Source organism: Engraulis encrasicolus, chromosome 14, assembly GCF_034702125.1.
Source record: "Engraulis encrasicolus isolate BLACKSEA-1 chromosome 14, IST_EnEncr_1.0, whole genome shotgun sequence".
NCBI classification, from domain to species: Eukaryota; Metazoa; Chordata; class Actinopteri; order Clupeiformes; family Engraulidae; genus Engraulis; species Engraulis encrasicolus.
Genome location: NC_085870.1, coordinates 42,464,954 through 42,599,953, shown reverse-complemented (window position 1 = coordinate 42,599,953; position 135,000 = coordinate 42,464,954). Strand labels below are relative to the sequence as shown.

The window sequence follows — 135,000 nt, the reverse complement described above, 5'->3', positions numbered from 1 at the left end:
TTGCAACTGTGCTGCCTATTACCAAATTTCATCTTTTCATTAATGTTTCTAATAAAAAAAAAACTATTTACTAGTATGACCACTAGGGTGCATCAGATGCCCCCTATGAAAAGATATTGCCTTGGCCCTATAGTAAAAATGTTCTACACTCAGTAGAAACACACTGTGTAAAATATTTTGAAATTTGGATGAAATCTACCGGGGCCACCAGCCCCATGGAAATACAAAATAATGGTGATAGTCAGAATCTTGGAATAGAAATGGACATTTTGCTGCATAAAGCTACCCAATAAAAAACATATTGTCTCAGCTCTGTGATAAAAATGTTCTATGCACAGTAAAATCACTCTGTGTAAAATATGTTGAAATTTAGATGAATTCTACCGGGTCCACCAGGCCCATGAAAATACAAAATAATGGTGATGGTGATGGGCAACCTGGATTCCAAAGCTGAAGTCCAGTGCCACATATTCCAAATGACATACCTAGTTTTACCTTTCCAGGTAGGGCAACTGGACAGGTAAAACCAGGTAATTTGAAATCTGTGGCACTGGATTGTAGCTTTTGAATCTAGGTTTGCCATTGTCTTAAAACAGAGGTGGACAAACCGCGTGACACATTTGCCCCAGCCAATATAATGAACCAGCTGAGCCTAATTACCACTTAAGCCAGGTTGATGAGGTAATTAGTGAGATCACCTGTATTGGGAGTACAAACAGAAGGAATATCTAAGCAGGTTGTGTATTCAGTCGATCCACTTACACAGACTTCAGTCTCAGGACAGACTGATGGTCAAACTGCTATATTTAGGCAAATTTGCTCTTTTGCAACACAATATCAATTCCTTGCTGCCTTGGACCACTGCTAGTATCAAGCAAGAGATTGCAAAGCTGCATGACTGTTATATTTGTGTGTTTCACCTGTGGGCCTACAATTCATGGAGGAACATCTGTACTAAAGCTGTGAATGTTCCTTGGAATGCCTAGGCTACAAAGCAGTCAATACAACTGTATTGAAGAGTGCCATTACTTCTTTTTCCCATCGCCTGTGGTAGTATTTCACTTTATTCCATCAGATGAGTACCATAACTTACCTGAGAGGCCCTTGGCAATGGACTCTGGACCTGGTGATACCCATGGCATACCTAGAAGCCACTTAAGTACAGGTTTTGGGAAGCCACTCTTTCCAACATCACATACAGTTGTATTGTATGTACTCTATTGAACTACTGCAGGGATTTCTTTAAAAAAAACACAGGTCATTCCAAGGAGCATTCACAGCTTTAGTACAGATGCTCCACCAGGTATTAACAGCTACCTGTACAATCCTGTAGGCCCACAGGTGAAGCACACAAAAGTCATACAACTTCGCAATCTCTTGCTTGATACTGGCAGTGGGTCAGCTGGTTCATTATATTGGCTATATTTGGAATATGTGGCACTGGACTTTGGAATCCAGGTTGCCCATCACTATCACCATTGTTTTGTATTTTCATGGGCCTGGTGGACCCAGTAGAATTAATCTAAATTTCAACACATTTTCCACAGAGTGATTTTACTGTGCATAGAACATTTTTTTTTATCACACAGCTGAGACAATATGCAGCAAAATGTCCATTTCTATTCAGGGCTGGACTAGGCGATAAATAGGGCCCGGGCACTTTTGGATTTAAGGGGGCCCCCTCATTATTATTAGTGCCGGAGAACTGACTCACCGGTGGGCCCCGCACCCTCATGGGCCCCTATTTTCAGTAATGTAAAAAATAAAAAAAATGGGGGCCCACGAGGGTGCGGGGCTCACCGGGAAATGCCCGCCATGCCAGATGGCCAGTCCAGCCCTGTTTCTATCCAAGATTTTGACTATCACCATTATTTTCTATTTTCATGGGGCTGGTGGCCCCGGTAGACTTCATCCAAATTTCAAAATATTTTACACAGAGTGGTTTTACTGTGCATAGAACATTTTTATCACAGAGCTGAGACAATATGTTTTTTATTGGGTAGCTTTATGCAGCAAAATGTCCATTTCTATTCCAAGATTCTGACTATCACCATTATTTTGTATTTTCATGGGGCTGGTGGCCCCGGTAGACTTCATCCAAATTTCAAAATATTTTACACAGTGTGTTTCTACTGGGTGTAGAACATTTTTACTATAGGGCCAAGGCAATATCTTTTCATAGGGGGCAACTGATGCACCCTAATGACCACAGTACAGTACGTTTTGAATCTAAAAATGGGAAATTCAAAATAGAGAAGATCCACTTTTTCATGTATGAAATCGAAATGAAATGAAGTGCAATTTCCCTCCTAGTCATAATGAATAGCCTACTTAGAATTTGATGGTTGTGGTAAGTAGGCCTACTCATGAACAAAAAAAAACATTTGTGATTGGGTATTTTGAATTCTGGAAATAAACAACTGAAAATATTGCATAAATTACATAAAACATAAATACGGGAATCATAAAATTAGTAATAGATATGAAAATGTTTTTGTCAATGTTTTTTGTTTTGAATCAAGAGAAAAGAGATGAGTCTTTAAATTCGATTTGAAACAATCAATGGAGGGAAAGGTAGCCATGACCAGAACCTGTCATCAAAACAAACAGGAAATGAGAGTTTAGAGGGCAGGCCGTGTTCGAGCTGATGTTGGACAAACAGCGGAAAGATTTTGTGTCCTAAGCCAAGACCTAATATCAGTTGAATTTGACGCTTGATGAGTTTCTCTCTCCGTCAGTGTTTACGGAAAACTTGATGTTACTGCCAGATCAATACTACAAACAGATTAATGAGGGGCCAGTGTATGTCATAGCGTGTGCGCTTGTTTGTGTGTGTGTGTGTGTGTGTGTGTGTGTGTGTGTGTGTGTGTGTGTGTGTGTGTGTGTGTGTGTGTGTGTGTGTGTGTGTGTGTGTGTGTGTGTGTGTTTCTCTGTCTCTGTGTGTTTCTGCGTCCGTGTGTGTGTGTATGTGTGTGTGTGTGTGAGAGAGAGAGAGAGAGAGAGAGAGAGAGAGAGAGAGAGACAGAGAGAGAGAGAGAAAGCGAGAGAGAGAGAGTGTGCGTGCGTGCGTGCGTGCGTGCGTGCGTGCGTGTGCTTGCATGAGTATGCCCACGCAAATGCGTTTCTGTGTGAAGTGGAGTGGAGTGGTGGAATAATTTGCATTTAACTGAAATGGGAAAAAACTTGAGAAACCAAGACAGGTAGAACAGCCAAACCCCAAAAGTCAGCATTAGTTTACATGACAAAAATGTTGAGCCACTGGAGGAGAAAATGAGAGTGAGCAAGGCCTCTGCTATTTGAAATTGTCATTATTCAAACAGACCCCGTATAGAGCTCTCGAGGCAACGCAGGGTAATCGGTGCCAACAGCCCCAGCTATAAATCATTCCTGGTCCAATAGCGCCCCCAAATGGCAACAGATGTAATTACATCTACAGTAGGAGCTACTTTCTGTATTTCCCCTCTTCTATGCACATACTGTACTATGCAACTCCCATGAGGCTTCCAAAGTGTTAATGTGTAGAGAATTAATGGAGATTGCGCTGACCATGCAACGAGCCATCATGGAGGAGTCAAGAAAACATGGTACAAAAAAATCTGTGGCTCCGTCTGTGTAGAATTGTTGTTTCTCAACAGGGGTGGTACAGCCCACACGGGGGCATTATGGAGGGGGGGTGTTGATAAGGATACAGTTGAGAGGGGGGGGTGTTTAGTTGTCATTGGGGGCATTAGTCCATTAAGCTTCTTAATACAAAGGGGGGCGTTGGCGGCTTATGATGAAGTCAAGGAGGCGTTGAGAGGCTTAGGATGAGGTGCAGGGGCGTTTGTTCAAGTTTGTGGACCACTGGTATAGAATAATGGGTCGATGTCACAACAAAGCGGGTTATTGGTGATTTACACCACACACAAGGATGCCATATGCCATCCATTCTCTCAAGGTTTGATAAAGCATTGCCGTGAGACAAGTCATTCAGTCAGTCTGTTCTAACTGCTCAAATTAAATATTTACTGCCCCAGTTGTTTTGTGAGGATAGAGATAAAAAAGATAACAAAAAAAGGTGCTGCTGAGATTCACCTGGACTGCGATGAGGGAGGAGGGCAGGAGACTCTGACTCTGTCAGCCAGAAGAGAGAGACTTCCTGTATGCCTGTCCCCTGATGGTTTGTGGGCACTGCCGCTCGGCTCGGCTCCTCTTATCTGTATGGCAGCATCCGTCTTTATCTTATCTGGAACAGGCTGTGCAGCTGCGGCTTATTTGTGTTCCAGCGCTTTTTGTGCCATGGCCACTCGATGACATAATGCCTGGTGACAGTCTATGGCATGATTGCATGATAGTCTATGGCAGGTAGCAAACGATATACAGTACCACTTACTGTACACACTCTGTTAAAACCTGGTTGATAGCGGCCCTTAAATAATGCTGTCACATCATGACTACAAATATTTTGATGGATATTCATCCAATTTATTCCTGTGATTCTGTTACTAACTACAAGTGTGTGAATGTGGGAAAGTGTGTGTACGTGTGTGCTTGTGTATGCATAATGCACCTTCTCATATGAACCCCGGACAGTTGGCACTGTGCGGCAGCCTCCAGAGCTGGTGTGTGAATGTGGGAAAGTGTATACAGTATGTGTGTATTTTGAAAGCGCTTTGAGACAACTTTAGTTGTGCTATTGCGCTATAAATACAGGTTGTATTGTAGCAGGATATGATCAGCAGGATATGATTTCTGATTAAAAAGCTACTTTTAACCCCCCACAGAGTAGTTTCTACTTGATCAGTATCAATATTTTATTTCTTATCAGTCTATTTTCTCAGACAATATGCAGTTTATTGTATCAGCTATTCAGCATTTCTCTGCATCTGGCGAGTCAGGTTGTATCGATTTGCCTTTAAGATGTGGACAACACGGTGAACAACTCCCAGGAAAAGCTTTCATCACTTTACCAGCCATCACACTTTGAGTCGAGACGCATGCTGCACACACACACACACACACACACACACACACACACACACACACACACACACACACACACACACACACACACACACACACACACACACTCTCTTACAGTACACTTAAACGACAGATGAGGCCGATGCTGTTGCCAGGGGAACAAGCCCGTGTCAATGCGCTTAGAGTGCAGTGAGGACCTCAGCTAATTCTGTCTCGCTGTGAGCCAGCTTCAGGTGACAGGGAAACAGACACTCAATATAATTACCCTTACAGTACAGTGCATATCTGCTCTGCCTTCGAGGACCACTGCCAACTGCAGAACTATACTAAAGCTCTGGAGTGAGTGGACACCTGGACACACACACACACACACAGACACAGACACAGACAGACAGACAGACAGACAGACAGACAGACAGACAGACAGACAGGCACGCACGCACGCACGCACGCACGCACGCACACACACACACACACACACACACACACACACACACACACGCCTGGGTCTTCACAGTCTCACTGAAATTTAATGTGGACACTTTGTATGGATTTGACTAACAGGACCTGAGCGTCCTCAGGATGACACTGAAAGTCGGCTGAGAGGGGCCCAGACAACTGACTCTGTAAGAATAGGGAGATACGGCTTACTAGGAAAAAAGATTCTGATAAAGATCTTTACACATAATTGCATTAATTACATGGTTATATATATACACAGTATATTCAATTACTTCTAATTATTCTATCTGATGAAGCTTCATCACTCTCCACTGCTCTTGTGAAAAGCCTCTTTCTCATGACAGGAAACTCCAGGATAACACACAGAGAAGGGATATCAAACAAATACTTAAAAATCAATGAGACAGTATAAGGTCGGTGTTATAAAATATAAAAATAAACACGCAAGACGCTTCCAAATACAATAACCTTACTTTATTGTTTCCCATGTCATTCAAGCCTTGTGTGCATCTGTACCAAGCTCAATATTTCACTGTTGCCCAGATGATGGGTCAGGAGGGGGGGGGGGCATTTCTGGGTATTTGCTTCGGGTCGACAGGCTAAATATGGATGTTGACTCGGAACGGAGACAAATGAATGGCTTCAAGGGTAACAGATAAGGCGTCCCAGGCCTCACCGTGATGTACAGCGTCCGGACATGCAACCGAAATAATGCACCATTCATTATTTAGCTAGATTACAATCAATGGTTGTCTATCCCCATTACAGCAATGCCGGTTTACAGATAAATAGTTACAAAGTACAAAATGTCAGTGCAAATCTGTACATTTCCTAGTGTAAAAGAGCATGACAGAAAATGATTAGGCCCAGTCCAGCTTGGAGCCAGAGCACAATAACATACTGTATGTCTTACAGTAGCGTCTATATATTGTGTAATTCATCCTGTATTGGGTTAACCCAGTCCAAACACCAAACAAATTACTAGTTGTTAACCCCACAAAATACATGGTAAGAGGAGGAAAAAACGTGTTTCTGCAAGCCAGCTGTTATGACAGTGCTAGAACAGAAAGCTGGAAAATGCAATGCAATAGAGAAAGCACATCCTGACAAACACAGTATAGCTGAATTTTATACAGTGTGCAGTATATGTGCTGTGAGGAGCTTTGGCTGAAAGTCTCTGTAAAAAAAAACAGAACAACATCAAAAGGACATCACTGAATGTTCATATAAATGAAGACATATGGCGGAACACATGTCTATATAGATCTCCGCCGTGTGTACGGGGGGAGGAGGGCACAGTGTTGCCTCAGGCACAGGGAGTCACAGGGGGACGAGTAGGCGGAGAGGCCCCAGGAGGGGGCCCGCGAGCTGCGGGAGCAGGCGGCCCCGTGACCGTCCACCCTGAAGGAGATGGAGTTGTAGAAGACCGGGTTGGCGTGGCCTTGACCTCCACCACCTCCATCTCCATCTCCATCTCCACCTCCACCTCCACCTCCTCTGGGAAGAGCCGGCTGGGAGGACAGGGCGCTCTTCTCCCCATGCTGCTGTGGCCGAGGACAGCAGACAGCCGAGCAGAGGGACAGAAACCCAGAGGGACGGCGTGCCGGCTTCACCTTTTCCGAGGTTTTCCGTCTCTTCTTCCCACCAGAGAGGGACCTTCGTCGGGTGTTGTTGTTGTCCGGCAAGGGGATGAGGTTGGTGCGGCTGCTGCTGCTGCCTCCTCCTCCTCCAGCTGGCAGGGAGAGCAAGCTGTTCCCGCTACACAACACCCCGTTCTCCAGCATGCCTGGCATCGCTAAAGCCCTCTCGTCCGTCTTCCCACACCTTGGTCCTGTCCTATGGGCAACCGCCACCGCTACCACACACTGACCCACCTCCAGGTCTCCTCCATCCACCCTCCTCCCCATCCCTCTTCCGCTGTCCTCCCCTCGTCCAACTCTGGACTGCCCACCCTCCTCCTCCTCCGCCACCACCACCTCCTCACCCCCTCCTCCAGCTGCCACCTCCACCTCGCCCCCGTCGGAGCTGCTGCTGCTGCTGCTGTTGACCGTCAGGAACCTCAGCACCACCAGGTTGAGGAAGGCCCCGATGACCGTCAGCCCCACCAGGATGTAGAGGAAGCCGAAGGCCACGTAGAGCGTGTCGGTCTGCAGGTCTTCGCGCTTCAGCAGCGCCACAAAGTCGCCGAAGCCGATGGTGGTGAGCGTGATGAAGCAGTAGTAGAAGGAGTGGAAGAAGCTCCAGCCCTCGAAGTAGGAGAAGGCGGCGGCACCCACGCACAGCACGCTTAGGCAGGACAGGAAGCCCACCAGCACCATGTTGCCCATGGAGACGGCCGTGCGCCGCAGGCCCAGGCAGTGCTTCAGCCGGCTCAGCAGGTAGCGCGTGAGGGTGTTCATGCGCTCGCCCAGGCTCTGGAACATGACCAGGGTGAGGGGGATGCCGAGCAGGGCGTAGAACATGCAGAAGGCTTTGCCCGCGTCTGTGGCAGGGGCGGCATGGCCGTACCCTGAAGACAGACAGACACACACACGCGCACACACACACACAGGCACACACACATGTACGCATGGGCGCATGCACACACACACACACACACACACACACACACACACACACACACACACACACACACACACACACACACATTTAATGTTGAGTAATACAAGTTTCTTTTCAATAACTTGGCAGATCTCTATTTTTCCTTTTAATCGTCTCAAAGGCATTTTGGGCTGACATCCCTCCTCAGTGTGAGATGGTGATTTTTGAGTAATATTAGCCTTTAAAACGGGTTTTGAACTCCAGTACTACAGAACTGAACTCCAGAACTACAGTATTGCTGAAGTCACTGGAAAATGTCACTATACAAAATGTGACTTTAAAAAGGCAGCCAATTAACTTTGCTGGATGATGAATGACCTGTGTAGTACTTCAGGATGACACTTAATAAAAAGGCAGTGGTCACAGACAATCATTCTTACCTATCGTTGTGATAACTGTGATTGCAAAGTAAAACGATCCAGCGAATTTCCACTGCCTCGCTCCTCGATGGGGTTCCAACTGTAAAACCACTTTTTCAATTTCACGGTACTCGTCATCAGAGAAGCCATACTTCTTCTTTAACTCGTTCAGTTTCAGCTCCAACATTTTCTTTCTTTCACTCTCGTTCTCCGACTCCAGGGCATCGAACACGGCGGCTCCAACAAGTAGGTAAGAGAGCATGCAAACTATTAAACAAATAGTTCGAATATTCTGCATGTTCATTAGGGAGAGACAAAAACGCGGACGTAAGTGGACGAAAGTAGTGTTTCCCTTAAAACAAGTGGGCTACTGTTTTCCACGCGAACGGTCATAATTTGAAAGAGGTGAGGATTTAGGATGCTCCCCTGTTCGAAAAGGGAGGAGATGTTGAAGTTGGTGCTGCTCCAAAAAAAATACACGTGGTGGTGGACAGGCGGGTAAGGAGGAGCTAAACCCAAGTCAACAACACCAGACCAATCAAAGCGTAAATCTTGGTCAAGTTTGGTTAAGTTTAATGCTTTGTTGAAATATCCTTATTAATCTAATTTAAAACTAAATTAAACACTCAACGACTGTAGCTTTTTTTTTCGTTTAGCCTACAGGTAGGCTGGTCCGTACGCACCTCGGCGGGCGCTGACCAAGGTGCTGAAGCGTGCGATGAGTACTGAGTAGGCTATGATGAAGACTTTATGGAAAGTGGTCGCGCTCGATCAACATTTAAAATGACAACGTTAGGCTAACACGATTTTTTAATGCGTCTTTTTAACATCATCGGAGGGAATGTATGGAAGTGCTGCTGCGAGACTGCAAAGCGCTAAATGTGGAGTCGCTTCGGAGAAGACAGCTGCCCTTTACATAGGCTACTCCGCTATCTTGATGGGTATGTGCTTTATCATGCTTGCATAGGTGAGGGCGAGGCATTCCCAGAACTTACAAGTAATGCATTAGTGTGAGCAATGGCGAGGTGGGTTTGGCAGGGTTGACCTTTACGAAAGCACAGTTTGTCCTGTGGTGATAAATAGGCTATGCCCTTCGTCATTATGAATCAAGTGAGACGGTATATTAAAATATTAATATTTAATCTTTGAAGTGCATAGAATAAACTGTGAATTGTGAACATCTGACAGTCATCACCACCATCATCATATTAGCTCATACTACAATAGTAGACTGTGAACTGCTGAACAAGAGAGCGGACCTATGGGGAAAGTTTTTATAAATGGCAGTTTATTTGGCAAATCAATGCCCTTCCTTGATTTGAAAAAAAAAGGACTGCCCAACTCCAACTCAGAGGCAAATGTTGTGAAAGTGAAAGAGCGTGCTTAACAACTTGGTCAGTATCTCAGTATACAGTACGCTTACTACTAGCCTACTGCAAAGGGAGGTCAGTGTGTTAGTTTGGCACAGGTGAGGAGGGGCAGCTCTACAGGCAGGGACGGATCATGATTCTAGGGCCCCTGGGCCAGACAACATGAAAGCCCCCCCTCTCCCTATATGGGTGTTTCTTGGGTGTTACACATTATATTATATTGGGTGCTCGGGGGGTTGTCCTTCCAGAACATGTGAAAATACAGTTGTTAAAAGTGTTATTTTTAACGTAATGTGAGAATGGAAATATAGAGGCTTGGGCTTTAGGGCCTCCTTAGTTCTTGGGCCCCTGGGCCTGGGCCCGGTAGGCCCGTGCAGTAATCTGTCCTTGTCTACAGGGCTCGTGCCCAATTTAATCTGACCCCTGTTATAAACATGCTGTTACCAGAATGGTAAATTGTAATGTAGGCTATGTGTCATTGTAGTATCATGGTGGTGACATTTTTTCAGCAACTATTACAATGTTCCACTCGTGGAACACATTGCATTATAAGGCTACATATAGTACTATAGGCAGTGCTGGATTAACATGGGCTGGGGCCCCTAGGCTACATATTGATGGAGGCCCCCACAGAAGGCAAATTTCGTGGCAAGATGACAACCAGCGTCATACGTCCGAGCTAGGAATTAAGAATAACATATTTGCAGACACATTTTTCAATACTGCATCTTGTCACAAGCCCCACCTCCTCCTCTGGCAAACCAGGGCCCCTTGGCAGGTGGCGGCCCCTAGGCTGCAGCCAAAGCCTGTGCATTAATCCGGCCCTGACTATAGGCTATGCTCACTATGCATTTGTGGGAGCCTTGGCAACCAGAGAGAGCCAACTGAGCAGCTTCTCCACGAGCCATACCGTTTTTTATGGCCCTTCCATCACGGCCGTTATTATCTCTATTAAAATCTGCATTTATGGCCCCACTCCTGTGAAACATATGTCTTTTCATGCCCTCATTATGCGCTGTCATTAGTGTCATGGCTGCCTCCTTCTATTTCAGGCAAGGGTAAACTCCCCCCTGGCCTGCCAGTCTGCTGATAGCATGTAACATGGGAAGAACATGTCTTTGCGATCTGTTTGCAAACTGTCTGCACAGCATACACCAAAGGGCCTATAATTAATCAATGGAGTCCTGGGCTCTGTGATTGCTGTCAGAGCTCTGGAGAGAGAGAGAGAGAGCGAGAGAGAGAGAGAGAGAGAGAGAGAGAGAGAGAGAGAGAGAGAGAGAGAGAGAGAGAGAGAGAGAGAGAGAGAGAGATTGCTGTTTTTCCAAACGTCCTGTCGCTTCCGATTAGATAGTATGTGCAAGTGGGTCTCTGTGGGAAATGAAGCGTGCCTTGAGTCACACAAACCCATTATGTCATGTAATGAGGACTCAATACTTGCCTTGAGTTGTGTTATCGGTTACTTCACATCTTATCATGCCACAGGGAGCAGGGACACTGCACTTGAGCTGAGCTGGACATAAAGACTGACTTTCTTTTCTCTTTCTAAAATGTATCGTCTTTTCCCTTCAATACCAGACAGTGATAGGAAGAGAGTGGCGGAGAGAAAGATGGGCTGGTATAGTGATATGACCCTGGCTGGATTAGAACCTGAGACCCCATGGGTCATTTATCCGTTCGTGACAAGGTGCATTAGTGCACTGCACCACAGATCCCTCCCCTCCCTGGAAAGACAGACTTTTTCTCCTGCAGGCCACCAAGTCTGATTCCATCAGCTATCCATGGTTGAAATCAGTATCCCACTCGGAGAGGAGCCTGTTTTTATAAATGGCAGTGATTGACAGTTGTCTTACCATCTCCCGCCCTCTCGAACAATTAATCCCTCCTGCGTTCATTCATCTATCATCATGCGTGAAGGCCTTCCAGTTTTTCCCAGCTCCTCTTCCTCCTCCATTTCACTATGGTGGTCATGCTTGCCTAGCCTGGCAATGCCAGCCTATGTATTTGATTTTGGCTCTGCACATAGTCTGGTGAAACCTTCCTCGCTCGGTTGGCTCACTGTTCTGCCAATCAGCAGACAGTTGAGATTGGTGACGCAGAATTTACCCACGGAGTCCGTTACTCATTGGTTAAGGTGACACTATTCACACTTTTGTCTTATTTGTATGCTTTTGCGACACTCATATCATAACAGTCATGCCAATAAAGCACAATTTGAATTTGAATTTGAATTTTGAACATGGCAGAGTAAGCTCAGACCATCTCCCACTCTCCATGGAGATGGATTCCTCTTAGCTTTCTCCAGACTGTTGGACGGAGTCAACAGTCAGCTTTCACCCAGGCTAATGCTTTCCAAGCTCCTGTACACAATGGGGTGCATCATCCCGCATGATCTCCACATACTATGTGGTATGTGGCATTCACATGCTATGTGAATTATGATAAATACCAACCACCAGAGGTGTCAAAAGTAAAAGTAAAAGTAAAAAAAAAGAAACACAATTTCCTTCCAACACAAGAAACTTATTCGAGTAACCAGTAGACCCGAGTACTTCAGCTACGATCAGCTAACTCTGCCCTGGTAGGATCAAGTTTGTGGTGGGTCCTTGTTAGGTTTTCAGTGATTTTCAGTAACAAGTCTATCTACCTCATTAGGTACAGGAGTAAATGGTGTAACAGCTAAATAATGCCATGTGCTAGTGTTGTAATTACACCACAAAAGTGTCTTTTACTTTTACTTTGGACACCTTTGCCAAACACCGACATAAAAAGCACACATGAACAGCGCCACCACGTGGTATTTTCCACAGGCCAACTTGTAGAATATTTTAACACACGATTTTCCCAGATGAGATAACCTTTTACCTTTTCAACATCGAGGAAAGAAATTGTAGTTTATTTCTCTCAAAAATTGGCTCTATTTTTGTAGGCATCGTAAATATTGTGAATGGTGGGATAAAATGGCATGGTAATGCCAAAACGCACAAGCCCACCGAATATGAATTAAGAAATGGTTAGACGTATGTTTGGCAGTGGCAAACATACAAACTCATCAGAATAAACCACTGACTTGTATAACTGCATGTTATACAAGTCAGTGGAATAAACTTCAGCTCCGTTGTGTGTGTCTTACGTCACTACGACAACAGGAGGACAAAAGGACGTGAACAAAGAAAAAAAATAAGTGCAAAGCATTATCTTTCCCATGGCACATGACTGCTGTACTCTGCACTGACCCACACACTAAGTTTGCCTCAATGTCCTCCTTGTCAGTCGCTTTGGTCAAAAGCGTCTGCTAAATGTAATGTATTAAATGTAATGTAATTTAATGAATGATACATTAAGCATTGCAGAACCAATGCCACCAATTCAAATACAGTATGCTTACTGAAGAGTACACCATACACTCCAAAAGTCAAATTAATCCATTAATTTTCTGAAATTACCAAATAACAATATGACCACCACTTATACTATCCAGAATATCAGCAATGGCCCAAACATAGTAAGCACTACTGCTTTCCAGAACAGCAGAACCTACTATAGTTTACAGAAAAATTACAAAAGCTAGCGAAAGCATCTTACGGAGCGCTCCGGAATTCCTACATTAAAATCTCCCTGACCAAACAACAGAATTATTCAGTTCGGGTGAAATCAAAGTATGTAACTGCCTGTATGGGATACTTGTGTATGGGTGTGGTCATGTGTAAGCAATTACATTCTTTGTTGAGTAATCAAAGAGGTGCCTAGACTGTGTCGAGTGTAATCTGCTGTCCTCATCTGCAGGTGGTCCTTGGGGCTGGTTTGATCACTCTAGGTCCTCATGACCTCATCTGTGGACATCCTCAGTTATGTATCCTTGATGAAACCAATACACATATAGCCAGCATTCCTTTGACATCTTTGTGTGTCCTTTGTACTGAAAAGATTGAAATCCAATGTTAGTCATTCTCCATTGTCACCTACTCCAGGCCTCCTAAAGGGATTACGTCAAATAGTTTGGCCTCTGGGTGACATCACAGCATCCTGTGCCCAGGGCCGGATTAATGCACAGGCTAGATATGGCTGCAGCCTAGGGGCCCCCACCTGCCAGGGGGGCCCCAATTGGTCAAAAGTGAAAAATTGCAGAATTGTGACAGGATGCAACATTGAAAAATTCATCTGTCATGTTGACTACAAGTTGGTAGACATGTTATCCCTAATTCCTAGCACGTAATTATGACACTGTCTAAGTAAATTTGTCTCGAAATTTGCTTTCCGGGGGTCCCACATCAACTTGAAGCCTAGGGGCCCCAGGCCATCTTAATCCGGCCCTGCCTGTGCCCTAGGAAGAATGATACTTGAGAGAGTTAATTTGAACTTCAGACTTCTGTCAGCTAGGAAAATATGCAATCAGTTAATCAAACATCAAAAGACTGGTTTTCAGTTTGCCTCACACCAAGCGCTTGATGACATCAGCATTCATTTTCATCTTCATCTCATGACTGTCACATGGGGCCATTACTCAATGGTTTGAGCACTCAATCTAGCACACAGAAAATCAAGACACAAAGCTATAGTAATGTTTTTAAGCATTCTAAAATATTGTAGGATTTCTTTGCAAACACAAATTAATTCCTGGCTTGGACTACTTGCTGTAAACCAATGCATCCAATCTCAGCACCTCAGAATCTAGCCTATTTTCTAACAATAGGCAAACTAGTGGAATTCCCAAGGTAGACATCATTGGTACAGAAAGCAAAAGTCCTGGATTGGTCATATTTGTTGCAGCCAATTCAATACGCTTACTGTATGCCCCAGTCTGTGAAATCACCTGCATTGAAGGCACAAGCAGACAGAATCAGTGGCTGGACTTTAACTTTCAAACCATATGTTTGTGTCTCTCTTCACATGCATAGGAAATGCATGATACCCGACTTCAAATTCAATCCTGACCTAAATCTCAACAGATTTTTTGTTGAGTGTGCATTATCAGTGACAGTGAACCCGTCCAATTTGTGTTTGGTCATCATTATATATAAAGAGTGGCGTAGAAACAACACAAACAGGAAAAGTAATTGACAGGGGCATGTAATGTTGATTTAACTTAATTATAGGCTTAATTATAGGCTATTGTCAATGACACAGGGTCCAAAAAGGTTAGGCAACATACAGCACAATGACAGTTTGTTTTCTGAGATTTGAGATAAAGATTTGAGATTTGATTGTAGAGATTTGTGCAGACAAATACAAAATGTTCAAGCACACAGGGCCTGAAATCAAAACATTATCTTAAAAGGCAATCCAATAGTTTTTTGTTTTGGTCCAAAAAATAATTTATTTCTGATTGGGCACTGCCACTTTGCATGCATAAATTAAGAGGACAGGTACATTATTTACACAATATCAACAACAATGCAATAAATACACTTGAACTATATAAAATAATTATAATTAAAATATACAGCCGCGGCAAAAAAAAATCTCAAAATGGTCAAAATAACACATACGATGCAATGTTTCTAAATCTCAAAAAAGGCAAAGAAAACAAGGTGATATTAACTTCAAAATAACATAATATCTTAAAAAAAATAAAAAAAAAATCTATCCTTGGCCAAATTTTAAATCTAATCCAACACCTGGTCATCTAATGGTGGAGAGGTATATGAACCACAGTAACTTGCAGCTGCTGTGAAATTTGGCAGAGAATAGGTGATTATCTGAGGGTGCCTCAGCAAGGCTGAAATCGGTCAAAGTCATTGTTGCAAATTATGCGTCTCTGAAGTCACATAGGCCTACAAATTTACCTTGGGTCAAAACATGATTCCTTCTGTTCTGACAACGCCCCTGAACGCTGAGGACAGTTTTCTTTAGAGAAGGACAATGCTCCTACCACTCAGCTTGCCAATCAAGCTGTGGATGGAGGACCACCAGATCAATACCCTGACATGATCAGTCCAAACTCCAGGCCCAACCCCCCTTGAACCTCTGGAATGTGATCATGAGGAAGCTGGATGTTCACAAGCCATCAACCCAAGCTCAGCAACTTGAATTCTTGCCCCATGCCAGGAATAAAGTCATCCAAAAACAACGTGAAGGAGTAATGCAACGCATACCAAAACATATGAAAGCTGTGACTACAAATTGGTATTTGTTTTGAAGTTAATATCATCTTGTTTTCTTTGCCTTTTTTGAGATTTGGAAACATTGCATCTTATGTGTTATTTTGACCGTTTTGAGATTTTCTGCAAATAAAGTATCTAAATGACAATATTTTCTTTCGGAAGTAGGAGGAAATGTTGTCAGTAGTTTATAGAATGAAATGACAAAGTTTGTTTTACTCAAACCCATACCTATCCATAACAAAATAGCCTGTAGAGGCTACCAATGTGCCCACCAATACTGTACCAGTAGGGGCCTAATTATTTTCTGTAATGATCAGCTATGTCCCACAGGTAGCCTACACACAGCCCATGTCCAAAAAAAAAAAAAAAACAGAGCATGAACTTTACCACAGAGATGAGCAGCACCGCCAAGCTTGTTAGCCAAAGGGCAAAGCACTGATCTTTAATTCCCCTGGACCCTCACCTTTCACAAGGAAGATTCGCACGATGTGACACATGGCTCCTTAGCTTCCAAAAACAACCGATTGAAAATACTGGTGCAATCTTTGAATCATTAGGCTATATGACATCGTCTGCGGTCTGTAAAACCCTACCCGATGCGTAAAAGACGCGTACTGCACATCCTTAATGGACAGCTATATAGGCCTAATATAGCCTATATTTTGAAATAGCCTAGGCTACTGGATATCACCTGAGTGCCACACAGACATAGGCCTACGTCAAGAGTAGCCTAACATTCTGCTTTTAATTACTTTTGCTTTCAACATGAAACAGACTCGCCGTGCTTTTGGTGCTGAATTTAGCCTGCTTTCACTTTCGTTTTCTGAGGACATTTCTTCTAGTGAATACGCCTTAAGTAAAAACGCTGTCTTGCAACCCGTTTGGGTAGCCTACGTGCAAAGTCACCCCAGAAATGACCTAGGCGACTTTAGATCTGCAGTCGACTAGGCCATTTAGGGTGACTTTACAGGTATGTAGGCTACCTCGAGATGACTGGTGCGTGACGCAGCATGACTGGCCTGCGTGCGCAAAAGCTGCGCTCAGGAGGTGTTGGCCATGGGGCGAGACAACTAGTTGGCTTATCAGTAGTCAGTTTCGTTTTTCTTTTGAACCCTATTAAAAGGCAACAGGTTCCTCGGAAATCATTCCTATGCCAGCATTCAGTCGTTTCAAACGACTGCTGAGGTCCATTGGTCACTTAATCTTCTTCTACGCAAAAAAGTTCCATTTAATACCATACCGATTTATTTCCGTGGTCTCGGGTGTCTTCAGAATGTTTGTGGGCAATGAAGATTCAAACCAAGGAGGTAGTTCGAATTGGACTGAGCATAGGCCAAGTAATGACAACGGCCTGGAGCACGACGAAGACTCCGAGGATTTAATTTGTGAATATGACTCTACGTGGGATGAGTATGACGATAATCAATCAAACAGGAAAAAGGTGAGTGTTCATGAGTATTCATTCAGGTTTTTAAAAGTAGGCCTAGCCTATATGTTTATGGTTCCTGGTTTGCATCAGCGCCATCTGGCCTATGCAGTTGTCCTCTATCCTCTTATTTTCTACTAGAACTTCGAAGACGAAAGTGAAAGAGTACAGGACAGGGCTATTTCTAGGCTCATCCACTTTCAAAGTTGCATAATTAAACATTTTCCTACGTAGGCTTATTCCCACGCGCAATATAAAAAGTGCAACCCGTGTGTGGAGCTGTGCTGATCCCTTGCGCCTTGCCAGAAGGTCGCGTGTAATAGTTTGTTGTTTGCAGCCTTCATGGGGTCTCTGCTTCACGTGTCCCAGTGGTAGAGGGAGGACAGGAGGATGGACGCGCGGGAGGATTCAAACTATTAGACCTAGCTAATTATATCAAGATAAATGAACAAATTGTGACATGAACTGGCTTTGGCAATGCGCTCAAAGACCCACATGAAGTTACAGGTCGCACAATATTGGGGTTGGGCTGTGCTGATGTCAACCAGTCTTCCATAGAAGCGTGTTCCACGAAAATTGGCATAGGCCTATTATATGGGAAGCTTATTTTGCCCAGGGCAAAAGCCGTGATTTTGAGTATGCCCTGTTCTTGTTTGAGTCAGAGATTTTTTTTTTTCTTTTTACCCCATCTCGTCCTGTTTGGAGGTGCATTTAAAGACCTTAAAAAACACACACACATTAAAAAATATATATATATGTATATATATAGCCTATGTGTTTTGTGTTTTAAAATGTAATAATATAGCACTATTACACATTTGCCTTTATTATATTATTATTATTAATAATAATAATAATAATAATACAGTATGTAGGCTACAAAATACATGTAGGCCTACAGTGAAATATTTTTTGTAGCCTCTTGCATCAACATGGACTGGTCTGCATGAACAAGAATCTAAAGACACTTTCCCACAACTGTGGACTGTCTAGTTTCGTTAGGCGCTACATCGTATCACAGCTCATGCTCAGTTTACTGCCTGTAATATGAATCTACTGATTAAGTGGTTAATATGAATCTACATAGGCCCTACTAATACTAAACTAACACAGCACCACATTTCCTACATTTAAATTTGCAATTTTTTCATGGATTATGCTCAGGTCAAGAAGACAAAGCACCAAAGGTCACCGAGGAGATGGCTTATGAGCAGCTGGTCAATGGGCAGAAACTCCAATGCTGCCAGGGACATGCAAACTTATAGACACGACTACCCAGTGAGTCACAACTTGAGTTTCAATATTTTAAGGATCTCTGTACAGCATAAAATAATCTTCTGTATTATGACTCATATTTTTCCTCCATGTTCACAGACTCTGGTGGACCCTGCACCTTGTCAAGATTTCCGTAACGTGCGTTAAAGTGTTTCCATTTTGGGTTAATTGTGTCTGTAATTCATGCAATATTAAGAGTGTTTTAAAATCATTGTCACATTTTTTTTCTCACAATTAACTACACAATGTAACTATCCATTTGCAGCATCCAAATTTGCGATTCTACAGAAATGAAATCCCATCTCGACCTGACAGTAAGTCAAATATGTCATCTAAATTCTGTGTTCTCAAAAAAAGTGCACCAAAAGAAAAATCATCAGTGGTCTTTTTTGTCCCCAGATATGACCATAGAGGAGTTTCATAATAACTGGTGGGGTGATTACAAAAAGCTGGAGAGAGTCCATTCATACATCCAGTGGTACGTTAACTTACTGTATGTCAAGGAAATAGTATAGGCTATCATTGGGTAAGGACATTATATAAATATTGGCCATAAAATGTATTATTTCATTATTATTTTTGCAATTGTGTCTAGGCCTATGCTCTATGTATCGGATCTACTGGTGTATGTAAGATATGTGTTTTAATAAATTAGCAGATCTGTCTAAATGAAGAGTGGTGGAAATAACAAGATCATTTTTGTGAACGAACAGGATATATATAACACGTATGGTGTAGCCCTGTTCTGTCTGAAGCAGGAATATTGACTGTGACATGGTGTTTTTAATTTCAGGCTGTTCCCACTGCGGGAGGAGGGTATGAACTACCAAGCGCATACCCTCACACAAGCCGAAATAAAGGTTTGTTGAAAAAATATATACAGGGCACACTCACACAACAGATAAATGTACAAAATACTTTCAGTGACAGAAATGATGTAAATTCAAAAAAGGTGCACCACTGTTTTGTCTCTAATTCCATGTCCTATTGCCATTCAAGGCCTTTGTTGCAGATGAGGCTGCAAAAGAGAGACTGAGGACTTCATATGAGCTGATGTTGGACTTTTATGGAATAAAACTGGTCAACGATAAAACGGGGGAAGTGGAAAGAGCACAACACTGGGAATCACGCTTTGACAATCTCAATTGGTGCGTCACATAGCTTTTAAAATAATTGTGAATAACTTTGTCCTAGTGATGGGCAGATTTTCTCCACTTATTAACTCAGCAACCAAAACTTGCAGTTGTCAGCGGTTATAATCAGAATTGATGGAAATGTATTACTTCTTTCCTCACTGCGTTTAGTAACACATTATGATAGTAGGCCTATTGCACATGTTTAAGTAGGCTACTTTTGTACACATACTTTTGTAGTACAATTACAACACTAGCACATGGCATTATATAGCTGTTACATCATTTACTCCACTGTACCTAATGAGATAGACTGTTCTGATCGTAAGACAAGACAAGGTCTACTGGTTAACTCAGATAAGTTACTTGTGTTGTGTCTTTACTTTTACCACCTCTGGTTAAATGTTGAACTTTCTTTGCAGGAATACACACAACAACCTCCGCATCACTCGTATCCTGAAGTGTTTAGGCACGCTGGGATTCAAACACTACCAGGTGCCCCTGGTACGCTTCTTTCTGAGGGAAACTCTGGTGAACAGACAGCTCGAAAATGTGAAGAGCAGTGTTCTGGACTACTTCATGTTCTCTGTCCTCGACAAAGCACAGCGCAGAAAACTGATTCAAGAAGCCTTCACAATGTTCGAGAAGACCAAAAGAGGCACAGAAAAGTTTCTGTGGTGCCCCAAGTGGGTGCAGGAACAGTTCAAGAAAACCGATACAAGCAGCAGGGACAGTGGGACTCTGTTGCGCAGAGCAGGGGTAGCTCCGTCCACTTCTGAAGGAGTAAAGCAATGTGTGAAAAAGCCAGCCAACAGTCATGCAAAAACGAAAGTTGACACATCAGAACCTGAGCAAGGTGGTGAAGTCTCTGCAGATAACACTAAAGATGTTGACGAAGGATCTGCTGGGAACGCAGACAACTCCATTCATGAAATGGAGTCAGAAAATGCCCCTAATGGCAGCTCAGTTAGTGCACTTGCAAATGATGAGCAAGGCTCTCAGGATGAGACAGGAAATAAAACCATACAAGATGACAAAAGTGTTAAAGAACAGACAAACCAGGAAGTCATGGCAGCAGGATGTCCCATTGCTCTTGAAATAAATAAAGTAGAAACAGGAAGTACTGAAAATTCGCCCACTAAAGATGACACCGCCACTGAGGGCAAGCCCAAATCCACTGCAATTGTCTCTGATAAAGAAGTTCAAACTAACATGCAGACAGAGAAGACACCCGTCACAGTTGATGATGGTGAAAAGGGGGAAATAGAAACGCAAGCTGAGAAGTCAGGTGAGGGGTCAGACAGTGTGGTTGTTGGGGACACCATTTCTACAACTCTGTAGTAAAGAGTAGTGGTCGCCCATTACTAAGCACCCAGAAACTACCAATGCAAGACATAATTGAAGGTTCTAATGAAGATCTGGGGTTAAAGACGAGTTTGTGAAGACAGCTTGAAATAGGCTATAGCCTACCTTTCAAGGCTGAGTAATGAGAGCTGTAATTGTGCAATTACATTTTACAATACTGCAATAGATTTAGTCTAGTCACACCACTGACGCCTTCTTGTTGTAAAATAAATAACAAAAGTATTGCTCAGGAAGTGTTAATCTGTTACACTTTAAAGATTTTCATTTTTACTTATAAGTACTGATTTTTTAAATGCTTCACATTTAACAGTAATTGATCACCCATTGTTCATCTATGCATTTTTTCAATGTCAAGAGAATGCACACCAAAAAAAAAAAAAAAACATTTGACAGTGCTGTTGTATTGTACCTTCTTTTTTGATGACTAAATATTGAGACCGAGTGTCTTGAAATTCTAGTGTTATGAAAAAAATAAATGATTGAATATATTTGTGTCAGTGTTCGTTAACATTATTACTCTTTAGGACAAGTTTCCCCTTGCATCATTGCTGTCTGCCACATCTTGAGGTGTCAATTATAGATTACAAGTGAGCAATATTAACTGAAATTCCTATGATTTTCACTGTCAACATAGTCAACTGAACTTTCATAGTCCCTGGTGCGACAGATTCACAAACATTATTTCTTCAAAGTAGGTGGGGACAACTAGCAATGGTTCTAAATATAAGGACACATTAAAAACCTCACAGACAAAATGTAAGCCTTGAAGATGATTTAATTGACAGTTTAAATGACAGTTAAATGCAGAAAAGACAGGCTTTCAAAAAACTTTGGGGGAAAAACAATTATATCTGTGATGTGTATCAACAAGAATGCTATATGGCTTATTACTCTATGTAGAAAAAAATGAAAATTAAAAACGCAGCTGTTTATACACATACATACATATTTACACCAGCTTCATGTGGGATTTCATGTCATTTTTTTAAAAAGGGTTATTCATCAGCAGTAACATACGACACTTTATGAACTTTATCTTTACAGAGCACCTGGACATCGATGGCAAGATCACTTGAAGAGATAAAACGCATAAAATGCAAGTCAGGAGATGCAAGTGAATACAAAACACCAGGGGTACCTTCTCTTTTGTCAAAACAGAAAATATACAGTCTTCTTACATCTTTTGAAATTAGAGGCTTATACTAGGCATATATCAAAGATGCAGTACAAAAAAGACAAAACAAGAAAATCAAGAAGACCCTTTATCAGAAACAGTCTCGGGATCAACATATTTGTCCATGTCCTTTGAGGACTCTGAGCGTATGTCTTTTTTGTCATCTCTACGCTCTCTGCTTCTGCTTCTCTCTCGCCTATCTCGGTCTTTCTCCCGGTCTCTGTCCCGATCCCGTTCTCTTCCTCTGTCACGGTCTTTCCCCCGATCTCTTTCTCTACTCCGTGACCGCTCTCGCCGTCTGTCCCGTTCCCGGTCGCGTTCCCGGTCCCGATCTCTGTCTCGCTCACGCTCCCGCTCTCTGATTTTGGCGCGCTCCCTGTCGTGATCCCTGCGCTCGGGCTCCCTGCGCTCGGGCTCCCTTTCTCTGCCTCTCTCTCGATCGCCCCTTTCGCGCTCCCGTTCTCTTTCCTTCTCCTTGTCCCGCTCCCTCCTTTTGTCTGCATCTCTGTCTGGCTCCCTGTGCCTCTCCCCTCCTTCTCGTACCCTCTCTCTGCTCCGGTCCCTCTCTCTGCTGCGGTCCCTCTCCCTGCTCCGGTCTCTCTCCCGCTCTCTCTCCCTTCCGCGATCCCACTCACGCTCTCGGCTCCAGTGCTTACCTGGCTCCCTGCCCGGCTCCCTACCCGGGTCCCTGCTAAGCTCCCTACCCAGCTCCCTACCCGGCTCCCTGCTAAGCTCCCTACCCGGCTCCCTACCCGGCTCCCTGCTAAGCTCCCTACCCGGCTCCCTGCTAAGCTCCCTACCCGGCTCCCTGCTTAGCTCCCTACCTGGATCCCTGCCCGGCTCCCTGCCCCTGTCCCCCCATGGCCTGCCTGGATGTGGAACCTCTCTCTCCCGCTCCCTTCTGCGGTCCTCAGAGAGCTCCCGCTGCCTTTCTTCTGATAGCCTTTCTCTGTGGACACCCTCAAACCTGGGCGGAGGCCTCTCACGAGGCTCTGAGTCCTCCCGCGTGGAGCTACTCCTCCTCCTGAATTCTGGGGAGTGCCTTCGCCAGTGTTCGTGTTCATCACGGTGGAGTTCTGGACTGTGCTCCCTCCCCATGCGACCAGATAAAGGAATAGGGCCCTCGGAAGGAGTGGGCAGGAGTGGTCCAGTGTGCCTGGCTGGTCTTGGGTCACCAGGGCAGTTATCATAGTGAAACCTTGGCGGACCCCCTGAACCCCTCTCTGAGAAATGCCCACCAGGTGCTGGACCCCTTGGCCCACCATATGGTGGTGTAGGACCCCTGTGTGATGGGAAGTCCTGTGGTGGAGGGCCTCTTTGGTCTTCAAAAGAGCCCCTGCGTGGTGGTGAGGAGGCCCTGGAGCTCTGGAACTGACTTGGAGGAGGGAACCTTTGTCCAGGTGCCTCCCCAGCAGGAAGTGGACCTCTGCGCCCATCATACATGTTGGGCGGTGGTCCACTGTATGGAGGGCCTTGAGCGTGTGATGGAGCTTGGTTGTCTCTGTAAGGAGGGGGTCCTTGGTGTTTGTCCATGTCCATGGGGTGGGGCCGCCTGACGTCATTGTCATACTGATCGGCAGGGCCTCTTGTCCTGTCCATCATGGAGGTGGGAGGGTTGTGGTCAGGGCCCATGTGGTGAGAAGGTGGCGGTGGGCCTCGAGGCCCACTGAAGTGAGCTGGGGGTGGCCCTCTGTTATCAAAGCGTACTGGTGGAGGGCCACTGAAGGGTGGAGGAGGTCCTCTGGGACCAGAGAAGTTGAATGGAGGTGGTGGGGGCCCACCAAACCTTGGTGGCATGATGTTACTCTGTCCTTCAAAGGTGCGAGGCGGAGGTCCTTCCATGAACTGGCTAGGGGGTGGCCCTCTGGGTGTCATGTGCTGCGGAGGCATATTGCTATCGAATATTTGGGGAGGTGGACCCCTGGGGCCCACGGGAGGGGGGAATGGTGGTGGAGGACCCCTTGGAACCATCATAGCTTGCGGTGGGGGACCTCTTGTGGCATCAAACGGTGGTTGCTGAGAACCTCCCCACTGGTTGGAAAAAGGTGGGAATCCATCACCTTGCACAGGGGGAGGGCCTTGCATGGGTGGCCGTACTTGCATTGGTGGTGGACCACCCATTGTAGGAGGAGGGCCCTGCATGGACGGAGGACCATGCATTGGTGGCACCACTTGCATGGGCGGTGGTCCCTGCATTGGTGGCATGCCGTGCATTGGAGGGGGTCGGACTGGGGGTTGGAAGGATATGGGTGGTGGAACATCCAGCGGGCCTCTGCCATAGTCTGACTGGGCATTGGGTATTGGCATGTGAGGCATATGTGGCGAATGAGTGTCAATGCCAGAGGAACTGCCTGGATTTATTGATGGAGTAAAATTAGCCAAGCTGGTTATTGCCTGCACAGGGCTGCTGTCAGAGGACATGGTGGTTTGGGATTGGACAGAAGTGACCTCAGCTATTTTTTCTAGACTGGCACTGACCTCTTTCAGAATGCTGGCGGAATTCGGCCAAAGGCTGAAGCCACTTTTGTTATCCCCGGCTTTGGTGTCTGATGTGATCATTCCCTTGGACCTCCTTGGCTCTGGCGGGGTGTCATCATCCACCAAGTTGGGCTCTATTGTTTCACCTAACAAGGGAATCGATACCTCAACACGGTCAGGGTCAAGGAAAGGTAACTCTTCACATGGTTCATACTCATCTTCTACCGGTGTTCTATCTCCGGCATCTTTCTGTGGAGGAGTTGTATCTGGGGGCGTCATCTCAGAACTAGGAACTGATGTCACCTGTGGGGGGGACGCCTCAGCAACATAAACTGATGACATCTTTGGATCTGACTCCTCAGAAACAGGAAGTGATGTCACTTGTGGGGATGACACCTTGGAAATGGGAATTGAGGTCATCTGTGTGGTTGACACCTTGGAAATGGGAATTGATGTCACCTGTGTGGTTAACACCTCAAGTACAGAAAGTGGCGTGACTTGTGGGGGTGACACCTCAGCAATGGGAACTGAGGTAACCGTTGGTGCTGACACCTCAGGGACAGGAAGTGGCGTCACCTGCAGGGGTGTCACCTCAGGAACCGGAAGAGCAGTTGTCTGTGGAGGTGACTCTTCTTTCTCAAGAGAGTCAGCGGTTGACCTTCGACCTCCCGCCGCTTGCCTGGGGTCTCTGCTCTGCCTCGGGTCTCTCCTCTGGTTGATGACAGGGGCAGTTGAGGCTTTTCCAACCAACTCTTCCACCTTTTTACCAAGCTGCAACAACTGGGTGTTGGACAGCAATGAATTCATAGGTTGGGAGATCAGCGGGTCTGTAGCAGAGGCGAGGAGGGATAATTTCTCTTGCTCCTCCAACTGAAGTTTCTTATTGTCCAGTGCTCTCTGCTGCTCCTCATCACGCACCTCATCGAAGATGGAGTCATCCTCGGGGTCGTAGGCCACGTCGTCCACCTCAGTCACATCCGCTCCAGCTTCTGCAGGCTTTGTGACACCCTGCTGCTTTACAGTCGTGGCAAGATCCTTCTCACCTCCATAACCCATGCTTGGGTCATACTCTTCCTCTGGGTCATATGGTCGGTCATCTTCATACTCATCAGCATTTTCTTTCTTTTGACCGAACTGTTGAACTATCGGGTCTAGCAGAGGAGTGGCAGCCACAGTGATGTCAGTTGCATGTGGGTCGGACGGAGACATGGAGGCGTCTGAATCCTGCTTCTTCTTGCCAAATAGGGTCTGCAGGATGGTCTGGAGAGGTGTGGCAGAGGCCGCTGTGGAAGCCGACGGGGAGTCTCTGCCTGTGGCCGCGGAGGCAGACACTCCAGCGGAGGTTCCGGCCTTGACGGCAGAGAGCAGAGAGAGAACGTTTGGGACGGCTAATGCACTCGATGCAACCTCAGCGGCGCTCAGTGGGGGAGGGCTTCCCGGAGGCGTGGTGCTGATCAGGATGTCTTGGCTGTGTCGGCTCGATTTGTCCGCCTTGGTCACTGACGCAGGCTTGGTGTCATCAGCGTCCCTGCTCATTTTGGAGCGCTTCTCCTCCCCTTCCAGGGCTGCGCCGGCTCTCTTTTTGTCCTTCTGGCAGATCACAAGGCCCAGGAGGAGGTTGGGTCGAGCTGGCTCCAGGCCTACCGAGACGGAGAGATGACAAGACACAAGATCTGGTTGAGTAACATGCAGTGTCACCATACACACTCTGCACATATATGAATAAAAAGAGACAAATGCAGATTATTAATTGATATTCTCAACTGGATTTTACACTTTTGAAGATGTACGGAGACAAGAGCTTGTTCATTCACAAACCAAAGATGCACACTTTTGGTTGACGTCATTGGATTAGTACAAAGTACTAGTCTGGGCAAAATTCATCAAATCCTCTACTTCCAAAAATCCACGTGCAAATAAAGTCTTCATAACTATTCATGAGAATTCTGCTCAGCGGCTGTCCAGCATACTGATTGCATTATCAAATCAGTAGCAAAATCATCTTCACAGAAAACAACACAAAGCATGTAAAGACCTTACATGTTGCTGGCTACCATAATTTTACTACTAGGTGAAACTAGGTGTACTAAGGTGAAAGACTTCTGAGTGTGACAATGATCCATGGCTTTTGTGTGTGTGTGTATTCAACTGTTATAGCTAAGCTGAGGTCAATAGAGGTTTATGCCCGTCTTCTATAACCTTCAAAATGTGTGTCAGGTGTACCTTAAGCTTTAGTGTCTCATTATATTGTAGATACAGTATGTGAAACATCCTCTTCTTTTGCTGTTTTTCTGAACCACTTACTGCACTGGAACTGCATTCCAAGTCTTGACGATGGATGACTGATGGGGCTTCGTTCAGCTGGACTTCAGTCTGAGCCTTCAGCTTCATAATACCATAGATGTACATTTCTGCTGCAGTAGCTAAATGTTTGTCTTATTGACACACTCCAGCATGCAGGTATGTTAGTGCATGGTTTAAGATGATTAAACCAAACCTTCTGAAATGTGTGTGCTTCTTGAATATATATTACGTCTGAAAACCTGACAAACAACATGGTGCTGCTTCTTGTATTAGTTATGAGGACATTCTGCTTGATATGTGGCTCAACATTACAACATTAAACTGCAATGGACAGAGGGACATGCAAACAAAAGGCTGAGACTGATCATATCTAGGTTGACATCCACTGGAGATGCAACAAGTTTTATTAAGGTATAACTTGTGATACATGGATTATTTTTACAGACAAGGTGTACAGGTTGAGAACAAACAGTGAAAACAGAGGACGGAAAGACAAAGAGAGGCAAGTGCCTACTTGTGCAATAATGTTGTGGATGAACAAGCTCTGATCTCACACAAACCTTCCAGATTTAGTTCACTTACCAGTTGCGCTCTTCTACAAAAAAAGAAAGATTTTACGGGATTCTATGGTTGTCATGAGACAAGAGAGCAGGCTTTCTCCCCCTATTCATGCTTACCTGGCCCCTCGAAGGGTAATAGTTTGGAGGGCAGGGGATCCTTGGCGCTCAGTGGGATGAGGTAGAGGTCTTTGATCCGGCGGTTATTGTTCGCCACCACGCCAAAACGCTTGCGGCTGCTGAAATAAGAAAAGAGAGACACATACGCCACTTCTTCCTCCTCCGTCGCAGGGTGGAAGCGGATGAGACACAGCTCCTGAAATGAAAGAGAACACAACAGGTATGGTGTTATGATCATTCCTGTATACTTACAAATCACCTAATGATTATTCTTTGAGCTTGTAGTACGTACTTTAGAGAGGGACGTCTTCAATTTCCCCACGTAGTCCCACACTGTGTGGGGAGAGATTCTGCCTCCTATGTGGATAGTGTCTGGCAAATCCTGAGGATTCAGAGTTATTGAACGTGAAGTTTGTTATCAATTGACAAGTTTGAATTAATATTAGTTACAATTATCAAAATATGTATACGTATTTATTTACACTTCAGGCATTATTTTCCTAAATTTTAAAAAGCCCTTCAGACTAACCTCCTTGAGATGTTCAAACGATCCTGAGACCAGGTAAGCCTTGGTGACAAATTTAGCCACGGTGTGCATGTTGATGAATCCTTTCCACATCATCTCCTGTCCGGACAGGAAGAGAGCAGTTTCCCCCTCTGGAGGAGGGTTGGTTTCCACAGCACTGCAAGAGAAATAATTTATTTATTAACCATTCACAGGCCCCTGATTCATACCTACCTACCAGCACATCGATTACAAACTTTCAGTTTATTTCTATACTTTTTAACTTTGACATGTGATTGCTCAATACTATATGTACTCAAATGATGGGCTGTTCTCACATAACCAGGGACAGACTTAATTTAGTGACTGTACGTACAAAAGTATGCACAAAAATAGGCTTTAGGCACGGTATGCCATCATACTCATCCACTTTGAAGTTTACTAATGTGAAGACAGACAATTAAAATATATATATATGTTTAGCAGTAGAAACCTTTTCTTCTTCTCTGCTGTTTTGGATGAGCCAGAAGACCTGGAGTTGGATGGCGGTGGTGCTGGCGGCATCGGTAGAGGCGCCTTGACCTCTGGCACCACAGGCATCTGACGCTCCAAAGGAATTGTCACGGGAACATGCACGGCCATGGGCATGATGATAGGTGGAGGAGGTATGGTAATAGGCATAGGTGGAGGCATGGTTGCAGACATGGGCATAGCCATTGACATAGGTGTGGGTATGGCCATCGACATAGGTGTGGGTATGGCCATCGACATAGGTGCGGGTATGGCCACCTCCGGTACACTGGGCGTAACTGTGACAGCAGGCCGATGGCGTGGGTCTCGTGGGTCCCTGCGGGTAATTGACACGGAGGAAACGGGAGGCGGGACCATGGGAGCCTGGGCGGCCAGTGCCCCGTAAATGTTGGCACTGACGTCCTCCATAGGCATGCCAGAGCCGGACATGGGCACCTCGCTGCTAGGCTGGGAGGAGAGCGGGCCCTCTGTGGACGAGTGTCTGGGGGGGTATGAGTCTGATCTGGACTTCACGGGCATGGCCAGCTTGGGCTTTTTGGAGGCGGGCTCCTCATCAGCTGATTTCTGACCTGTAAGACAAATCAAGTAAATGATCACACCATTAAGAAATTAATTCCAACTTCCCAAAACAAATCCTGCGATTGTAAGATGGTGCTCGCTGAAAATGCTAAATTTTTCATCTTAATATTTCAATATTTTTTTAAACTATCGATACACACGCAAACAAGTAGTACTGGTACGGGCCTATCAGGAACAAAACCCTCATAACCATGCACAACACACACAATTTCTCCTTAAATTGTTACCTGTGCAAATCTTGCAGTTGAGGTCAAATAGGTGAGCCTTGTGTTCAGCTGTGGTGTCTCTAAACATTTTGCTTAAGATGTCTGGCATGGCACTGCTGGAGTTCCCAGACGGAGCGGAGGCTGATGCAGGAGTGGGATGGTTCTCCTCTTGTTCCTGATGATGGAGGAGGTACACATTGGATTAAGGTATATGCCATCATACAATATGTGTAATGAATCCTTAAATGATTAGCTAGTGCGATGAAGCAAGAAATATGGGGTACAGGAGAAGCAGATCACAGATCAGAATGCAATCTGTGTGAGCGCGTACAGAGGGGGGGGGAAATTCTTGTTTTAAAGCAAGAGCCTTGTACGGAAAAATCCTGTGAAATGACAGAATGCTTCTACTGTACCATAAAGACCATCATACACCATTCAGCACCCCACCCAAAACAAACCCAAAAAATTCACAATAGGTATATCTGCATATTTAACCCATTTTAGCCTGGAGACACATATACGCTGCATTCAGGTTCTTGAGATTCGAGAGGTTTTTTTTCAATTAAAAAAAAAGCTTTCAATTCAAAAAGCTTTATCTTTAGCTTTCAGTAAACATGTGTGTATATTAGAGCTGAATGAACACATTCTAATTCAAACTGGGGGTCCTAGCTTTTAAATGCTACTTATTTCATGTTTGTATGTGCTTTGGAGGCTGAGATATGTATAATTTAATAGGCAGAGGGGACCCTTTCCCAAAAAGGGCTTAGGCTAAAATGGGTTTAAGTCATTCTGCCTTTTCAGTATGCAACCAAGACCACAAGTATGATTCCTATACGCCTTTCACAGAACTTTTTCATATCAAGGTGATACCGCAGTTACAGAGGTGGGCATGGAAGGGGAGGGGAGATGCAGAGGGGTTAGATGGTTAGATGCACAGGTGAGAACAGAAGGAAGAGGAAGTGGAAAGATGGTGGAAAGAGGAAGCCACCACTTACTGGCCCTAAAGTTAAGCGAGCGTTCGCAGAGCTGCCGGGGATACATACATCTCCGTCCGACAGAGGCGGCGCCTCGTCCATGTCGACATCGGGGGGCGCAGAGTCCTGCCTGTGGCCTGCCCTGCTGCTTCCTGAATGACTCCTGCCTGAATCCTGTGGCGATCAAAGGAAAGGCAAGGCAAGTTTACTTGAACTCCCGGTGTCTATGATGTATGCAATAAAATGTGCTTTTCGAAAATAAAAACATACGAATGCAAATAAAACAAAAGGAATAGGATTTGTCCATAAGGTTTGTCAAAATGTTCAGAACAGACCCGGCTCTGCTGTTGCATATCAGCACATGGCAGGGATCAATGAATTGACCAACTGCTCTTGTTGACCACTTAACACCACACAGAGCTGAGCACATGAACTCATTTGCATAGAGTCCATGAAATCAATGTCAAGCGACTCAGGTCAAAGACTGAAACACAATCTGCATCACATCATATCAATCAATCAATCACATCAACACATCAACCATCATGACAGAACTTGTCAGAAAAAGTCTGCACACATTTGCCTACGGTGGCATCACATTTCAACAGGCCTAAATAAGTCCTAGTAGATAACAGGTGGAGTAATATGTAGATGTGAAGTCACCTCTGTGCTGTCTGTTCTTCTCATGGTTGAGGTCTCCTTGGACAGCAGCTCCTCTGGAGTCAACCTCACAAGGCGGAAGGGACTGAGGTCATTCACAACCACACGATAGAACAGGCCCTGCAACACACAACAACACACAACAACACACGCAAACACACACACACACTGTTATGCCCTTTGCACAAACACACACAAAATTAACCAGAGGCTCTGAATTTTTTTTTAAACGTACAATTTAAGATTAAGCCACCCTGATTATTTAATTTGCCATTACCATATGAATGTAATAAACAGACCTGGTAGACAAAGTTAGTCAAGTTCATGTACTGTGCTGTGTACAAATGCATGTAAGTGTTTGTGTGTGACAAACCTTATTCTTTGGGTCCTTGAGGTTGAACATGAGCGATCTGTACTTGTTCTTGTATCGGCTGTCTGTGGCCAAGTAGAGGTTGAACATTTCCTTCTCAATGGACACAGCCAGTCTTCCCACCTCACTCTCAGACATGGACAAGTCATCACTGTCGCTTACCCTACAGACACATAGACCAGAACACAAGGCCGACATACTTTACACAGACTCACTCTGCAAATTAAATAAATATCATTCACTGAAATGTAACACCAGGATTCTATTTACCACATTTTGTAAATATTGCAAGGTCGATATATTTTATATAGTAACACCTCAACAAACTTTATAAACTTTCACTTTCTGAAATAATGGTGAATAGGGCTGTAACGATACAGTACACTCAACTCACAATTGAGTCTGTATCACAACTTTTGACCTACGGTTCGATACAATCCACGATTTTAAAAATGTATATTTTCTGATAATCATTTATAGGTAGAACAAGTTACAAGAGGTTACTAATAATATATATTTTTTTAAGTAAAAAAAAAAAATATATATATATATATATATATATATATATATATATATATATATATATACTGTAGTGATATGAATTTGAACCTTGGGAGCATCATCACATCATATCATTTTCTGGACTAAAGGGTAACAGAACTTGGAAAGGGAGCATCACTCACGATACTTCCTTCTTTCATCACGATGCAGTATAGTGATCACATAATTTCTCAATTCGATACAATACCATTACAGCCCTAATGGTGAAGTCACATCAAATCAACACATCAACTCATGACTTGTGAGTGACAGAAAGCAGCAGCAGCTTACCTTTTGTAGAGAATGTCAGTGAGGGAGCGCCTGATGTTCTGCCTCATCTGGGGGTTGGGGGGCGGTGGGGGTGGATGTGCAGGGCTGTGGGAATGGGAAGACTTGGAGTGGCCATCTCTATCCCTTTCCCTCTCCCTTTCCCGGTCTCTATCCCTATCCCTCTCTCGATCCCTGTCTCTGTGGTCTCGGTCTCTGTCTCGATCCCTCTCCCTCTCCTTCTCCTTGTCCCTGTCCCTCTCTCTATCTCTATCCCGGTCCCTTTCCCGTTCCCTCTCCCTCTCCCTCTCCTTGTCCCTCTCTCGATCTCTGTCCCAGTCTCTCTCATGGTCCCTGTCGCGGGGCGGTGGCTGCGGAGGCTGTTTCTTGGGGATGGTGAAGGAGGTCTTGGCCACACGCAGTGCCCCTGTGGCGTGATGGCGAGAGCCAGGCGCACTTGGTGGGGTGAGGGCCGGGACGGGCGGGGGTGGCTGTTGGGGTCCAGGCTTTTTGCCTTTGGGGGACTTCAAGGGAGTAGGCGGCTGCTTTTTAGCGTCCTTGCCTCCACCTGGTGAAGTGGATGCCGCTTTGCCTTTGGGTCCAGGCTTGCCTTTGGGGCCGGGAGACTTCTTCTGTCCTTTGGGGGAGACGGTGGTGGCTGGTGGGGCAGGCTTCTTCTCTGCAGGGGCCGGCTCCTTGGTGATGCTCTGCTCCTCTTCGCTGGCCTTCTCCTCTTTTGCGGACGCTGAAATGACAACACACAGTCTCGTCATATAACCACAAAAGACAGTCACAAATTCAATTTATAGACCAGCCATTCTCTGGTAGGCGGAGAGGAGCTACACACAACAATGTTGTGAAAATGTTAATTCCACCCATTACGCAGAACCTTAAAAATCTATTAACATAAAACAGAACAATGTTGTGTAAATACATAAATATAAAGTAAAATACAATTAAAAAGCTTCGCCCATACTTCATAAAAATGCACAAAATGATTCCCAACTGTAACCTCTCTCCAAGAGTCAACCCACAGCCATTGAAGTGTGCAAGCGCATACACCATGTGATGAGCAGTGAAATAACCAGTTGTTAATTAACAAAGCCTTTTATTTAGACTTCATCTGCCCAACGCCATTGTCCAATTAGGCAGAAAGTTCATTTTGGACAACTAAATTGACACAGTGCACTATATATTTTAACAGGTCATGTGATTGAATGCAACCCTTAAGTGTAGCCATCAGCCACCAGACAATGGAACAAAGGGCAGCAAAGCTGTGAGCATTTGTCCCTTAATTTCACATTTTGTTATTAAATTGGCTTTGAAATAGCCAGCTAGCATAATGGCCCAAAACAAAAAGAACTAGCCCATGTTAAAATTTTGTATTGGAAGCTTTCCACTTTTATGTCTTCTTTTTATCAAAGATGGATGCATAGGCTACTTGATGCAGTGTCCTGGTTTTCTATTGTAAAACACCAACTAGGTCAGACTTTCAGAATTTCAGTCAAGTCACCCTGTCAAATCTGTCACATCTGTCAAAATAATGCACATTGTGGAGAAATAATTTGCATGAATTGTTGCTGATTTAGTAGCACAAATCCATTATGCTTGGTGCCAAGCACACTTTTCACAGGATCAGCACCTCCAATAACACCACTCTACTTCAACTCTTGTGATATATTGAATGGTTTCTCAAAAATGTTTTTGAACATTTGGGCTAAAAATGTGATTAAAATGTATGCAATGTAAAAAAATAACTGGAAAACACTTTCTTTTTTTCTGTCTGCACTATAAATAAACCAGAATCAAAAAGATGCTTTATAGACCATGACAATTCATAAAATTCTTGATCAGAAAAATGTTAGGCTACTGGTCTTGAGTTTCATGAAAAGCACTTTGAGCAAGTACAGGCTTTGGTACAATATATTCCTGAAGACCTGGCCAGAAATTGATAAGCTGCGACTTGGGTGGGGAGTGTCTGATTCTATTGGTGCTACGAACACCTGAACCGAACACCGAACACCAAAACCTAGATATTAGGGAGTGTGTGTCTCCCCAGGACTTCATGGGTCTTTCTCCACAGCTGAGGATAATTAACATTAATCATTCTTAGCACTGTACACAGCTGATATTTGAAAAACTGTTAAGAATATTTCATTTAAAACATATAACAAACATATGCAATACAACTGTACTACGCTCATCATCAACCAAGTAACATTTGCTATGCAGATTCCACTCCTGATCAGAAGTGCAGGATGAGAGCCGGAAGGGCTACTCCTATGATCACAGCAGTAATCAGCATGCAAACACATCACACACCACATTCCTACAGAGAACAGTGTGTGTATTCTTCTCATGGTTTCATTTTTCAATGTGTGCTCAAGACACAGAGGCAGGTCTGTGTAATCTGCAGCATTAAAAACATGTATGCATCTGTGTGGGTTTGTGCTTCAGTGGATTGAAGATGGAAGGAGAGAAGCCAGCGTTAATAATCTTCTGAGACCCTTGTCTTGCGCTGCACTCTTCTCTGTCACAAGCGTGGCCCCTTTTCTCTCCCTCACGGCTGGGTGATTCTCCCGCTGCAGGTGGCTGTTGAGCTGGGGGGAGGGGTCGGCCTCCTGGTTCTCACTGGTAATGTGGTCGTGTGTGTGTTGGCCCTCTCTGTGGCTCATGCTGGTGCTGTTTATTCCTCCCACGTGTTCTGGCACCCACATCAGGCAGCAGGTGCGCACAGCAGAGGACAGAGCAGTAATAATATTTCCCCCAAAAGTGGTCAGTCCACCACATGACTTCTCTCAAAACTCAGGCACAGCCAGCAAAATGTGGTATCTGTAAAAATACTTTATTTTTTTGTTGTTGTTTTTATGTTTGTTCTGTATGCGCCACTTATCCTTCAGAAGGGAAGAAAGAGCATTTATGGTGCAATGGCATGCAGTTACAAATAATGACATCACATTCACAGCTGCAAGAAAAGTCTGGTTTTCAGATGTCCAGTCCTGGGGTGTTGTGAACCAAAAAATGTACAGCAAAGTGTGAGTGATGCCATCCCGATTTCTATTAAACTGACACCTACCTTCCTGTGAGCAACAGGGCACTTTGGAAGCTTCTGCTCAACTCCAGTGCTGATTAGCTGATTTGAAAAGACAGGCTGGAGGATCCTTAGAGGTGAAATGGTCAATTGTAACCCCTAACACAGCCCCCCACAAAACAGATACATACTACAAAGAGGACTACAGACAGATTCACACTCTCACAAGTGCACACACACTTCAAGGCAGGACAATTTGAATAGTGAGCTTCATTTCAAGATTCTTGAAACTAGTTTCCTGTAATCCGAATCAAGCCAAGGCTGTTTCAACACATCCTCCATTCATTTGTCAGTATGACTTACATATTCATACATAGTATGTACTTACCAACGTCAGACATGACAAGATCTTGAAAAGTACCTCACAAAGGTATTTAAGATATTGCATATCCACATAGCACATGGTGCTTTTTTCCTTGTCTACTTTTACGCTAAGTGAACCTTAGCAACACTGTTACATCTCACTTCATCATGAGGAAAAAAGAGAACATTTGATTTCACGGGCTCAAGGCTTCATCCTTTCAAGACTATACACACTCAGTCATAAGAAAGGAGAGATGGTGGATTAAAATTAAGTGTGAAAGACCTTCAAAGAGATACATACACGATTTGTTTAACACAGATGAAGGTGCAACGGGTGCAGTCTTTTCTGGCGTTACGGCAATGTAATTATGATCGCTGGACCAGGAGGACATGGCGGGTGGTGGCGGGTGCTCCTCCGCGTTTGCGTCCTCGTCGTCCCCGCTGCCTGCTTCTCCGTCGCTGCCGCCGGCTGACCGTTCGCCTCCGTCTCGCTCGCGGTTCGCCTCCGATGCTACATCTGCGGCTTTTCCTGCTGTCTTCTTCTGTGTAAAAAACAAAACAAAAAACATACAAACAGGGCAGAATGTCACTGAAATGTAAAAGGTGGGTTTTTTGAGTGGAGAGTAATGGGTACTACATCACCTACACATTTACACAATGACAGGAGATGATCAGCTTTTAAACTTGAAGGGTATATGGGCTATGCATGCACTAAAAATTTGCCCCAATTTTATGCACTATAAACATTTTGTAAGCATATGAACTTTATGCGTATGGAAAGATATGCCATACCACAACAGAACTACAATTTATTATGCTTGCCATGAGTAAAGAAGGAATTCGGCTGAACAGAAAATTTGGATTATAACCATACCTTTGCACAGGTCTGGATGTGAAGCAGCCTGAACAGTCACAGGAATGAACAAAAAAAACTGCAAAATTCTCACCATGCAGTTGTTGTTTCACAGAAGGCAATGTGCTTTGCTATGATGTGGGATATCAGGTCGGACTGAATATAGTGTGCCATCATTATTACATAGAGTGAATATTATCATTTATAAATTAAATAAGTACTTAAATCTGATTTCACACAAGATGTCAAACTTCAGTCATGTGATATCTTTCTAAGCAGGATGAAAACAGAAGGCATTGATTAAATGACATACGTCCACGATCCTCTGCCCTCGTCTTATTTAGTTACCTTCGGCTTTGGACCAGGCTTCCCCTTCGGCCCCTTGGTCTTGGGCTCCTTGGCCTTGGGCTCCTTGACGTCCGTGATGGACTTCATGGCTGCAGCGGCGTGTCTGATGATGCAGTCGCTGCCACAGTAGACAGAGTCTGGCTGAGCGGTGCGTTCACAGCCTGGCCCAATGCATTTTGGGAGATTGGAAGAGGTCTTCTCTGCAGGCTGCTGCTGCTGTTGTTGTTGTGGCTTCTGCTGTTGTTGTTGTTGTTGTGGCTTCTGCTGTTGTTGTTGTTGTTGTTGTGGCTTCTGCTGCTGTGGCTGCTGCTGCTGCTGCTACATATGGGAATGCACAATTCCAGCAGTTCTCAATATGCTATGCATCAAGACAGACTAAATGCCAACACTGAGGGATGTTACAGCTGTGTTTTGAAATGAACAGTTCAACATTTGACCTTGACCATGAACACAGTTAAAAGTTAGTCTTATGATTTGTACCAGCCACCTTTCCTCTCCCAATCCTTTGTATTCCGATATATTTTTAAAGAAATATGCAAGGAAAATGCCATAGTATCGGTATGCATGCTCACAGGGCGCTTTCTTATCAGATTAACCCCACCAAGTACAGATTCAGTGTGTGTCACTGAGATGGCATTCACATGCAAAAATGGACCATTAACAATGCCTCTCGTTCCATTACATGTAAACCTGCACAGCAGAATATTGACAAGATTTGCTATGGCCATACATCCCACTGAGATCATCCAATTAAGTGTTTTAAGGAGCCTTTAGGAGGCCGGAAAAGGGCATCAGAAATCAGAACTAAACAAAATGTGCATCAGTTGCTTGATCAGAGAATATTCATTAAGCATTTGCGTTATCCTGCTATCAACTTGTAGATTGTGCAGATCTTCCCCAAACTTATAGAGGTCTTTACCTGAAGAAACACTCATTTAATCCTTACAACGTGAAAGGCAGTTAATTATTAAGTCCACAAAGTTTCTAATATCTATGTATTCTGACAACCATGGTAATTAAGGGTTTGTTCAGTTAGGTTTGTCACCCATCAGTTTACAGCCATCAAAAAGAAAGTAATCGTGATACTGCAACACACAACAACTTTTTAGACAACAGTTTCTTACATTTCATGTGGAAATCCCAGCTCGAAACAGCAACAACAACCTTTAGAGTACCATTTATGTAATGAATGGCCAACAATACTCAATGGTTTTCACAGAGGTTTGATAGTTCTGATAAATTTGCCACAACGCCAAGGAGAGTAAGAGTTAGGTAAATCCTTCAGTTGACAAGGGAGTGTCAGTTTACCTATGTCACCTGGCAACCACACAGAAAATCAGTGAAGCAGTTTGACATCCAAAGGGCTTGTCAGCTGACAGCTGTCTGTGAGTGATGAGCCTTGGCAGCACCATAAACTTAAGTATTGTTTTCAGAATATTTGATACTGGATCCGCAGCAAGACTCCCCAATATGGTAACTGATGTAACCAATATACATACACTCATAGGAAGGGCCCAAATTAATCATATTCATCTGGACAGCAGCAACAATCAATACATTAATTGCCGACTATTTAGTATCAAATGATTTAATGCGACAGAGGGTCTAATCAGAATTAAAAAATACTTTATCTATTTTTTGCTGTACTTTTCTATACCGATTTGACCTTCCACGACCAGTACTGCTCATCTTAAAATGTACATCTGTAAGCCTACCTCATATAGCACATACATTCACAATCATCACAATTCTACTGGCTGGTTAAGTGCAACTGTGCATGGGATTCAGCCTCCTGCTAACACGTGGTCATCTGCAGTTGCAAATTATAGACTGTAAACATGGAATTCACCTGGATCTCACAGCAGGTGGTATATGACGTGTAATGTTAAATGTGTACATCTTAAATGACTTCCTATTAGATGTAGTTGGTTAAAGCGGACTTCAAGAGCACATGTTAACAGACTGTGATCAGCTTAAATCAAAAGATGCAAAGAAATGCCACTCGCTCAAATCCTTTTTCTCTGAAGATAAAAAGTAATGTGAAGTTAAGTAAACGTTTATTTATGTCTTTCTACTAAAATGCTTTCATTTGTTGAGTCCAATGTTTCAAATTGTTTTGAAAACTCGAGATTAAACTTCTGAAGGTGAGGACCCAGTTGCGCATTATAGCTTTAGCCAAACTAAGATACAACTACACAATATTGTGTGTTAGCAATCAGCATTTTCATTCCCAACTATTGACGCTCTTTCTGCTGTATGTTTAAGAAGTGTTAAGTGAAGATCATAATTGTTTTTATCACTTTCACTGTCCCCTGACGCTGGGGAAAAATATTCTTTGCCTCACTTGTTTCATCTGCATGTGTCCCTGGCGTGATGACCTTTGCTCAATTACTTTCTGCATCCAAACAACATTGAAAATGATTTTCATCAGATTATTGTTCTGGCTCTATGTGTGCAGGTTTGTGCTCTGAGTTGATACTTATCCCCTACACCAAATTCCTATGCCTGAAATACGTACCGGCTGGAAAATCTTGATTTTCTTCTTCCCACTGGGATTGGTGGCCTTCTCTATGCGGCCTTTAATGCCCAGGTCGTCGCCTGCCTTGTCCTCAGCTGTCTGACTGGCGGGAATAATGGAGGGGCTGTGCTGCTCAGGTCGCTTGGCGGCAGCGACGGCGGGGGTGGTGGCTCCTCTGCGGCCATTTTCCGCGGTGGTGGCGGACGATGATGAGGAGGCTGAGGCTCGCGCCTTGCTGCCGTGGCAGTTGGGGCAGATATAGTCCTCTCCGTTGCGCTCCATGAGCCTGCCACGAGCCTCCGTGATGCCCACACAGTCGCCGTGGAACCACTCCTCACAGCGGTCGCAGCAGATCATGAACCTGGCCAGACACCGCCCCCCAACAGCATGAGTACCATACACCAGAGGAGGCCAGGGCACTCACTCCTTTTCTCCTCCTCTCGCTCACAAGCACCGAGTCACAATTTTCAAAACACCAACATGCAGAAACTCACACATGCATGCGCACCAAAAACATGGTAAGAAACAGCCAACATAAAATATCAGCAGATTTGTCAACGTGCAAATATTTGGAACGAATTGACATTACTTGCATTTAGGCCTGCTCCAGCCAACACACAAGAAACAGATAGTAAAAGCACACTAATTCCAAGGGATACATGAACACTGATTAGATAAATAAGTGCCTGAATATCAAAGGATACAACACTTTACTACCAAGTAAATATTGAATTTACTACTAATTGTCCTACATTTTCTTCGGCAGTGTTTAAATGGAGAGACACGAAAAACAATTACTGAGATTTAGAGGCAAGGTTTTTTTTTATAGCTCTTGTAGAACAAAAGCAGAAAAAAATTCTCTTACGTTTGGGATGACGCCATCCTCCCACTCTCCTTATATCTATAGTTGCTTCTCAAAATAAATAAGTAAATAATAAATTAATTAATGAATAAAGTTTTGTTTACCTCTTGTTGTGCTTCTGTCTGCAGATGCAGTAAAGAGTGTTTGGGTCGTAGTCCTCGTCATTGGAGCCACCCTCATCAGACGACGATGATGAGGAGGACGATGATGTCTCGGATTCATCATCTTCATCGTCGAGGGCCATGGAGTGAGTGGCGTCCTTGCAGGCTCTGGCTGGGTTTCGGCTGACCCTGCGGGGAGTAGTGTTGCTGGTCTCCTGCGGCATCTTACCCTCCTCTTCCTCCTTCTTCAGCTGCTGCTGTTGTTGCATCTGCTCTACTTTCTCTTCCTTTTTCGGCTTGTCCTCTTCAGACTTCACCTCCGCCTGCTCAGTGCTTGTCTGCTCCTCTGCTTGGGCGGAGGCGCCGCCATCTTTGGAAGCCTCCCCACTGGCATGAACATCAATCTTCTCCTCCTCCTCGTCTTTCACCACCTCTTCCTTCTTTTCCTCAGGAGCTTGAAGGCCTCTGGCTGCTGCCGCCTCGTCCTCGGAGCTCGGCCCATCCCCATCGCTAGCGTCCTCCTCCTCTTCCTCTTCCTGCTGCCGTTTGGCTATGGCGCTCCTCGCCGGCCTCCCCCGTCGTCCTCCCCTCTTTGGCGTGGTGGTCCTCCTGCGCCGCTTCCTCTCCGGCGAGGTGGGCTTGCTCTTGTTGGCCTCCATGCTGCCATCAAAGCTGGCCTCGGAGGCCGTTTCGGCGTCGGTGGGGGTCTGGGAGGGCGGGTCTCCTGCTCCAATGTCCATCATGTTGGCGGGGGCGCTGCGTCGGCCTCCTCCGCCGCGGCCCCTCTTGGCCGTGGAGAGGAACTCCTCCAGCTTGTCGGTGCGCTTGGCCTGCCGCCCACTGCGCCTGACCGGGCCATCGGCTGCAGCTGCAGCCGCCGCTGCCGCTTCTCCAGGCATGATGTCGCGCTTGGCAATGGTGGTCCGCCGGAAGCCCCAGGTCTTCTTGACCTCACTGGTGGCGGTGGCACAGCCGCTGCTGAGGCCGGCGGGGGCGGCTTCTGGTTGGGCTGGTTTCGCTGCCGGCTCCTCTAGATTCCCTTCGCCCGCGCTGCCATCGTTATCGTTATCTCCCGACTGAGTGACGTTGTTACCCTCCTGTTCGTTTTTGTTTTTTTCCTCTGTCACAGTTACTATGGGAAGGAGGAGGAAAAATGGGAAGATTAGGATTTGATGAGGTATACCTACAGAGCTAAAAAGGTCTCAATTTCAGAGGATTGAAGGGAAAGGAGAAAATACAATGCACGTAAGAAGAGATGAATTGTGTGTTTGTCTGTGTGCTTGTGTGAGTGTAGCAGATGTTTGGGTGTGTGAAGACACAAATAGGGCAGAATAAAAGGTTAAGAGGACGAAATCAGTGCATTCCAAAAGTAGAAGATGAAGCAGGAATTCCAAGAGAGATATTCCAAGCAGGTGGTGATGGAAAGCAAATAAAAAAAAAAAAACAATTAAGAAATAAATAAACAAAGACATGATTAACAAGTCAGCAGCTGCCACATTCATTGACATGATTTATCCACCATGCCTCAAGCACACATACCACGTTCAGCAGCACCTGTCTTAAAATATAAGACATCCAGCTGTCGTCTGACATAACAGCCAGAACCGCCCAATGAAGCTTCAGAAGAATTATTGGGCGCTCTTCAGCACACATCATGTGGAAGGAAGCAAGCACTTGAGTACCCATTAAGCTCTGGCCACCATTTGGAATAATTATCCATTACCCACCTTCCTTCACACTTTTACGGTATGATCGTTTCATAATTAGTGTGTGTAAACACGAGATAATCTCTGCTCTAACCCATCTGAATCCCATGTCTTGTCCGATTAAGGACAAGAAAACCTGGTAAGCTTAATAGGTACTTGATTTTGTTTTCTGTTTTTTTTTTCCCTCTCCCCTTGGGACTTTTCGGTACCTTGTGAGCTGCTCTGGGCAGGCTCTTGTGAGGCTGGGGGCCCCGAAGAGGACAAAGGCAACACTGGGATTGCGCCATCCTCCATGGCTGCAGTCTCTCACTGCCCTCAGACAATAAAAGTCTACAGGCGAGAGAGACAAGCAGAGCACACAGAGGGAGTTACCCGAGCAGGCAGGCAAGCAGAAGGCCAAAATCAAGGGCATCACAACCTTGTCAGTCCACAGTAGAACTGAAATAGAGTTCAAGAGTTCATTTCTAATTGGTAACTGGGCTGAAAACTAGATTGCAAAATAAAATCAGAATAGTCACTTTTAGTAATCATACGCCTGCGACTTTTCCATCCTGAGTTGTTCTAAAGAAACTCAAACATTATTTTGTTCAATGGCAGACTATATACAGCACAAACATTTGTTGTGCAGTCTTTCAACTTGAATTACAGAATGGCTTTGAGAAGTATGGTCCAAATAACTCCAGCTGAAATATTCAAAGCAGCAGTGGAAGAGAGGGTCACTTGTTTGAGGATGACAGACACTGAACTCAAAGAGTTTGTGTACCAATTGGAAAACCGCTCCTGTTTTTCGTATGTACTTTGCTTATCCTTAACTTTTAGGACTACTTTTTGTGTCTCAATTCGCTGTCAACGACTTCGCCAATTACAAATCGTGGAATAACATTATGTAGAGATCAAACTCTTCACCTTAAATGCAGAAGACCTATAAAATGATGTGAACCGCAGGCTACCACCATGCTTTCTAAAATTGCAAAGTTATAATGGCTACTGTAATAGGTCTGCTATGACGCAGAAGTAGACCATCTGTTTTGATGATTGACATACAAAGCTTGGACTGGCATGCAATGAATGATCCACAAATAATGCATGTTTTGTAACGTACAGGCTAACAGCATACAAACTAACAGCTGATTTGATACTCGTGAACAAGTCCCCATTCTGCAATTTATTAATGATATCCTGTGATAAGGTCAATTTTCTACTAAGTTGTGATCTTGGTAATGCCGTCCAGTAGTTACAGAAGTTATGCACTCCTAGTGAATAAATAAAACAGACTGTAAATAGTGCAGGTGAATAGCACTCTGCGTTACCTTCTCACACTGATTCCGAGAATTGTTTCTTCTCTCTCGTTTTCAACAGCTGTGCGTCAATGCATCACTGTACAGTCCTGTGGCGAGAACAGAAGAAAGGATCATATCAGGACGAGTCATTATCATAAACACCAGTAAACAATAAACACAAGGACCGAGGTTATATGCAACTTTCAGATTGGCGAATATCACATTTACCTCCTCTTACAACTACACCAGTCCTGCACAAAACAACAGAATCCTAATAGTAAAACATTATACACCTCACAGAATACATATAGCATTGTGAGCGTCTGCCGTGTGGTGCCCAGAAGACTCACAGTACTTGAAATGATATGACTGCCATGGTACCCACAGCTCTGACACTCTGACACCTCAATGGTAATAACTTTGAAATACTCAAGATTGCTTCTTCAAGCCACAGTAAAAGCTTTATGAACTTAGTCTGTCAACATCAGATAAGTAAAGAAATGTCCTGATTCACACAACATGCAGGCCTAATCTGGCAAGAAACAATGCAATGCATTAATCCTTTGGTCCAACTTCACAAGTTGACCATTTAAGTTCAAAACTACGGTGCCTGACAAAACATGCACATGTAACACATTTACATGTGTGTGTGTGTGTGTATATTGACATACTGTGTGTGCGTGTGTGTGTGTGTGTGTGTGTGTGTGTGTGTGTGTGTGTGTATTGTCCATACATTTACTTGTATTAGACTATGACGTTGTGAGAAGTCTTCATCCCTATCACACTGTGTACAGCATACTGGCTGCACCCCAGGATCCATGTTCTACTTTGAATACTATTTGTCTTATAGCATTGGGATGTATGGATTCTGAGTGCTTATCAACACAATGTTATGAGGGGCAAGACACTGGCAGCCAACCACGTGAGCTAATTTTTTGACCCACAGCGGTTTCCAACAATCAGAGGTTGAGTTGTGCGCAGTTAGTTTTGCGCAGTCAGGTTATATACAAATTTTAGAACCCTGTGTAAGTTATAGAAATAACATGGATGTAGGCCTGCTGTATCTGTCAACACTAATTTCTGGTCATGTTTATCTTGTCTACCTCAACTCACAGAGTTTGTTTGGCACATTTGTCTACCCCAACTCACAGAATATGTTTTTGCACAACTGCCTTTTCATTTGTTCTGTATTTATTTTTCTTCACCTCCCTAAATATGACCTGTGTTCTATGTGTCTTGAAATGTCCATGTGGGCATTATGTGTAGGCTACCTGACACCTTAATTTCCCCCCGGGATCAATAAAGTTACTCTACTTTGAAATGGCAGTAGAGGTATGAAAAACGTGCATACCACTTGGGTGGTTTTTTTTTTTTTTTTAATTGTTATTGTAAATAAAATGTCAAAAAATAGAAATAGCTTTAATATGCAGCAATTGTAATATATACCAAAAAAATATGAAATTAATATGTTCACACAATTACGCTTCACAACAAATTCTATACTACTTGTGCATTGAATTATGTGGCACCAAAGGAGCTTCTCAAGATGTAAACACTTTCAAATATCAGAACTCATTTCCTGTTCACAAAGGAGCTGTCAAAGTAATATTTTCAGTTTGTCCGTTGAGCCTTGAGCACAATGGTAGCACTGTTACCTGACACCAGTAGAGGGAGACCTTGTTATTCGAGCTCCCTCCATTTTGCTACTACAGTATTCATTACCTAAGTTAGGTCTACGTAGGCTATACACAAATGTTGGGTTCGCGCAAACACCAATGGCAAAATTGCATGATATTTGGCAAGACAGTACATTCCCTTAAGTTACCGTAATGCCTTTATGCCAAACTTTGCCCACAAAGACTGCGCGTGTGTGTCCTGCTGAGACACAGGTCACGATGGTGAGCCATGTGCCGCGCGCAGACAGTGGACATTCGTAAGGTCTGCGCAAAGCCTGCTCCAGTAGGCCATTTATGACACGAACTACTACGAAGCTATGCAGTCTGGGTCTGCTTCACGTTTATTATACAATGGCTGGCAGGAAAAGGGAAATTGAGGACGGCATTATTTTGCAATTAAGAACTGTTTGTCGCTGGACGCTAAATTGTTATTATTTAGCCCATGTTCCCGACCTAGCAGCTGGCTGGGTTTCGGGACCACAAAATAACGACAATTATGCTCGTGCAGTGGCGTTTATGCGTTAACATTTTAACACTGCATACTTATAGTGCGTGTTGAGCGTACACACCGAAGTGACACACACAGCCCTCGTAAATTACACACGAAATGCTCAGCACCCAGACAAGGGCATTGCTAGCACTAGCGCTCTTGAGCGTAGTGCTATTTCGCGGGCACGAAGAAGCAAGCAAACACACACACACACACACACAGCCTAGCCTTCTCGGCATGTGCCACTTGATAGCAATATGAAACGTAACCCAAGTTAGCTAATGATGCCGTGCAATACCCAAGTAGCAACAACAGAGTAGTTCTAGCCATCGCTGGCACCAGGTGCCATCTATATTGAACTGTTTGACTTGAAGGTCAGGTAGGTTGCGCTTGCACAATATTTGTGCCTGAGTGGTTAACAGTTAACCAGACATTCCGCTAACTAGCAAAGGGACAAGCGTTGCTTTCATTATATAACGTCTGAATAATACACCCCATGATGTTGTGCAATTGACCTTTCATACATTTGATTAGATTTCAGCACGCTAGAGTAAGTTACTCAATATTAGTGCGTCACCAAGTTGAAAATTCAGAAGGCGTTATTTTGTTTTTCAACCAAATGACACAGGAAGGACAGTTGACACTCGATTTCCGTAGATGCGGAATTGGACGTGCTCCCTGTTACGTTTCATATGACATCCCACCAGGTAAATAAGGAAAATCATTCTCAAAAGCAGATTTAGTTGTGTTAGTAAGTTAACACGTACATTTGATCACGTTACCTAACGATACAGTCGCGTAGCCTACTGTTGCATTGACTCACGAGGCGTTACCGAGTGCAGTGCAAAATGGCTAGCGCCGCACTGCCATCTCGCCCTATATATACCATAACCCCAAAACATTTGGTAATGTCAAAATTAAGACAATATACTACCAAAACGATAGCATCCATAAAGCTAAGGTTGGCTACTTTCTCCACTACTTCCCTATCATTAGCCTGCCAAGTCCTCAGATTGACATCATGGCGTCCATCGGGTAGCTTAGGTAGGTTGCACCAGCCTGCTACGCAGTTAACATTATTCAATGAGCAATTAGTGATGTTATTACCAATCAGCCAAACGTTTTGGAAATCTTATATGAAGCGTATGCAAACATACGATCATAACTCACATGTTGATCGTGTTTATCCTTCTGCAAGTCGAATCTTCAATGAGTCCTCCATTTTCTCTTAATAGTTGGCTGGCAAAACTGGTGTAGCGCGTGCGCTGATGTCATAAGAAAGCATACAAATTGCAGCGCCACATCAGGTTGGGAGTAAAACATTGGGGAACTGGGGTGGACTGATGACTCCTGAGGAGTAAAACAAAAACAACAAACAAAAACAAAAAAACAAAATATTTTCTCAGAATTTTGAAAACCACTAGTTTTCCATGTAGTCTAGGCAGGATTTCTGAAAAGGTGCTTATTTAAGGTCCTGAAGGCAAATCATGTTAATTTTCGGCATACAACTGATTTAGGGGTATTCAAGGGTGCTGAATCCAAATCTGCCGTATGCCGGACGCAAAAATGAAACGGGCAAAATCCAATATGGCCGCCACCACCGTGTTAAAATCCTGCAATCACTTTTCTTTTGGACTAAATAAGGTATGAATTTGAAAATAGCACTTATTTTTATGTTTTCAGACATGGGGAAAGCCATTATGTCATCAGATTTAAGCTCAGATTGGAGGAAAATGCTTATGTCATTGGCTGGCAGCCATTTTAAAAGCAGAGAGCCTCATATTGTCAACGATTTTTAACATTTTTACTAATATTTCAAGATCCACAGAAAAAAATGCTCTTTGTCTCTGTGAACACAAATACTGCAGAAAACTGCACTGAACTGTCTACTTTCACCTGAAAAAAGAAGTTTGTCTCTACCTTTTCCCATTCTTTAGTTATGGGCAGTAGAACATGGGATGACACCACAAAAAAGCACAGATTTTTGACCCCAAAATACTGCACTTCACACTGCCCATAGTTTTGCTTTAAGGACATATTGTCTTTGATAGTGTTCATGTTTGATATACAACATTTTCAGGGGGTTTGAAGGGTGCTAACCCAGACAGCAATTAGATTTGGGCCGGGTCCGTTTTCAAGTCAGCAGATCCGCATAGCAGTCACAGTCATTTTGCCGATCAGCGGCAGCTCCGATCCGGACCAGTAGTTTGACAGTCAGTTTTGAAGGCTCCTGGCGGATGCGGGCCAGATAAGCAATCCGGACGCGCCATAATAAAATAATTCAGTCCGATTTGAAGGCGCGTGGCGGGTGCGGGCCACATAGAGCAATCCGGACGCGCCAAAACTGAATTCCCCAACTGTCACTTTGGAACCCTCAGAGAGAGAGAGAGACCGTTCTTCAGTTTACCTCAGCTGAACTCAACTATCCGCCTGTGTCGCGTCTCGTCCAACACTGCACTGTCGTGACTTGATCATTCAATGATGGTAAGTAATTATTTAACTTAATACTATGGTAGAAGTAAAATACACTCACACGCCGTCGCCACTACTATTTCAGCGTTTTAGTCCAGTGAGTTAATTACCTCCTCTGTTGTGTCGTGAAATGGCTTGGCCGAGCACTGAATCATAACACCGCAGCATCGCGCTAACTTGCTGCTGTCTTTGTGGCTGGCGGGCTGTGGCATCAAGCACAAGCTTTTGATGAACCCACTCAAAATGTGTCATGATCGGGCTATTTGAGTCAATTTTAGCGGCATTAGCAGTAATGGTGATAATCTTTTATGAAGCTAACATCCCAAACATACCCTATCAACACGGGACAGAAACAAAGGTAGTTTCTAGTCGACTAGCACTACTACCGGTAGTTCTGTAACTAGTCTAGGACTGCTGTGATTTGTATAACATTCGCCAAAAAAAGCTAGGTATAGGTGCGAGTGTGATGTACATGATGTGTTCGATTATTTTCAATCAATTTCTGATGGCTTAATAATCACCGTATCCATGTTGTGCCGCCGACAGCAAACATTCTGTGTTGTGCTATTAGCTCACCTTGAGCTGAATTCATTTGACATCACGCAGTTTGTAACTCCTTGATTGTTGTTACACAAATCCTAAATGGTCGTATTGTTAGTTTAATAACTGCATTGTGATATAGGCTATAACATGGATTAGGCTTCATCAAAATACTGTGAATTAAAGCTCATGCATGCATGTTGTATGCAAAACGTTGAAACTTTTTTTGTCTTTCTTTTCCTCTTTGCTTTGGGTTGGGTAGAATTGTACGGTAGGTTCAGCCATTCCTTGATCGACCTGACACCAGCATTAGGCCTACTCGATGTGTATGAAGCAAGCTGCCTCTGCATCAAGTGAGGGAAGAAGCCGCCACTGAAAAGCTTTTTGGACTGTCATTTGAAGGTATGAGCCGAGAGTTGTAAATATGAATGCCAATTGTACTAGGCCTATATATTTTCACAGTGAAATCCCAATAACTATTATTCATAATTATTTATTCCTTTTCTGCTACAGGACACAAATGAAAGGACAGGAATTCTGCTCTGCGGCGTTGGTCTCACTATTTATTCAAGAAGCCCTTGGACACCACCAGAATGTATGAAGTAAGTTGTTTTTATGTTATGCATTAAAGCCCATGCATGCTGGCACGCGCCCCCCCCCCTCTCTCTCTCACTCACACACACACACTTGTTGTACTGCACTCAATAAGAGCTTGCCTGATGCTGTTGTTTGGTGGCCTGAATGTGCATAGAATACCTACTGTCTACTTGAATAGGTTTATTGTATGTTCTATGTATTTCTATGACAAACTTTCAACCTTTTTGTGTTTCTTTTTCTTTTTGCTTTGGGTAGAATTGTAAACAGTAGGCACAGTCATTCCTTGATCGACCTGGCATCAACATCGCTCGATGTGTATGAAGCTGCAAGTGAGAGAAGAAGCCGCCACTGAACACCTTTTTGGACTGTCATGTGAGTGTATGAGCTGACAATTTAACTTCTTTAACTGTTGATCCTGCTGAGACATATGTAAGTGGCTTGATAATGTATCATTTACACTAATGTATGTCAAGCTGGTCTCAGGCCAACAAGACTACCATGAAATCTTAAAAGTTTTGGACAGACGTCTCAATTTCACCATTGTGTTGTGCCATACTGGACAAGTATTACTTGCTCAGTTTTGACAACCTAATTCTATATTCTGCTGTGCGACTTGTGCACAAAATTATCCACAATTCTGCTCCACCACCTCTGAAAACTTTTATCCATCCTTGCTCTGAACAAATTAGCAGAACAACTAGATCTACCACCAGAGGAAATAGTAGCCTCCCAAGCCGGGTAACAGCATAAATTTGCACAATCTGTTTTTGCAGAGCAACTAAATAATGGAATGCCCTTCCCACCCACATAAAAGGCATTACAAACTTTTATTCAAACTTTTATTCATTCTCACTTGGAGTGAAGAAATGGCTTTCATGTACCCAGTCTGGTCACCACTAATAGTTTTGCACATACCTGTTATTGTAGTTTTTGCATATGACATATTTTAGTGTGTGTGTGTGTGTGTGTGTGTGTGTGTGTTATATGTTTTCTTACCTGCCCAGGGAATGCAGATGGAAATTAGCTTTTAGCTATAATGTGGTGCAGGTCATCTTTTTTTTTTACTATGTAACTAATGTACTTTGCACATGGTCCCTGATGAAATAAACCAATAAACTAAACTAATTGTAAACATGGATGCCAATTGTACTAAATATTTTCACAGTGAAATCCCAATAACTATTATTCATAATTATTTATTCTTTTTGTGCTGTAGGACTCAAATGAAAGGACAGGACTTCTACTCTGCTGGGTCGGCCTCACTACATATTCAAGAAGCCCTCGGACGTCATCAGAATGTATTAAGTAAGTTGTTTTTATGTTATGCATTAAAGCCCATGCATGCTGGTGTGCACACTCTCTCACTCTCACTTACTCTCTCTCACACACACACACACACACACACACACACACACACACACACACACACACACACTTGTTGTACAACACTTAACCAGAACTTGCCTGATGCTGTTCTGTGGTGGCCTGAAAAGTGGATGGAATACCTACTGTCTACTTGGCTAGGTTGACTGTATGTTCTGTGTACGGGGTCATGTTCCCACAGCCCATTGGTCCCACAGCTTATTCCTGCTGCTCCATGTTCCCACATTTTTAAGAAATTATTCAAATATACAGTGCACAGCAATAATGAGTATACCCTTGTTGAAAAGTAACATTTTGAACACACAAGTTATTCCCCAAAACGCTCATAGAGTAAGTGTAATACAACATCTTTTGAGCTTACATAAGAAAATTAAGGCCAATTGTATAACTTAAATGACATATTTGCCCATTTTTGTGAAATTATGCTGGTGCAAAATTGAGTACACGCCTATCATAGTGTCTGAGAAGGGGCCGTGTTGGCCTGAATTGTCTCGAAATTTAAAGGGAGGTCATTGTTGTGCGTTTTATCTTTGCCTTGCATTTAACTTTTACATTTTGAGTCTGCACCTGGCTATAATTGATGTGTGTGAGATTCGAATGAAATCCTATAGGGAGTATCATGATCTGTTTCAGTAGTTACAGTACATGTTGACAAGCATATTTCTTTTGGTGAAATTCAGCTTCCTACTGTTGATGGCACCCACACAGCCCCAAGCCATGCCACTCCCACTACCATACTTGACTTTCAGCATGAGGCACTTTCCTTTGTACACATCGCTTTTTACCACCACACATGTTTGACACCATCTAAAGCCAATTTGTTTATCTTGATGTCATTAGATCAGAGGACATGGTTCCAGTAACCCATTCCTTAGTTTTGTTTGACTCTGATGAGACCATGATAACAAATTTGCATTTGATTGCTGTCAAGCATGTGTGCCATTGACTGAAATGTTAAATACATCATTGCCGTGATTAAGGCGATTACATTTCTAACCAAATATTAAACATTGACATGTTATTTAGAAAGTCGAGAATTTTAACTGATTTGATATGACAATATGACCCGTTTCTTTTTTTCTGAAGAGAATGGTGATTTCATCACAATCTTCTAATTTTGTGAGTTACTTAATTCATGGTTTCTTGAAGCCAAAAATATGCAAGAATAAACAAATTATTGGCATAGTTTAAAATGTGGGTCGTGAATCTATAATCTATGAAAGTGTAACATTATTGATGGAATTATGGAAATAAATAAACATTTTCATGATATTCAAATTTTTTTGGCCAGCACCTGTATGTGTCAGTTCATTCACAATCGTATGTAATTTGTGCCTGCACATACATCTGCATTAAGTCTAACGTTTCCCTTCTGCTTTGTGTGCTTTTTAATATCTTACAGTGTGAAGAGGGCAACAAGGGAGAGATGAACGCTATCAAAAATGTGGAGATGGATCTGGCAGCCGACCGCTTTGGCACACACCCAACAAGAAACAAAACAATAAAGAATACTAAAATGCATAATTTGTAAGCAGCTCATTTTTAAAAAACATTGTTTGCTCTTGCTTGAAGGTGCACTGTGTAAAATTGTGGCCAGAGTAGTTATTGCATCTATGGTGCTCATTGAAACTGTGCTGTCTACTGCTAATTTAGATTTTTGCATGAATACCAAAGTGTAGTGAGTTTTGCAATGTCTATTTCTGGAAATTCAAAATGGCGGACCATGGAGAAGATCCCCCTTTTCATGTATGAAAAGTGCAAATTTCCCAGTCATGTTGAATACTTTGGTGGTGGTAAATATCTGTTAAAAAGTTAACATTTGTGAATGGGCATAATGAATTCTGGAAATGAACAACTAAAAATATTCCACATCCACCTTTAAAGGGGTATGCCACTATTTTGGGGCTTAATACAGTTAAAATGGTTGGCCAGGGTTTATATAGGTGGTGAAGTGTCTTATTTTTCATGTAAGCCGTTGTCTTGTTTTAAGAGGAAGCAAGAGGAAGCATGTCGCTAAGCTAGTGAAAGTCAATGGATCCGTGTAGCATGTAGCAATGCTACATGGATGCATTGACTTTCACTAGCTTAGCGACATACTCCCTCTTTAAACTTGTCTTAAAGCAAGACAACGCTTCACATGAAAAATAAGACACTTTACCACCTTTATAAACCCCAGCCAACGATTTTAACTGTATTAAGCCCCAAAATAATGGCATATGCCTTTAAATATCCCTTTAATCCGGATCAGGCCCTGATAAGGCCCAGATAAGGTCCGGATATGGGCCAGATGAGCCCCAACTGTGTATTACGGATCAGGGCCAGATCATGGTCAGATGCGTGTTACGGACCTGGGCCAGATCTGGCCCTGGTCGGCCACAAATTCCAAACATGTGGATCGGACCTGGGCCAGATCCATTCCGGATCCATAATCCGGACCTGTTCCAGCTCAGCGCCATTGTAAAATAAGAAACCGGGCCAGACCAGGATTGCGGACCTGGCCCAAGTGCCTGCCAACATCTGTCACAGATCTGGGCCAGACCCATTTTGCTGTCTGGGTAATGCCTTTAATTCCCATAGTACATCAAAATGAAGGAATCCAATATGGCCACCGTCACCAGTCTACAGTGTACATTTCTTTGATTACACAAGGTAAACTCTTAAGTACATTGTAGCATCAGGTTTTCATACAAGGATAATTAATTTCCATACTCAGATTTAAGATAGATATCAAAGGAAATTATTTCAGTGTAGACTGAATTCATGTTTGCAACACGAGATTACCTTTTCCATAAATTGACCATTTGTATTTAAATCTCTCCCTATTTCAATTACACTTTTAATGCATTATACCATGAAAAATGTTTCCACCTCAAACCACCTCACAATGTTTCCACACCTCTTCACCCACAAAAAAATAAATGCACACAAGAGTCTGAAAGTCCCTAAATCGAATATTTTCTAATATTATCCTTTGTACAATGGGAATTACTTCATGTTTGCCGGTGCTCAGATCACTGTATATCTAGGCCTACAATGGGGATCAAGAGGCAGACTGATGTGAATAATATAGAATAGAATAGAATAGAATAGAATAGAATGTACAGATAAGGGAGTGTCATTGTGTGTGTGTGTGCGTGCGTGCGTGCGTGCGTGCGTGCGTGCGTGTGTGTGTGTGTGCGTGTGTGTGTGTGTGTGTGTGTGTGTGTGTGTGTGTGTGTGTGTGTGTGTGTGTGTGTGAATATATACACAAAGGACATACTCAGGCTGGTATTGCACATCAGTCATCCAAAGTTATTGCATAGATTGTCTTGCTTAATGTACATATTTCAGCTGAGATGGCCACTCTGTGACAATTATAACCATTAAGGCTGGCTTTTGTTCTGTAGTACGGCAATAATTCAGCTCAACACATTGCACTGTATCAATTATTGCACAACAACTGGAGGATGGAAGGAGATCAGGGGAACAAGAGATTGTAATGAACAGTCAGGCAGTCCATGTGTGTGAAATGTGGTTTTAGTCTTCGGTCCTTACTTTGATGATACATCTGTAGTGCCAATGATACATCTGTAGAGACCCAAGAACTCAGAACCAGGATAATGTCCAAGACAATGTTTTAGCTCTGTGACAGTGGGAAGTTCAGAGAGGGCTAGGTCTATTCTCGCTATAGGTGTGCCTCCTGAAGGCAGAAATTATCTCTTTGGTTTTCTTTTCATTCAGAGCTAGAGAAATTTGTCTCGGTCTCTGTACACCAGGCTGCCACCTTCAGTCCCTTTTGCTGGCCATGCTGCAGTCATGGACGGATAGACTTTAGATGGGGGCTCAGCATGCAGCCATGTGGGGATCCAGCCCTGCTGAACAGGGGAGTAGGAGGAAAAGAGAGTCTGTCTGTTATCTTCTGTTGGTAGAATTGTGCAAGTATAGACTTTAAATTGGCCTAGTTAAAATATACTGGAATGTACATCTGCAGTGTATCAATAACGGTGCTCAGCTGGAGAGAGAGAGCCAATGGCAGGCAGAAGAGCAAGTGGTAGTTTTAAGGTTCCTAGGTACAGAAATGGGCACTCCCTTTCTCACAGCACATGAACACAATATTCAAAAATGGACTGCTAATTAACCCATTTTGTCCTAAGCCCTTTTTGGGAAAGGGTGCCCTCTTCCTATTAAATCTGCAATGTCTCAGCCTCCGAAGCACATACAAACATGAAATGAGTTACATTTAAAAGCCAATACCCTCCCCTTGCATTGTAATGTGTTCATTCAGCTCTAACATACCCACATAGTTAATAAAACAGCTAAAATCTCAAGATGCTGAAAAACCTGTATATGTGTTTCCAGGACACAAAGGGTTAAGTTATGCGAGGAGGAGGTATCAAAAATCAGAATGTCCTTGCTGACTTGGAATGTCCTATTTTGAATATTGTGTTCATGTGCTGTGAGAGAGACAGGAGGGTGCCCATTTCTATTAGCCTTGCGCACCATCCTACGTATTTCCGCCAAGAGACTTGACTCCACACTACTTCTGATACCAGTTTTCTGTGGAACAATGTTGCCGGTAGGATTTGGCCGGTGTTGTGACAAGCGGTCCTACATTGTAATGTTATCCTACGGTAGGATATTCTGTCAGACATGTCTCTTAAACGTTCCTACATCGCCAAAGACAGACGTCAGACATGTTTGTTCAACAACTGATTTTTCCGACCATTTCCTTCCGGCTTCCTCGAATCGTGTCAGATCAAACAACCTCCAGACCATGAATACGAAATGAAATGGTAGTAGGGATGGTCAGGACCAGGCTACATTTCTATGGCTAGGTACCTAAAAACTACCACTTGCTCTACTGTCCTTGGCTGTTGATGTCTTGTGTCGGGGGTGTCTGTGTCAGCGATATGTGCCTCTAAGGTAATGTCATCAGCATACATTAAAAGTCATACTTTCTTTGTGACAGGCTCTGACTGTCCCACTAATGATCCTAGCCCTCTGGTGAAGTGGTTAGTGATTGCTTTATTGTTGGACAAATATATATGCACATACAGTCACCCTCCTCTACTATAACCAAAATTGTTTACTTGGTATACTAAGTTAACCTATTCCTAATCACCCCTCCTGGAGTTGCTGAATTGCAGCAACTGCTTGACTCCATGTACTCCATGCCACTTCTTGCAGATGCAGTGTTGGATGAGATGAAGTTGTGATGTCTGTGTGCCTTGAGAATGCATGGGTTCTAAATTTTGTTTATAACCTGACTGCGAGCCTAGCCGCACACAACTCAGCCTCTGATTGTTGGAAACCGCTGTCTGTCAAAAAAAAATAGCTCACGTGGTTGGCTGCCAGTGTCTTGCCCCTCTTCATAACATTGTGTTGATAAACAATGAGAACCCATGTATACAGGCAGATACAGGAGCAGTGGGACTAAAGCCCTGTTCAATACCACCCATCCCACTTCGGTGACTGGCAGGAGGATAGGAAGGGGTATGTGGGCCTGACTCAATATAGAGATTTGATAATGTGGGGCATTTTATGTAACCATGTGACATCTGAATTAGACAGGACTGATCATTGCAAAACATCATACTTTGCTTTTGTTGCATTTGCAGCAAAAGTGCCATGCAGTGCATGATATTTTGTGTCCTGCCAAATCACTGGAGAGGAGGAGGTTGATAGGCCTAATGGTTGGGAATGAGTTAACATAGTACAGTGCCCTCCATAATTATTGGCACCCCTGGTTGAGATGTGTTAAAAGCCTTAAAATAAATTCAGTGTTTATTGCAGAAGAATACTGTCACACTGAAAATTGTAGGAAAATGTAGCCTTCAACTCAAATGAATTGTAAGAAAATAAAAAAATCCCTGACTAAAAAATAATTATTTTTCATTAAATCACCTGTTCCACAATTATTGGCACCCTTAACAATTCCCAGGAAATAAATATAATTGAAGCATTTCTGTCATTTCTACAGTAGTTTACAAAGTTTACCAGAGTATGTAGGAACATTTAATTAGTAATTCATCACTTCCTGTTTCCCTGGGGTATAAATATGACGTGACACCGAGGCCATTTCTCTTATCCACTCTTAAACATGGGAAAGACAAAGGAACACAGCATACAAGTGAGGCAGATGTGCATCGACCTTCACAGGTCAGGCAGAGGCTACAAGAAGATTGCCACTCAACTGCAGCTGCCCATATCCACTGTGAGAGGAATAATTAAGAAGTTCATAACAACTGGAACAGTGGTAAACAAGCCTGGACGAGGACCCAAGTTTATTTTGCTACCACGCACAGTGAGGAGGATGGTAAGAGAAATCAAAAGATCTCCAAAGCTCACTGTTACAGAATTACAACAAATGGTAGCATCCTGGGGTCACAAAGTCTCCAAATCAACCATCAGGCGCTGTCTACACGCCAACAAGCTGTTTGGGAGGCATGCACGGAGAAAACCTTTCCTCACTCACAATCATAAACGCAAGCGTCTGGAGTTCGCCAAGCGGTATTGGGGCTTCAACTGGGACCGTGTGCTTTGGTCAGATGAGACCAAGATTGAGCTTTTTGGCAACAAACACTCTAAGTGGGTCTGGCGTACCACGAAAGATGCGCATGCTGAAAAGCACCTCATACCCACTGTGAAGTATGGGGGTGGGTCAGTGATGCTGTGGGGCTGTTTCGCTTCCAAAGGCCCTGGGAACCTTGTTAGGGTGCATGGCATCATGAATGCTTTGAAATACCAGGACATTTTAAATCAAAATCTGTTGCCCTCTGCCCGAAAGCTGAAGCTGGGTCGTCACTGGGTCTTTCAGCAAGACAATGACCCTAAACATATGGCCAAATCTACACAGAAATGGTTCACCAGACACAAAATCAAGCTCCTCCCATGGCCATCTCAGTCCCCTGACCTCAACCCCATTGAGAACCTGTGGGGTGAGCTGAAGAGGAGAGTACAGAGGAGAGGACCCAGGTCTCTGGATGATTTAGAGAGATTCTGCAAAGAGGAATGGCTGAAGATCCCTCTTTCTGTCTTTTCCCATGTTGTGAAACATTGTAGGAGAAGATTAGGAGCTGTTTTGTTGGCAAAAGGGGGTTGTACAAAATATTAACACCAGGGGTGCTAATAATTGTGACACACATTATTTGATGTCAAATAATTATTTCTTTATGTGGGATTTTTTCCCCACTGAATAAATGCACTTGTATTGAAGGTTGGATTTTTCTCTTTTTTTCCATTAAGGTCCCATATTATTTAGAAAAAAAATAAAATAATTGGAAGCTAAAAAACACATCTCAACCAGGGGTGCCAATAATTATGGAGGGCACTGTATATCAAGTAAATTCCTCACAATAACATAAACTGTTTTGATCCACGTTTCACCTTTCCACCATTCAAAGATATAATGTAAGCACCGCAATAAAATCGGCTAACAATGAATTCCTAATGCACAAAATGTAGATGTGCATATTATATTTAGGCACATTCAGACTTATGTGTGTAAATGTGTATCATAAAGGAAGAGGTGGATTGAGGTGGACATATTGCATCATGTTATAATAAGCATTAAAATAAAAGTGGAAGTAGAGAAAACATTTTCATTCAAAAGAACAGCTTATTGACATGAAAGTCAACTGTCACTTGTAAACATGAATTCAACCTATGAAATCATGTCCTTTGATTCTAATCTTAAATCTGAGTATGGAGATGAATTCTCCATGTATGACAACCTATAGCTACAATGTAATTAAGAGTCCACCTTGTCTGGTGATGGCGTCCATATTCGATTAAAGGAGAACTCCACTTTTTTGAACATTGAGGCCATTTTCTGAGTGGTCTGCAATATTTTGGAGTCCCCCTCAGCGTTTATTTCATGTTTGCTGCAGTCTCTGTTATTTGGCTGATTTGGATTTTATCTCAACCAGCTTTAGAATGGCCGTCTATGGGCACCTGCAACTCTGTTCTTAAAATCACCTTTGGTAGAAGAAGGTACCGCACACTCAAGTCCATCGTGCTGCAATTTATTGACAAACAACGTTTCGGCCCGTATGGCCTTTCTCAAGTTTTTCAAAAACTTGAGAAAGGCCATACGGGCCGAAACGTTGTTTGTCAATAAATTGCAGCACGATGGACTTGAGTGTGCGGTACCTTCTTCTACCAAATTGATCCTGCACCCGCTACCTGCACCTCGAAACCTCTGGTGTGCGTTGGTTTCCTCCCTCAAAATTTAAAATCACCTTTAACATTTATTTTCAAGAAAATGCAACTCAACAAGTCTTCAGCAGTATTCACTGTTGTTCCTTAACAATTTTTGTAGCGAAATATGGCATCTGTCGTGTTTTTTGTGTGTTTTATGTAGCAATTTGTAAGTTAAGTTTCACTTTCACTTTCACTTTCTTTCACAAAATGGCAAATAAAAAATGACAGAAGTCATATTTTGCCTTGAAACTTGTTAGAGACTGCTAGTGAACACCCCTAACCACTTTGTGAGCTGTAGACCTTCGAAAACAAATGTTGAAGGTGATTTTAAGAACAGAGTTGCAGGTGCCCATAGACGGCCATTCTAAAGCTGGTTGAGATAAAATCCAAATTAGCCATATAACAGAGACTGCAGCAAACATGAAATAAACGGTGAGGGGGACTCTAAAACATTGCAGACCACTCAGAAAATGGCCTTAATGTTCAAAAAAGTGGACTTCTCCTTTAATTCATTTTGAGGTAGGCCTATTAAAGAGGTTTTGAGCCTAATACACATCATATTTGAATATTTGAATTAAGCACCCTTCAAAACCCCTGAAAATGCTGCATATCAAACATGAACACTATCAAAGACACTTTGTCCTTAAAGCAAAAATGTGGGTTGAGACAAGTGCAGTATTTTGGGGTCAAAAAATATTGTTTTTCGTGGTGTCACCCTATGTTCCTGTTGCAATCATGAATTCAGACTACACTGAAATAATTTCCTTTGATATCTATCTTAAATCTGGGTATGGAAATTAATTCTAACCTAATGCTACATAATGTACTTAAGAGTTTACCTTGTGTAATCAATGAAATGTACACTGTAGACTGGTGACAGGCGGCCATATTGGATTCCTTCATTTTGATGTACTATGGGAATTAAAGGCATTAAGTACCCTTCAAACCCCCTGAAAATGTTGTATATCAAACATGAACACTATCAAAGACAATATGTCCTTAAAGCAAAAATATGGGCAGTGTGAAGTGCAGTATTTTGGGGTCAAAAATCTGTGCTTTTTTGTGGTGTCATCCCATGTTCTACTGCCCATAACTAAAGAATGGAAAAAGGTAGAGACAAACTTCTTTTTCCAGGTGAAAGTAGACAGTTCAGTGCAGTTTTCTGTAGTATTTGTGTTCACAGAGACAAAGAGCATTTTTTTCTGTGGATCTTGAAAGATTAGTAAAAATGTTGAAAATCGTTGACAATATGAGGCTCTCTGCATTTAAAATGGCTGCCAGCCAATGACATAAGCATTTTCCTCCAATCTGAGCTTAAATCCGATAACATAATGGCTTTCCCCATGTCTGAAAACATACAAATAAGTGCTATTTTCAAATTCATACCTTATTTAGTTCAAAAGAAAAGTGATTGCAGGATTTTAACACGGTGGCGGCGGCCATATTGGATTTTGCCCGTTTGAGGCATTTCAGTACATTTTTGCGTCCGGCATACGGCAGATTTGGATTCAGCACCCTTGAATACCCCAATATCAGTTGTATGCCGAAAATTAACATGATTTGCCTTCAGGTGTCAACTTTTTGGAAAAATGACCCTGACTAATGAGATGTTTTGTCAGTTAAGTCCACTTTTCCTTCTTTTTAGTCCTGCGTCCACTAGGCAGCGATTTAATCTTTTCAATGCATCACTCAACTAGCCTATTAGGCCTAGACCGATTATGAGAGCAGGCCAAATGGACCTCCCAAAACATTTTTTTCAAGGTCCTCTTTAAGGTGCAAAGGTGCCTTCAGTAGCCCTCTGAACAACAACAACCAGTGTGAAGTCCAGGAACCCCTATAGCCGTGATGGCCAGTAGGCCTATGCCAATGAGAGTTGGACATTTCTTAGTACGGTGAGAGAAGGTAAATTGAGACACTTTTTGGTAAATCACAAAAAAAACACAAAGTTAAGACACCAACGTTTATTCAGTTTATGTCTTCATATGGGTCTTACATTTCCATATAAGAATTATAATATTTTAAAATCTATTAACATTCAAAGACAGTGACATTTAAGTGAACTCACACCTGTGACTCAGCATTTTCTGTGCATAGGGTGAACTATGGTAAATTGGGACACTTTTGGTAGATCGCAAAAAAAACCCACTTTAAGTTTAAAATACACCAACATTTAGTAATTGTATGTCTTCATATGGGTCTTGGGTACATTTCCATGTAGGAATTAGTTTTTGAAGTATGATATTTTATAATATATTAACATTTAAAGACAGTGAGACACCAACTTCGTTGTGAGAAAATGCTATGGCAATTTGGGACACCCTTTAATGTAAAATGGGACAGTCTGTTTGATTATCATTATTTTTGCACAAACTGAAGAATAATATTGTTTTTCTCTTGTTAACAGTAGACTAGGATCTTAACTATTTAAAAAATGATATAACATCCCTGAAACATTTCCATTTCAAGACAATATTGAAGGAGTATGGCATGTGTGACTGTGGCCATGGCCATTAGCATGTGGGATGCATATTACAATACAGGCCTATGGCGTGCTAATATGTTATGCTAACAGCTAACAGAAGCCCATTCTGTTGCTATGAGAAAACTGTCCCATTTTAGCTTAAAATATTGTCCCAAATTAGCTCACTCCGCTATACTTACTAAAAGTATGTCTCCTTAATAAAGTAAAGACAAATGTGTAAATGTTTTGATATTGAGTTAAACCTTTAGTAAAACAACATATATTTCAATCATATTTTGTACCATATAATCACTAATTCAGCCATAATATCCTTATGATCTGATAGCATAATCAACATGTCAGCTAGCTAAACTGACAAGTGTTGGATCCACTGTCACTTCAAACCTTTGTTCATTTCTTTTATGATACTTAACATCAAATAAAATTATTGTTCCTTATACATGACAGTTGCAGTAACAATATTACATCCCATTTTGTGATTGGCTGCTAATATTTAGAAAGAAAACAACCCAAAACCTTATTTGTCCCACTTTGGCTGATGTCCCAAATTACCTTAGTTCACCCTATGTGAACGCTCCAAAGTGTACCCAGACCCCTCGGAAGTGAACCGTACTGAGACCTTCATTGACGTGGTCTCAGTTAGAGCATGACACGGGAGTGGATTTTCACTCCCGTCCCATCCCGGTCCCAGAAAAAAAATCCCATTCCGTCCCATCCCGGACCGGAGTAGGCCTAAAAGAAACAAATCCCATCCCGTCCACTCCTGAAAAGAATGTTTCCCAATCCTGCCCACTCCCACTCAAAATCAATCCCACTCCTGTTTCATAGGCTTTTTTAATTTTAATGAAAAAATAAGCGAGCATTCCCGCTCTCATTCATTTTTATTCCCGCTCCTGCCCGCTCCCATTCATCTTTATTCCCGCTTCTGCCCGCTCCCGTTCATCTTTAAAATTTTGACTCCCCTCTAGAAGACCGGGTATGATCAGAAACAAGTCTGACACACCATAAAAAATCTAACGGGACCAGAAAGAGCTGCCGGTTCTTTTATTAATACACTCACAATATGAACAAAAACAGAACCGAACTCAGTCCTCTTTAAGTGGGCCAAAATGTGAACCGACAGCAAAAGGACTCAGTTCTGCTTTTGTTCATAATGTATTACAAAAATAATCGTCTGATCTTTCTGGTCCTGTTAGGCTTCTATGGTGTGTGTGCCAGTCCTCTTTTTGTCCTCATACCTCCATACTTAAAGTTGCTTCAAAGTAAAGTTACTTCAAAGTCTTTTACTTTTATTTAACCAGTGTGTGGAATTTAAGTGGGTTTTATGGAATTAATTTAATGAATAAACATCAAATAAGAACAGAAATAGAAATGTAAAACTGTCATCATTTCAGGAAAGCATTTCTCATCTCCGCCCAAGTATGTAATATAGGTTTCAATATGTTTAATGAAAAAAGCCAAAAAAAGGAATAGAACAGAACTGTAATTAAGAAGAAATGTTATTTTTAAATAACAAATTAAATAGGCCTATTTACAGAAAAAACACAGACATGACCCAAATTTAAGACCGGCCACTTAAATGAGAGATGAGACGTGTTGCACCATTACCCTTCCCAAAAAAAAAAACATTCTTAAGACTATATTTCAACCTGTGCACACAAGTCTAATACAAACTGTCTCCACTAGCTGACAACAATCCGGCCACTGTGCAGCTCACCTGCAAGGTGTAAGACGCTATGTGTTGTGCTCTACACGGCTGGTGGGCTTCTTTGGTATTCCAAAACATCCACTCATGAAGTCTGTCTTGGTGCCGTGCAGCATACACCAGCCATGCTGGTGTGTTGGCAAGTCACTGTCATCCACTTTCCCACAGGGCTACTATTTCACTTGCCTGGTGATTAGTGAGGAAGAGAGAGGTCTGGTCATGTAGCTCAACCAAATACACTGCAAGTCTGTCAATGTGCTGGTATCCAAAGATATTCTGGTTATCACACAAACAGCGTATTCAAATACATTTATTTGGGCATAGAACAAGAAAAAATAACAATGTTATACATTTATTTACTTGAGTTTTAGAGGTGTCAAAAGTAAAAGTAGTTGATGTTGTGAGTGCAACACTAGCACTTCGGAGTATCTACAGAGTATAGACTGTTCTAACTGGAAAAAAAAGCACTGAAAACCTAACAAGAACCCACCACAAATTTGCACCAACCAGCACAGAGTCAGCTGGTCATAAGACACACAGGTCTACTGGCTACTCAGATAAGTTACCTGTGTTGGATGGAAATTGTTTCTTTTTTAACATTTACTTTTGACACCTCAGTTTAGTTTCCATGACATTTCTATCCATTTTCACATTCTCTCATTTTAAAATGGCTTCACTTTTGCTTACCGCCGTTCCTTTCTATTCAGTAGGTCTAGTAGACCACCTGGAGACGTACTGTGGAGAAAGAAAGAAAAGAGCTAAGATGGACATGATACATCATGGGCGAGGAGCGAGGACTGCACCAGCTAACCATGAGAAGTGGAAGTGCACTGTGAGGCCCTTATCTGCCACAAGGCACGAAGTAGGTAACAGTAGCAGTAGGTCCAGTAGGCTGTATCCCAGCGTGCCCGCAAGGAGGAAGCACCAACAGTCGTCAAGGTAGTGCCAGGGTTGGAGGTAGTGGAGGTCGTGGCAGGGTCACCAGTGGTGGAGGTGTAATTCAAACAGAAAACGTGTAGGCTACATTTGTGTGAATTGACATATAAAATGCATACTGTATTTCATACTGAAAATTAGTATTTAAAACTACCAATAAACATTATATGAAGCAAACAAAGAAAGTAATCTGTAAATGCACAATTTGTACTTTATTCATGTAGTTTCACCTAGGCTAATTCTGTATGAGGAAACACCAAAAGGGACCACTTACAGCTTATGCTTTGGAATCTGGCCTCGTTCTCTGCCCCTCCTGTCCAACTCATGCAAGATACTCAAATGGTTCATTGTAAACATTATAAGTTCCGGACCTTCAATTTGCCGGTGTGGAGGAACCAAGTTCTAAGAAGAACTTAAAACTTATGAGAGGAATAGGACAAATAGGCCTAGTATTTGGGAGAACAAATTAAAGTTTAGGCTAATTGAAGGTTCCCCATAACCCAATAACCCAAAAAGTAGCCTATTTTTCGGTTCGCATTGCAAACCAACTTTCCGGTCCATGAAAGCTAAGATCTGTAGCGTGAACACACCAGCCAGTTCACAGGTGCGGGAACGGGCACCGGCATGGCTCTCAGTCAGCCTGAATGCGCCAACTGTGGAAGAACTCCTCTCTAACCTTGGGCTTCTTCCCAGAACTTGTGTTGTTCCTCAGAGAACTTTTAGGTTCCCACTCCCAATTAAAGGTTCTTTGAGGAACCCTCACATTTTTACATTGTATTTCACACAAATGTGCACACACATAGGCTACAGTTAGTTCTCCCTCCACACACACACACACACACACACACACACACACACACACACACACACACAGAGACAGTGCGTAGCCTAGGCCTATTCACAGCTATTAACTTTTCATCAATTTCATGTGTACAAACATACTTCTATGTTAGTAAGGATGAACTTCATCTGACATTTGTAAGGATACTCTATGAGGGACGAGTGTCAAATACAGCTTTAGTACAGCCGTTTCAAAAATTCTAAATGTTTACCAATACAGATTTACCAAATTAAATATATCTGTTTTCACTGTCATATAACAATTGTAAAAATTGTGTGATTTTACAATATCCTTTCCATATGGGGAACACCTCCTCGATGGCATTACGGTTTATCACATTCTCACCATGACAACAGGTGTGGTGGTGCAGGTACACCGCAAGGTCATGCAATATATTCAAGAATAGGCAAATGGTAGTGGAGTAATAGTTTAATCTTTGGACAAACATGCCAAAGAATAACAAACTTCGCAATATAGCTGCTACATTTGTCTCTATTTGAGAGAGAAAATAAACATCAATTTCAGGGAAAATGCTTTCTCCAACATGGTAGACCATTGCTACAATGAGTTTTTAAGGTAATTTTCAACAGGTAGGCCTATGTTTTTTTGTGTAGAAATGCGGATGAAAGATAATGTTTGGAATCACAGGTAGCTTCTTTAGTTCATCTAACAGTGACAACATGACACAGGTGTCAGCAAAGTAATCTGGTATTTGTGGGATAAGAAACACAACTGCCCAACTTATGGCTTGAGTTCACTGTCAATTGTCTAGCATTAAGAAGGACCCAACAAATAGAGAAATTGCTGCTGGTAGCCTTCAGCGACATTGTGTTTAGGCTACCTCAAGTGCTTAGACTAATGTTACAAACCCTAAAAAGACAAAGGAGTAAACACAATATGACAATATGGATGCAGTCTCAAAGACATTTTACAAGGAACAATAAACACATAAAAAGAGACAAACAGAACACACAAACATCAACAACACCTGATAATCTTATAATAATGCCATCAAATCAGTCAGATTTTTACTCATTCAAAATGAGTCTAGGGAGAGATTCAGATTATTTAAGAATGTAGACATCCATGTAAAAACAAGTGTCATGGGATAAATGTCCCACATAACTGAATTCTAATGTGTTCAAACAAATATCCTCCTATCAAAGGCATATAATATATACATAAAATATAGCATTGCCAGTATACAATTTCAGAATTTGATGATAAGAGTCTGAAATGGAATGGTACATTTGTAATGTAAAGGTGCATGCATGTAAAAAAAAAACAAATTTGCTTCACAGTGGTACATTAAAGAATCTGTATGCTTGTACCTTCAACATCAAGAATGCAGTCTGAATTTACACATCAAACAAACACCTTAACAACCCTGAAAATGGTAGACCTTAAAAGAATACAGAATTCAGAATGAAGGAATGAATTCTGTATATTGCCATTTTCTGTTCCAGCTTGTCCTCTACAAAGAAAATGTTGGTATGGCATTGTGCACAGAAATGTACTGTACTGTATTTATGCATTGTGAGGTGAATTTGTCAGAAAAAAATGACAGCTATTCTGTCTATGCACAAACACACTGATCAATCTGCATTTAAAGACCAACATTTAAGTCAGAAAGGCTCAGAATATACAAAATGCCTTCAAATGAATGACTTAGTAAAGAATGATACGGACATGTCATACTGTCATTTTTACACTTGTTCATGTAAAAAATGGTCTCTGTCCTTCAGTGTTCACATGTGAATTTCCAACCTGGTCTCATGATTATGTTTAATAGCATGGAAATCCAATTAAATCCAGACTGTCATCATGTTTTGTGCCCTTTTTTAGATGCGTCCTAGCATCTCTATAAGAGGGTATGTCCATCCGTCGGTCTGTCGGTCGTCTGAAACGCATTCCTTAAATTGTCATTCCCTCCTGTGTCCACAAGGCGGCCGAGTGCATAGACGGACGCATCTTTGTCCGCCTGTTGGACTTGTTTCCATGTAAGCACACACCACATTTCCCTGTCCCATTCATTTCAATGGGCAGTGCGTTGTCGGGTTACCGGATTCCCAGCTGCTTGGATGAAGGCAGTCCGAAACAACATTATTAGAGTGTCTGTACTTCCACCAGCTCTCCACAGGGTGGCAGTGTGCATCAGCAGGAGATGAGGAGTGGGTTTGAGAGTGACTGACTCCGTTCCACAGTGCTGCCACTGCTGGAGAGAACCTCACACGCCGCCAGTTCGTGGTACAGGGCATTTAGTACCTCCAGGATATGAGCCTTCCCTGTGAAGAAGACCACAGATGTCAATACTCTGATATGAAGTCTTGCTATGACAGTGTCTCCATCAGGACATGGATATGGGGTTATGAATGAGAAGATCTCACCAGAATGTTTCACTTTCTTTGCTTTTCTTTTAACATTTACAGCATATATATAAATGTCTGTATGATTTTATCACATTGTTTTCAATCCGAAATATAATCATAATGTTCCGTTAATGTGGGCGGGAGGTCTTGGGTAGACATGCTGGACTGCTAATCGGGCATACATGGCATTTCCTTATACCCAGAGCGCTTTTTGTATTTCTTATGAGACTGGCCCACAATTTAGAAGGGGCCACACAAAAATGTCTTACATACATACAGTACGTATATTTTACTGTGCTAATTGGAGTGCTTGGTGTGTGTGTGTGTGTGTGTGTGTGTGTGTGTGTGTGTGTGTGTGTGTGTGTGTGTGTGTGTGTGTGTGTGTGTGTGTGTGTGTGTGTGTGTGTGTGTGTGTGTGTGTGCATGCGTGCATGTGTGTGTGTGTGTTTGTGTGTGTGATGTGTTGTGGTTTCCTACCGTGTTGTGGGTCACTGCATGACTCCAGCGTACTCAGAAGAATCTTTCCCAAAGACCTCCTGGAGACATTCTGAAACAGAAAGAGAAATTTTTGAGCGCTGTTAATCATTAAGAATGGCATTCCTGTTCCCTCATCTATGGCTGAAGAGCTTTTGAGCAAAGCTCCAGATTAATGCTCTTTACCTACACGTAACTGTGAATGAATTTGGATAAAAACATGATATTAAGGGCAACGTAATCCAATGTAATGTCACCTTAGAACCACCATGGAGAAGTATAAACAGAAAGGGACATATTACTGACAAAAGTGGTGCCTGCCTGACACACTTTCCAATCCACCAGGAATTTGATTCTGACTCAGGTGTTTGCTCAAGGCGGGAATAGGCCAGCAGCCCGTGAAACAGTTGACACTCGATCATTCCAAAGAACAGAGTATACACACACATCAAAGTACCTGTACACGCAAACATCAAAGTACCTGCAGATTCTTAATCAGACAAAAAAAAATCATTCATCCATTGTGGATTTAGGGGTGAGAGAAGCATGGAAGCTCAATGTTTTGTGTTTTTGTGAGTCCAGTTTAATCCATTGTCAGACCTGTACACCTGCTGTTGCCTCTGTGCTACTCATGTGTCTCTCCCAGAGCAAACACACAGACAGAGGTGCGTGTGTGTGTGTGCGTGTGTGTGTGTGTGTGTGTGTGTGTGTGTGTGCGTGTGTGTGTGTGCGTGTGTGTGTGTGTGTGCGCGACGCGTGCGTGTGTGTGCGTGTATGTGTGTAACAGCGGGTGACCGTGCTGGGTGCGGCCCATGAATGGGAGGAGTGGCACCTAAGAGCACTTCACTCACTTCCTCTTGCATTTGCAAGTCCAAAGGTGTATGTACTGGCACTTCACCAGACACTTCATATCCTGAATGGTGATGGCTTGCATGTTATCATGATCTAGTAATCCCCTCACCCCAACCTCCTTGTTTTATCGGTTACTATCCGAAGCCATTCAGGCCATTCAGCCAATCAAGTTCAGGACAAAAAGACAACACTCATTTTTAAGTTTTGTTACTGTACTCTTTTTGCCACGTTTTATTTAAGCTCTTAAATCTAAGACTTTAGCACCCGTAAAAAATTGCCCTGATGATAGCCAAAATGGCAGCAAAACATGGCTCCATGTGCTTTTTAACAGTTTTGCCATCTTTTAATATTTTTTCTCAAATCTGAGAGTGCATCTGCTATTTCCTATCTCTTACATAGAAAAATTGTATTTGAGTTACCATAGGAAAGTCTGTCTCGTCCAAGAGATGTATTACTTCACAAAAGATGTTGACATGGTAAGAGTATAGTCTAATGAATGGGGGGAAAATGCAGCATCACGAGTAAGTAATTACACCCCTTGTCTGTTTTTCCCGTATCTTCTCTTGGACAAGAATGTGACTGGAAATAAATCGTGCCAAGTATGAACACAATGTAAGACTCAAAACAGCTCAAAATCAGTCTATGCCACTGCACTGCACCTGACCCCGAGGAATATAATCCATCACATCAACACCCTGACAGAGACGTAAATAGAGGGCATCGTATGACAGGCACAGGCTAGGGACACCAAGTGAAGTGAATGCTGAGGCTGAGTGACACATTAACACTATTTGTCAAAGGTGCGTCTCAGTGACAGTTTCTGTGACCCTGTGTGTAACCCCAAACCCACCCTCCATAGACACTGGACATGGACACGCATGACTGTATACATGTCAACATTCCTACCACAGCAACAGAGTAGGTCTGAGGCGGTGAGGGAACTGTGGAGTGAAATGAAGACTGAAGGTCTTGTGTATTGAAATGTACCGGTGTACAGGGCTTTGACACCTGGAATTCCTAAATGATTTTCATGAATTCATACATACTGGAAAATGAGCTGAGGAAGGCAGAACGCCGAAACGCGTCTGTGTAATAAAGAAACCTATGCATGGTGCGACCTTTTCTCGTTTTTCAGTTTCACAATATTTTGGTCAGCACCCTTAAAAGAAGAGGAAAAACTGTTGGGTAACGCCTGCTCCAACCTTTATGAATTTTATACCTGCTGGACATGCCATGGCCAAAGGTGGGGCAAGGGTTTGTGCCGCACCCTCACTTGTCAGGCCTCCCTACTGTAATCAGCAGGCCTTGTAAGTGAAGCCGATCAATTGTAGTAATTACTTAACCTTTTCACCTGATTTTGGGTCTGCCCATATCATGGTTTAAGGCTTTGTCACTGGTAGGTCTGCAAATGCTTTATCTCCCTGTTCAGCTATACCAATACCCCGATTTTCCACAGGTGTCAACTGTATTTCAGATCCATGTCCAAGCCCATTCCCATAGCCTGATTATCATTGACTTTCTGCTGGTCGAGGGTAGAAAAGGCTGCGCCGAAGTTTAAACCAAACATTTTCTTAGTCCCAATAGAACGTCTCTGCTTAAACCACGTCACAGCCTTGAACACACGTCTACCCAGGAGCGAGGAGATGCTCCAAGTGGATTCGTTCCTGACAAAGTGGGTGGAGCTCCCCAGCCAGGCGGAGCTCAGATTGTACCTGAACAAGCTCTATGCCTCAATGCCTGAGTACTAGCAGAGCCGAAGGTGTTCCGTCATTACGAGGGCAGGGCCTGGGTACCATTCCCAGTAGGCTACTCCAAGTCTACGTGTATGTTATTCGTTCCCCCATAATTTCGGACCCCTACAGTCCATGCATGAGTCACTGACCTATAGGCCTACCTACAGTATATGTCTGTTTTGTGTGTTAATGCAGGGTGTAGTGAAGCAGCTACTGTATATGTGGGAACTGACCAGGTCTCGGAGCTGTTGCAGTAGCTGCAGCACGTCGACCAGCTTGTCCTCCACGAGGGAGAGGCGTACGCGCTCCGTCTCCAGCATCTGCAGCTCGATGTGGAGCAGCTCCGTCTCCTCCGCCTTCTGCTGCAGCTCCTGTACCAGTGCATCCTTCACCTGAAAGACAACCACAAAGACGGGCTCGCATTTGAATTATTTCATTCGGGAAGACCATTCCTTGGGTACATAAAAGTAGCCTGGTTCTCACGCAGACCCTCGTGCATTTTCGCCCATCTTCGTGAGCTCGGTAACAACCATCTGCATGAGAACCAGGTTACATAAAAAGTAACACATCACCCAAATGTTAACAAACAGCATTATTTTCTTCCACAGCAACCATGCTAGTGTACAGACACACAGACGCGCGTGCATGTTGTCAGCGTGGATTCTTCATTGGTTCCATAAAATATCAATTGGAAAGAAAGACAGATGTGGAAAAGAGGATAATGTGTGTCAATAAAAGCATTGAACAATTCACATTCTTAAGAAAATACACAACATCGCCTGTTATTAAACCAAGTGCTTTATGGAAACATGTAACTTTCTGAATTAACCTCTACTCAATGCTTATACTTTTCACCTGCTGTAGCTCCGAAGACACAGACCAAAGTCTGTTTTTAAAGGGGGGAGTTTTTTTTGTTTCTGATCCAAGCGAGTGGTTTTGGAACTGAACCAGGCCGGAGTCACACATCAAAACAAACACAGGAGTTAATAGCACACTAAGTCTTTCTTTCTTCCTTTCTTCTTCTTCCTCCTTCCTGCTCCAGTCTACTCTGTTGTTAGCTCTACACCCGGCTGCATGTGTTCATGTTATGGTGAAGCTCCACTCAGCTGGAGCTGCTCCGGCATTTAGAACTGCTGGAGCGTAGACTGGTGTTTTGTGTGTGTGAGTGTGTGTGTGTGTGCGTGCGTGTGTGCGTGCATGAGTGTGTGCGTGCCTGCGCACGCGTGCATTTTCTGTGGTCAGTTCAGTGAGAACCAGCTGTGCGAATGCACACACACACACACACACACACACACACACAGAAATACACACAAGCACCCATATAAACATACAATCAAATAGACCCACACACATACTCCTACGCAAAAGTTGAGCCCCACTAAACACACACACACACACACAGAGCAGAGCACACTTAGGCCTATTAGTATGCCGCAAACAATCACACACTCACATACCCCTCCTCATACACATGTGCGCATGCACACACATACACGCACACGCACAGGGCAGTTATAAGCTTTATAATTGAACATACGCCGCAAACAATCACACACTCACATACCATCCCCCCAACACACACACACACACACACACACACACACGCACACACACACACACACACACACACAGAAACGCTCACACACACACGCACACACACACACACACACACACACACACACACACACACACACACACACACACACACACACACACACACACACACACACACACACACACACACACACACACAGTGTCTCCCTACCCACAGCTAGCGGTTGGGATAGCTGGGTGGGTGCTACACATGACAGCAGGGCTAGCGGTTGGGATAGTTGGGTGGGTGTTGCAGTCAGAAGCCAGTCGGGAATTGAAGGCAAGGAAACAGGAGGGAAGGGAAGGCTACACCACTCACTGTGGTTTCTGCCTTCTAGACCTCAGTTTCTAGAACAACACTTTAGCAGAACTAGCCCCCTCTAATCTCCTGTTTTCAGCTGCGCTGTAGCTCTGGGGGCTAAGTTGTCATGTATGGGACACTAGCGCAGGGACATGGTTGGGGATGGATTGCTAGCAGGTGGGTTGGGAGGGGGCATGGTAGTAGACTAATGGTGATGTGGGTTCTGCCCAATCAGTTGTTCAGCTGTATAAAGGATGGCTTTACTATATTTAAAATGCCAGCAATTCTTAATTATTAGTCAACCCCCACGCCTAATTCATACTTCAGCTTTAAAAAGTAAATTTAAAAAGTATATCCTGATGATACTTAGACATTTTATCAAGTAGACCATTTGTTTTATTATTTAACTGAAGACTGAAACACTGCATTTCAGCAAAAAAAGAAATGCTTGTGGAATTGACAGTGTGCGGAAGAACATTAAACGGAAAAGGAGCGTAAATGGAATTTGTGTTTACCCTCCGCTCTTCCTGTGGCTTTTTATGTGGTCTAGTAGGGATATTATGGCCTTCTAGGTACATGCTCATGTCTTTGCTCTCAGCCTGGCGCCTGGCTCCTTCGGTCTGAGACAGGCCCCTTGCGTGAGGCGAGGAGTGTTTGCAAACATTGGCGGCCATTTGCAAACATTTTCCTTTTGTTTGTTTGTCAAATTTGTGGATGTGTGCATACACATAAGCAAACGGTTTGTTGCGGTCAAACATGACAAAGAACAGTAGGGCAACACTGGTATTTGAATGACTTAAAAAAGACTAAAGCACTCCTTTTGAATGTTTTTACATTTGAATACAATTTGTGCAGTGCAACAGCCAGAACATTGACAGAAGCTGGCTGGTTACTAACCAAAAAAAAATGCACAAAAAAAAGAAAAATAATTACACCAAAGCAGTAAACTTGCAAATATGTGTTTGGGTAAACCACTTGCTTTTGCTTGGTAAATGTGAACACCACATCAGTTTCTATGGTCTCTACACTCAGCTTAGGGCCTGTGTGGAAATTAATGGCTTCTCATAAAGGCACATGTGAAACCGCCCCCACTAGAACCACCACACTCTACCCCGCCTAATATCAGCTGACCTATTCCACACATCTGGATGCTATCAAGGCATAATCTGGACAGGCTCCAAAAGCCTTGTGCCAAATCAGCACCCAAAACCTGTCTGAGACTCGAATGTTTTGTTTTTGGCAGCCCCTTGGTTATAAAAGGGGGTGGGGTAGGTGGCTACTTAACAGACGAGGAGGCAGAGGGGAGGGTGCTGAGAGTGCTGTGGTGGGGAGTATAGTGGGGTCTGTCCTGGGTCTGAAGATGGTGAATTCCACTTCTTTCTGAGGTCAGGTCGACCTAACATCCCCTAAAAACACAACAAAAAGCTACACTCTGGATGGATTCCCGGCCTGAAACTTAGAGACCACACACCACTCTACTGTATTTCACAACATGGTCAGCAGACCTGAATTGTGTGCAAACCCCCTAAAAGGCAAACCGGTTCTTGACCAATGGACCAACTCACCAGCTAACATAGCAGCAGCTGAGTTACTGCATGCAACTATAAAGCATGATACATAGATACATGTATTTCATTGATGCATAGACACACTGTGTTGACCCCATGAGGGAAAATGAAAGTATGAAGTGGAAGGTAGAGACAGTAAGGGACGAAGAAAGGAGACAGGGAGATAGGGAGGTAAAAAGGAAGAATGTAGAGAGACAGGGAGATACACAAGGATGGATGGAGAGAGACAGGGAGAGACGGAGGAAGGTAGAGGTGAATAAAGAGAATCAAGGAGTGACAGAGGGCGCTATGGTATGCATGAGTTGCTCCTCCTGGGTGGAGAAAGTTTGAAGAAGATTGTGAAAATGAAGTGAAATTCCACCTGGGAAACTCCCATTGCCATTGTGACACAGCACTCCACAGTACAGGGTACCTCAGTCATGGAGGAGAATGGGGGAGAGCACTGGTTAATTACTCCCCCCACCAACCTGGTGGGTTGGGAGTCGAACCGGCAACCTTCTGATGCCCTAACTGGCGCTTACACATAGGGTGCATTTATATGCAGTTCAGTTTTAAACTCGCCACTTCGTCAATGGGAGACACAGCACGATACCGATGTACTCAAGCACAAGTCTGATAGCCCAGCGCTACCTATACTGTGTGAGGCTTCGGGAGGGAGGTTTACTAACGTTCCACGTCACACTCTGCTAGTTGGCCTCCATTACATTAGCAGTGTGCTGTGTGCTCGTACTGACCTGGTCCATGTGTGTGTCGCTCCTTCGGGCCTGGCTCTCCCTGACCTCCAGCTGCTTGTTGAGGCGTGTCACCTTCTCCAGGAGTTCCAACACCGCGCTCCGGCTCTCCTCGCCGCGCGACTCGCTGCCGAAATGGGACAGCAGCCTCTTCACTGCCTTCTCGTCACACCTGAGGACACAGCAGCACACAAAACAATGTCTCTCTGTCTCTGGTTCTGGTTCTGATGCAGGGTTTGGGATGGGGAGTGTGGAATGCAGGATGTGGGATGTGAGGTGGGTTGCATTGTGGGACATTGCTGTAACGGTACCTGTCTCCGCAGCAGGAGAGCCTGGCGAGGATCCTCTTGACCTCGTCTACCTGCTTCTGCTGCTCCCCCGTCCAGCGCTCCTCCTCCTCATCCGACGCCGCCTGGCCCTCCACCGAGCGGAACAGCTGCTCCTCCACTGGACAGCCACAGGCACGGGGGAGAACAGATAAGCGATCACTTATTATGCACTTCTGTTTTCACTCACCGGATCAGCACTATAGATTAACTGATATGAATTTTACCCTGTCTAAGCGAGATAGTGAGGGGTAAATTTGAAGATTTTTTTTTATTTGTGTGGGGTAAATTTGAAGAAATTTGTGGCAAAATTACTGAAACGCCATTTTTGGACTTTTTTGCATTTTATTTTTGGAAAAGACTGTCCAGACGCCCTTTGATCTATGTGTGAATTCTTGCCTTTCAAATATTTTGAGAACATACTTGTTAAACCTATGTAAAATACATCTTGCAATGCAAAGCAATGTAATGCAAAATAAAAAATACAAAAATGTAAATTTCCCAATACATTTCCAGAATGCATACGTCGTTTTGCAATGAAGCTCTTCATGTACTGTATAGCTAAATACTGTACATGCTGTATTTCTTCTACTAACGCAGCACACACATTATACGAAAATATATTGCTGATTAAAATGTGTGTGCAATGCATGTTTTCTCAATTCAATCAATTAATGAGGAAAAGTAGGAACACAGTAAATGCTTCTTTGGTTATAGTACATAAATTCTGCAGCCATTTTTGCACTTGAGACATGAGCGCAGTGAAAATATAAAAGACATTCTATTCAATATAGTCCAATGTTATTCTCTTCTGTTCTAGGGCACTGTACTCCATTAGAAGTGTATGGCGCCTTACTGTTATCCGGGGAGGTTTCCGCATGGCCTGTGGGTGAGTGACGCGTCTGCCGGGTGTCCAGACAGCACCTCCTGTCCTCCCTGAACTGCTGATCTGCAGCCTCGCTGAAAGGCACACTGACTTTGGACACCTCCGACCTGCAGAAAAGAGGAAAAAAACGACTTTAAATCATTCATTACATTGATTTCTTTATACAGTTCTTTAGAAAGGCACACTCACTTTGGACACCTCCGACCTGCAGAAAGCAGAAAAATGACTTTAGAGCAGGGTTTCCCAAACTGTGGTGCGTGCACCCCTGGGGGTGCGCGGCCTGCCATAAGGGGGTGCGCGAGCTAAATAGAGCAATGGTGGATATGAGTTTTTATTGAAAAAGAGGTTTGGCCAAAACAACTGTGCATAATGTGCTGTGAATGCACAGTGAATCAGACTTGCGTGGCCATCAGCACATCAAAATATTCGCTTAGGGGGTGCGTGAACCACACTGAAATGTACAAGGGGGTGCGCATTCATTACGTCTGCACAGCTCTTTAGAATGCTGACACATGTCTCCACTGACATTGAATGGAGCCACCCCAATGTTCACTGTGCCGTCATGCCACATCCAGGTCCTCCATTAGGTAGTTCTACAAATAGGGCCAGATGTCCCGGTCCCAGGAAAAAAAAGGGCCCCAGAATTTGGAAGCCATTACATTGTGTGTGTTGCGAGTGGGTGCCTTTCAGATGATTTTGTCCTGGTCCCAGCAAAACCTGTCCATGGTCCCGGGCCACAATGTTCCACTATAATGTCCGCCTTGCTGAACATGATCCATAACTTCAAACACCTTGGGCCATGCCAAAGGAAAACCTAAAGCCTTCAGCGTTATAATTTACGACACTTGGTCATCATTGCAGGGTCTTAGGAAAACACAGCACCACTGTACCCGCAAAGGGACATGTTGAACTAATGCACTGTAGCAAGAAAATACTAAAATTAGGGGGATTCAGCAGTGCAGTGATTACGGGAATGTATTACAATAGGGAAACATATACCTATAGAGTAGACCTACATCTAATAGCCCAATATAATGTAAATACCCTTTCCCTAAATGCTTTTTCAGCCCCATTATAGTGTAATATATGACAATAGCAAGGCAATCATTTCCCTGGGAAATGTGTCTATAAAGTGAGAAATAGACTAAATGGCCGCATTGCGTAGCTTCAAAGGGAAGAGAAAGTAACATGAGATGCTTCTAATAATACACGCCCATAGCCACCATAATAATTTTATTGGCACATGGGATTTGGCCGTCTGAAGGCCTGCTTTGGCAGACCATAATTAAAACAAGACTCGGCAGCAGCTTTCGAGAGCTGCGTTTTTGAGGGATGGGTGCTCCGAGCGAGACTGATGTTTTCCTATGTTATCCTTGTGTTTCAAAGATAAATGAAAATGATGAGAAGCTTTGAGAGCCAAGGTTTTTTTTAAGAAAATCATAAAAAAAATGTAGAACAGAAATTAAATTGTGCTTTAACACGGCCTCTATCGTGGCATCGGTTTCTTATAACGAGAGAAAAATAAACACAATTTCAACCCAGAAACATGCATAGACACATAACAGATACACCATCATGTTGCTATCATTTTGAATTGTACAGTTGTTTCCCTGGCTTTTGACTATATAGGAGGGAAACACGATAGCGGGACATGCTGAAGCAGACAAGTAAGTGCTTCCAGATGACAGTGTCCTGCTGAGGGAGGAATAAAAAAAGAAAGAGACAGAGAGAGAAAGAGAGAGAGAGAGAGAGAGAGAGAGAGAGAGAGAGAGAGAGAGAGAGAGAGAGAGAGAGAGAGAGAGAGAGAGAGAGAGAGATTGGGGGGGGGTTGGAAATACCACCAAAGAGAAATTCATTTTCAGCAGTATGCATCCCGTGAGGGACCTGATCCAAATTATTCCGGCAGGCAGCACCTTACAACAGTACAACGGACATTATTCTCCTTCCCTGCACCAGAGGCGAAAAGGAAAACCTTGCCGTAAAACCTCCATAAATCTGTTAAGCGCAAAGTGCTACAAAGATCACGTCGTGGTACAGCAAAACGAGCTTGTGGGTACATGCGGCGCTCAGCAGCAGAGGTCAATAATTGGGGGGCCCCAGCTCAGCAATCAGTCAGAGGGGGATGCTGAGGTGTGAGTAGTGCCTGCTGGGAAACTGGAGGGGTGGTGGTGGTGGATGGGGGGTCTGGGGTGTTGGGGTATAGGGAGGAGGGCTGCAGGGAGATGTGATGTGCGCCTATAGACATACATATATATTATACATGCTGTACGTCTGGAATTGCAGCTGTTACACACAATAGCAAAGGGACCGCCCATCAGAGACACACACGCACGCACACACACGCACACACACACGCACACACACACACAACCTCAAAAGGAGTCTCCATGGGGACTTCTGGCTGCCAAAATTGGTTGTGTGCCCTCCCTCCCTCCCGAGCCGTGGTGGTGGTGGTGCTGCTTGTTTGGGGAGGGACGGGACGGCTGGCATGGAGGGAACACAGAACACTGTAACTAATTGAACTTTAATTGACAGGGCCTGTGGAGGTGCTGGCGTTGCTGGCGTTGCCTGGTGGGAGTGGGGGATGATGACGGGTGGTGAAGAGGATGCAGGGGTGGAGGAGGCCTATAGAACTGCATGGGGGAAGGAGAGATTTGGCTCAGTGGAGCTGTATGTAGTAGGGCCGTGTGGCGTCGAGCAGAATGAATGGCGGCTCTGCAGACCCACTCTGGGGAGTCTCTGGAGACAACGGGAGTACGCGTGCAAGCCAGACTCCCATAGACAAAAGAATCCGGAAGAAGCCTAGTTTTTGTGCCTTGTATTCCTTCAAGCCAAAAGGATGTCGATTTGAATCTCTCTCTCTCACTCTGTGCTGGAATATGGCATTTATTATGCAATTATTAAAAGTGTGTGTACATTTGTGTGTATGCATACTGTATGAGACTTGCTCAACTTGTGTGTGCAAGTTGTGTAGCCTTGGTGTGTGAATACAGTGTGAACCAACGTGTGTGTGTCCATGTATATGCATCGGTGTGTGTGTGTGTGTGTGTGTGTGTGTGTGTGTGTGTGTGTGTGTGTGTGTGTGTGTGTGTGTGTGTGTGTGTGTGTGTGTGTGTGTGTTTGTGTGTGTGTTTGTGTGTGTGTGTGAGTTGTGTTAATTGACGTACATACAGTACATGTGCAAGCAGTTGTAGGCTAGGGGTTATCAGATCGCTCATGAATGAAACGTATATATGCACAGATGCTCGGATGAAAGCTCTGGGTAATCGCCAAGGACTAAAATTTACTGCGCGACATTCGAGGCTATCAAAACACACACACACACACACACACACACACACACACACACACACACACACACACACACACACACACACACACACACACACACACACACACACACACACACACACACACACACACACACACACACACACACACACACACATGCATGCATGCACAACCACACACACACACACACACACACACACACACACACACACACACACACACACACACACACACACACACACACACACACACACACACACACACACACACAAATAAAAGTCAAAGTAGACAGAGGATTTCAGACACCTGAACCCTTTCCAGGCATTTTGGGGTTTTGCTGCAAACCCAAGCCAGCGTGCACTTGGCCTAGAAGTATCTGGACTGGTGAACTGTCTAGCTAATGCTGAATGGAAAAATTACATCAAGAGGTTTTTTTTTAGGCGATTACAAAATATGACTATTTCATAACCTTCATTTCTCATGCTGAAAAATGCCTTCCCTTTCTTCAAGTCGATAAAAATAACATCAACTTACACAGCTCATAACAGCTATTTCCAAGCATGTTATGTCACCCAAGGTCTGTCTGGTCTAAAAAAAGGGTGGGGAATGGCTTTGGTGACATGGACTACATTTGCATGCAACATGGCCTCTGCCGGCCCACGTTTTCCATTGGGCCAAACAGTGTTTCCATAGTGGCCTGCTCTCTGTATTGTCTACAGATGTCACAGAGGAAACGGAGCAATGCACATAAAAATTGCAGTGTTAATTCAACACTTAGGGAGTCCATTTAATATCTTCTAGAGTGTATTTGGTCCCAGAGTTCTCTCTAAGTGTTGAAGTAACACTGCGTCAGAGAGACTGGATAATACTCAGAGAATCTCTGACTGCGTTTTTACTGTGGATGCTCTGCACAAGTCTAGAGAACGAGCATGAAAGACGCACTCATTCACTCACTCACTCATTCACTCACTCACTCTCTCAGCAGTCATCTGGCATACGTTAGCTGTCCCGTCGTTGTTAATTCCCCTTTCTTTGATTTCCACGCTTTATGTTGCCGAAAGGCATACCTGACATCACATGAGCCGAGCTTTGCGGAGGAGGCAAACAGAGAATTTGGCACAGGCCGTGCTAAACATAACTGTTTTTTTTTCTTCTCAAGGACTTTATTTACAATGACTGTGTCCTGATGTTTATGCATGCACATTTCCTATTGGATTCTAATGGGAATTTTGCATGCTTACCATAAGAAGCAGGACGTGGCCATTTTGACTTATACTCTCTGCTCTGTTTGTCAAGGATTTTTTTAATAGGAAACCGAAGACGTGCGTCAAAAGATTTAGCAAACAAGCCAAAGGAGTGAGGCTCGATATTCATGTGGACATTTCCAGAGCATTCCGCACAGGCTGTGCTTGTTGCATCCATCCAGGCACCGCTCGACTTGAGCCCAGGAAAATAACTGATGTGCAAAACTAATCATGGAAACTCTGGGCACAGGAACGAGGATGTTTAAAATGACTAAAGCCAGGTTTAACTTCAACCAAAGCCAAGCTTCTCTTCTGCTCAGGTATATATATGATAAAAGTAATAAATGTTTTTTACCTGGAGGCAAATCAGATAGGAAATACATTATCTTGAGGCAAAACACATTATATTACCATGTCTGTTTGTTCTTACACACTTTGACTTAGTGAAAGGAAATTAAAAGCTAAGGACTAGCCTGTATCTTTGACTGGAGAACACAAACTAATTATGGAAGTACATGGCTGGTCGATCTTAATCTATATGCCTTCTTTACCCTGCCCCTGGGAGAGAAGGCCTGCGCCCATTGATTTACTTTCTCTCTTTCAGCAGGAAAACAAAGGGCACTATAGGCCAAAGCAGAAACAGATGCAGCGGCCGAAAGAAAGGGAGGTGAAGAGACCCCAACAAGCACCCCCACCCCCAAGCCTCCACCAGCAACATTAATATTTGATCAATGCAAGGCTCCTCCAAAGATCTGTCGGCTGACAGACTCTCTCGGCCTTGTCTGGCCTGTGTGTAGCAGCACCCCCACCGTAAGTAAAAAAACTGCCATCATTTTCTCTGACCTGACCCCCGAATCACCTCCCATGTCACCCCCAGAGCCACAAGCACTTTAACTCAGCGGATTACAGCGTTGAGGTATTCATAACAGGGTCTTGTGTTATGGTTGCTGAGGCAGGGGCAGGGGCAGGGGCAGGGGCAGGAGCAGGGGTAAAGAGAGCAAGGGAGCAGTGGTAGGACGTGAGCGATGGGGCGGGTCTGGACTGGACTGGTGGGCCGGTGAGAGCCCAGCTGCTCGTGGTTAGAGAGCGAGGAGGACACCAAGGGCCACTTCCTGTGTTTATTAGAAGGGGAAGGCTGAACTACCGTCCCGTACACCCCCCACCCCCCAACAACACTCCTCTCCTCTGAGCTCAAGCATCCCTCCCCATGCCTCCAGTGAGTCCAAACACTCAGGTCAGAGCGGTCTCAGAACAATGAATGGATGAAACCATCCAGCAATGAGCACGAGAATCTCTTGTGACAGTTTGGAAACATGGCGTCAACTGGAACTAAATAAGACAACAACAACAACAAAAACCTGAAAATAACACTGAGTCTTGTTCTGCTCCAGTCAGGGGGTGAGCGTGGACAAAAGCACCTTGAGCACCCGAAACCACTACTCTCACATTGGAAACTGAATGGCCATGGCTGTAGTTGAGTTATTGGAAGCTGTTAGCCTTCCCAGGCCCTTGAGTGGCCTGCATGGGGCCCCCAAGACGCTGTCTGTGCAGCAGCCTGTTGGCTAGCTGCGCCTCAGTCTCCACGGTGCCATCAATCAGACCTTGGGTGCAGCTTAGAGTGGGCGCACGTGAGGCTTAGGACGGAGATAACAAGAGATACAAGAGATAACCTACATTTTGCGGGGCTGACAGCAGGATGTGCCTCTCTCAAAGCCAAGGGCAAGTAGGAAAAGATGTGGTCTTTTTTCGTGCAATGTTTGGGACCATGAGCTTGTCATAAATATGGTTGAAAGAGGACTGTAGGCCAACCCAGATGAGTAAACCTCCTTAGAAAAACAACCAAAGAGGGAAAAAAACAAAAGAAATGGTGGAAACGAGACAGCATTGAGTTAGAGGGAGTGGCAGAGAGTTCAGGGTAGTTTCAAGGTGGGTTCCCAAGGCTCTTATGAAAATTTTGTGTGGCTTTTTTTTTCTCGCTTGTGCTCAGCTCACCACCGTTGGTGCAGTCATGCTGATGTAGGCAGAGTGTGTTGGAGGTTTTGAGGAGGGGGGCTGGTGGGGTGGGGGTGGGAAAGGGGAACTTTTCCAAGTCTGAAAAGGAGCCCATTTGGCCAACAAGGGGTTTGAAGCCAGTGCAAGAACAACAGAGCCATAAAACAGAACACCTCCTGCTTTCAGACATCTTGAGAGAGAGAGAGAGAGAGAGAGAGAGAGAGAGAGAGAGAGAGAGAGAGAGAGAGAGAGAGAGAGAGAGAGAGAGAGAGAGAGAGAGAGAGAGAGAGAGAGAGAGAGTCCTGTCAATACAATAAGTTGGATACAATTTCATCAGCAAAGGGTGAAACAGGACAGCTAAGTCCATACACTGCACTATAATTGCTGGTAATAAGGGTTTATTTTTCTCACTCTAGAATTCCTCTTGCATCGTCTTCAGTTGATTTAGGTATTATATTCTGTTGGCTTTTGGACCTTTGGGATGAGTCCTAGGCTTACATAATAAGAAAACTGTTGCCACAGCTGAGCACTTGACTGCGCTACTTTCTTTAGTGAGGTAACACCATGAGACCATTTTGTTTATGTAGCCCCCCACCAACCCCAAACCCCAGCCCCATTTTATTGCAAAATCCCTGCCTCTCATTTCAGTATGCAAGATGGCTGTCAGATCTTTTATAAAAAAGATTTTAAGACATGGCATTATAAATTTGCTGTTACCAGAAGGGCAATGGCCAGGTTGCGGTGCATTACTAAAGGCCCTGAGTTATGTCATAGTAGTAGTACTGTGGTAGTTAACTTTTCGATGACTATTACAGCGTGTCACTGGAGTTACGGCGTGCATTAAGGGGCTACCAAATGTGGTTACTTATTTTTTAAAGACACTTACTTACTTAGCTGATATATTATCATACACACACCACAGCTTCACCAATAACAACAAACCACTCAAGAATGCCCCACCCCCCACACCCTCCCTGGACCCGCCCACTCAGCATTTATGTCAATGAACCATGCCACCAGGGCCGCTGCTAGCTTTGGCTGGGCCTGGGACAAAGACATTTGAAAGGGCCCCAAGCCCGATCAATATGATGTAACGAGGATCCAATTCTGGGCCCCTCTCTCCCTGGGCCAGGGACAAGTGAACCCTTTGTCCCCACCCTGTTGGCTTCCCTGCATGCCACAGAAGAGCCCCTGACATGTTTTCTCTCACTTGTTGAGTACCGGCCAGGCATTATTTATGACCGAAACCTCAGAACAAATAAAGTCAACAACGCTGGTGGCAGAGGCCATTTTTTGTTTTGTTTTCTCTCTCCCCCACTTCCACTTCTCTCCTCAACCTGACTTTTCCTGCTCTGCTCTGCTCTGCTCTGTGGAGCAGCCCCGGACATCCATCTCTGGAGGTTGAGGTGACAGGACCCGGAGAACAAACAGGCGAGTGTTTGCCTCTCTTCCCCCAGATGGCGAGCTCTTTGAGCTGCTCTGCTCTCCTCTCTTCTGCCTCTCTGCTCTCCTCCCTCTCTCCCTCCCTCCCTCCCTCCCTCTCTCCATCACCCCCCCCCCCCCATTCCACCCCTCCTCTCTCTCTCTTCTCCACTGTTTCGCCTTCGTTTTTGTTCCTCTTCCAACACTTTCCATTGTCCACAGGCCTGGCCTGGCCGGCTCACAGCTTCATCAATGGCCCCAGCTGATTCAAGAGGTCTGTTTCTCTCTCCTTCTTTCCCTCTGTGTCTCTCTCTCTCGCTCTCTCTCTCTGTCCATTTGCTCCTCATTGGCTTTTAAGGGCCTGGGGGCGAAAAGGTGCTGCTCGTTATTCCCAATGGTAATGAACTCAAGCTCGTTTCTCTTCTGTCTGTTTCCACCAGCTGACCACCCAGAAAACACACACACACACACACACACACACACACACACACACACACACACACACACACACACACACACACACACACACACACACACACACACACACACACACACACACACACACACACACACACACAGGCAATGCACGCACACACACAGGCACCCACACGCAAGCAAGCAAGCACACGCGCGCGCGCACACACACACACACACACACACACATGCGCACGCGCACACACACACACACCAGCCTCCCCCCGCTTCCTGAAGTAGTTAAAAGGCAACATGGTCCAGGAGATGTTATGCAACAGTCGGCCCCACAGTCTTGCCGGTGAAGATGCTTTTTGTCTGCACAAAATGGGCAGATTTCCCTTTTTCACATGTGTCTGGTATTCACATCATCATGTGTCAGATAAAAAACCTGTTTGCGAAAATACCCAAGTGCACATCAGTTCTCTGCTCAGATTTATATTTTGGCAAAGCTGTTAGGCAACAGACAGACAAAAACACATTTTTTCAGTATATCTTCCCAGAAGAACTCCAGTTGAGCGATCTGTTATGCAACTAGAGGAATATCTTTTTGGTGGTTTTGAATCAGGTGAAGACAGCTGGACTTTTAGACGATCAAGGTTTTAATAGGAATCACTCCCGTCTCCCCAGGAAAAGACACTCATCTCTGTCTGTGTCTTTCCCCTCTCTCTCTCTCTCTCTCTCTCTCTCTCTTCTCTTTCTCTTTCTCTTTCTCTTTCTCTTTCTCTTTCTCTTTCTCTCTCTCTCTCTCTCTCTCTCTCTCTCTCTCTCTCTCTTCTCTTTCGCGGTGCTGGAAGTACTTACACATTTTGTGAAGCTCAGCCTCCAAGCAACTTCTCTGTAATCATTGTTCTAGCATGCCCCTTTTTTCGATGATGCATCACAGGAGAGACTTAACTCAATGAAAGTAGAAACTTTTTAATCTAATTAAAGTTTTGCAGACCTGTCTTTTATACCACACTTAACAGCTCAGCATCCTGGCGACACATGATCCTCAAACTACCCCTCTTTCTCAGCCATCCACACACACACAAAAAAAATCGTCCCACCCTCTCTATGCAAAAATGTTCCTGACAGCTACCGCCGGCAGAAATTGAGGATAATTAGTTTATTATGAAACCCTTTGATGTGGCTTTGGGGTTAAGAGTGGATGCAGGCGACACACACACTTACACACACACTTACACACACACACACACACACACACACACACACACACACACACAAATGCAGAACACACACACACACACACACACACACACACACACACACACACACACACACACACACACACACACACACACAAATGCAGAACACACACACACACACACACACACACACACACACACACACACACACACACACACACACACACACACACACAAATGCAGAACACACACACACACACACACACACACACACAAACACAAACACATACACACACACACACACACACACACACACACACACACACACACACACACACACACACACACACACACACACACACACACACACACACAGCAAAGCAGATGGAGACAGATGGAACGGTTCAAAAGCTGAGGTGGTGGAGATGAAACTACAGTACGTGTGTTCATATGCTCGCCATCATGTGCTGAGTGCTAAGAGGGATGAGTGTGTGCAGGGAAGCCAACAGGGGGGACAAAGGGGACACTTGTCCCGGGCCCAGGGACAGAGGGGCCCCCAGAACTGGGTTCTCATTACATTGTATGTATTGGGTGAGTGGCCCTTTCAGATGACTTTGTCCTGGGCCCAGCCTAAGCTATCAGCAGCCCTGAGTGTGTGCATATGCAGAGCAGCACAGGCCACGGGGAATATGAGCGGAGCTTTCTTGCCAACATGAAGGGGAAAGGAAAGGAATTTTTAAAGGCTCTGGGGGTCTAGTGTTTCAACTGCACAGCTTTGGTGGCAGATGGAGGTGCAATAGTGGATGTTGTGTGGTGGGAGGGCTGAGGAGGTGGGGAATGAAGAAAGAAAGAAAGAAAAAAGAAAAGTCGCTAAGTCTGAGCGACAGCAGAGAGAGAGAGACAGACAGACAGACAGAGAGGGAGACAGACAGACAGAGAGAGAGGGAGGTAGACAGTCAGAGAGATAGGAAGACAGACAGACAGAGACAAAGAGAGGGAGAAATGCAGAGAAAGAGACAGACAGAGAGAGAGAGAGAAAGAGAGAGAGATACAAACAACAAAGAAAAAGAACAGAAAGGTGGAAAAAGAAAAATGAGCAGCCAGCGGATGGACGGACAGACGGACGGACACACCTCTCTGCTCAGATAAAAGGCGTGGGGCCCGCTCGGTGACCGTGGTGGGCCGATCAGACGGTGACCCTGCCGTGCGTGACCGAGAGAGGAGTCCCCGTTGCCCCTGGCAGCCTCATCAAAAGGCTTCCTCCCTCCCTGGCTTTAACCGTTCACAGTCTGGGGACAGGAGGGGGAGGGACGGATGGGGGAGATAGGACAGGAGGGAGGGGACGGCAGTGTGTGTGCGTCCCTGCATACTGGACATACTCCATCCTGGCCTCACTGATAGCCCCACCACTTTACTGTTCCCAGTTTGGGGACAGGAGTGGCAGGGAGGGATGTAGGGATGTAGGAAGCAGAGATGTCAAAGGTAAAAGTGAAAGTTAACCCCTTAGCGCAGAGCCTGTTATAACCTTACTGTCACAAAGACTGTAATGGCTATGTCTTAATCTTTTACTTAGGCTCTCGGTGCTGTCATAGCAAGTTACATAGCAATAGTTATGACAAACAAACAGCAAAAAGTGAATAGGCCCGCTGGCGACCCCATCTGCAGTACGAGGCTACAAAAAACAACAAGAAACACGGCTTCCTTACAACACAGGTGACTTATTTGAGTAGCCAGTAGACCTGTGTTTTTTTTTCCTTTTCGATGAGCTGATTCTGCGCTGGTTGGATTCAGTTTGAGGTGGGTTCTTGTCGGATTTTAGCGGTTTTTAAGTAACAACACAGTCTATCTACTTCATCAGGTAGAATTAAGTAAATGGTGTAACAGCTATGTTATATCACATGCTAGTGTTGTACTTACACCAAGAATTTACTTTTACTTCTACTTTTGATACCTCAGGTAGGAGGGGAGGTAGCTGGAGGAAGCAAGGGGATAGAAGTCTGTGTGTGTGTCCCTACTGGATGCACTCCCTCCTGGCCACACTTGACTAGGCTACCTCTCCGGCCTTTACTGCTCACGGTCTGGGGATAGGAGGGAGGGATGGAGGGAGGGATAGAGGGAGGGATGGAGGTAGGGATAGAGGGAGGAAGAGGATGGTAGTGTGTTTGTGTGTCCCTGCTGGATGTCCCTTCTGGTCTCAATTGACTGTCCCCCCCCCTTCAATACGGCCTGGTCTGCTCTGGTCTGCCCACGCACTGAGCGATTTTCTTCCGTAGGGAGGGTAAGCGGATGAGGAGTTCAGCTTCCTCTCGCTCTGATCTTCAAACCATCAAACATCGCTGAGAGGAGTGCAGTGATCATTCCTTGTTCCTCTCTCTCTCTCTCTCTCTCTCTCTCTCTCTCTCTCTCTCTCTCTCTCTCCCTCTCTCCCTCTATTTATCTATCTATCTCTCTCCCCATCTCTCTTTGTGTGTGTGTGTAAATGTGTGTGCGTGAGCGTGAATGTGTGTGGTGGGTGTTTTAATACATGTGTTTACAGCATGTGTGTATTCAAAAGTCTTGGACCACGTGTTTCTTGCACAATGCTTTAATTCAAAAGAAAGTTAAATGTGTGTGCACACATCTGTCCGTCTGTTATGTGCACATATGCAGAAGAAGAAGACTGATGGAACTCCTAATAAGGGCCGCTGACAGCTTTGGCTGGGCCCAGGACAAAGTAGTCTGAAAGGGCCCCCCGGCCAAATACATACAATGTAATGAGGACCCAATTCTGGGGCCCCTCTCTCCCTGGGCCCGGGACAACTGTCCCCTTTGTCACCCCTGTCAGCACCCTTGCTCCTAATATTGATTTTCATGTCCAGCCTTTTGGCAGCATATGCTGCGTCCCAGACCTTAAAGGGCACTAATGGAAGCTCAGTTACACCAGGAACATGTGGCTGCCGGAACCAAAACCACATCTCCAACAAGCCAAATCCAACGAATCCATATGGGAAAGTTTGCTGAAAGTTTTCTCATGTCCATAAACTCCTCGTTGTCTTTTTGGTCTCCCAAAAAGTTTTAACTTCCATGTGTAGCTTAGGTCAGGTGCTGTTGACGGCAGCATCACTTAAGCAAAATTCAGCATGAGGAAGTTTGTCCGCACAACGCTTGGCTTTTGCACAGTGTCTTATTAAGAACAAATAACACTTTTTTCCCCCCAGTGTCATCAGGTTTGGGATGAAAACCTCTTTTGTGTTCCTACGACTTCATGACTTGAGTTTACATTCCCTTGTCTCATGTGAAGGGGAACGGTTTCATGACTGTACTTGACCCCTTAGCGTATAATTTACCCAGAACTCAAGCGGACAACAGAGAGAGGAGTCTGACTGTTAACGGGCCATAAAGTTCTCTGAGGGTCTCCAAGGTCTCGTGGTTTACACTACGTGGTGATAATCCTATGGTTGCCACTGAGCAAAAACAACCAAAGAGGAGTCAAAAGGGTCAACTGAACCTTGCGCTCCTCTCATAGCTATGTAACCTATGTAATATATGAGCTCTGGGTTAGAGCCTTTGAGCACTTGCTTCACTGATTAATTCTAAACTGTTTCACAACACCGCCAATTAAAAGTAATTACTCTAGCAGTGATAAGAATATGGGGAAATGGCGGAGCGAAAGAAGAGATAAGCGAATGGTTTTGATAAACGGCAATAAATCTGCCATTGATGTCATGGTTGCTTAAAACAAAACAGAAACAGTTGGAGGGGGTTACAAAACAAAGTGGTTAACTGTTAACTTACGACTCCAGCAGTCAGGGCCATGTAAATCCTAGCCCTGAAATCCCTGAAGTGATCTGAAGTGCTGCTTTCTGTGTTTGTGAAACTCTGCACTCTCGGTGACCTACTCTGAGGAGGAAGAGATTTGTGATTAAAATGGCTGTCTTAGCATTCCATCAAAATCCAAAGGTTTGTCTCGGCGTTCCAATGAATTCCATAGGCGATAACCTCGTTAGACAAAATGCAGGTGGATTGGCTTGGAAGCATGAACCATGATGAAACCGCTATTTGTTTGATTACTTTAGACTTGGCCGTGTGTACACACTACATACTACATCACTACTAAGATAAAATAAAGTCAAAAGTAGGCCATTTCTTAATGGCAGTGCTCAAGCACAGTCCATTCAGGCAGCAGCTGACAACTAGCCTGCATGAGTATGTAGGCCTACAACCTATGCGTGTTATTAAGTATGTGACCAAGACAGCGAGTGCGAGAATGCTCCTAGACCAGTTGCTAGGATACAACCGTGGGGAGTGTTCGCCTATTATTTGGCGAGCAGAGAGAGTGCCAGAGAGACTGTTTGAAGACGGATGGGAACTTTTCAGTGTGTTTAGGTCAGGGCTTTCTTGGCTGAAAAGAGGAGCTTCTGCTGATGTGTCAACCCCATTGTGCCACTGAATGAATTATTTGGCTTAAGAACATCAATGGGGGCCTAGCGCTGAGAGCAGGGCCCTCCCCTTTGGCTGCCGAGGAACTTTGCATACGTTTAGAAAGAGCCGTGAAAGGGTCGGAGGAATGTGTGTGTGTGTGTGTGTATGTTATTGTGCTCCTGAAGGTTTCAATCAGCAGACACCTCCTCGCTGCACTGGGGGAACTGTGTCAAGAAAAAGCCCCCAATCATGTTGATGTTACAGAAATGTTTTCTCTTTCATGACTTGACATGACTCCGTGTAACACACAGCTGACACTCATATAAGCATGTATATGGCTGAGTACAGAAGTGATGTCATCTTGTTTCAGGCAGAAAGAGAGAGAGAGAGAGAGAGAGAGAGAGAGAGAGAGAGAGAGAGAGAGAGAGAGAGAGAGAGAGAGAGAGAGAGCGTAAAGTACCCTAAAGATAGTTTCTGTTTCTAGTTTACGCCATTCTGTTTTGACTGACTACAAAACAAAACACAAAACATATTTTGCTTTTCTTCAAAGCCGCAGACTTTCATTCTGTTTTACTTTGAAAACTGTGCCACACACCTTCCCAACTGTATGATGTTAAGCAGTTATCAAGTTCAGACAGCATGACAGGAAAAAGAAATGAATAGGCTCTGATGTAGTAGCAGAGCTGGTATACCCTGCTTAAAGGGGAGACATTTAGAAACTCTGCTATAATATATCATAATTTCCCACAGTCCAGGACACACGTATTACTTAAGTGAAATACGACTCTTAGCACCCAAAAACACTCTGTGTGGTATACATCACCCTGTACTTAACATTACTGATGGCTTTCACTGTCAGAAATCAAAGCGCTTTCACTAACATAGTAACTAGAGGTGAACCTCAGAGGGCTATCTTTGCAATCGCATGCCAGCACTTGGCAGCGTTTGAACAGAACGTTCAGATGTTTGAAATGGCTTCCTTCATCCCCTAAATTGTACAGTGTATAAATGGATGCTTTTTTGGGAGTGTAAAGTCCCTTTTTGGACGTGCTAATGAGGCTTTTTGCATTTGTTTTCTTTTATTTTGGAATTAATCGAGATGGATGGTTGAGAATTTTTGCTGTAATTTGCACTGTAAAAACGGTGGCTGCATCAATCTGTGTGTCTTAAAACAGTGAGCATGAGAGAGAGAGAGAGAGAGAGAGAGAGAGAGAGAGAGAGAGAAAGAGACAGAGACAGAGAGAGAACAAGAGAGTACCTTCACCCAAAAAAACACATCACAGTTTTGAAGGACCTTCCATCTTCTCCCAGACCGCCAAAGAGGTGAATGCTAACAAACACTTCCTGAGCTGATTACAGCTAGGGAGTCGGAAAAGCCAAACAGGTTGCAGACATTATATAAACAGTTATGTGCACGAGGGGTTCAATGACACACTATAAAAGTAAAACACCCCTAAAAAATGAGCAGTTTCCAACAGTAGCGGCGAGAACGCTGTCTGCCACACACATGGCCTATTAAAACCAACCCAAACAAAACAAGGCTAAAAATCTCGAGTGGGACCACATCAAGCATACCTAAATTGCATGTGTGCTAGCGTACTTTTCCAGGCCTTCTGCCAGTGACAGACCTGCACGCTAGCTCGCCGTGTATACCTCTCCGGGGGAGGCCGAGCTGTTTAGACACAAAACACATTAACGAAACTAATGTAGTAATTGAGACTGGGCCCACGATGGGTTTCGAACCGTTCCTCCCCAGTTTCCCGTTACTCTGACGTTTTGGATGGGGCACAAGTACAGCTTTGTGAAAGTTTAACTGAGCAGGGCATCAGCACTGTTCGGGTCTGCTTTCCAAACATTGCTGCAGAATATCTTAATAAACACATTACGTTTCCATTGCATTTTCCTTCGTCACTTAGGGGGAGAGCAATAAAAAGAAGGTATTAAGTTCTGTGGGGTATAACCATAGACAAATGAAATATTTACCAATTATCCATTCTTGGGATTACCTTAAAGCCCATCACTAATACACAACAGAGGAAACTGCATTTCTTTCAAAAAGCAATTCACTAACAGCAACAATAAAGGGTTTCTTTATACCAGGGGTGGGGAACCTTTTTCATTCGAAGGGCCACTTCAAATTCATCCGAGGGCCGTAAAAGTCCTCCGAGGTCCGTACTATGAACACAAACCAGGATATCTCCCTGCACTTTAGGCCTATATTGAAGGTGGCCACCTTTAAAACAGACCCCAACTTCTCTAGGTCCACTGAATATAACTTAATTGTATTGTAAATGTTTTTTCTCAGATTCCTTTACAAAATATGTCATATTTCATGTGATGCTGCATAACATTAACATTATATCGGGGGCCGGATAAAACGGCCTCAAGGCCCGCAAACGGCCCTCGAGACATAGGTTCCCCACCCCTGCTTTAGACCCTTTTCCTGAAATGCAAATTGGCCATGAAGGGGCAACATACAGACATTAAGGTTAGGAGGGCACTGCGGCACCCAGAAGACAAACACTTGAGGTGCAGAGTTTTTTGGTTTGTTTTTTTCTGCTACTTATTTCATGTTATCCCACACAATGAGACCAATGTACATAGACTGAGGTATTCTTGTTGATTATCTATGGATCAGTCTAACACTAAGTGTAAATTGTAAGTCTAACTGTGTGTGTGTGTGCGTGTGCGTGTGTGTGTCTGTGTGTGTGTGTGTGTGTGTGTGTGTGTGTGTGTGCGCGTCCGTGCATGCATGTTCCTGTACATGTGTGTGTGTTAAGTTTAAGTGCAGTAGGTCTGCTATTTCCTCCTACCTGTAATACAGCAGCTCCATCTCCAGCTGCTGGACGTGCTGCTGCAGCACGGGCACGCGTCTGGCTTTGGCCTCCAGCTCCTTGACCTTGGCCAGGCCGGTGATGACCGCCTGCCGGGCCTCCTCCACCTTCTTCCGCATTTCCTGCTGCTCCCTCTTCAGCGTCCTGTTGCACTCCTCCAGCAGGCCGGCGGCCTCGCGGGAGCGCGACAGCTCCTTCTCCAGCTTCTGGTTGAAGAGCATGGCCTCCTCCACCTGGGCGTCCCGCGAGCTGCGCAGAAGCTCCATCTCCCGCTGCAGGTAGCTCTGCAGGTTCCTGGGGCTGGTGCTGGACATGGAGATGGAGCTGGAGCTGGAGGTGGCTGTGGCGGACCTCTGGGCCACTAGCTTCTGATGGGCGACGAAACACCCTGATTCAGGCCTGTGCTTCGCATGACTCTTCCACAGACCGACCTGATACAGAGCGATGCAAGGAGGAGAACGACTTGTTTTTATTATAATGTTTATAATAAACATGTTGTTTGCTACATATTTTGGAAAAAGAATAGCAATGCAATTCCATTTCCTTGCCAAGATCGCTCTTGTAGCTGTAATGTGCCCATCTGAGTCAACAACAGACTTGTGAAAGAAAATAATAACTACAACAGTAGACATTACAGCTGCCTCGTGTAGCCTTCAACTGCACTCTTTAGAGTTGACCTGGACGAATGAGAATCCTTACAGAGAAAATCCTCATTATTTACTTCATGAATTATTAACTTCACATTTGTTTGCTTTGTCGTGTTATAGATGGGGGGTTGGTTATAAATAGGGCTCTAAATTAAAACCAGTCAATCGGCCAAATGCTTGTGAAATTTCAGTTTAAGTGGTAGAAAAGACCAAACTTACCAGCCACTCTCCCTCATTAGTGAGTGTGTGTTTGGCTAGTAAGATTCATTTACCAGCCATTTTGGCTAGTGATGAAAAAAGTTTATTTAGAGCCCTGATTATAAATCACAGAAAAGCAGACCACCTGAACAGACGCACCACCCCCATACCAACGCCATATCCCCCACATAGGACCAGCCATAGACTAGCAGTGTCTGAGGTGGTGAGAGGAAAATGGGCTGATTACACAGGGCCCCAGTGGCAGTAGGGGGTCCGAGCAAGCCAGATGCATGAGAAATATAGAAGGGGGGCGGGTGATACAAAGAGACCGCTTGTGCGTAATAGTGCACAGAGCTTCGCGATAGTAGCCTACTGCAATCATAGCCGGTGCACAGAAAGAAAACAATGTACACTGCACTGCACATTAGGAAAGGATACCCCAGCAATAAACGTGCTATGGTGTAGTACAGTATTTGTCTAGACTCTTTTCTCAACATCTTGGTGTTTTTTTTTACCTGCAGAGCCAGCGAGCGAGCATCGCTGCTTTGCAGAGCAGCGCGCATGTCCTCCACCAGCTCTCTCAAACTTGCGTTTTCTTCCTCGAGTTTGGCTACTCTGTCCTCAGCCTCCTCCAGCGCCACAATCTCTTCGTAACATTCCCTAGTGCAAGCGCCTTGTTTGCACATGGCAGCGCGGCGGTTCAAAGCCGGCGACGAGCCCCTGCTCCCTCTCCCATTGATGCCCGTGGACAGCGACCTCTCTCTCCGCCGTAAGGGGCTCCGTAGACGGATCTGCGTTTCAATGTGCTCGCTGTCTTTACCCACCAGCAGCCGTCCATTCTCGTACTGGCAGCCTGCTTTAGTGCTAAAATATCCACACAGCTTTGCGTGAAACTGTCTAAAAGTCAATTCCTTGGGTAGATTATCCAATAATCCTGCGCACTCTTCCAAGTCCGTGTCTTTAAGTCCCAAAATTTCACACAATACCTGAAAGTCCTCTACGGGAATTTTGCCATCCCCCTGACAGTCCATATGATGAAAAATCTCTTGCAAATACTGGTCTAACCCTGTAGCCAGAACAATAATTTCATTCTCCACTCCACGATCCAAACCATAGTGGTACGCCAAAGTGCTTACTATCCATTGTGTTCTTCGCGCTGGTCGTCTGTATGGATCATACGCATCTAGTTTTTCCATCATTCTTACAAATTAACGCACATTTACGACACATACATATCGGGTATAGTGAATAGAACAAGGCTTCAAAGTCTGCAAGCCGTGCGCTCATGTCCCCTACGTACGCTGTTGTTAGGTGCTCTACCGCTGAATGCTGTGTGGTTATGCTACTCTCATTTGAAAAGTGCTGCTCGGGGCGTTTCTGCCCACACAAGCGGAGGAGGGGTGAAGAAAAAGAGTGCAAGATTTAGTTACATGTAGACTAACCGAATTTTGAATTTCTTGGGCAGAGGGCTTTGCCTTTCATTGTTTGTTTGGGACTGTGTTGGATAGGCCCTATGAAACCTGTCTGTCACAATGATTTGGTGCTTTAATATAATGGCAGTCTATAAAGACATTAAAGATGATGCATGCTCACTGCCAGTAGAGTTTTGGGCAACTTTTCCTTCTATGAAATATTGTCTTTTTGTACGTCTTAATTAAGTCTGTGCAGGAAAATTATTATAGCCTAACAGCACCCTCTTTTACTTAGTTACAATGTAGACTACCCTTCTGTTGTCTAGGCAACATGATGCATTCGACACACTACAATGGACGTTCGCAGAAACCAACTCTTTTGGAATGTTGTCATTTCAGAATCCCCACGCTTTGGAAGTCTGTGTTGAAGGCTCTTGCAGCAACCTTTTTGGCGCTAAATTTCGCGGTGGATAACATAAGAAAATGCAATTACCTGTTAGACGCATGTGTCTGATGTAGCGCCTTATGCTTTGCCGAGTCAATGTGCCCATCAGGAGAGACGACACCTTCGTTCAGTAACGAAGATTTTTGGGCGCAAGAGGTGAGTGCGCTTCTTTGCGTTCAGGTGCCCAGCACTGTTAAGTTTTGCCTAAGTTTTTGAAAACTCTTTAAAGATTGGTCTTTTTAGAACTTGCTAGATCGCATATCTTTCCAGACAGTACAGATATAAGCTTCTCTATTTCTTAGTAGCCTTAGGCAGGTCTATTTATGACACACTGTTTTAGATAAGATTTCACTCTCATTTGAATGCATAGTAGAGATATCCCCAACCTGAAGTGTTAGTGACAGCAAATTATGCACAGCCACAGATAGCAAACATATTTGTTTTCATTTTGTTCTGACCTTACGGGGAGGCCAGAACCTTGCCATCCAAGGCCCACATCTGACCCCAGGGCCTCCATTTTAACAGCCCTGGGCTACTGATTAGGGGGCAGTTCCCAGAATCCAAAAACTTATTTCACTGCTTTTCACCCCTGTCTATGGGCTACTATACACTTTTCATAATTGTTTCTCTTTCAGAACATGCTATAAAAATGGAAAGTGATGACATAGACTCGTGTATCATGGACTCCGAAAGCTTCAATGAACAGCCAGAGTGCACAGATGAGAACATGGATGAAAGTGAAACTCTAGAGCCTATCCCTGACGAAGCCGAGACTGACGCTGAGTTCGAGATAGAACCACAAGAGTGCAGTTCACTTTCCTCCGAAGAAGAAAGCTGTGAGGTGGCCCTCACTGTCAGTATTGCATTGGCCATTCCCAATGGTAAGTAGCTGTCAACCTCATAATCCACCACTCCTTACATCAGTGATGGGAAAACTGGATTCATTACAAATAGGGCTGTAATTATACACCCAACTCATGATTCGGCTTGTATCACGATCTTTGACCTATGGTTCGATACACCCACGATTTTTTCGATGTATCTTAAGATTTGATTTGAAGCTTAGAAATGTAATGGAGGCCAACTAGCAGAGTGTGGCATGTAACGTTACGTTAGTAAACCTCCCTCCCGAAGCCATACCGTATCGGTAGTGCTGAGCTATGACTGGTGCTTTAGCTCAGCGGTATCGTGCTGTGCCTACCATTCCCGAACTGGAGCTTTGACTAGGAGGTGGCGAGTTTGAGACTGGAGGGGCGGTCTGCGCAGGAACACCTCATTTACACTGGTGACGTGACCAGGATGGGAGTGAGGTTTTGGGGGGTGAGTGTAACGGAGGCCCACTAGCAGAGTGTGGCGTGGAACATTAGTAAAAAAAGCTTTGCACACTCCTTTGGATTTTTTCTACTTTAAGTTCTTTTTTTCCCTTCTTATTTATTCACTGGCATGATGACGTTTTGACCTTGCAGTCTTCCTCAGATTCCAAGACAGTAAGGTCGAAACGCCATCATACCAGTGGATGAATAAAAAAGAAGAACTTAAAGAAGAAAAATCCAAAGGAGAGTGCGAACCTCTTAAAAAAAGTCACTTTTTTGTCCAGCACCAGGGATTGTGCCCAAGTAAATATATAAGTGCAACGTTAGTAAACCTCCCTCTCGAAGCCAAACAGTATCGGTAGTATAGCGCTGAGCTTTCGGACTGGTCCTTTAGCTCGGCGCTCGACGGTATCATGCTGTGCCTCCCATGCCCGAACTGGAGCGTTGACTAGGAGTGCGAGACCCGAGGAGCGGACTGTGCAGGAACACCTCAGTTACAGAAGCACACTATCACAGCATATCATGTGGTTGTTTTCTGGACTGAAGGGTTACGGAGGGAAATATCATCATACTGCGTTCCTGCATCGGGATACAGCATTGTGACTCTGCGTATAGCTTCTCGGTTCAACACAATATTGTTACAGCCCTAATTACAAACCACTACCACATATTCCAAAGGACCTGGTTTTACTTGTCCAGTACAACCAGGTGATTGCTTGGTTGAATTGGACCGGTAAAACCAGCTCCTTTTGAAAATGTGGCACTGGATGAATCTATTTTGGCCCAACTCTGCCTTACATCATTAAAATAAGATAAAGGCAAATACTGCATACAAATGTGCTTGTCCCAACAGCAGCAAGAGATGATGACTCAGTGACAGTGAATGTGAATGACACAGACAAGACAAAGAAGAAACAAAAGAAAGTCATCTGCCCAAACACAGTGGTGGAGGCCCCAAAAGCACAGGGCTATTATCACATCGAGTACAATCTCCTTCCACATGACCCCGAGCCAACTAAAGTCGATCTTGTCATGTTCGGGTTGGCTGCCAAGCTCTACAAGGGCAATAGAGCAAAAGTAAGTATCACAATGGCAACGAATGCTGATTTGTATTCCACATTTGGTGACTTTATATGGCACTTTGTCTGAAGTAGGACTACAGATTAGCATCCTCGTGTCATGAATACAAGTCTGTTCAAGGCATCGTGGTGAAAGGTGAGGCTATACTGTACGTCAGGGCTGGACTGGCCATCTGGCATAACGGGCATTTCCCGGTGGGGAGGGTGTAGGGCCCACCGTGGCGGTGAGTCAGTTCTGCACCACTAATTGTGAGGGGGCCCCTTTAAGCCAAAAGTGCCCGGGCCCTATTTCTCCCCCAGTTCAGCCCTGCTGTACATAAAATATTCACAGAGTTGCGGGATACCCTGTCAGGCAAATAGGGGTAGTGTGACACATAATCATCCCTGTCTGTAGTTTGAGCTTGTTGTTTACATCATCCATTTGAAAACAGTTCTTGGGTCATGGCACAATTATGTACTTCATGCTCAAGCAGTTTGGAGTAATCACTTGACACAAACACATGTTTTGGAAGAGGTCATGTCTGAGAGACAAAGACTGCTTGTGTAGCTTCGAGCTAGACTGTGAAACCCTTAACCCAAAATATAGACACACTCTTCAGGTGCTCTTGTTAGTGCAATAGTGTACAGTTCATTGCTGAATTCAGCTGAAAGTAAGTTTTAACCTAAAAAGAAAAGAAACAAAAACTTTTGTAGGTGTTTGTAGGTTTTGTATTAAACCATATAGTATACCATATGACACTAATTTATTTCTGAAGAGCATGCATTCTGATGTGACAGTATTCCATTGATAGTGACGGATGAAAATGGAATGGACAGTAAGCTTCCGTTAAGTTCCAGCAGAGAGAGTAGAGAGAGAGAGGTTCCATTGGCCCATTGTTTCCGGGTTCTATTATTGCAAGGGGGATGGGGGGGGAGGGATCCCCCTTTAGGCAGACCTAGGCAGACCTAAGGACTGTTCTATTCAATGCTAGGAGCATTATGACACGCCCCTTTAGGCAGACCAGAACCTGGTCATGTTAGGTGCCCATAGCAACCTATTACAATGGCATATCTCTATATACTTAAAGAATCTCTGGTTCCAGGCTTCCAACTCTCCTAGTCCTGATTGAGGAGTTGATATAAATCATAAATCATCATAAAACATCTGATATGGCCTGATGATCCCCTCGTGTCTATCTCTCTCTCATTTTCAGTTATTCCTTGTACTGCAATTTTTTATTTTTTTTAAAATGTGGCATAATCTTTTTTGAATGACCTCTTGATTTATCCTCATGTAGGTGTTAAAGCCATGGGTAGAGGATGACAAAACTTGGTTGACCTGGTCTCAGGTCGTCCGTCTCAAAGCAACCAAAGACATGCTCATCAAACTACTCCGCCACAAGGTCACCTTCCGGGTGTGGGACACTAAGGACCACGTCTCTGCCACAGCCAAACATGACAGACCGAAAGCATTCAGACTGCCCACAGACAAATCCGACAGTCCAGAACTATTTAGTATGTGACCCAATATGATGGACTATTGACAAGTGTTTGACAGAAAAAGTATCATATGCTACTGGTGACACATACACAGAAACACAAACACACACACATGCACATGCACACACATAAACACACACACACGTTTGAATGATGGAAAATACTTTTTTGAACACATAATAGTGTTCCCTATGGTTCACAGCTGCCCTTTCATTCTAAGTTCAACAAGCACTCACACATTGGAATCATACATTGACCCTTTGACCAGAGGAGGAAAGAGTACAAAATAATTATACTCAAGTAAAAGTATCTTTTCTTTTTCCTAAATCATATAATCAAATAAAATTATCTAAAAATCTCTCAAGTAGAAGTAAAAAGTACTTCACTTAAAACGTAATGTCTTATAGACATGAAAACGGTAACACTTCCAAATAAGGGGCCATAATTAACAGTAAAGTAGCTACAACCTAATACTTAAGTAAGGGTTAATAATCATTACTTAATGGCACATTAGACACATATTAATTGTTATTAATGCATATGTTGAACATTAGTAAGCAGTTACTTAACTATTAGATAACTATTACCTTGTGTTACAAGTTAATAGCATATTATTATTTAACTAATAGATAATTAAGGGCACAGTTAATAGTTAAGTAGCTATCAGGTCATACTTAACTAAGGACCAAAATTAACACTTACATAATACAAAAGTAAGGCATAACTAATGGTTAATTAATACTTAAATATTGGGTTTTGGGACCCTTATATTAGAGTTGGCTGAGGGTAACTAATGGTTAATTAATAGATAGATATTGTTGTTTGGGACCCTTATATTAGAGTTGGCTGCGGATAACTAATGGTTAATTAATCGATAGATATTGGTGTTTGGGACCCTTATAATAGAGTTGGCTGAGCATACCTAATAGTTAATTAATTAATATACTGTGACATCTAGTTTTCAGTCGTTCAAATCACTGTAATAGTGGCAACAGGTGCCATTATATAGCAAGGATTAGACGTACACTTCTCAATGATGGTGGGGTGATGAGATGTAATTTTTTCATGTACCACTTATTAGTTTTAATGGTAAAAACCCTGCAATAAATGCAGAACATTATGAAGAGTAATAGTTTTGAAGCGAGACTAAACCGTTCCTGTGTGATAATAAGGTTAATGTTTGAGAATATTAGCTCCAAGAAGAGCAGTGCATGATGGGTACGCAATCTACAGACAACAATATTTCGGTATTATTTAATCATTAGATATGTCTTGCTTTTGTATTAAGTAAGTGTTAATTAAGGTCTTTAGTTAAGTATGACCTAATAGCTACTTAACTATTAACTGTACCTAATCTAATGATTAAATAATACCGAAATATTGTTGTCTGTAGATTGCGTACCCATCATGCACTGCACTTCTTGGAGCTAATATTCTCAAACATTAACTTAATTATCACAAAGGAATGGTTTAGTTTTGCTTCAAAACTATGACTCTTCATAATGTTCTGCATTTATTGTAGGGTTTTTACCATTAAAATTAGTAAATGGTACATTAAAAAATTACATCTCATCACCCCACCATCATTGAGAAGTGTACGTCCAATCCTTGCTATATAATCGCTCCTGTTGCAACTATTACAGTAATTTGAACGAGTGAAAACTAGATGTCACAGTAGATTAATTAATTAACTATTAGGTATGCTCAGCCAACTCTATTATAAGGGTCCCAAACACCAATATCTATCGATTAGATAACCATTAGTTATCCGCAGCCAACTCTAATATAAGGGTCCCAAACAACAATATCTATCTATTAATTAACCATTGGTTATCCTCAGCCAACTCTAATATAAGGGTCCCAAAACTCAATATTTAAGTATTAATTAACCATTAGTTATGCCTTACTTTTGTATTAAGTAAGTGTTAATTTTGGTCCTTAGTTAAGTATGACCTGATAGCTACTTAACTATTAACAGTGTCCTTACTTATCTATTAGTTAAATAATAATATGCTATTAACTTGTAACACAAGGTAATAGTTATCTAATAGTTAAGTAACTGCTTGCTAATGCATTAATAACAATTAATATGTGTCTAATGTGGCATTAAGTAACGATTATTAACCCTTACTTAAGTATTAGGTTGTAACTACTTTACTGTTAATTATGGCCCCTCATTTGGAAGTGTTACCATGAAAACTTCTAAGTACGTACTATACACGTCTGATACTTTTGATCAAAGGGACCAAACTGGAATGAAGTACGGTATGTTTTGTCTACAGATTGTAGGAAGATGGTCCTTAGGATGAGAAATAATTATGGTAAGGAGGGTTGTAAAGGAAGAGCCCAAACCCGAAAACAGTCTGTAGTACCCACTGACATGAGGACATTTCCAGATATCACGAAAGGTAGGCATTACCAGGTTTACTGTGCAATGGCATACGTTTCAATTTCAGAAGAATGTTCTTAGATGATGTCCAATTCAATAGACCTCTTTATTTTTTCTGTGTCTGCTCACAGTGGAGCCAAAGCTGTCCAATGCAGATATGTCAGCCCATGAGAAACAGAGTTCGGCCACCGCAATTATACAGTGAGTGCAAGGTTGGATACTCTGTGAAGAGAGATAGTAGGCCTACTGATATTCTTGATAAGCAGAGTTGTATAAAGTATAAGTATAAGTACTCTTACAGATGTAATTACAACACTAGTAGCATGATACTACAAAGTTGAAAGCATGTAATATCACACTACTAGTGTTGTAAGAGTACTTCTACTTATACTATATAATACAACTCTTTTGATAAGTACTTAAAAGCCAAACATTCCTTAAGTCTAAGTCTCAGTCTAAATGAATTTATACGTGTGTAAATGTGTTGCCTTTTTTTTCCCCAGACCTGCAGATCAGGGCAGGGACCAGGACTCCCCAACAGCGGAGTTAAGATGGCCTCAGGAGTCAGACCGCTCCTCTTCCAGGGTGTCAGGCCCAAGAGAGAGAGACAGAGCCACATCAAACATGTGTTGTATGTTACGGCCTGTACATTTCTAGCACTACTCTTTGTAGCACTGAACAATGGTGACATTTTATATTGCCAAACTGTGTATTGACGTCTAATAGTATTGTGATTTGTTGAGAGACTTTCCATTTTTCTTTTGAAACCTTTATGACATATTTAATTACTATAGAGAAAAGAACGCCATTTCATCTTGCTACTCTTTACCTCTCCCCTGTGTATTTTTAAAAAAAGTTAGCAAGAAGTTTCATCAAAGACGACACACCGCTATCACCAGGACCTCCCTGGCCCACACCCTGGCCCACACCGACTATGTGAAGAAGAATGGAGTTGCCTCAGCAGAGCTCAGCTTCATTTATCTCCTTGCAGGTAAGCAAGTTGCAACCCCCACCAACATCAATGCAACATTTCTAACCTACTACTTCAATAACTTTGATGTACTTCAAACAAATGGCTGAATAGCCTTTTGTACTTACAGTCAAAGACATAGTCCTATTCATAGCTATAGAGAACTTGTTGAGGCAGGGTCTGTTATGCCTGGCACTACATTTTTTTTAAATATATATAAGATTTATGTTTCTGACAGTGACACAGTGACATGTAAAATAGATCTTAAATTTATACACAATACACCTTATACACAATACAATTTTTAATAGGCCTCCTGTTTTTTACAGGGGGTGAAATAATACACAAAGTGATTGCTACTTCATATACAATTTTAGCATTTCTCAGGAAATTACAAAACATCCCAAGACCCAAAAGATGCAAACAGTCAGTTATTACAGGCGCCTTTTGGGGTTTGGAAGCAGGGCCCAGAGCAGGACACGGTCTTAATCCTTGTCCAGGAAATCAGGCCATAGTATACATATTTCACTACACGGAGGGGAAGTGTTTATGTAATGTGGTGGGAACGCCATGTTTCGAACTGGGCCCTGTTTTTGATGTAAGTGCTCCCTGGAGTTCGGTAGGAGGGTGTGGTGTGGTCATAGCAGCAGCAGCAGCCCCTGCTATAGGAACTACTGCACACAGCAGCGGAGGTCTCTAATTGGCTATTGGATAGCACCGGCGCAAAAACCGTCCAACCGGCACTCTCTGCTTTTGATGTGTTCCTGCCTAAAGGAATGGTGGGGCAGCCTTGATGATGGGCTTCGACTGTGGGGGGAAATCTTTTTTACTTTGGGTTTATGTGGGAGTCCTTGAGCGTAACACAACAGTGTAGGCTAACACGAGAGTGTCCCGCTAGGAAGCCACATTTCGCTGGGCCAAGGGCCATTACCTCCTCTGGGGTATTATTATTTCAACTTTTGCAATGGGCTGTGTGTGGAGGGAGTGTCGCAAAAAGGAATTCAGGCAAACATCTTCGTGGAGGTCCTTGACTGTATAAGAGAAGGGGAAGAACGCAGGTCAAGGACTCTGGTTGTTGTTTAAGTTACATGAGGATCACTGGTGTAGGTGTGTCTTTGTTGAGCAGGGGGGAAACAAGGTCTGTCACTATGATCTTACCTAGGTATGACTAAGGTTATCAGTCCGTTAAATATTTACACATTGAAAGAGAGAAAGAGAAACTTGGAGAGAGAGAAAGAATATGAGAGAGAGAGAGAAAGAGCTAGAGAAAGAGAGACAGAGAGAGACAAAGCGAAGACTGGTATACCACAAATATGTCAGTGGAGGTCATCATTTGTTTTTATAGCAAAACCGAACTACATCGAAAGGAAAGTTGATGCTTGAGTAAACATTTGTCAAATTCATACATTGTGTACAATGTGTGTGTGTGTGTGTGTGTGTGCGTGTGCGTGTGCGTGTGCGTGTGCGTGTGTGTGTGTGTGTGTGTGTGTGTGTGTTTGTGTGTGTGTGTGTGTGCGTGTGTGAATGCGTGCATGCAGGTGTGTGTGTGTGTGTGTGTGTGTGTGTGTGTGTGTGCGTGCGTGCGTGCATGCTTGATTGTGTGTTTGTGTTAATGATGAATTATCTGCTCTCCCAGGGGAGATGTCTCTGACCGGTTCCATGGCCAGCCGCTCTAGAGGTGTACTGCAGGGCATGTGTAACCTGTCACTGGACAGGCCTCTGATCTCAGGAGAGATGAAGACAGCACTGAATCCACTGGTCATAACCATACACTCAGCCACACATCTCCCCTCCACTCCTGTGTCTCTACATGAACTAGAGGTATTCATACAGCCAAATTCATCAATTCAGTACCATTGTGTATAGCAGACGAATCACAGCTATAAGTAAACAATAACCAACAAATAAATAGAGTTGCAGCCTCTTACGGCAGATGGGGTCGCCGGTGGGCCTATTCACTATTTGCTGAAAATACTCAACTACATCATAACAACATTGCTATGACAGTACAGAGAGCCTTAAGTAACGGATTAAGACATAGTCATTACAATTTTGGTGACAGTAAGGTTATAACATAGGCTCTGCGCTAAGGGGTTAATTGTCTAGTTAATCATTCTCAGAGAAAGAGATCCAACAATTGTGGACCACATTACAGTTTTTTTCAATTGTTAACAAGCTTTTGTCCAAACCTCAGCGACATTTGCAAAACTCTTAATACAGTTAGCACACCAAGGGCTTTCCATTGCCATACAGTTGACACATTACATGCCTTTTTCACACAATTAGCAGTCAATGAATGCATTTCTTTGTGTATATTTAACAGTGTGTGCTTTTGAGAAGAAAATGAACAGTTTGGCCAATTGTGCTTGGTAGGTGGTAGTCTGTGTGAAGAGTTTAGAAAAAGTATCCAAAGTATGGGTATGCGCTTGTTAGCAATTGAAAAAAACTATAACGGGCTGCTTTACGTATACTGTATGAGCATGTTGTTGAAAATGACATCTACTGTCATGTGCTCCGCAGGACAATTGTGAGCCCGTGTACTGCCGATACAAGTTCCACAACATGAAGCCGCACAGAACCAAGGGCTACGAGCACAGCAGCAGCATATACTTCAAGGACGTGAACGTCATCTTCGCAGGCCTGATCAGACCGGGCGAGCTCGTCGAATACCTCCAGGGCCCACCGCTGCAGATCGAAGTCCACGACCGTGACATGCACGGGGACAGAACGCTCCCAAAGTCCTTCGATGTCTTTGGCCGGACGCCTCAGGATGGCTTCATGAGCAGCGTGGCTCAGATCAGCAGCAAAGCCATCACCCACAATCCCTTTGAGAGCGCAAAGCCACAGCACCCGCACGGCGTGGCCCGGCTGAGCTTCGCCGAGCTCCTAAATGGCCAGCGTTTCCTCAGGTACAACCTCCCCATCTGTGGCTCGCCCTCTGTGCAGTTCCTGGGTCGGGACAAGACACTCTTTGAGCGGAAGATGCTGGATCCGCGCAACAACAGCAGCAACAGCGATTACGGCGATGCGTCAGACGTCATGCCTGTGGGGCACTACCTTCAGTCTAACTCGCATCTCAAAGTGCAGGTGGAGATAGCCTGCCCGTTGAACACGGCCACCACCACTGAGGCGGAATGCCCCTTCAGTCGCATCGTGTTCATCATGAAAAACGACGACGGGAACGGCGAGGCGTTGACCAGACTACGCGCCGAGATTGTGCGTGTGAATTCAGCGGCCCTCCAGGTGAAGTCCAAAATAGAGGAGGTAAAACAGAGGGCGCTGACGTTTCGCAAAGTGAGCACAGAGGAGGTGGAAAGCAGAAAGCTGGACTTCCTTACTGGCTTTCATTTGCTGGACAAGAACATGCATCTCTTTGTTATTGAAGGACTGAGAGCTGGGGCTGTGAAAGGACTTTGGAATATGCCTCTAGCAAAGTAAGGATGTGCTTCATCAGCTGGCTTTTACATTCATTTAGCTTCCAACTTATTTAGCTTGTTAGTAGCCTCTTTGAGCAGATGGGGTCGCCGGCGGGCCTATTCACTATTTGCTGGAAATACTCAACTACATCATAACAACATTGCTATGACATTACTGAGAGCCTTAAGTAACAGATTAAAACATAGCCATTACAATTTTGGTGACAGTAAGGTTATAACATAGGCTCTGCGCTAAAGGGTTAAGGTTTGTCTTCAGCAGGGAAATCTAATCATATGTGGTTGTTGCAGGTCAGACGGGGTCGACAAGCCGCAGATAACCATAATGTACAATTCAGCGCTGGGCTTCTCCAAGCGTTTGTACGACTGTCTGGACGTGGGCTTCTGCCCCATCCACCTCCACGAGCCCCTGCAGGACATCATGAGAAGGCCACTGCTGTACGTCAGGGACATGGTCCCACACCTCTGCTTCCAGGGCCTATCACGGTAATGTCACACATTATATTACATTGCATTACACTTGGCAGATGCTTTTTAAAAGTGTTTTTTGGGCTTTTAGGACCTTTGATATGACAGGGCAGTGAGAGGGTTGACAGGAAACGAGGCTTGGATACGGTTGGAAAATGACCAAGGTTGGATTGGAACTTGGACCCCCCAAGTGCACACAGAAAAGGGACGGCCCTAGGGGATCGACTGGACAATTGCCTGGGGCGGCACTCACGAGTGTGTGGCACCACCGCTAAAACCCCACCCCTGACAGCATAGCGAAAATCGTGAATTAGCGCAATTCACATGCTATTTCCATGTTATTATACTATTAATACCATGGTATTAATAACATGGTAATAGTGGTGTTTAATGTAAGTGTTTTAGTCAGTTTTTGGGATTTTTTTCAAAAGACTGAAGCCACTACAGGGGAGTGGGGCATCAGAGCGGGCATCACCCGGGCCACAAATCTTTGTAGGATCGCCACTGAATGTTTACAAGGAGTTTGACTCAGGTATACACGTGCTCTCTATACCCTTCCCATTATCGTTACTGATCCATATTTTTTTCTTTTTTTTGGTGTTGTAGCTTAACTCAACTGTGCCAAACAAAGACAATGAAGGAAGTTCTGCGAAACGACCTGCTCCCTACAGCAGACATGGTGCTCAGCATCAGCAAGGAGTTTGGGTCACTGCCTGAGAAAGCACAGAAAGTCCTCAAGGAAATTGTCCGAAGTGCCACGGGCGAGCAAGAGAAATCAAAGGTCCGAGTCCAAAGATCATTCTCACCCCTTGTCAACCACAACAAAGAGTACGAAGAGAGGTTGAAACTTGTAGCTGCCCAAAAACTCCGTGGGGACACCAAAAACTTTGTTCAAGTACGTATGAGTGATTTCTTTACTATGGGTTTGTGACATACACAGGTCCTATCAGTCAGCAGTATTATTGATGGTAGAATTGGTTAATAGACACAGTCATTAAAATTTTGACCCTGCCTTCTGAAATTTGGGTTGTTTGTTAAGAATTGTGTATTTTTTTTACCTTGCACATAGTGCAGTAGTTGTGAGCCTAATAGTTGAGACAACATCCCTTCTCTGGCTGATGTTCATGTCTCTGTTGCTTTGTTGACAGGCCAACAGAGACGAAGTAAGGAGAGCGAGCCTGGAGCTGAACCGACCAAAGACTGTGGTGGTCGTGGCAGAAGTGCCAGAGGGAAAGACGGCTCACAACTACAGCAGCCAGGCCCTCAACTCCACAGAGCAGGCCAAGAAGCTGCTGCGCAAGGAGCTCGCTAAGGTAAATAAATGCTGCAAATGTATGAGCAACAGCACGCAACACTGTTATGTTAGTGGGCTTCTAGTCTAGATGACCACGCTGAGGAACAAACACGGATGCTTTGGACTGTGATGATGGCTGTGTATTTCATCAAGGTGTAGGCTACAATTCTCCACTTCAGGTTGATATTTTGACAACACTAATGTCCACATGTAGTACGACTGCAGATTTCGTGGTTTTTGTCTTTTTGGTTAGGGAACCATGCTGTTCATGTCGTTGTTGTTGTTGTTGTTTGTGTGTGTGTGTGTGTGTGTGTGTGTGTGGGGGGGGTGAGAGGGGGTAAAAAAGGGCCGTCAAGGGGAAAATTGTCCCGGTGGGAAAAGTCTTCCCACTCCGCCCCTGCACGGACACAACCTGCCAGGTGCAGGTCATTGGCTCTAGAATATTCGTTGGTTTACTGATCTTTTCACAATACAGCTCCAGGCCTTTTTATTAGAATACCATGAAAAAGTTGATTTATTTCCATAATTCCATCAATAATGTTAAACTGCCATGGATTGTAGATTCATGGCCCAGTTTTTTAACTATTCCAATCATTATTTTTTTTCTTTTTATATACGTTGGCCTTCCAGCTCAAAAAACCCATGAATTGGGGAATTCGCATTATTAGAATATTGTTATAAAATCACATTTTTCTTCATCAAAATTCGGCTCACATTAAATCAGTTGAAATTTGGTACTTTCTACATGACATGCAATGGTCAATACTTGGTTAGGACATTCTCTGTCTTCATAATGGCCATGATGCGTTTAACATTGAAGTCAATGGCAAAAACAGTGCATGGGAGTTATGGAAGCCCAGATATCCTTGATGCTTTGCTGTCAGCTGTTCTTGTTTGTTGACCTGGTGCCCCACACTTCCCTCTTCAATATACCCGAAGATTTCCATGCCACGTTTTGGTGTTAACTCACCAGTTTAATTCTAACTCAACAGAAATTAAACCCCATTCATTTTCAATGGGGTTTCATTTCTGGTTATTTAGAATTAAACTGGTGAGTTAGCGTCAAAACGTGGCATGGAAATCTACAGGGTATATTGAAGAGTGAAGTGTGGGGTACCAGGTCAACAAACAAGAACAGCTGACAGCAAAGCATCAAGGATATCTGGGCTTCCATAACTCCCATGCACTGTTTTTGCCATTGACTTCAATGTTAAACGCATCATGGCCATTATGAAGACAGAGAATGTCCTAACCAAGTATTGACCATTGCATGTTATGTAGAAAGTACCAAATTTCAACTGATTTAATGTGAGCCGAATTTTGATGAAGAAAAATGTGATTTTATAACAATATTCTAATAATGCGAATTCCCCAATTCATGGGTTTTTTGAGCTGGAAGGCCAACGTATATAAAAAGAAAAAAAAGAATGATTGGAATAGTTAAAAACTGGGCCATGAATCTACAATCCATGACAGTTTAACATTATTGATGGAATTATGGAAATAAATCAACTTTTTCATGGTATTCTAATAAAAAGGCCTGGAGCTGTATTATTAATCCATGCCCGACATTAAATGGAGACTATTGCAAAGACAAAAAAAGGGCTGCAGGATATTCTCATTTAAAATATCATGCAACTTTCCTCAAAAAATCGGATAGGGCTACTGTAAAAGTTTCATAATGCCAAAATAACACTAGCAATGCATTTAAAAAAGAATATTAATCATTACTACCAACATGAATGTAATTTAAGACTATTTCAGAGAGCCTGATTTCTATAAACACACTCCGCAAATGCCAACTGGTGAAAACTAGCAAACAAACTAAGTTTCATGTGCACATGAAGCAGTGATTTTAGTTTTATATGTGCCCAAGCTCATTTGATAGAGACCCAAGAGACAAGAAAATCTCTTCTAACAGATAGAAAAAACTTTATTCTTTCTGAAAACAAGGACGTCTTTCTTGCCAATCCACATTGCAGACAAGCCTAATCATTCAACTTGTTTTAGGCGTCAGTTGAAAAGTCAGCATTCATAATGGTATGAGGCTGCTCATCTAGAGAGATGAAATTATATTAATAGGGTTTAAACAGCAATAGCAGCAACCTCCATTAGGCCTACATTTTGAAGTAAGCCCTTCAAGCATTATCACATAATGATACCAAATTGCATTATCTACTATGTTCCAACAGTGTTGCTCCATCATAAGGTATCCACGAGGTGATAAAGACATGGCCTGCGGGCGGTCCAGATCTGTCAGATTTTAAGCATGACAAAGGAAAACATGATGAAGAAGACACCTACAAGACCAGCTGACAAGAGAGAATACTCTTTTTATATAAAAGCATCTTTTGTAATTAACTGTGAAGTGTCTTACTTTGTCCTGTTTTTACTCTTTTTCAATTTTTACAGCACTGTATTGTCCCTGCCCCAACTTTTTTTGAAGCTCGTTGCATCAAATTTCAAATGAGAATATATTTTCAAAACAATTTTTAATAATTGGTTTATTATTGATATGTTGTTTATGCATCGTTCTTCTACGTTTTTATTTATTTTTAATTCCAAGTGTCCCAACGTTTCCTGATTTGGGGTTATATAAACAAGATCCTAAGTCGGGAAGCAGTAATATTACAGAACAACATACACCCACGCCGCTCGAACCCTAGATACACATTACATGAACCAATAGGCCATACTTAAGATAAAAGAAAAAGACTTGATGTGAAGACTTCATGATAAGTAAATAATGTGTTTTAATTATAGCTTGTTTTGCTCAAGTGTTAAAATGGAAAAAGCACAAAGCATGCACAAAAAAGCACAAAGTATGCAACATGCAACATACAACATATAAAGAAATGTAAAGGTTGCATAATGGACCTTTAAAAAAAAAAAAAAACCCTTGTGAATGAAACCAGTATGTTGTGCAGCTCCTGTTGTAGAGAGTTGATAATAACTTACACATGTAGTCCCCTAGACAGGGAAATAAACCTGTTTATCTTCATTAAGAAAAATCCAATTAGACACTTTGGCATTTAACTTAATAACGACTGTGTATACTGCAGTGTTCCTTCCACAGCCAGCACATCCGCATCCCTAACACCCTGTGCAAATGTTTTTTTGTTGTTCGTTTACCTCCTTGCAGGCTCCTTCCCAGAGGTATACATACAGTCAGGAGTTCCTCTCTGCCATGTTTGAGCCATTCGACGTGGAGTCGGAACGCAAGGCGTCACAGGCCATGTCTTCCCAGGCCCGGCCCAGTCCCATGGGCTTCAGCTTTCCTGGGTTCAGCAGCAGCATCGAGTGTAACGAGCACCCCAAAATGCCAGACGAGCCGCGGATTGAGGAGCTTAGAAAGGTTAGCCTGGCGATGAAATGCATACTCTGGGTTTGCACCATAGGCAAAGTTGCCCTGCCAAGCCCATCAGATTGACTCGCTACACAGAGTCAAAACTAGAGAGAGAGTGTTGTAATTAGAGCAGAGGTGGGGAACCTTTTTTATTCGAGGGGCCACTTCAAATTTTATAAAGTCCTCTAAGGGCCGTACTATGACAGATCAGGATTTCCCCCCTGAACTTTAGGCCTATACTGAATGCGGCCACCTTCACAAAGAGACCCCACCCTCAGTAGGACCCCTGTAAATAAAACTTGATTGTATTGCTAATGTAATTTTTAACATGTCTGTACAAAACATGTCATATTTCATGTGAAACGGAATAACATTAAAATTATGTTGGGGGCCGGATAAGATGGCCTCAAGGGCCATAAACGGCCCTCGAGACATATGTGCCCCCTCCCTGAATTAGAGCATAGGGCCAGAGACAATTCATGGCCCAGTTACAATCATCCCCACGTTGCGAGGCGAAACCAACCTTTTGCCTGGTAGGGTTTGGTGTAGTTTACTAGGCTATAGAAAGGTACCAATATATAGCATTACTGCAGTGTGCAGTTTAGAGGCCATTTGGTATAAGTATGCTGTATGTTTAGGGCTCTGCATGCTGAGGTGACTGAGACAGTTGCTACGTTTACATGAGACATTTAATTCGGAATTAACTGACTTTAATTCTGAATAAAGCTTATTTCCGCTTTGAAAACAGCAATTTTTAGGGATGAAAGGAAAGATCAAAGCAAACTCGACGGAACTATTTAATTCAGAATTATTCATTCGGAATTAAAAACGCCATGTAACCATAGCCACTGTCCAATATTTGGCATTGAACTAGTCAAAATGTAGACCAAGAAACGGCACTCTCATGAAAAAAGAATCTCGACCTGTAGAAAACAGAACACAGCCGCACAAAAAATCTTTTGGATGATGGAAACAACAAAACCGGTTGCCAGGAAGCATTCATATCCTGTGAAGAAATGTAAGTGGGAAATGTGTCTGCCTGCCATTGCAGCATTATGGAAAAGGCTCTGTGGCACTGTTTGGTGGAAGTGTGTGTGTGTGTGTGTGTGTGTGTGTGTGTGTGCGTGTGTGAGTGTGTGAAGGTATATGTAGTTGCCCACCCACACTGGCCATTGCAAACTTCCTGAACTCTGCCAGTGCCCCAGTGGACCAAGGGCAAGGTTACGCACTGGAAGTCAGCAGTGACTTTGTTTGTGTTTAAAAGTCACATGTGGCTTGTTTGGGGTGATGACCAAAGGAAATGAAATTAGAGCAGAGGAAATGTTGCACATTATCCAGGGACTTTTCTTTTTCTTTTTTTTTGGAAAACAAGTTGCCTGAAACTTTCCCTCACTTTAACCAAACCATGAAAAGCCGTTAAGTCCTTAATGTGAAGACACTATTGATTTCAAAACCAAAGAGAGATGGAGAAACCAGAGAGAGCTAGTGCCTTCAAGCCTGTAGGCCCACCCATGCTGCTTGACTGTGATGTGAAAGTGAAGTGAAGTGAAGTGAAAGCCCAACTGGGAAACTCCAACTTCCATTGTCATTGTGACACAGCACACAAGTGTTCACTCACGTTGCACACAATGAAATTGCATTCATGCCTCACCCGTGCAATGGGGCAGTCCCCAATGGCGCCCCAAGGGAGCAGTGCGGCGGGACAGTACCATGCTCAAGGTACCTCAGTCATGGAGGAGGATGGGGGAGAGCACTGGTTAATGCAGCATCGGTGTGCTCAAGACATTCTGGTCAACTTGCTTGTTCATGCTGTAGTTGTGATTATGTTAGAGAAATGGGGTGCCAATGAGACAGGAAAAGCTACACACTTGTATGTCTGGAATAAGTGGTATGATTTGTTGTATTGTAGCTCTGTCCAAGTAAATGTTAAATACATAGAGGAGCACTGATCCCACCTCTGTGCAACGTATGCCAACCAGCAGAGTTTGGCGGTAGAACATTAGTAAACCTCCCTCCCAAAGCCCTACATACAGATGCGGTAGCACTGATCTATTGGCCGACACCTTTAGCTCAGTCATTTTACGCCTGTGCTCCCATGCCAGAGGCTTGCTTGGAGGTTGCTAGTTGGAGCCCCAAATGGCAGACTGTGCAGGATGACTTCAGTTACGCCTGCTACTTTCTGCCCATTTGATCTTAGCCAGAAAAAGGACCATACAAGCAGGGCTGCACTAGGAACACAAAAAAGGCTTTGGCCATATTATTTTGTGTGCCCCTCTTTAAATTGTGGGCCAATCTCTATGCAAATACAAAACCCCATCAGCATTGGTCCCAGGAGACAGTCATACCTCCACCAAGTGCCCTGTATACCAGATTTACAGTCCAAGTCTGTCTACGAGCTTGATGCGCCAGCCCGGCCGTGTGCCCTCTTCTGTGCTGTCAAATAGACGTGACACCATTAGGGTGCTCGGTTTCCCACCGAGACTGGTCAGCGAGAGGCTTGCCATGTTTATAGACATTCCAGTGAGCTTATGCAAGAAGATAGAGTTTTTACTGATGTTTTCCCTACCTGGCGCGAGCCTTTAAAGACCCCCCCGAGCTTAGCTGTGGTATTTAGTTGCACCCAACGTGACACCACTAATGCGGAGAGATTGATGGTTGCTGGGCCACTGAGAGCCATCTCCGTGTCTGCCTTTTTTTGCAGCCCGTATGAATTATCACTTGACTTTGACAGAACAACCTGTTAAATCAACCTGCGTGTAACGGCCAAGGTCACAACATTACACCTGCCCCTGCAGATCAATGTCGCCGTCTTTGAATTCAGTCTCATGTCTGGAAAGGAGTGTGAAATTGATTTTGTCCTTATTTGAAAAAGGCTACCAAGTAGCAGTAAATATAGTAGCTTAGAAAGTAGCTTTCGTTTTCGTTCAGCCTGTAGCTTGGCAGAGGAATGGCCTGCTCCTCCAAACTGTGTGTGGTTAGAGCTCATTGAAGCTGGCGAAGTGATTTTGTGAAGTCATGGTGGGGATCATAAAATTACAAACAATCTCAGGATTGAACAAAACTAATGAGACTCTAAATAGCAAAGCATTTTCAAGGAGTTTTGATCCAGGAAAGTGCACTTTTGATCAGATCTTCTCATTTAGTTTGAACTGTAGATTATTGAACTTCACTCAACAGGTTGTATTTTGAGTATAAGTCATAGGGCTGCTGACAGTGTTGGCCGTGCCTGGTACAAAGTTATCTAGAAGCCCCCCCTGCCCAATATATGCTTGTAAAGAGGACACAGTTCTGGGCCCCGTCTCTTACTGGCCCCTGGACAACTGACCCATTTGTCCCCAGTGTCGGCTTCCCTGAGAAGTCAGTGCATTCAAACCTGCCATCAACTTAAGTGTGTTGTTGAACTTACAGTAGGCTATTTCAAATTGCCTGTTGATGACTGTCCTGTCTATGTCCTTGCTCCAGCCTTGGAGGGAAAACATCCTGCACGGGAACACCTTGAGGCCCACTCTGTCTCGCACCAGATGGCCTTGGGAATGGCGCTCGGAGGATTTCGAGCTGTACTCCAGGCCTCCACCTGTCTTCCAGCCAAAGCCTCCCGTCACCATCCACCTGTCAGGTAAGTGCTCTTGTCAACAGACGGGTGTGGGGGCGTTTGTTTACATGCCCTCCTCATCAGCCGAGAGAGACAGAGTGGTGCCAGAGTGGGACTTTATCTCAACAGGAAGCGTATGAATGTTGAAAGCCATTGTAAGGCTATTTGTTATAATGTCACGCTGTGTAATTACGGCCAGAGGTGGGTGGATTGAGTGTCCAGAGATGAAAAGACCTGGTATGAATTTGCTGGGCCTTTACATGTAACCAAAGTTGGTAGTTTTGACTGACGTTCCAAATACATTAGTCAGATAGTATTTATTGTGAAAAGTCATAATAAAATAAATATATGGTATGGCTCTTCACTTGCTCAAGCTTGATTACCCATCTCTGATAATAGTTTTTACTTTTGTATGAAACTTCTGAGACAGATTTCCTTTCAGCTTTCATTTTCCATGTTTGTTCTTTTAAAGACAATATTCACTCTGTTAGGATTGGACCATTGGATCATTAAGACCCGTAAAATGTGAAAAAGGCATGATCTGACAACTTGTCGGGTAGAATTAAGAATGCTAGATGATGACTCGAGGGCGGGAGCATATGCAGATGTGTCAACTTTACTTGAGCAGTTTTCTGAGTATGTGAGCTCAACTCCAAATTGTTTAAAATAATGCCTTAGGGTGCAATCAACTGGATCAGTAGCTACATTTGTTGTAGAATAGCCATATTCTCGCCTACAATTCCTGTTTTTTTCTTAAAAAAAAAAAAAGAGAATGACACTGATCAACGTTTTAGCCCGAGCCATCTTCGGGGGAATGAAATTCAGTAAGGGTAGTCAAGAGTGCTTCTTTTCTACAACATTAAGACTTGGCTTGATGATCCTACATCATTCACAGGAGACCTTCTGGTGCAAGAGCAGCAAGAGGCGGCCCAGGCACAGTACACCAGGTGGCTGGAGAAGATCCTTCCAGGCAGGCACAGCCCGGACAGCCACAAGATTCCAAGTTTTAAAGCCCACATGAAGAAAGATGGCCTGGACAAACTCAGTCCCATCCTTAAAGACAAGCCCCGGAAGATCACTCTTATCAAAAGAAGAACGTTTTGGGAGGTGAGTGTGGATAGACAACAAGAGCAGTTAACATGTCCAAAGACTTGAATTACACTCACAGCCTTATGAAAGTGACAATCACAAGAACAGAGCCATGCACTGCATCTAAATTATTATTTGCTATAATACTATACTATTTTATGGCCCATATCCGAGCACTTTTCTCCCCAGAACAACTGAATAAAAGCCATGTAATGCATTTCAGGGCTGTTCTTTATGGGGTGTCTGGAACAATGTCCAATGCTGGCGTGTGTCAGATTTAATGATCTAACAAGTAAGAGATGGCGTGTATGGTGCCTGGAAGTGTTCCTAAAAACCTCCTATTTTATCACACCTACAGCGATACATGTAGTAATAATACCTCATCGGTCAGGACAGAAAAGTTGAAGAAGAAAAAAATGGAGCACGATTGTTAGAGAAAACGTGTTTATATCTTCTGTCAAAGTAATGCATACCGGTAGTCCTACACACCACTGCTGCATTCAAGAAAGAACTGGCCATGCCAAATGTAAGGAAAGTTATAAAAAGGGATCAAGCTGTGTGTGTGTGTGTGTGTGTGCGTGCGTGTGTGTGTGTGTGTGTGTGTGTGCGTGCGTGTGTGTGTGTGTAGACTCCTACATCAGTCTCTCCACCACACCTTTCAGAGGTAGCCAATAGAGAGAGGCAGAAAAGGGTCCAACTTGCGCTGCATCAGTCTGATCCCGAAGAAAATACCTCAAGCCACTCCGCTGGCCAATTCAAAAATGATAAGCCTTTCAGGTAAGTCATGGAAACCATTTGGTATTAAAGTTTAACAAAAAAAAAAAAAAAATGTACCATAGCGCAGAAACTATTATCCAATTGAAACATTTTCTTGCAGGTTTTCATGTTTTAACTCATTCAACTCTCACACTGGCAAGTATAGTATGTGCAAGAGCAGCACACAGAAAAAAAACGTGTGTGTGTGTGTGTGTGTGTGTGTGTGTGTTTCAGGGGCTACTGGAGAGCGCATTCGTTCCGGCACAAGAGGACACCTCTGCCATTGAAGGAGGGAGAGCTGGATGTGTTCCGATTCCAGAGTCGTCGTGAGCCAGCCGCAACCATGCCGCGACTGAAGGCCCACGCAGGGCCCACCGTCGGACACATCATAGAGACAAGCACGCACGCCTCTGTAGTCCTGCACGTACATTAACAATAAATATCCACAGTGGCCCTACCCGAGCACAGGCTCAATGCCGGTTTCATTTCCCCATACGGTGAATTACATATAATGCACTTTGGTGGGGTAGTGGCTTGAATTATCTTATCTAGATTAGGTAATTTCAAATGCTGTTGAAAAAGAAATATCTTTTCAAGGCCCAACAATTCAGAAAAAAATACGAAAGAAAAGGCACTGAGTACAGTACAGCAAAACAACACCTGTTGTGTATTAGTTTAAGTACAGAAATATTATTAAAAGCATATTTCAAAATAACACTTTACAATATATATATTGGTTTAATAAAATCAGTTGCACTGTGCTGTATCGTCATATATGTACACACAATTAAATTAGCATCGGAACTAAGTGGTGCTATTTTTTCCCCCCAAAAAATTATTTCAACAACTCATCTGAACTGTCGACAAAGAGAGACAGTGGAAAGATGTAGCCAAAGGGCCTCTGTCATGGATGGAACAAGGGGATGAGAGAGAGAGAGAGAGAGAGAGAGAGAGAGAGAGAGGGAGGGGGAGAGAGAGAGAGAGAGAGAGAGAGAGAGAGAGAGGAGGAAAGAGAGCAAGGGAGAGAGATGGGGAGAAAAAGAAAGTGTCCATTGTCCAGTTGTTATAGAGCAGAGGAAACCATGGCTTCAAGAATTACAGACGGACGGGGGGCATCTTAGAACGTTCTCTCCAGCGGATGAGAACAGATATAAGCCCTCTTCTCCAGAACCTCCTGGGCAATCTTCTTCATGTTGGCGTCATTGTTCTCTGGTGAGTCTGAAAGAAATAGAAGTTTATTACACAGAGAGAACCGGAATCCATTTCGCTGACTTGATTTGTGAGTGGCACTTACACTGAAGAGTTTGTACCCAAAAGGGATTGAAAGGAAGACAATGTTTCTGAAAGTAGTGATCAAAACCAGGGAAAGTTGAAAAAAAATATTGTTTTTCTTTTCTTTTATGTCTTTTTCTTTTTTACGGAACACAAATGTTCTGCGGCTCGAAGACGGTTTAGAAGGTCAAGCAGGGAAACAAGGATACATGTGTAAGTGTTTTGTCTGAAAGCGCTATAAAAATGCACTGGGCTGTTCCCAATTACACCCCTTTTTGTGTTGCACTTACTTTTCTGCAGCTGAACCATCAAGAAGTTGTTCTTGAAAAAGGCGTCGTTGCAGAATGTATTCGCAAGGAGCACCTTTGGAGAGAGATAAAAAACAACAACACAAACAAAAAACATGAATTAGTTCCTTGAGCTAAGAGGCACCAATGTCCCAGGTGTCCATGTTGTTCCAATATACACATATTTAAATAGTACTCCTCCATTGTTATAGTCAAAATGCAGATTTCAATTACTATGATAGACACGAATCTCTATAAACAAAACACTAAAATAGTATTCTCAAACTATAAATAATGCTTCCAAAACGATTCCGGTTGTTCATCAATTCGGTTTAAGGTTCACTGTGTAATAATTTTAGCGGTTATTTTTTCACGCTTTTTTCACAAATACTTACACCACCATCAAATTGTAAGTCTTCGTTGAGACTGGGAAAATCACACTTCATACAAGAATTTCCAGAAATAGAAATTTATCGCTGCAAATCTTACTGTGCTTTGGTCATACCAGTAAATATTAGTTTATTAATTAGTAAATACCGGCACAGCTTCAATGAGCAGCATAGTCGCAATACCTACTCTGACCACCATCCTAAACAGTGCACCTTTAAAGAATTTTGCAATGCATTATTCCACACATGATCTTTCATGGAAAAACTGAAGCAAGTCTTGCAATGCGGGCCACCTATTTGTGGTAGAAACGAGACAAGACAACTTGACGTCCAACCTGGATGAAGTACTTCTTAGTTGGCTTCACTCGAAGCAGCTGTAGCTTACTGGTAATTTATGCGTAGACTTTGCACATGGACTAGATTAAACAAGCTTTTGACAGACAGTGACACTTTAATCATGGGAGGAATTAAAGTGATGTGACAGTGATCCACATGGAGTTTCAACATCCCCATAGAGAAGGGCGTGGTGGAGCACAGGGGTCGTGACCACCATACCCATGAGAAGCAGCTACGTGTCTGGCTGGATGCTTAACATCTGTACACTGTGTGTGTGTGTGTGTGTGTGTGTGTGTGTGTGTGTGTGTGTGTGTGTGTGTGTGTGTGTGTGTGTGTGTGTGTGTGTGTGTGTAAAGCGCCTGAATCTGATTATGAAATAAAAGGAAATCGTTGGCAGTGTGAATCCCAGGGATGTTCTTGACACCAAACACATGGAGAGCTTCCTCTATTCTTCCAACACTCACTCACTCACGACATAACTGGTTCAAACTGTACTGCTGGGTAAAAAAAGCTTGTGATGAGCTGGTCGTCAATGGCCAGATACAGCGAGTAACATTGCTACTACCTACTGTAACAGATTGTGATATCTGCACCTCTTTTGTTAAGGCTTATACCCCTCAGTTTCTGTCAGGATAATGACAGGAAACGAGTGGGAGGGAGGTGGCGGAGGATCAGGAAACAACCTCAGGCCGGAATCGAACCCAGGTCCCCAGCACACTGGTACAGATCAACAGCCGTTTGAGCCACAGCCAAGGCCAATCTATATGTCTATAGTGCAAATGGAGAACTAGTTGTTGCAGTTAGGACAGAAACGTTTGAAGGATATGTGTACAGTGCAAACACAAGCTGCTGTAAACCTTGTTTGACTGTGACTGAATGGCTCAATGAATAGCTTCTTTTATCGGCCGCGAGAGGATGACAGTGATATAGAGACGCGATGATGGAGAACACCCATGGTTTAAAACTGAGCAGCACAGAACTCCGGGATCAACATCAAAAACAAAGAGCATTTATAAGCGGTATTCATTTGAATTCTGTAAGACTCAGGTCGTTTGTCACAGACAGACATATCAGCGACTACGCTGCACTGTGTAATCGCATTTCGGGTCGTTTTGCTGATCGTACAACTGGGAGTTTGTTACAAGGTTATTAAAGCCATGCATCAAAAGCCTGCCCTGTGGAAACAAAGGCCTTTTGAATTGCACTGATGCACGTATTAAAGTGTGCCTTCAGTTGTCTGCCGTGATGATGGCTTTCAGTAACAGTGCCAATGTGTTGCATATGGTGCTACACAGCGAGACTGCATTCATGGTGGTTACAGTTTGTTGGTGATAGCATGTGTAGTTTTGAAGGCACAAAACAAATATGTTTGGTAATGGTGTGCATTTGCTGGTAATGGTGTCACCCACAAAACCAAGTGATGGCCAGTCCAGCGTACTATGTGATCATGGTTCCTGAGGCCGACAGTTATAGAGCGGCTAAGTGAGCTAAGTCTTAAGCATGTAATTAAATTATTTTTGTATTTTTTTACGGGGGGAAAAAAGACCCATTGATATTAATTAGAGGCTGACTCAAGACAAATCACGGCCGTGGGAGTGTCAGTGATGGTGCTTAGTGCAGAGCAGTTAGCATGAGTGTGTTGTGTCGTGTTGTTAGGGTGAGTGCGTAGTGTTGCTGTTAGGGTGAGTGCGTAGTGTCATTGTTAGGGTGAGTGTGTAGTGTCATTGTTGAGGTGAGTGTGAAGTGAGTGTGTAGTGTCGTGTTAGCGTGAGTGTATACTTATAGCGTTGTGTTGTTGGGGTGAGTGTGTAGCATCGTGTTAGCGTGAGTGTGTAGTGTCGTGTAGTTAGCGTGAGTGTGTAGTGTGTGGTGTACCTCGTGGTCGTGGTTCCTGAGGCCAATCGAGATGGAGCGGCTGGCTCGGGACAGCACGGCCGTCATGGCGTACAGGTTGATGAGCACGTCAGCCACGCGCTTCAGCACCAGCTGCTCGTCCACTATCGTCTAGGAGACAAAAAAGAGAGAGCTCAGCACATTAGCGTCTAAGAGACAAGAAAGAGGAGAGGTCAGGAGATTAAGTAGAGGTCAATGCATTAAAAAACAAACAGAACACCCCCCCTCAAAAAAATAGCAAAGAGGGTCTACTCAAGTTTGTGTTTTGCCTCTCATTATGCATTTCATCATTTTATTCTTTATCCATACGCATACAAATTAACTGCAGGTTCAAGAAGAGTGCAAAAGAGGAGGTCAACAGATTAAAACACAAACAGGAGGACCAAGTCAATTTTTAATTCAGGAGGGTCAACGCAAGTTTCTTGCTTTTTTTGCCCTTCAGTTTTCATTTGATTTTAGCGTCATCTTCTTTATCCACGTGCATACAATTAACTAGGGGCAAGGAAAGAATCCTACAGTACAGTTTGACGAGAGAGCTGCGTTAGCAAAACTGTCTCCATGGATGTGGCACAAGCCACAGCAGTAGCAACACACCTTCGCCCTCATCCCCATTTCCAGCCGCTTCCCATCTCCTTTCTACCAACCAGCAACCCCCAACCCCATGCAGACAGCCCCCCGTAACCCTCCAACCTCCAACCCCCACGCACTAACCCACCCATGCTCGGCTGCAGATGAAAGTTCTCTGCGGCTGGAAGATTTACGCACGTTAAGACCTTCCCTTTCACATGGCACTGGCATGAAATGCGGTCGGTCGTCAGTTCCGCTTATGCACATAATAAACTTGGGGGAGCGGGCCGGGTTTGGTGTGTGTGTGTGTGTGTGTGTATATGGCGGTTCGGAAACCTTCCAGAGTCCATACAGTACTCATCCATGTGAAAGCCTGATTATAATAAACTGAGGTGTAGAGGGTTTGATGTGTGTGTGTGTGTGTGTGTGTGTGTGTGTGTGTGTGTGTGTGTGTGTGTGTGTGTGTGTGTGTGTGTGTGTGTGTGTGTGTGTGTGTGTGTGTGTGTGTGTGTGTGTGCTGAAGGCTTCCAGAGTCCATATCATAGTCGTCCATGTGAAAGCCTGATTATAATAACATGGGTGGGTGGGGTGGGGACCTCGCTCAGCGGACCCGAGCAGGAAAAGCAAAGCGAGTGGGGTTCTGAAGGCCAGCTGTCCCACACATGAGCATTACCTCAGCCTGACAGGAAGACGGGGGTGGAGGTGGAAGTGGCGGCTAGAGAGTGGGGTACAGGGGGGGAGGGGGAGTGAGTGGTGGTGGTGGTGGAGGGGGGCTTGGGGTTGCAGTCCCACCCGCGAGAGAAACACAGCCTGCACTAATTACCCCATGTTGCCGTGGTAACCAACAACATCACGTTAGCAAAATGACCCTAAAACAATACAGGCCCGTGTCCCTCGTTTTTTTCTTTCCGAAACGACGGCATCTCAAAAATGTGCGTAGGAAGTAAGTGAGTCAGCGGAGTGAGTTTGCAGTCCCCCCCTCAAAACACACACACATACACCATCTCTCACTCAGAGCAGAGGACAAGGGGGATTTCCAATGGACAGTCTGTAATGTTGTAATGATTACAGAGGTTTAACCATACATGTTAATATATAAATGCAGAGCTGTATTACATGCTCTCACTATGATACAACGAGAATGTGCATGATTGAATTGAAATGAAAAATGAAAATGTGGAGGATAGATCCAACGTTACCTTTCCATATCTGTACAGCAGGTTCTCCACAGTGTTGCCGAAAAGTACCACGTTCTGCTCAAATTTCTTCGCACTTTCCTAAATGGAGACACAATGCAAACAGCATCCATAAAACAGCAGCTGTTTCATTGCAGTTTCTGCATACATGTTGCACAAAGGGTGGAAAAGATGACCCTGGCACATTTTCTGCACACAGATTCAGTGCGATTCTTGCATTTGTGCGTGCACGTCCCAAAGTATTGCTAACCAAATTTCAATAGAACAGTGAAGCATGAGGCGAAGACATGCATATCCCCCGTAAATCTGCATGAAAATCAGGAAAGCCAACAAAGAGAGAGACAGAGAGTCTGCTCACCTCCAGACTAGGATGGACCACTCCGTCGTTGCCCGTCAGGCCCAGGTCTTGAGGTCTGCCCAGGGTCTGTCGCACCCTCTTCCCCAGGAGGTCAAACACCACGCCCACATTGCCTTTCTTCATCTCCCTGGTGGACAAAGCGGACGAGAGGGACGAGAGACAAATACGAGAACTTTTACAAGAACTTTCAAACTTTAAATTCAGAACTTAAAAGATGAGAACTTTTAGTAGAACTTTTGAACTCAGCAATGCATGTTTATCTGTACGTTAATTAAACCATTGAAGTGGTATGATACTATGTTTTGAATTGTGGACCCCTAGTGAACCATTGAACTGGTGTGATGTGTTGTGAATTGTGGACCCCTAGTGAACTTCTATCGCGCAAGCTAATGTGGATCCTTTCATACGAAAGAAAGAAAGGAAAGAAAGAAAGAAAGAAAGAAAGAAAGAAAGAAAGAAAGAAAGAAAGAAAGAGTTAAGCAACACTGACACTATACTCAAAGCAGCTTCTCATGACTTATCGTCTAGCTGTCACTCAACAGGTTGACGGCAATAAAGTGTGAGTCAAAACTTACAACAATCTGCTGACTGAATCCTCATGACATTTAAGCAAAGGTAAATACACAAAGCTACTTAAAGACATCTGGTTGCATTTCTACTTACTTGAGTTTTCCTGTCAAGATTTTGCCAGCGTACTGCATGCCTGTCAGAGCAATGTACATCCTCAAGATCTCATTGGTGCCCTAGAACAGAGGAATGGCATGTTTAAAAAAAAAGAAATACAGAAATGTTGACCTCACCATCACCCCCACCCAAGCCCATTCTTCCCTTTGTAGCCTTAGTCATAATCATCATCAACAGTCCCCTTTCAAACTCTATAGTAGTGTTCCCTTTGTAGTAGTATTAGAAGACTGACTGTGCCCCCTCTAGTGGTGAGCTCAGGCACAAACACGCCAGGCCGGCTGCCAAGTCCGTTTCCTGTGTCATGATTGGAGCCAGGTGTGCCGGCCGCTCTGCTTTCATTCTGCAGACTATGGCATGTTGAAACGGAGGAGGAGGAGGAGGAGGAGGATGGATGAATGGATGGGGTGGAGGAGTGCCGTGGGTGGGGTGGGCTGGCCCCCACACTACATTACAAAGTTTATGTATGCTGGACGGCTGGCCAGCAGCCAGTTCCTATAGAGGACGGCGAACACTCAGAGCAGACTAATGCAAGAACATGTGTCCATAAAGCTGATGTGGGGTGGGGAAAAGTTTCTGCAGAAGTTTCTCTGTTGTATGTGCAGTGTAGTAGAATGGAGAAACCCACTAAACTTGAACAGACTCAAAGTATCCACAAAGGGAATGTCAAGCTTGAGGCATCTCCTTTGTGCATCTCTGCAGACAGACAACATGATGAAAATCTGATTTTATACTCCCTTTGCGAAGCATTACCGAGGATGAATGCTCCTTTGCATTTTATCTTGAGGTATTTATTTCTCCAAAACATTTGGGACTAGTTAAGCTCACCACATGGGAATACATCCCCCTTCAATGCTTGCATATTGGATTGCAGTGCTATGGCGTACTCTCTAGCATCGATCTAAGAGCTTTCCACGCTGCAGTAAACAAGTACGTCAACAATTTCAGCATACCAAACAAATACTTATTGCTAATCAGCTGATATAAATATTACACTAACTTTGCGAGAATATTAACATTGCTGTTTCTCAAAGTGTTGAAAACATATCTGGTAGTTTCTGGGCCAAGATATTGTATGGTTGCCCGCCTCATGGTACTGGGGAATACCCCATACAATGGCAAACACGTGTAATGAATGTAATCATGTTTACCCCTACACAGACAATGGAAACTGTCAAAGATATTGTCTTGCTTCTTATTATCCAAAACAGGCAGCCAGCAACTCCAAATTATGCATCCTGGAGTGGGGTCTTGGTCCTGTACAACATGCATTCTGATCTAATGGTATTACAGAAATGTTTGATCCTATAAAGTTACAGGCGGAAGTTACAAAGCCTGTAACACCATAACGCTTTACTTTGTTTATACATCCAGCAAAACCTTGGCCAGGGGTGGATTCCAGAAAGCAGGATAACTTTCTCACCAAGGCATGTTATTAATTGTGAGCAAGTGGAAGTTATAGTACTAGAAGTGGGGTGTGGCTTGGTTTTGATTCAAGGATAAAGCTGTGAGACTATTCTATTAGGAGATTTTCAATTCAAACGGGGTTCAGCTAACTGGATTGGTAGCCTGATTATCATCGACTTACAAATCTCTTTGAGACTTGGTCTGACCAAGAGCATTCAGCTCATCCAAAAAGCATCCAGCCATGAAATAATAAAATAAAACAAAAAGGATTTTAAGTGTGCAGAACTCTCACTTTGAAATTAACCAAGAGCATAACAATTAACGTTTCCCAAACGGCGTGGTTGACCCTCCTCCCTAGGTTTGCTACTGGTTGACTGGTGTCAGGCAAAGTGGGTGGAGTTCCCGATATTTACATTAGGCTCAGACGACTTTGATTTTGTTGATCGATGCAGTCAAAGCACGTGAGCGAGAACTTGTTGTCACGATGTGGGTGGTATTAAATACAGCACATTTAAAGTCGGCCACAAATATGCACGAGACGATGAGCTCGCACCAGTTTGATCTACTAACACACCACGTGTGAGGTGTGGGGGGGACAGGTGGAGAGGATGAGCTGAAGTGGGGAGCAGCGCAAACTAGTGTAGGTGTGTGAGACAAGACTCACACGTGAGTGAGTTGTTGACCAACCAGTTCATGGGAGCGTGACCTCGGAGGCGGTCTGCAGACGAGCATCGACAGGGATAAGCAACTGCAGGGGTTGCAAGATCTGACTGCAGTCGCATTCATCCCGCGATAGTTTGACACCATGTAACATGTCACCTCGTCGACGCAACATGACTGATATTTTTATGTTTGACAGGAAATCTTACCATTATGTAGCATTTTCGTCCAGAGTGCATTGCTGTCTGCATGCACATGCAGGCGTTCATGAGAAATCGAACGAGCTTATTGCTCTTGACCTGACTAGAAGCAACGCTGAAGGTGTTGTGTCACTCGGAGGGCATGAACTGGCTACTGGATTGGCAAGTAAACCACCTTTTAGGAATATGCCCCTGGATTGAACTAATGGGCACTTGCGCTCATCATCTTAACAGAGATGATTCATATGGAGGAGACAGTTCATGAGTGTTTTTCCAGAATCAATAGGACATAAGGTTCTAAGCTGCATGCAAAGAAAGTGGATCTAACAAGAAGCGTCATTTTGTTTCCTTTCCGGTATCCACTCTATGTCGGGTGAACGCCCCTTTAGGAGACCTTCGGTTAGGAGACCTTCGGTTAGGAGACCTTCAGAGTCCTGAGGTTGAGAATCAATGAAGTCCCCTTAGCGCTGTAGATGGCGGTAGCACACGTCTTGCGCAAACACCTCCAAAAGAGAAGAAGAAGTGGGGGACAACGCCCCCTTAGGAGACCCAACTTGAGCACACGTTTTTGCATTGAGTGGGCGTGTTTTGCGATATCTCGGTTTGATTTAGTATTTTTGCTGCATGCCTGTGAGCTGCCATGTCTCTTTAGCATACTAGTAGGGCTTTCGAAGGAATGAAGTTAATGGGAGTTAACTTCAGTCACACCCATTTATGAGACCGGAATTGGTCCCATTTGGTTGCATTGGTGGTGCGTACCATATTGAAAATCACCTTACCTCAAAGATAAGCAGGATACGGCAGTCCCTGAGGTAGCGTTCATACGGATAGTTCTTGGTGTAGCCCAGACCGCCCAGAACCTGCAGGGCCTCGCTGCAACATATCCAGCCGCCCTCTGAACTGAACACCTGCAGCCAAATCACATAGTTCCGTGGGTGTCAGGCAGTGACACAACTCTACAGACGTCCAGACTTTGTGTACGTGCAAGGGCTAGATTAAACCAAACACTTGTGGCTTGCAGTTTTAGGAGGAAATAACTCTTGCAGCGCACACAGTCACGCACGCACGCACGCACGCACACACACACGCACACACACGCACAAACACACCAGCTGCAGTAAGGTCAGAGCAATGTTACAGTACGTTCAGACATTTTTCTGAAAAGCACGGCAACAGCAAGTTCCATGTTTACACAGCCCTTCGGACCAAACAAATCAGGGTGGAGAGGTGCATTCCTCCAAAGCCTTGGCCTCAAGTCAGACCACAGCCAGCCAATGCAATTCCTGATGCAAGCAAAATGGAATTTCGTCTGACTGACCCCTGCAATTGCTCAACCCTAGATTGTTTCCAGGCATTGGATGACACCATTGAACAGCCTTGGCTGGTACTTTATTGTACCCGCCTACAATAAATACCAATAACATGGCTTGCCAAAGCAAAACAATTGGTCTGGGGGTCAAGGGGTTGCAGTGAAATGGGTTCCTGCGCAGCTCACCTTGACCATGGCTGCCTCCAGAGAACAATCCGGAAGGCCAGGCCGATCCATCATGCCAGCCGTGAGGTAGGCCATACTCTCCATCACAAAGGCATTCAGAGCCATCACCGCAAACTTCTCCTACACACAAACAAGAAATAATGGTTAACTTGATTCAGATTACAACACAGGTAAGAAAGACATGCGCACACACACACACACACACACACGCGCACACACACACGCACACGCACACACCAGGGCTTGACACTGGCACCTGCCAACCGGCCAAATGATGGTAAAACTTGGCTGTGGCTAGTAATACTTTCAGTGCAGTGTTTCCCACAGAAATTTTGGAAACTATGGGGGCAGCCGGAATTTGTTTGTGCCGGGGGAGGGGTCTTTTCACGGGCCTTTTTTTTTTGGGGGGGGGGGGGGGGGGTGGCGGGGGTATTCACGCAGTGTAAATGCAAAATGGCAAAACAATGAGTGCAGTATGACATTGGCGCATGGAGAAACTATAGGCCTACGCCTACATTTCAGCCATTTATATTTTGAGAAATAAGGCTACATAATACACATGCAGGGGTCTATGTAATGAAAAAAATAATAAAACAAAATAGGAGCAGAGATAAGAATTAAAGATTGCTGTGAAATTGTTAACGCATAAACAAAAAGGGTCTAAGAGGGTAGGCTATGCCTTTTCCCCACACACACATAGGCGTACACATTCTACATGAGGGGTGCTGGTCACAGGGCCAGTTTTTCAAAATTCCTCCCATTAAAAGGGCTGAACAACATATTATACATTTATGTCTATATTCACATTCATTACACATTCATTTCTATATGCAGCCCGATGTCTCCTCTGCCTTGTCAATGAAGGCCTGTCACCTAACTCATTACAACTGTAAAACGTGTTAGTAAACTCATCCCAACTGTCCCTTCTCGGAAGGTTTTTTTTTTTATTGCTCCCAAACCCAAGTTAACTACAACAACTTGACGAGGCTTTTGATCCCTCTCTCTTTCAAGCACTTGTGGTTTTCTCTATAGGATGTATTTACTCCAGGAGGAAAATGCGAAGGAAATCGTAATTGAAATCGCTTTTAACAAACACGGAAATCGTAAAAAAAATAAAAAAAAAGTTAAAAAAAATAAAAAAAATAAAAAAAAATTTTTTTTTTTTTTTTTTTTTTTTTACATTTTCGGAAACTATGGCGGCCAAATTTAAACTATGGCGGGCCGCCATAGTTTCCTCAATGTATGGGAAACACTGCAGTGTCACTAGACAATTTGGCTGGCAGCTTATACCTTTGTATGACATAGGTATCATAGTATTCTGTTGTTTTCCCCATGTGTATGTATTTACACGTAAGTTCAAGAAAAGGCTCTGTAACTTAGTTCATATTTGCTTGATATACTTCCATGTAGAAAGCTATACACTCATCTTGCTTTAGCACCTCATCTTCTGAGGTTAGATATGCGCTATCATGATTAAGCGGGGAAAAAAACAAATCTGTGGCTAGTGCAATACCTGAATGGCTAGTGACTCGGGAAAATCACTAGTCACAGTGGCTGGTGGGTGAAAAGGTTAATGTCAAGCCCTGACACACACACACACACACACACACACACACACACACACACACACACACACACACACACACACACACACACACACACACACACACACACACACACACACACACGTTTCATTTGATTAAGATTATATCCCAGAAATACTGCCATATCTATTTTAGTCATGCCAATTGTGTACTTAATTTACTGATTGTATGAAGAGAACATACCTGAATCATTCCAAAGTCACTCAGTTTCTTGGTGAACTGCTTTCTTGTGCCGGCATACTCTGCAGTCAGCTCTGAATGAAATAAAAGATTCCATTTTTATTACATTACATTTTTGCAGACTGTTTTATCAACGCCACCTCAAGAGAAAACAAGCGATGGACAGCAACACACCTTTCCATCTACTTTCATAAATACTACATTCAATAATATTGTTGGAAGGCAAATGCATACTGTATCCACTGCATCTGTGCGAGAGGCGAAGACTTGTCTTACCAATCAGTTTCTTGATCATACCAGCACCGGCACTCCCCATGCTGAAGCGACCACTGTTTAGGATGTTCATGGCCACCTACAGAACACACACATTTCAATTAAGGGGCTCACATCAAAATAAAACAAACTCTTCAAAAAGGGTCCATGAACACACACCCGCACACACACAGACACGGAGAGACACAAACCAGCTCATTTCCAAACTACTTGCGACAGGCTCAGAAGTAGAGGAAGCAAGAAGGAAGCTGTACAGTGTGACTGTACAACTAAGCGAGCAGAATACTGATGCCATGGCCCCTCATCAGTGAGGTGAGAGGCTGCCTGTTTCATCCTCTCCCCGGAGAAATCCTCAAGAGAGCACGGACGGATGCAGCCAAGCAGAACCCCCCTAATTGCACAAGGCTTCTCTCGCTCTGCAATCCACTCCAGTCCTAGAATACATTACCTTAAATCCACCGCCGACTTCGCCAATAACATTCTCCGCTGGCACCTTGGTGTCCTCAAAAGTCACCTCGCAGGCTGCAAGAATAAATAAACAACAAAAAAGTGCTCTTTAAAAAACAACAAAAAAGTGGGGGTGTGGGGGAAGAGAAACACAGGGAATCAATTACATTTTTTTTTTTCCCACCAGTAAGGACACACAACGCCTTTGTTAGGGGATGGTTTCTCATGCTGCTCTACTATGTACTCCACACTGCTTACTCCACTGCGCCAGTGAACATTAGGATATGATGCAATGATGGTTATCAGCCTGGCTATTACCAGCCTCTATCACAAGTGAGAATTAGTCTGGGAACAATCTATCTAAACTACTGTATTTAATACACTACCTAAAGCTTGAAAGTTGATTTTGCATAAGGTGTCGACAGGGTCGATCTGTAAACAAACCACAAGCTTGCATTTGTCTATTAACAAGTTGTGCGCTCCCCTTGTTGTTCGGTCTTTCAGCTCGGAACGAGCGCACAAGGCAGCATGGGAATGCCTAGGCTAGATGCTTATTGTAATAGTAGAATCTGCAATTGCAGCAACCGCTATGCTTATGTTCAGAAACCTGATTCATCAACCAGTTTCAATTCACTCCATGGAAACCATCTGACGTTGCAGTATAATTAGGATTTGTTCGCTCCATGTCAGGCTTGTACATTTGGCTTGGACCCAGCCTCTTGTGCCAACTGGCTTAGTGTAGAGGGAAAGGAAGGGGCGAGAACGTGTGTGTGTGTGTGTGTGTGTGTGTGTGTGTGTGTGTGTGTGTGTGTGTGTGTGTGTGTGTGTGTGTGTGTGCGTGTGTCTCGACAAGCTGAGCATAGAGGTAGAGACCGTCATTTCTGTGCATGTAATGTATGCAAGTGAGAGAGGAAGAGGGAGAGCGAGAGAGAGAGAGAGAGAGAGAGGGGGGGGGGTAAGAGGAGAGAAGAGGGTGTTGAGATGATAGGGAGGAAGAGACAGCTGGCATGCATTTGCTTGCTTGCATGCACTGATCTAGTTAAAGGAGCACTGTGTAAGATGGTGGCCAGAGTAGGTATTGCAACTATGCTGCTCATTGAAACTGTGCTGCCTATTGCCAAATTTCATTAATATTTACTAGAATGATAAAAGTACAGTAAAATGACAGCTAAAAATGCAAACTAGGAAGCAGGCTACAGACTAGGAAGCGGGCTTACTTTGGGAACCCCGGATGCCGAGCTTGTCCTCTGGTTTGCCACTGGTAATGCCACCGAAAGCCCGCTCTACGATGAAAGCAGAGATCTTGTCTTTCTTCTGCCCGTCTTTGTCCACCACCTCAGTACGGGCAAACACAGTCATGATGTCAGCCATGCCGCCGTTTGAGATCCATATCTAAAGAAGGCAAAAGGATCAAACTCTATAAGTCAAGTCAAGTCAAGTCAAGAACAATCATTAAAAAAAAGGCTGAGGGAAAATATTCTTGGTCCAGGCACTTCAGTTGATTGAAGAGTAAAAAACAAACTGTATCGTGAAGGCAAATGCATTAAAAATCACCCCCTGATGAAGGCCGTAGGGCCGATACGCGTTGGTGATTTTTAATGCATTTACCCACACAAGTTTTTTTTAACTTATATTTCCTTCAGTCTCTTCTGAACATTGCACCCTCCAAGAGCACTTGATTTTGAGGGAGAATTGCTCTACCTACTCTTCTGCTAACACTCAATTTGTATTTGTTTGGTCATTCATCACTTGGCAAGGAGAGAGCTAGAGGCTACAACCAATGGAACTGAAAGGCAGTGATTTGGCAGATCTGTTAACTCTGGCTTGACGCTACCAAGAACTGGGGGGAAAAAGAAACCCAGTAAGTTTGACACAGTGAGGCCAGTGACTACATTTAACTAACTTAAATTCATTTCAAGGCATTATTCAGTCTGCACTAACAGCAGAGGAAAATGCCCAAATTAGGGGTTGTTTTGAATTTTCCATCTTCTCTGGTGGCGTTAGCACTCTGTTCCACATCTGTTGCTCTTGGATTTCTTTTAATGGACTGTACAGCTTCAATCAGCGCTTTAAATATTATAAGTGAATAACTTAAATGTTCATATGTGACTAGGTTTTTATTACAAAGGGCGGATAAATGCAACTTATTTTTTTCGAAAAAAATAAATAAAATAAAAAGTCACCTTTGACCCATTTAACAGGTAGTGTTGTCCGTCTTCTGTGAGTGTCGCTCTGGTCTGAATAGAGGCTGCGTCACTCCCACTGAAACACACAAACACACCCACACATACACACACACCATAAACAGTGCGTCACGAAAGGAGCAAGGAGCCAAGTGTCTGAATGACAGAGGGTGTGTGTGAGTGACACAGATAAGAGCAGTGACAGCAGTGAAGTTACCTTCCAGGCTCTGTGAGGCAGAAGGCAGCAATGTGCTCTCCGGTGGCTAGCTTAGGCAGGTACTTGTTCTTCTGCTCCTCATTACCAGCAATCAGGATACCCTGAAAACGCACATAGGAGGGGAGAGAAAAATAGCATTAGTATTGCAGGCCACTAGGGGTAAATCCAAACAATGGGTTGGTCTGCACACTGCGCTTAGGCAAGGCCCAGATATAAAATATATAAACGTTAATTTGTTAAAAGCATACAATGTTTCGATTCCTCTGGATCTTCATCAAGCACACAAGGACTATGGTCTACCATTGGCAAAATTTACTTTGAATGACAATACACATTTTTGGTGTGCGCTCGAAGTCTGACCACTAGGTTTATTGGCAGTCATCTACATTCTAGTGATGTCATCTTTCAGCTCAATTCAATTAATTACATCCTCATAGTATTCTACAAACAACATTTACAAGTACATCTGTCAAATTATATAAACAAGTCATGTATGTCCTTCCCCAAAATCTCATTTGGAATACAGTACTAAGTGTGAGAGAGATACAGGTGCATCACCTTTAATCCAATGGCTTGGTGAGCAGCAAGGGTGACAGCAATGGAGCCGTCTAATGATGTGATCTCTCCCAGACGGGCATACATGGTATTGGACAACCCCAGTCCACCTGTCAAAACAACAATGTCAGTGATTCGGTCCTGCTATAATGCAATGCAATAACAAGTAGGTAGTTTGCACAATAGTTAACATTTTGCTTACCATACTCCTCGGGAATCTGAATCCCAAACAGACCCAATTCCTTCAATCCATCAAGTGTTTCAGGTGGAATCTTAGCTTCATGGTCTATTCTCGCTGAATCAACTAAAATGTGAGGGAGGGGGAGAAGAGTGGAGGTTCATGTCTGGTTGTGTATTGATCTAAGAGACACTACAATTGCATTCAAGTTTACTGTTTCAAAAGAAAATTGTTCAGGCGTGTGTATGTAATGTATTTTATAAAAATCCGTTATACCATCCTCATTGAAAAACTTCTCCACGGGGGCAACCAGCTGAGTGATTTCATCAAGTTCCTCATTCCCAATTTCCGGATAGGGGAAAACTTCTTTCTGGATGTAACGTTGGCAACAGGAATGTCACTAGTTAGGTAACTCAAAGCTATGAATTGTCCTAACGTCACCCACCACATATTTCAAGTCAGGCTAAAGTCTCTGCCAGCTCAGAAGCAGGGAAATCGTTATTGTAAACTTTTGTCTGAGTACTCTAAACCCAGTATATAACCTTACCTTGTTCACTTTACCCAGGAACAGATCTTTGGCGTATGCAAGGTTCCTTGAATTCGTTTTTATCGATCGTTGCACCTGAAGATGTGTCAGGACTTCTTTCCCTGGATGCGTGATTCGAGGTCGTATGACATTTCTTCCTGCTTTAAACGTATGAGTTAAAACGAAAAGTCTATTCAGACTCATTGTCGATGATGGAAGTTTTATCCCCGTTTCCCCTTCACCTTTGCTCTAAAAATAGTTGTCAAAAACAAGCAGAGGTTAGCCGCTGTTGTGCTGTTGTTCGGCAGGAACCTTTCACCCCTTTTTGTCGCGCAATGATGACGAGGTTTGTGTCATGTTGGATAATTCGGCGGTGTTGCCATTCCGTTCTTTTCCACTAGATGTCAACCTTGGTCTTTTAATGGAAACAATGTTTCACAATGCATGATATCCACAAGGCAGGAAAATGATTGCCACTTTTCAGGTAAAACGTCCACAACACTTTTGACTTTTTAAACAGCAATGTGAGCGGCGTTAGCAGTCTGGATCTTTATAAAAGGGTTTTTGCAGATAACCTACTTTTGCACACAAAAATGCAGCAGGGCCTACTGAGTAGGCTATTATTAGCCTATTAGTTTGCATTTTGCACACAACACCAGAACTAGAACTGTTGTGATCTGCATATCACATATTCTCACTCATAACCCGTATTATCTGTTTTAAACAGATGGCCAATGAAGATTGCCAACCAAATGCATTCAAGAAATCAGCCCGATCTTGACAAAATCTTTGTCCCATGGGCCATTCAACTGTTTAACAGTATACAGAAGGACACTAAGAAGGACATCATTATTGGAGATTGGACTGCCTGAGATGCCAGAGCTGGCCCAGATCGGGAAACCTCTTGGCGTGTGTGTGTCTGTGTCTGTGTCTGTGTGTCTGTCTGTGTGTGTCTGTGTCTGTGTTTATTTATGTAGCTACTTGACACCTGAATTTCCCCCTGGGGATCAATAAAGTTTCTCTACTCTCTACTGAACACTGGAGGAAACCATGTGAAATCTATGAATGCTAAGGTGTGTGAAGTTGATGAACACACACGCACGCACGCACGCAGGCACGCAGGCACGCACGCACGCACACGCACACGCACACGCACACGCAAACCCACACGCACACACACACACACACACACACACACACACACACACACACACACACGCTTAATCAAATAGGCCTACATCTGATTTTCATTTTCATCCCAGTGATGAAGGGATTTAAAACAATTAACAACAATAGATTTAGAATGGCTCAAGAAAGGGAACGGACATAGGCAACAGACCATAGGTCTATCATTGAATGAAAAATAAGGGGAGAAAAGGGAGACTTCTGGTGGTCTTGAATCTGGTGCGTTGGCTAAATTAAGGACTACATCAGGACAACTTCACTCGACATTGACATGGAGACTAGGCCTAGGCTATTTCTTGACAAGTTACTAGTTACATTAAGCATAAATAAATCTGGCGGTTAGTCGTCTGTGACTCCTCACACTGACTAGCATGGAGTACATCATACAACTGTCTCAGTGTAACGGAGGCTAACTAGCACAGAGTTGGCGTGGAACGTTGGTAAACCTCTGTACTGTGTCTCCCATTGCCGAACCGTTGTAGTTGACGAGGATGCAGGTTCGATCCCCGAGGGGGGTGAACAGGTGCAAGATGACCTCCGTCACAGTGGTGCCGTGACCCGGATGGGAGTGAGGTTTAAGGGGGAGAGTGTAACGGAGGCTAACTAGCACAGAGTTGGCGTGGAACGTTGGTAAACCTCCCTCCGATAGCCTCATACAGTCTCGTGCCGTTGGGCCGAGA

The 135,000-nt window shown here is 43.8% G+C and overlaps 6 protein-coding genes and 1 long non-coding RNA gene across 8 annotated transcripts; 3 read left to right on the top strand and 4 right to left on the bottom strand.

The window, feature by feature from the left end:
* Window positions 1-6,730: 6,730 nt before the first annotated feature.
* Window positions 6,731-8,700, bottom strand: LOC134463474 (potassium channel subfamily K member 15-like). The gene is made up of 4 exons (XM_063216671.1): window positions 8,406-8,700; window positions 7,409-7,933; window positions 6,911-7,255; window positions 6,731-6,825 (listed from the first exon to the last, which is right to left on the bottom strand). Exons 1-4 carry the CDS (start codon window positions 8,686-8,688, stop codon window positions 6,731-6,733), a joined length of 1,248 nt encoding a protein of 415 aa, XP_063072741.1. The 5' UTR covers window positions 8,689-8,700.
* A 7,994-nt stretch (window positions 8,701-16,694) lies between these two features.
* On the top strand, window positions 16,695-21,714 carry LOC134462665 (opioid growth factor receptor-like protein 1). The gene is made up of 8 exons (XM_063215807.1): window positions 16,695-17,296; window positions 18,446-18,559; window positions 18,656-18,694; window positions 18,822-18,870; window positions 18,956-19,034; window positions 19,350-19,416; window positions 19,556-19,704; window positions 20,112-21,714. Exons 1-8 carry the CDS (start codon window positions 17,006-17,008, stop codon window positions 21,028-21,030), a joined length of 1,707 nt encoding a protein of 568 aa, XP_063071877.1. The 5' UTR covers window positions 16,695-17,005; the 3' UTR covers window positions 21,031-21,714.
* Window positions 21,715-21,811: 97 nt separating this feature from the next.
* Window positions 21,812-46,832, bottom strand: LOC134462664 (death-inducer obliterator 1-like). 2 transcript variants are annotated; one of them, XM_063215805.1, is made up of 18 exons: window positions 46,718-46,832; window positions 43,412-43,488; window positions 42,311-42,431; window positions 40,399-41,527; window positions 39,433-39,793; window positions 36,915-37,232; window positions 36,015-36,255; window positions 32,344-33,064; window positions 31,516-31,675; window positions 31,146-31,262; window positions 30,504-30,656; window positions 29,530-29,683; window positions 28,686-29,292; window positions 28,217-28,370; window positions 27,980-28,069; window positions 27,688-27,883; window positions 25,142-26,346; window positions 21,812-25,102 (listed from the first exon to the last, which is right to left on the bottom strand). In XM_063215805.1, the coding sequence occupies exons 3-18, from the start codon at window positions 42,393-42,395 to the stop codon at window positions 22,304-22,306; spliced, it is 8,490 nt and encodes a 2,829-aa protein (XP_063071875.1). In that variant the 5' UTR covers window positions 42,396-42,431; window positions 43,412-43,488; window positions 46,718-46,832; the 3' UTR covers window positions 21,812-22,303. The 2 variants fall into 2 exon arrangements, with proteins under 2 accessions (XP_063071875.1, XP_063071876.1); XM_063215806.1 differs by having other exon boundaries at window positions 21,812-26,346; window positions 30,552-30,656; window positions 46,718-46,831.
* Window positions 46,833-47,652: 820 nt separating this feature from the next.
* On the top strand, window positions 47,653-52,059 carry LOC134463335 (uncharacterized). The gene is made up of 6 exons (XR_010037722.1): window positions 47,653-48,031; window positions 48,822-48,961; window positions 49,073-49,161; window positions 49,412-49,528; window positions 50,373-50,461; window positions 51,942-52,059. It is a non-coding gene; the product is annotated as an uncharacterized LOC134463335 (long non-coding RNA).
* A 12,982-nt stretch (window positions 52,060-65,041) lies between these two features.
* Window positions 65,042-94,482, bottom strand: efcc1 (EF-hand and coiled-coil domain containing 1). Its single transcript, XM_063215804.1, has 8 exons — window positions 93,681-94,482; window positions 92,300-92,751; window positions 75,488-75,624; window positions 74,617-74,752; window positions 74,309-74,477; window positions 70,346-70,504; window positions 67,531-67,600; window positions 65,042-66,969 (listed from the first exon to the last, which is right to left on the bottom strand). Exons 1-8 carry the CDS (start codon window positions 94,362-94,364, stop codon window positions 66,839-66,841), a joined length of 1,938 nt encoding a protein of 645 aa, XP_063071874.1. The 5' UTR covers window positions 94,365-94,482; the 3' UTR covers window positions 65,042-66,838.
* Window positions 94,483-94,983: 501 nt separating this feature from the next.
* Window positions 94,984-116,693, top strand: cfap92 (cilia and flagella associated protein 92 (putative)). The gene is made up of 18 exons (XM_063215802.1): window positions 94,984-95,178; window positions 95,658-95,903; window positions 97,189-97,412; window positions 98,692-98,908; window positions 101,176-101,301; window positions 101,414-101,483; window positions 101,786-101,913; window positions 102,139-102,273; window positions 103,889-104,073; window positions 104,773-105,686; window positions 105,978-106,172; window positions 106,761-107,049; window positions 107,303-107,467; window positions 110,591-110,803; window positions 114,257-114,410; window positions 115,282-115,493; window positions 116,104-116,252; window positions 116,466-116,693. The coding sequence occupies exons 2-18, from the start codon at window positions 95,672-95,674 to the stop codon at window positions 116,662-116,664; spliced, it is 3,807 nt and encodes a 1,268-aa protein (XP_063071872.1). The 5' UTR covers window positions 94,984-95,178; window positions 95,658-95,671; the 3' UTR covers window positions 116,665-116,693.
* Window positions 116,694-116,870: 177 nt separating this feature from the next.
* Window positions 116,871-133,442, bottom strand: acad9 (acyl-CoA dehydrogenase family, member 9). The gene is made up of 18 exons (XM_063215803.1): window positions 133,157-133,442; window positions 132,886-132,979; window positions 132,634-132,735; window positions 132,435-132,541; window positions 131,877-131,977; window positions 131,660-131,738; window positions 130,694-130,868; window positions 129,478-129,551; window positions 129,033-129,108; window positions 128,760-128,830; window positions 126,973-127,092; window positions 126,257-126,385; window positions 123,193-123,272; window positions 122,530-122,656; window positions 122,175-122,252; window positions 120,391-120,519; window positions 117,794-117,866; window positions 116,871-117,449 (listed from the first exon to the last, which is right to left on the bottom strand). The coding sequence occupies exons 1-18, from the start codon at window positions 133,337-133,339 to the stop codon at window positions 117,349-117,351; spliced, it is 1,899 nt and encodes a 632-aa protein (XP_063071873.1). The 5' UTR covers window positions 133,340-133,442; the 3' UTR covers window positions 116,871-117,348.
* Between the last annotated feature and the right edge of the window lie 1,558 nt (window positions 133,443-135,000).

What these genes read in the sequence shown, in the direction of transcription:
- LOC134463474 (XM_063216671.1), bottom strand. Translation starts at nt 8,688, where the DNA reads ATGAACATGCAGAATATTCGAACTATTTGTTTAATAGTTTGCATGCTC. An exon ending in GGTGGCAGCTGGAGGAGGGG is followed by an intron (nt 7,256 to 7,408) that starts GTGAGGAGGTGG and finishes CCCATAGGACAG; the next exon opens with GACCAAGGTGTGGGAAGACG. An exon ending in TCTTCCCAGAGGAGGTGGAG is followed by an intron (nt 6,826 to 6,910) that starts GTGGAGGTGGAG and finishes CATCTCCTTCAG; the next exon opens with GGTGGACGGTCACGGGGCCG.
- LOC134462665 (XM_063215807.1), top strand. Translation starts at nt 17,006, where the DNA reads ATGCCAGCATTCAGTCGTTTCAAACGACTGCTGAGGTCCATTGGTCAC. An exon ending in TCACACAAGCCGAAATAAAG is followed by an intron (nt 19,417 to 19,555) that starts GTTTGTTGAAAA and finishes TTGCCATTCAAG; the next exon opens with GCCTTTGTTGCAGATGAGGC. An exon ending in CGCTTTGACAATCTCAATTG is followed by an intron (nt 19,705 to 20,111) that starts GTGCGTCACATA and finishes CTTTCTTTGCAG; the next exon opens with GAATACACACAACAACCTCC.
- LOC134462664 (XM_063215805.1), bottom strand. Translation starts at nt 42,395, where the DNA reads ATGGAGGATGGCGCAATCCCAGTGTTGCCTTTGTCCTCTTCGGGGCCC. An exon ending in AAATCAAGATTTTCCAGCCG is followed by an intron (nt 37,233 to 39,432) that starts GTACGTATTTCA and finishes TCCCATATGTAG; the next exon opens with CAGCAGCAGCAGCAGCCACA. An exon ending in TGAAGACGTCCCTCTCTAAA is followed by an intron (nt 27,884 to 27,979) that starts GTACGTACTACA and finishes CTTTCATTTCAG; the next exon opens with GAGCTGTGTCTCATCCGCTT.
- efcc1 (XM_063215804.1), bottom strand. Translation starts at nt 94,364, where the DNA reads ATGATGGAAAAACTAGATGCGTATGATCCATACAGACGACCAGCGCGA. An exon ending in ATGGAGCTGCTGTATTACAG is followed by an intron (nt 75,625 to 92,299) that starts GTAGGAGGAAAT and finishes TCTTTTCTGCAG; the next exon opens with GTCGGAGGTGTCCAAAGTCA. An exon ending in ATGCAGTGACCCACAACACG is followed by an intron (nt 66,970 to 67,530) that starts GTAGGAAACCAC and finishes TCTTCTTCACAG; the next exon opens with GGAAGGCTCATATCCTGGAG.
- cfap92 (XM_063215802.1), top strand. Translation starts at nt 95,672, where the DNA reads ATGGAAAGTGATGACATAGACTCGTGTATCATGGACTCCGAAAGCTTC. An exon ending in TGCATTGGCCATTCCCAATG is followed by an intron (nt 95,904 to 97,188) that starts GTAAGTAGCTGT and finishes TTGTCCCAACAG; the next exon opens with CAGCAAGAGATGATGACTCA. An exon ending in TGGAATATGCCTCTAGCAAA is followed by an intron (nt 105,687 to 105,977) that starts GTAAGGATGTGC and finishes TGGTTGTTGCAG; the next exon opens with GTCAGACGGGGTCGACAAGC.
- acad9 (XM_063215803.1), bottom strand. Translation starts at nt 133,339, where the DNA reads ATGAGTCTGAATAGACTTTTCGTTTTAACTCATACGTTTAAAGCAGGA. An exon ending in TCCTGGGTAAAGTGAACAAG is followed by an intron (nt 132,980 to 133,156) that starts GTAAGGTTATAT and finishes CGTTACATCCAG; the next exon opens with AAAGAAGTTTTCCCCTATCC. An exon ending in ACCAAGCCATTGGATTAAAG is followed by an intron (nt 131,978 to 132,434) that starts GTGATGCACCTG and finishes GTGCGTTTTCAG; the next exon opens with GGTATCCTGATTGCTGGTAA.